General features: G+C 36.4%; 3 protein-coding genes across 3 annotated transcripts in view; 2 read left to right on the top strand and 1 right to left on the bottom strand.

Moving 5' to 3' along the window:
* LOC149801998 (uncharacterized) overlaps window positions 1-8,203 on the bottom strand; it is a 31,791-nt gene extending 23,588 nt beyond the window's left edge. Inside the window, exon 1 of the mRNA XM_089956391.1 lies at window positions 7,915-8,203. The gene's annotated coding sequence lies outside the window, so the exon portion shown is untranslated. The remainder of the gene's footprint in view (window positions 1-7,914) is intronic.
* A 16,119-nt stretch (window positions 8,204-24,322) lies between these two features.
* Window positions 24,323-107,241, top strand: LOC149801997 (uncharacterized). Its single transcript, XM_089956390.1, has 18 exons — window positions 24,323-24,806; window positions 31,143-31,238; window positions 36,205-36,286; window positions 36,797-36,926; window positions 39,364-39,535; window positions 41,515-41,622; window positions 48,252-48,510; window positions 56,628-56,730; window positions 57,397-57,487; window positions 60,038-60,152; window positions 71,944-72,049; window positions 76,088-76,211; window positions 79,545-79,678; window positions 80,063-80,236; window positions 86,830-87,267; window positions 91,066-91,290; window positions 92,210-92,368; window positions 96,007-107,241. The coding sequence occupies exons 1-18, from the start codon at window positions 24,691-24,693 to the stop codon at window positions 97,227-97,229; spliced, it is 3,855 nt and encodes a 1,284-aa protein (XP_089812516.1). The 5' UTR covers window positions 24,323-24,690; the 3' UTR covers window positions 97,230-107,241.
* A 34,173-nt stretch (window positions 107,242-141,414) lies between these two features.
* Window positions 141,415-144,179, top strand: part of LOC149801996 (kinase suppressor of Ras 2-like) — a 25,165-nt gene continuing 22,400 nt past the window's right edge. The window contains exons 1-3 of the mRNA XM_089956389.1: window positions 141,415-141,471; window positions 142,033-142,116; window positions 143,140-143,307. Coding sequence (XP_089812515.1) covers window positions 142,049-142,116; window positions 143,140-143,307 — 236 coding nt within the window. The 5' untranslated portion in view covers window positions 141,415-141,471; window positions 142,033-142,048. The remainder of the gene's footprint in view (window positions 141,472-142,032; window positions 142,117-143,139; window positions 143,308-144,179) is intronic.

Here is a 144,179-nt window from a genome sequence, read left to right as displayed (position 1 = left end):
ATATTTCAACAGTTAAGGTACAGAACGTAGCCAAACAATTATAAATGCTCTTAAATGATTGTCTTTAATTAATGAGGTGTCTCTTTGCATGCAGATGTCTCCTTGGCATGGATAATCGAGCTACTAATAGCGTTGATACAGATCTACGATCAAACAATACGATGACAGACTGGTCTACGCTTTTTTTTTTTTTAGTTATAATATTAGGGGAGCAGCATAGACTAGAGTTATCCCTCATCTTCAACACCATGGGTCACATTTACCACAAATGCAATGATGTATGCAACTGGGTGGGCACTATACGCGAAAACAGATGTCAAACTGTAATGGGAATTAATAATCGTGAAAATCACAATGCACTCTTTTTGCCAATAAAATACGTTCGAGAGACCGGAGAATAGGTGAGATTTTAAAATCAATGCACTAACATAAAAGAAATAAAATTAAAGAAATTTGTGTTCAAGTGATTAAAACGATAACCTGCTGCGCAGTATGTGCATTGTGCAACATGGGAATTTTGCCAAGTCGAAGTGACCCGGATAGTGTAGGTTCAAAGACAGCTAATTTATCAACTAATAAAGAACTGCACACATTATTCGGTAAACGGGTATATCATTTCATACAAACAGATTAAATATCATACAAATCTTACTGAAACCTGGGGCTTTTCACAACCTTCTCAATTTACGTATCCCATATCAAAATAAAACTTAGCATTTTTGTTTTTTACTGTTTAGGTTGAAATTTATACCAAAAATGATCATGAATAAACGCAGTACTTACAATGTATCTGGAGGATTCATGTTACTTTTGTTTGTGTAAGGTAGAAAGTAAAACTTAATCCGATTTATTGTCATTCATCCGCGTCGTCTTAAATAATACAAATATTCAACAATGTCGATTTTTGAAAACCCAATTATGTATGTATGTATATATATATATATATATATATATATATATATATATATATATATATATATATATATATATATATATATATATATATATATATATATATATATAGTTCAAAAACAAGAATGATTCATGAATGATCTCTATATAAAAAAAAATGAATGAACTCCAAGGATATCAAAACAGAGACATTTGTTCGTACGTGCGTTGTGAAAAGAAAAACACCTTCTTTCTAACGTTGAAAAGTAGTAGACGGATTGAAGCCCTATGACTGTGTGCACTCATTCACCCTGAAATCTCCTGCTTGCAATTAAGCGTGCTCAGATTAATGTAGGGTAACAAAGATTTTCCAAGTTATCATAAAAACCACATTTTCCTGCCAATAATTCGCTTTCTCAATCTCATGGTCTTAACAACCTACATTTGTAGATGGCACAATGATATAACTGCTGCCTTAGTTGTTTACATCAGCATTTGGACTTCTTTGTTCGTCACTTCCAATTTAGGGACATTTTATTCGGATTTATCTTCAAAAGTAGAATCGTTTAACCCCGTTCAAACGTGATCGTTTTATTCCACCGTATCTGTAATGTAAATATCTGCATCTATACAGCAAACATTACTTAGATTCTATATAGTAATTACGTTTGAGTGTTTTGATTTTGTTTCGCTTGTGTACTCGTCTTTTGTGCTTTGTGTCCTTGAAAAAGTTATCGGTAGAAACGTTATTGGGCACCAGTTTGGCACTGTTATTTGGACACGTTTTCAATCACATGTACACACAAATTCCAGGATATATGGTCCCGTTCAAGGATCGATTGCCCCGTTCGAAAAACAGAAACAAAGACAAACGATTAGTGTACGTGCTTTCCACGAGATGATATAAATAATTGCGTTGAATATTAGGACTAAGTACTTGAGTCTCCATATTTTGTCTGATATAAGATCTGTTTGTTATTTGCATCGCAAGAGAAATAAATAGAGAAAGAAAACGTCCTCCAAGACTCAGCAGTTGCAATACATAACTACAGATAGTGTGAAACCATCAATAACTGCAATAATCGTTATGTTGATGCACTCTTCACCGGCATTCAGCAGCGATCAAAGAACGCGCGCGCGTGTGTGTGTGTGTGTGTGTGTGTGTGTGTGTGTTTGGTGATTTGGATTTGTACATAAGCTTTAACAATTTTTCAGTCATATGGCCGTAGACATGTAGCATGATGTCCACCCAATCACATTATCCTGACACCAAGCCGACCAGTCCTAACACTAACCTTTTAACGAAAGACGCCTAGCGAGGCAGCTGCTAGTATATATTTATAAGTCTTTGGTATGACTCGGCCGTGGTTCAGATCACTAGGTCACCGCAGCAGTGAGTGATCAAGGAACATTGCAGCTATCAATATACCGTGATGTAGTGGCAAAGCAAGATATTCTGCCCCCCCCCCCCCGCCCCCCCCCCCCGCGAAATCTTACATTCTGGGGCGATCTCAAAATCAAGAAGAAGCATTTTTGCACATTATGTAAGAATTTTTGGCCCCACTATGCCCCCCCCCCCCTTTTTCGGGAGGTGCTGATGCGGTTGCTATACTACTGCAGTGATGATGTTGAAGCTACCTTCCCCTGCCCCTCCATGACGAATTCTGTAACCTTCTTGAGACTTTGTATATTTACCTGTGTTGTATGATGCAAGATAAAAAGAATGTCATGGCATGTATGCCGAGCCGGCAATAAAAAAACAAGCAAACACCATTGCTATTAAACGTGTGAACTTGGTCCCAAAGTCATAGGGGCGAACGAGCTTATCACAGTGTAAGAAAGTAAATAAATGAAAAATCAATAACCAAAACCTTGGAGAAATTCTTTTATGATTAATTGCCTCGATCGACTGTTTCTTTCCAAAAACGAAGAAAATCCACCAAGAAGTTTAGGAAATATAGGAAATTATTTTTTTTTTATCTAAACATTAACATAAATATTCTACTACTGTGACCTTGTCCCACATGGCTAAATGGAGCTAGCAAGTTGTGGAAGGAACTTTCTAATAGGTACAATGGTTATGACGAAACTCTGTTAAGAGGTTTAGGAAATATATGCCCATGAAGAACTTTAACCAAAATCTTAACAAAATGTAGACTCCACCGCCATAGTTAGAAACGAAGCAGCTATGTCTACCTTCCCACTAAAGGGGGTTCGACACAAATTATGAATTTCTTACGAGGAAAGAAAAAAAATGAAAAGGTAAATTTGAGTTTAACATGGAATATACCTGTCAGCTACCGCTATTATTTTAGGATTAATATTACACAGAGCCAGAGTAAAGATGGCACAAGGGTCACGTTCTCCGCCACCCGCACCCCCACCCCACCCCGGACATGGTGGGCCCATGGTTGCCGTGAATAAAAGTATGTGTCTAAATAAACCATGTATAGGTCTAAACCATCTAATCTTTACCCTAATATAGCTATAATAATTATACACATAAAAAGAACAGTTTAAAGTCAGCTTTCATGGTATATTTGTAGATTTTTAAGCCTCCATCTGAAGTGCCCTTGCAACCACCACCACCCTTTTTTAGCTATGCAGAGGAAAGGGGGGGGGGGAGTGGTCTGTGTGTGTGATTTGGATTTCTAACCGCGACCTCCCGCATCAGAGGCAGACGCTCTAACCACTTAAGACACCGGAGCGATTTACTGCTATTGATTGAAACCACCAATAATTGCTATATTCAGTATATGGATGCCTCCTTTATCAGATATTCATCGGTCGTTAACAGTTCTAAAGTGTCGAGCCGCATAATAACAATAGAACGTGTCTATTTTGATCAATACACAGCTCAATGCGACATTGACTTCTTTACGGACTTGGCGAAATGCTTTTAGGACACACAGTAATAATGATATAGAAAAATGGGAACCAGCCTGAAAATGGGTGAACCTAAAATAGAGTATATATGGGTTTGGCTGACCAGGATTAGTTAATAATGTTAAGTTATGTTTTAGGAAAAAGAATCTTTTGAGAGCTTATCCTACTTGTAAGTGAAAAAAATAGAGACATTGTTTTAATGATGGAATTTCAGTCCTTTAAACGTCTTGACTTTGGAACACTCATTACTAAAATTAGGACCTGACTCTTTGGTGCGGAACTGAAAGCACATGTTTCAAACACATGCAGGTCCAGAAAATGCCGCAGCTCATATCCTTTCCTCTATACAGAAGCTGACATCTAAGTTTCATCTAGACTGATAAATATAGGTCTGATCATGAGCACTCAAAAATTTTAAGTTATTGAATTTTTAATATCACGGTGTTTGCATTGGTTTACTATGAAAACTGAATTAGTACCGTGAGTCCTTTAATGACCCTTGTTGAATACGTAACAGACAATTTATTCTCGACTTTGCGAGAACGACCCATGTTAAATATGCTACTGACAACGTATGTTCCCCGCTGTGGGAACGACCAGTATTAAATATGCTACTGACAACGTATGTTCCCCGCTGTGGGAACGACCAGTGTTAAATATACAAATGACAACGTTATGTTCCCCGCTGTGGAAACGACCAGTATTAAATATGCTACTGTATGTTCCCCGCTGTGGGAACGACCACTGTAAATAAGTTGCTGTTAACAAGGGCCAGCCTATCTGTCATGCCCACTCGTATTTCTTTTAGAGTGTTCTCTCTCTCTCTCTCTCTCTCTCTCTCTCTCTGTTAATAGTATGGCCATTATTTTTACTCCTTCAACAAAAATCTCCCAATTTTTTTTTTAAAAAAAAGAACGTCTAAAACAATGCTTCTTTTACCAATCTTTTTTATGAAGATGACGGGATGGAGTAGACTGGTGTACTCGCTTTTATTCTTCTCAAGACAGAACTATCGGGTCTAAAGGATACATGATGAGGTCTTGGAGTTTATCTGTACAATTTTCAAATATTTAAATCTTTAGAGATGTTTGCACCAATACTGTTATCACAGGTCAGCGGCGTGGCAAATGCAACGGGGCGGGGGGGGGGGGGGAGCAAGTGGGTGCCGAAAATCAATCTTTTATTCATCAGGAGGCGTCAGAATTAATTTTGTGGGAGGTATGCAGAATTCTTCCTACGCCACTGCCACATAGATAGATAGATAGATAGATGTGTTTTTGAAAATTACGTTAGGTTGTTTGCTTTTGTTTGTTCATTTATTTGTATTTGGAGTATTAGCCGAATGCAATCTTCGCGTTTATATCCAGAAAGGTTAATTAGTTTGACCCAAAGTTTATGTTTGTTGTGTTTGTAAACCAGCATGGTAAGCATTTCTCTATTTTCATGCATTTTAGATGTAAAATATAAATCACTCGTACAGATACGGTTCTATCAAACTCATATACGACAACTGGTTAAAAGAGAGGCTCCGAAAATGTGTCAAACACTTCTTTTTTCTCTTTACGAAACGATTTGACTCTACTATACTCAAATAAGGCTCATTTTCTAACGTCCGCTTTAATTTGGCACTTATATTTATTATATTATGTTATTAAACTGGAGTTGTTATATTGGACTTCTATGGGTCCAAGGTCAGTCATCAAACTGGATTTCTATAGGTCCAAGTTTAGACACATTAGTCTGGTGGCTGGCCAGATGGGCACATTAGGCTTATACCGATTTGTGCCACGATGACTGAAGAGGACCAATGGGAAAGTATCCAGTGCATAACATTTAAAAAAAAAATAATAATCTTCCATCTTCCTCAATATACCGTATGAAACACAATCAACTTCATATACTGTGTCAAATACAATTAACTTCATCTACTGTGTCAGATACAATTAACTTCATCTACTGTGTCAAATACAATTAACTTCATATACTGTGTCAAATACAATTAACTTCATATACTGTGTCAAATACAATTAACTTCATATACTGTGTCAAATACAATTAACTTCATATACTGTGTCAAATACAATAAACTCCATCCACTGTGTATAATACAATCAACTACACAGACTTTGTTAAATACAATCAACTCCATCCACTGTGTCCAATACAATCAACTCTATTGACTGTATCATAGACAATCAACTCCATGCACTATGTAAAATATAATCAACTCCATACACTGTATCATAGACAATCAACTCCACGCACTGTATCAAATACCATCACACTGTATCAAATACCATCAGCTCCGAATACTACGTAAAATACCATCAATTCCATCCTGTGTCAAATACAATCAACTCCATATACTGTGTCAGATAACATTAGCTCCATACACTTTGTCCATACACTTTGTCAAATACAATTAACTCCAGATACTGTGTCAAATACAGTCAACTCCAGACACTGTGTCCAGAGGCGGCGTTAAAAGTACGCGGGGCCTAGGGCCGATCATGACCGCGCGGGGCCAGAGTATCGGTATCTCGATTGGTATGCTACTGCAAACACTGATTATGTCTAGACTAGATCAACTTTCGCGATTTGGCGCACGAATTTAGTTTTTTCATTATTCCTAAAAAATATCATGTTTGTGGACAACGGGTTTTTTAATCGAAATAATAACATGAGACCTTAGGCCTGAAGCGCGGGGCCCCCTCAAGAGCGGGGCCTGCGGCGGTCGCCCCACTTGCCACCCCCAAACGCCGTTCATGACTGTATCACAAACCATCAACTCTATCCACTGTGTCAAATATTATCAACTGTATATACTATGTCAACTCCCTATATTTTGCCCCAAGCTTTATTTCGCGTAACTACTGAACTGAAGTTTGTTTTTTGATGATCGTTTTGAAACATTAATGGATACGGATCACAGTTTAACAGTATATATTTGCATATATTTCTACACATATTAAATCCCCATGGCTGATTTGGTATAAGTCTGTAAACGGAATAATTCCTGACAAAGGGAATGGCATTAAATAAAAAAGATATCAATTTAATGACATTATATTTCTGAAATTTTTGCAATATTAAAAACTAAAAATTCTGATTCATACTTGTCCATAATTCAAAAATTGTACGACTTGTTTAATTAATTAAAGTGATGTATACACTCCGTTTAGAAAGGGTCGGATAGGCCCTTGTTGTTGTTTTGGGCTTTGACGTCATTTCTCGAAGCAAGGTAGGATATACATGGCTACCAGCATAATTGGTGAAGGAAGAACTCGAGAAAAACCACAGTAAGAAGCACCAACCTATGGGAAGCTAGTGGCAGATTTTCCATATACAGACACTGCCTGAGCCAGAGACTCGAACCCACGCGGACAGGGGTGAATGCGAGCGCTTTAGACCACTCTGCTATCCGGGGCCCCAGTACAGACATATATGAAGCCGTGTATAGAGACTGCTTTGTCATATTGTGTGGACAGTTTTCAATATATGACGCTTAGTTGATTAATAATAGCTTATATTTCTCCATGTTTATATTTAAAAAAAGTAGCTATTACTTCTCTTGATATTTCATCACAGCTATTTGGGTGAAATCATGTCTCTCCTATGAATAAAATAAATCTCATGTAAATAAGTTAATTTTGGGGTTCATTTTCTGGAAACAATATATATATATATATATATATATATATATATATATATATATATATATATATATATATATATATATATATATATATATATATATATACTGCGGCTATCTACCTACCTGCTTACCTAGTTAACTACCCGTATACCTATCTAAATACATACATGGTTATCAAGCATTCATACATACATTGCAAGACCTAATATAACGTTTGTGCTTCAAACGTGGCTCTGGATAGAAATCAATTTAACTTATGGATCGTTGAGTAAACAGTATCTTATATCTTATTATACTGGGTTCAACAAGTTTTAAATAGGCATTCAATCGACCAAATCACCGAAGTTAATCCCGCACCAACATTCATCAAACACAGCCGATATCACTAAAGAGAAATACGTCTATAAATTGTTTGGTCGATGTGATTTTGAATTACGCATACAAATATCGAAGAAATTGCGATTCATTAAGAGTTAACTTACCTTAATGTTTATATCCGTAATCCGACATGTCTTACATTACGAGTCTTGACAACAGCGGGTGTGTATCACCGAACTAGATTCGACAGGTTAGCTAGCAAGAAACATTAACGCTGTTCCTAACGAGCGGTGGGTGATAAGGCCTGGAATTCCAAATAGGGCATTATAAGTCCCAGACAGCTACACTTGAAAAGATAAATATTTGTTTAAAGAGGAACCTTGATTGAGTGATTAAATCTTTTTCAACTAGTTCTCGATTTTTCGACCTCTGTCAAACGAGGCACACTATACAACAGCCAACAATAGAATCTCGAGTAGCACGGTACATATTCTAAAGTTTAGGTCTCCTGAATATGTATATATAAGGTTCGGTAGGCAAACATAAACATTACCTATACCAAAAATAGGCATAGCATTGTTCGGTGTTTTTGTTCTTTGTTATCACTATTTGACTTTGGTTATACAGTATGTGTCCAAAAAATATCCCGTTTCTATAAATCAAATTGATATCGATAATAATTGAAAATTTGTATACTTGTGGATTCAAATGAATGCATTCGATTGCTTTTAATTTCAAAGAGTGTGTACATTTGACCATATATAATAAAACAAAAGCGTCAGAAGCAGGGTGAATGGGCCACTTATATGAAGAAAAAACAACACACCCAACAAAAGTAACAAAATAAATAATGTTCTCCGGATGACGCTGACGACAAAGCAAGTGGTTGCACCGACAACCGTTGACTGGTTGGTTGATGTCAATAAGAATTGTCAGTGTAGTCGTGTTTTGTTGAGTTTTCAGATAAAAGACGACAAGTGTGTAATATCAATGCAGGATCTGCTGGTTCAAGCCTTAATTTCCATATATGCTGTGTTACGTGTTTAGGCTCGAATAAATAGTAACAGAGAAAGAGTGAAAACAACAAGCTTTTTAAAATTTAACAAATAATTTATTTTCCTGGAAAAATTCTGTAAAAATGAAAAAAGGAGAAGGACTTACGGTATCAAGGATCAAATCCAAAAATAATCTAAGAATAATCCATGAATTAAATTGCAAAAGTCCTAGTAATAAATGTTCGAATAATTTCAAGTTCGAATCCTGATGGAAAACCCAAGATGGATGATGTATGCTGTAGTCTGTACTGTGCTTATCTACAGTTCCTAGTAGAAACACAAATAATGGCACCCCGGTGTTGGAAATCCAAATTAAACTTGTAAGCAATGTCTTTCCAAAATTTCTGTGTGAGCAATACTCAAAATATTTCCAGAGAAAAAAGAATTAATCCTTTTGAAATCCAACTGATCTAAAGAAAATTAGAACTATAAATCTGGCTACAAAAAAATAACTTGACATCGGTGTAAAAAGCCCAAAACGGAGAAATCTATCTCAAAGTATCTCTATTAAAACTAAAAAATCCACGTAATGAAAAAAAAAAAACAGAATTGCGAAATCGAAAGGGGGTCACGTGATCGTGTTTATGTTACGTACACCAAAAATGACCCTGACGACAACCAATCATTTTACTCCAAGAAATAAAACATTTAAAAATATTTGTTTACATATTAAGTTATGTAGTCCCATCATGACCTTGGCAACAACCAATCATTTTAAAATAAAATAAAACTTCTTTATGAAAGTAGCTACAAGTTCTGAAACAGGGTCAGAATTTAGATCAACACCTGGTGTTTATAAACTAACAGTCAAGGTCAAACAATTTTCTGAAAAAGTATCATCTCTAGTGAATAAATTTACATTATAATAGCATATAATATAATTAAAAAAAATTAAAACTGACAAACAATTAAATTAAAAATAAACATGAATTAAATCAGATATACGTAACATCTTCCCACATAGAAAGAAGATTTATATGATAACGCTTTCTTTTTTCCACAGACTAATTATACATAAGTTTTAAGAAAAACATATGAAGTACTCTTATGAATTATAAACAGTGTACATGAAATATTACATTTCTATACACGAGAATTTCAGAGATAGCCTCGAGCTTAGGATCTATAGGTTTAACTTGTCCATTTCCCACAATTTGTCCAAGAAATGTAACACTAGCACGGCAGATCTCACTTTTAGATAAATTAATTGTCAAACATGCATCCGTGAGTCTGTCAAAGAATTTCCGAATTGTTGCCAAATGTTATGTCCAGGTGTCTTTGTAGATGATGACATCATTGATATAAGCATCACAATTGTCTAGACCAGAATTAATCATATTCATGAGGTGTTGAAATGTACTTGGCCACCCTTTCATCCCAAACGGCATTACTTTAAATTGGTAAATTCCATCTGGAGTCACGAATGCCGAAATTTTCTTTGCTCTTTCCGCTAGTGGAATCTGCCAAAATCCCTTCAGAAGGTCAATATTGGTGACATACTTGGCATTCCCGATCTTATCAATACAGTCATCGATTCTTGGTAATGGGAATGAATCTGCAATTGTCACACTGTTCACATTCCTATAAACAGTACACATCCGGAAAATTTTACCTGGTTTGGAACAAGTATCCATGGCTAACTCAAGTCACTTTTACTGGGCTCAATAAAATAATTCTCCAGCAAATATTGAATTTCCTTTTTCAAGTATTCCTGTTTGAGAGGGTTCATCCTGTATGGGTGCTGTTTGACAGGTTTGGAATTTTCAATTTCAACATCATGAAACATGTTGTTTGTCCTTGTAGGAACATCTGGAAATAAGTGCTCATATTCAAATAATAACTGTTTAAGTTCATTTCTTTCTTGCTCTTGCAAATGTGAAAGTTTCTGGTCCAGATCTTTCATAATTTCTGAATTAGGAAGATTTGTCACTCCATTGTCAGTAAAATCTGATGATATTCATTCACTTAAATCTTCATTGAGAGGGACAGGTACAACTAAATTAATTGCATGTTTAACTTGGTAATCTCTTTCATCATACTGGTACTCCTATAATTTATTTGTGTTTGATTCTGGATCGAATGGATAGCCAGTGTAGGGTACAGAGCAGCGGGGAGGTATGTTCTGATCGTGGTACTCTAAGTATGATCCAAGCAGCTGTGTTTTGAACCTTTTTAAGTTTTTGAAGTAGATATTGTGATGAACCAGACATAATTGAGTTACAATAGTCCAGTCTTAAAAGTACTAATGAACACACGAGTGTTTTAGTGGCATCAACTGAAAGATATTTGCGAATTGAGCTGATGCGTCTCAGCTCAAGATATGCAGCCTTGCATATGTTCATGACATGTTGGTGCAATGTGAGCGTACTGTTCAGAGTAAGACCTAGGTTTCGTACTGATTGTGTGAATTTAATTTTGGTGTTGCTGATATTTATTGTTTGAGGTAAAGGATGTGAATGAGAAAGTCTTTGTGTTCTGATCAGAATGGCCTCAGTTTTATCATCATTCATTTGCAGCTTGTTACATGTCATCCATGATTTCACATCAGAAATGCACCTCTCTACACCTTAGATGGTAGCATCAGCTTCAATTGGGTGGCTCGATTTGTATATTTGGGTGTCATCAGCGTACAAGTGGTGAGACACTGGATGATGATTTATGACACTTGAGAGCGGCTGAGTGTGTAGAATGAAGAGAACAAGATGAGCTTTGGGAATTTTCTGTTTTGGTTTTCCTACCATTGACTGGTATGACAAGATTTATACTATTTACCAACATCAATTTTGATTTTTGGCCAATAAAAGTGAGTTAAGATCTTTTGATAAGTTTTATTGATCCCTAAATGACCAGCCAATGGAGTTTCATGGGCCAAACTAAGTATTCCCTGTCTGTAAGGTTTTGGAACTACAATTTGATAGTTCACTGACCATTTTTCATCAGCAGGTACTTCGGGAGGTCTCCATTTTCTCATAAGAATTCCATTTGTAGTGAAATAACAGACAGGAACTACAGTAGCTTCAGTTTCACTAATGGCCTTCTGAAACAATCAGGAGCTATCATGATTGATCTTTTTTCTGTTCGACGACAAATGATTGTCTTTCATTACCCTGATTAGAATAAAGAGAATGAGTCGTTAAAAGAGGATCACTGTGATCAATACCTTCTGATGGATCCAAACAAGGAGTGAAAGTGACCTCATCAAAAGCCTGACCAATACATGTGCCAACTAAAGAAATATTTTCCTATCAACATCATTATCAAGAGCTTTCTGTGCCATAGCTCTGGTAATTGCACAAGCTGTAAATACTTCAGGGAAGTCTTCTTCAATTGGATCGACTTTCTGATCCAAGCAAGGCTTGTCAGTTACAAATGGATCAACCATAACCATGTCTCCAGCTAGGTCGTTGCCTAGTAATAAATGAATGCCCTCAACAGGTAAAACAGAGACCATTCCGACTGTAACGGGTCCTGAAACTAAGTCTGATGGCAAAGTTACACAATGGAGAGGAACATCAACAAAGCCGCACTCTACTCCCTGAATAAGAACACTCTCATTGGAAGAAGACTTCTCAGAAAAAGGCAAAGTACACGACAATAAAAGACTCTGAAAAGCTCATGTGTCCCTTAAAATTTTAATAGGGATAGGATTTGGCTGAATCACCCAAGAGTGATATAGAACCCTTCGATATGAATGGTTCATAATTCGCCATAATCAATCAGACTGGGGTTGGTTAGACCCAACAAATGTATTGTTTTCAATATATGAACGTGACCTTGACCTCTTAGAAATAAGAGCATTTGGAATAGGTCTGTCTTGATTCTGCTGCCTATGTTTCAGTTTGTAGCAATCAGAAATAACGTATCCTTTTTCTTACAATAGGTCCACGTAGGAAGAGACAAGGATCTTGAATCAAGCTTCTACGAAGTTTGATTTTAAGAAGTTGTACCAGTTTGAGTTTTAGAAGGGCTTGTATTAGGCTGAAAGACTTTTCTGCCAAATGAGTGTCGAGTAGAAGTCTTATTTACAAAAGAAATTGTATGAGTTAAAGAATACTCATCAGAAGCACGAGCAGCATTTTCCAAGGTTTCAATCTGATGCTCATCAAGATAAGACTTAATGTCACTATTTACACATATTTTGAACTCTTCAAGTAATATAAGTTGTTTTAAGATTTTCATAATCTTGTTCGACTTTCTTGGCTAAGCACCTTCTATCAAATAACTGCTCATTTTCTCTGGCAAATTCGACATGAGTTTGTCCAGCTTCATTTCTATAGTTTCTGAATTTTTGCCGATAGGCTTCAGGGACTAACTCATAACCCTTTAAGATGCATTCTTTGACCGTATCATAGTCATCACTTTCTTGAACTGACAGTGAACGGTAAATATCACTAGATTTACTAGTCAGTACACATTGTAATAATTGAGTCCAATGCTCCCTTGGCAACTTCAAATTTTCAGCAACTTTTTCAAAATAAGGAAAATATTTGTCCACTTCTTTTTCTCTGAAAGGGGGCACTAATCTAATATTCTTTGCAAGATCAAAACTTAAATTTGGTTTTTAAGTATGAATGTGCTTTTCACTTGCCAGTTCCATTTCTTTCATTCTACATTGACATCCTCTCTCTTCCTTCTCTCTTTGCATTTGTATTTGTTCTTTTTGTAACTTCATTTGTCTTTCTTTATCTTTTTCTTATCTCTCTCTCCTCTTTCTCATATTGTAACTGCAATTGTTTTTTTTATTAAATTGCATTTGTTCTTTTTCTTTCTCTAATTTCATTTGTTCTTTCTCTTTCTCCAATTTCATTAGTTCTTTCTCTTTCTCCGATTTCATTTGTTCTTTTTCTTTTTCCAATTGCAACTACATTTGTTTTTCTTCTTTATCTTTCTGAAGCTCCAGCTTCCTCAACTCCAATTCCATCTTGTATTTTAATTCTAATTCCATCCTTTTTGTGTCAGAGTCTAATACAGACTTAGTGACCGAAAACAAAGCACTTGTATCCAAAACATTCTTTTCTACCAAATACTGAACCGAAATATTTCTTATTTTCTATTTCGTTAAGGAAACCTTTACCTCAGAAATATCGTATTTTCTGGCAAGGTAAATCAAATCATCTTTTTTGAAAAGATCTAATTGTGCCTGGGTAGGATTTGAAAGAAAGATTTCCACTTCTGATGCCATTTTAGAAAATGATTTCAAAAACTAGGGGAATTCAAATCTCAAAAAATAATGTATTCCGAAATATTTTAGCCGGATTACAAACATTTAGGACGAGCAACCCAAATTCTATGTTACGTATTTAGGCTCGAATAAATAGTATCACAGAAAGAGTGAAAACAACAAGCTTTTTAAATTTAACAAATAATTTATTTTCCTGGAAAAATTCTGTAAAAATGAAGAAAACAAAAAAAAAGATGAGAACTTACAGTTTCAAGAATCAAATCCAAAAATAATATAAGAATAATCCACCAATTAAATTGCAAAAGTCTTAGTAAAAAGATGTTCTAATAATTTCAAGTTGGAATCCTGATGGAAAATCCAAGATGGATGACGATGACGTATGATGTAGTCTGTACTGTGCTTATCTACAGTTCCTCGTAGAAATACAAATGGCACCCTGGTGCCGGAAATCCAAATTAAACTTTTAAGCAATGCCTTTCCAAAATTTCTGTGTGAGCAATACTCAAAATATTTCCAGAGAAAAAAGAATTAATCCTTTTGAAATCCAACTGATCTGAAGAAAATTAAAACTATAAATCTGGCTACAACAAAATAACTTGACATCGGTGTAAAAAGCCCAAAACTGAGAAATCTCTCTCAAAGTATTTCTATTAAAACTAACAAATGCGCGTAATGGAAAAAAACAGAATTGCGAAATCGAAAGGGGGGTCACGTGATCGTGTTTATGTCACGTACACCAAAAAATGACCCTGACGACAACCAATCATTTTACTCCAAGAAATTAAACATTAAAAAAAATTGTTTACATCTTAAATCATGTAGTCCCATCATGACCTTGGAAACAACCAATCATTTTAAAATAAAATAGTACTTCTTTATGAAAGTAGCTACAAGTTCTGAAACAAGGTCAGAATTTAGATCAACACCTGGTGTTTACAAACAGTCAAGGTCAAACAATTTTCTGAAAACGTATCATCTCAAATGAATAAATTTACATTATAATAGCATATAATAGAATAAAAAATTAAAACTGACAAACAAATAAATTAAAAATAAACATGAATTAAATCAGATATACGTAACAGCTGTTACAGTTTGCGTGATATTTTAAACATAATGGGAAACAATGAGCAACCAATGAGCAACAAGTTCTGAAACTTGACATCAGTGTAAAAAGCCCAAAACTGAGAAATCTCTCTCAAAGTATCTCTATTAAAACTAACAAATGCGCATAATGGAAAGAAAAACAGAACTGCGAAATCGAAAGGGGTCACGTGATCGTGTTTATGTCACGTACGCCCAAAAATGACCCAGGGTCATTTTTTTGTGCACGTGACATAAAAAATTTTTTTTATTCTATTAAAAATAGGAAACAATGAGCAACGATTGAGCAACTTATTAAAACCTGTACTGGGAAACAAAATCAACCAAAAATACCCGGACTATGTTAAAATATATACCGATGGATCAAAAACAAACAACCGACCAAGAACAGCAGCAGCAATAGTCATCCCTGAACTCAATATACAAACGGGATCCAGATTACCTGACTATTGCTCCATTTACACCACTGAATTATGGGCTATACTTGAATCACTACAATGGATCAAAGACAACCAAATACCTAAAGCAGTCATTATAAGCGATTCCCTAAGCGTTATCAAATCGATCCAAAATCGCAATACACACTCTAAGGAGCAATGCCTCGACAGAGCATGCCAATTAATCGACGATATCACCACAGCACATAAATTAGTCGAGCTCATGTGGATACCGTCGAACATTGGAATCTCCGGCAACGAAAGAGCAGACAAAGTTGCACAAACCAAACTAGGAGATCAAAACTCTATCAAGCTTAACTATAGCTCTACAGAAGCACTAAGCTTCGCACAAACATATATAGACCAAAAATGGCAAGATTTTTGGAACTCCTCCACAAAAGGTAAAAAGCACCATGAAACCAAAAAAGAAAAAAAAACGTAGATAGGAACATACAGCTACCTAAGGGTACCTATTTAGAACAGAAAACCATAAACAGGATAATAACTGGAAAAACTATACTAGCAAGCAGTTTTGGAAGGTTTATAGGACCCAAACCAGCAACCATTAAGTGCTTTAACTACCACACCACCTAAGATCTACACCAATTATTCAATATATGCCCAAAATATCAACCTGCTAAGAAAATATTTATCAAAAAACAAAAAGACATTGGATCACAACACCCATACCCAGAGTTACTTATGGACTCTAATAAAAATAAACAATCAGCATATAAAAATATAAATAAATTCATAGGCTCAGCAGGACTTAGGAACAAAATATAATTACTATCCCCACAAAACCAAAAGACCCAGTAACTAGCTAAATAAATTTAGAGGCCCCCACATAAAAACCCATAACATATCTTTCAATTTTATAAAAATATTAATAAATAATTAACTTACGAAGCACCTATAAAAAGCTTAGGAAACCGCAAAATCGGATGTCCTAGATGTCCTTAACGAACAGAGTAATCAGCTAGGACTCTGGTCGTAGATGTCCTTAACGAACCGTGTAATCGGCTAGGACTCCGGTCTCTTGCTAAATAAAATATAAGTAACATTCAATCTCTAAAAACATTAATAAACAAATAACTTAAAGAGGCAATATCTAAAAACTTGTAAATAACATAACGAAGGAAGCACACCCTAAACACCTCAACTAGTAATACCATAATAACCTTGAAAATCTCTCTTCATACATGATTTCTACTAACAACCTCTATAAACAGCATAGACCCCGCCCCCTTTAGAACATTTTGAAGAAGGAAAAAAAAAAAAAAAAAAAAAAAAAAAAACAAGAAACACCAGGCAAATGCAACAAGAAACCAGCGATGTGAAGCAACCAGGACCGTTCCCGGGCTCTCCTTTCCACTATTGACAGCCAACCATTCAACTGTAAAGGACCTTTATGGACGCACAGATTGAGGCCAAACTATCAGGGTTCCTTGAACCCATAAAAGTCTGGGGGAGATGGCACCATTCCCCTCCCCAGGAACAACTAGCAGGCTGCGGTGCAGTCAGAAAAAAGTGGCACATGCACGATTGTGCGCACACCACTATAATTAAACTCAACAACAACAAAACCAATCCGGGTTCGTTTCGAAAGAAGCAATAGCGCCACCTGGGAGTAGTTTGATCATTAAGGTATATAGTGTTAACCCAAATTATAACTCCACTCATTGTACAACGTTACTTCTGCATTTGATGAGTCGCCCAGTCCCAAGCTCCGGAAATAGAACGAACATCATAAAAGCCGAACATTTCCGAAAGTTTACAGAAGATGTACAATTCTACCTCGCGCGTCTGTGTAACAAAGTTTTTTGAATGATGGAAAGACACAGTTTTATGGCTGGAAAATAGACAATATTCTGTTATAAACATTAACGCCAATGTGTCGTCCTGCCCCTGTTTTTGACGCATTAAAATGGACAATACATTTTATTTTTACAACGTTTTCAGCGAAATTTGTTACATGGCGCTAGAATGAGAATAGGAGTTTTGTCGCCTTCACTGACGCCTAGCTGATTAAAAAAACACAAACAGCAGACTCGGTTCATGGCAGTAAAACCACCATTCATATTCTCAGCCCATCATGTATTGCACGTAAATGATAAAAAAAAATGGATGACTGCCATGAGATCATTAAACTTAAAACATAGGTCCTACATATATTTATTTTCTGATATATCTTAAACTTTTATCGATAAAGAAAGAATAAATGTGTAAGACTTTGGACGCAGTATGTCATGTAATTAAAAACGAGATGCTTTTTATAATAAAATTAAATGCATATGTCTGATAATTTTTGAAAATGGGACTTACTGGTATGTAACAAACAGGGACGTAGTCAGGGAATGTATGTCATGTTCCTGAATTTCGACCTATTTTTAAAAATTACCACATATGCGACAATTAACACCATGACAGAGATAGCAGTCGTCGACTTTGTTATTAGTATGATGATTAATGTGTACCTTCCGTCTACTTATTACTTCTTGGAGCCAGATTATAAACAGAGCTATTCCTTCGAAGATATGACAGTATGTAAGTCGGAAGTGACAGATAATCATCAGTCATCCTACTACTATTTTATTTATTGCCAATTTCGGCTACGTTTGCCTATTGTAAAATAATTGGAAAACGTAATGTAACCGTTTCAAAGGAGGTAAGCAAACAGAAGAGATAGATAACATAGAAGAAAGATCCCGAAACGTGTGTTACGGGTTTATAGATGCGGCATTGTATAGCTAGAAACAATTATTTAGGAAGAGGCAACAATAAAGAGATATATTCAAGTCTATTTGATATACTGTCTATTTAGTTTCATCCCTGCAACATACTTAATTCTTGTGTGAATTATTTTTTTATGAATGTTTGTTGGTATCTTACATTAGTGGTCAATAGTTTGTTTACGCTATTATGGGATGAAGAAAGCAAGGATTTTCTAATAATTCATATGGAATGTCTTATTTTATCAGCAGGTGCAGACCCTGTTGAACGTTTCTAATTTATGCGCTGTACCACGCAATTTATTATCATGTACACATCTTGTATTAAGCCAGACGTAACGGTGATATGTATAAAAATTATTTACACTTGCGATATTGAATTCCTTTGTTCTTTTGTTGTTATTCCAAGTGATATTTTGATTCCTCTTTTAACTGGTGTTTTACTTTGAAGCTATGAGAATAACACATACTAAGTAATTTCTTTTCTGGACTATTTTCTCTGTCTATTTTACACAGATTCATCGTTCCTTTCATGTTGAATTAAGTATGACATTTTGTTCAGGTTGTGTTATTTGCCGCATCAATATTTTCTCTCTAATAATGAAATCATAGAATAAAGGAATGTTGTCTTAGTACATGTTATTAACTGATTAGCCATTGAATCTTTAGTAATCTTTGCACAAAACATTTTCAAGCTGGCATTCCTGGTTACCACATTCTTTAGTTTTCGAAGCATTAACCTGTGAATTGGTAAATCTCATATCCTGTAGAAAACACGAAGAAAAAAAAACATAATGAGTAATTATATTTAGCACCTGAAAATGAATTGGTATTCACAATGTCTTTGTATATACTACACGCTGAATTGTTTTGATCTCAGCTTCCTCGATTTATCATTAATGACACTGATCAGTTTTGTTGGTTCTCACGACGCTGTTAACCTAGAATCAATGTCACTCTGAAATTAAAGTGTTGAAGTCATTCGACTTGAAAAGATTATCATTACTATAAGAAATGGCTATGACTTTAACAAGCATTCTTCCTAAATTGTTCCCCAGTGCATTTTGTATCATCTACTTTCAGTAAAATCGTAACATTGGACAGCAATTCATATATTACCACTTGTAAAATTGATCAAGGTTGTTTACTACTAAGAGTGTGTGTAGTATATATCGATTTATTTGATCTTAAGATGTTTAAATCAAATTCGTGTGTGTGTATGTGTGTGTGTGTATTTGCCACATGTTGCTATCCTTTTCATAACAGCACAAACTAGCGAGAAATTAAAGGTTCATGTAATCTATATAAACACCAACACCCATTACAACTGCAATAAAGACATGCTCATAATTTACCTGGATTCAGAAGGCTGGTAAAAGTCACCAGGTTTATGTTGCTTATGTTTGGCCAAGATAACCAAGAAGTGAATGATCAAACCGTTTATTATTATCTTTGAATCAGAAAGTCGGTTGCCTTAGCTCTGTTCTCTTCGAACTCTGCAGTTGTCTATATTACAACTTCTTTGTTTTTAACTTCCTTTTCATTAAAACCGTTTGGATGAAATAATGCGAACAGAAGGTTGCTACCTATTTGAAGGCAATGCCGTTAGGTATTTCACCTATGATGATGACCACTGCTGTTGCCATTGTTGTGTTTCGATCTTGCGCTATCAGTGACAACATATTTTAATACTGCTTCCAGATAATATCCTGCAATCTAATGAAAACTTTCTTTAAATTTCAATTAAAAAAATAGTGTTGTCTTCTATATGATAGTGACGTGTTTGTTTAAGGATGAAAAACAATTATTTTTATATATGTTGTGTAAGAAACATATTCATTGTTTACCTTTTATCCAATGTGAAAACTAATGCAAATTTGAATTTTTATTTTGATCAGTTATTGTAAGATGTAAGTTAAAACAAAATCATATATCAGCCTGCTGTCATTATTTCAGTGATGTCCTCTTTAAATGAACTATTTTTGTGACTTGTATATGTAAAGCAATTTTGACCGAGCATAGCTAAATCTAAAAATGATAGGAAAGGTCCGAGATACATCTCCAGGTTTAAAAGAGACAAAATCATCTTGCTTCTACGTAAATAGTAACATTAATGGTAGAGCAATGCCGCTAATATATTTTTTTTCTCGTAAAACTCAAATGCCGTTGCTTTCAAGATCAGCGACTTTAATGCCATCTGGATATTGCGCATCTGAAATAATATTAAATTCGAAAGCACAAAAATCCAGGTATAAATTTTGATTTGTCACAACTTTTCTTATAGGATTTTCTGCTTTCCCATTTAAATTTGCCAATCTGCAATGAAATAGTAGACTTTTAATGTTCATTTCAGTGTATAATTAAATTTAGAATGTCTCTAAATTTACGTTTATTTTGCTTTTAATTGAATCAGTGCTACTAGTTAATGAATCGGTCCTTTTGTCTATTTCACTGCTGAATGCATATGTTTCCTTTATAGACTTTTGTTCTAACTCATTGAAATTGCTTCTCATGCATTTAATCCTTTTGTCTATTTCTTCGAAACTTCCTTGTACCACGCCAATGTTATCAACTTGTTCTTTTGTATTCTGCTTTAGGGTATCCATACTTTGTATGTAACTTTATGAAACATTAGTAACTTTTTGAAAGGTAACAACTTTAGTTGTTTTAATCTTATCACTCAAATCCGTAACAGATAAACCGAAAGTAGTTTTCACGATTCTTATTATGTGTTTTTGCATTTATTTTGTTTTATTTTCCCGTATCGCTTCTGTTATCTCAGCTAAACCATTCTTACTCGACAAGCCCGAAAGGTCATTTTTCATAGTAATGATCTTGTTTTTTAAATATGCACTACTGGTATAAAAATCTATTGTCATCGTTCTGTTGGATTTATTTTCTGAGATTATCTTGTAATATTGATATTGCAAATGACATATATATCTTTACTTTTTTCGCTAATGCGTGTATCTCTGAATTTCCTCGGTACTCTGAGTTACAAGTATTGTTAAAGTGTTGATATTTCTCTCTCTCTCTCTCTCTCTCTCTCTCTCTCTTACTGATTGTGTTGCATAGCATTAGATAATGTTTTTAAATCTTTGTTTAAACTAGTCACATGCATCTAAACTAGTTTGTTGTTATAGTCAATCTGTTTCTGCAACTCTCGTGTTTTGTTAGTTGTTCACTATGATCCTGTTTCTCTTTTTTTTTTTTTGTGTCTATTTGTTCTCGACATATCTGTTCAAATATTATCCCGCAAAGTCTTAAGCAGTTTGGTGTCAACGTGTCTTTGTCTAGTGGAAGTATGAGATGATTTTAGTGGATGGCATACATTTGTAATATGGCGGTCATTTAAGTTTAAGTTATCGTTTATTGACTGACATAGTGTTACATATTTTATCTTCTGTTTTCTCTGCACATTTCAAACTACGATAACTAGGATCAGTTACAGAAATTTCTCCCATTTACTATACGGGGACAATGTGTTACAGAAGTGGAAATATATTACTTTTCTGTCGTCATCTTTAATGCTTATAATCAACGTGCTCACTGTGGCTCTTTGTAGCTGCTTGTAATGGCGATCAGCGTTGTGTAAAACAAAATCAACATCAAAAACATTTCCAACAGGCAGCAAACATGATAGGGTAGTATTAGTATTATTATTCTAGTCTAGGAAAACGCATGCAGTTTTAGGTTTTAAAAAAATCCTCAAACAGTTTTCGATTTTGTAGATACATGTATATATATATATATATATATATATATATATATATATATATATATATATATATATATATATATATATATATATATATATATATATATATATATATATATATATATATATATATATATCGCTATTGAATCTTAACAATTGAGCATAATAGTTCATATAAAAATCAAAGTCTTTGTTATAACAAACACTTCCATTAAAAGGTCAACGAAACACGAGAAAAACTGAAAAGTTTGATCATATTATGAAGTTATTAAATTATTTTTGATAAATACTTTATATAGTGCCAAAGTTGCCTCGACACCCCATATGACAAACTCTTGACCTGGTTGTTATCATGTGACACTTAACTCTAAGACAGAGATAGCAGTCGTTGGCTGGCAATAGTTAGCAGTCAGATGGCTGGCAATAGTTAGCAGTCATATGTTATTGTTTGATGTATAAGTAGACGAATCGGCGATGCATGATTTTTTCCGCCACCCATCCAGTAATACTATTTTCAAATCCAGTAATAAATTTTGTTTAAACTTGTTGTAGGTTCACATTCAGCATGGCTTTTATTCACCTTTGATTTTTTTTACTCCTGTTTAAACCTCACTTATTTTCCTCTGCTAAAATTTTGTGAACATTTTCCTAACTGTCCGCTAAGTTCAGCTCTGGGTAGATCAATTTATAATTATGTTTTCTTCTGTCAATCAGTTGACTATGTCAGACTACTTGTAAACGTTACAAGCTAAGCTATTTATCAGCTGTTGGAATAATAATTTTGTTTACTACATTAACATTTAAAGCAGTATTTAGACCTGGTTTAATGATGTATAATTACTCAATCTCCATAACATTGTTTACACTTGTCAACATTGATCCAAGTAGGAAAAAAATACGTGTGTAAAATACAATTATTAATAGTTGCAAATATTTAAAACAAACAAAATGAAAATAATTCCATTTAAATAATTCTCTTGTTCAAAATCTGAAAGTCGTCATAAAAATTCTTACTAAATACGCCAATGGGGCGAATCAACTTACAATCAGTTATCATAAATGTGATAACAGTTTGACTAACAATGGATAACTACACCAGTAACACTGTTTATAATAGTTTTCTGAGATGTAAAGTTTCATGTGATTTTTCACCAGCTGCTTTTTATTATTATTATAATTACAAGAAACAAACTTTTACCTTTTTTTCATAGTCAATTTGGTGTTCTCTAAATTTTGTTATGGTCTCGATCAAAGTATGATCATAAATACTCGCTTGGAAGTCGGGTCAAATTTTAAACAACTCAGACGCTGATCTGCTGTCGTTTACAGCGCATTTACTTTCCTTTTATTTTTTTTTTAGATATGGTAATAAAAAGAATGATCATAAAGTGAAAATATAACCTAACGCGTGTGACTTGAATTATTTTGCCCTTGAATATTTGTACTGCGAGTGGTATTGAGTTGTGAAGAATGTACATACAATACATTCTTCATAACTCATTATCACTCGCAGTACAAGGCATATATATTCTGCCATCCCCCCCCCCGGAGTAGATTAATCTTTTTTTAAAGAAATAGTTCACAACCAAAATATTTTTGTTTTCATTCTTTTTTGCATGTAAGTAAATAGACAATCGTATCGTAATTACCATTAGTTTCTCTCAGGCTTTGAGAACAAATCTCTCCCAAAGTAAAAACCAAAAGAAAGATGAAACATAGAACATCTTTAGGAATGCTTAATTAAACTTTATAGCGAATTTATTTTCTAAACTTTTGCTCTCTCACACACACACACACACACACACACACACACACACACACACACAAACATATAGGCCTATATATGTTGATTCACAAGAAATTTGTGTGTGCGTGTGTGTATGTATATATATATATATATATATATATATATATATATATATATATATATATATATATATATATATATATATATATATATATATATATATATATATATACACTTCTTGTGAATCAAATTTAAAACAGATAGAAGAAGATGCATGGCATATGCGTCAAATCACATGGCGTAACACAAGAGCTTACCTTCCGACATGGGGTCGCCTGGATGTATAGATGTTTCTGGATATACCTTATCATCGGCATTATTATTATGTTTGATAAAGAATGAAGTGCGTTGGTTAGAATGATTTGAATTTTAGAAATGAGAGAATAAACGCCAATGCATAAAACCCAACAATACACGTATAGTCCCTTCAAGTAGTGTCGCTTAGCATTCATACAATCCGTGCCCGAATTCCATATTGGCATTTTAATTTGTATTTACTACATCCGGGCTATTTTGGCGGCTAGTTTCAAGATGGCTTCCACCGTGTAACTGAATATAAACTTTTTGGGATATTTATTTCTGAAACTGATATATTTATCAATGGAACGTCCTAAAGAAGAGAGTGGGAAATAAGTGTAGCAATAGAATGTTATATTCGACAAGGCAAAATATCCAAAGTGAGGAGTGAGGATAAAACGGTGCTGAAGTCTATTATAGTCATGTCCAATCTTGTCCCACTGTCTTCCGAAGATGTCATCATTCTTTTGTCAGTGTTTCTATTTTGTCAAAATGGTAAAGTAGCACAAACGCTTTTAAATTATATATCAAGCATTTCCATGATCTGAACATAAATTCGGCTTGCTTTATTCACTTCGTATAATCGCTGTGCATATGCTGCAATAACGATGACACAAGAGGGGCAACATCTTCTCGACATGAAGAAGATGCTCGTGACAAGCCTCAATTTGTTGGGGTTCGATGTGCAGGCCATGGAAGCAGTGAATAAAATTCAGTTCAATGAGTAAGTAACTAGCATATAACATACATATACGGAGACAAACAAGGCTCTTAAATATAATTATTTTAAGTGCCTCTGCCTCCTATCAGTCAAAATATACAGTATACTGGCTATAGCATTATAATTGAAACTCCCAGAAATATATAATTAGCATCAAATAGCGAAAAAGAGCAAAGGTTGGACAAGTGATTTTGCATAAAGATGAAATTCAATGGAAAAAAGTCAATACTCACTTGTTTATAATGCGTGTTATTTTGTGCAGTATCTTTGACCCCTGCTTTATTGTTGTTGGAGATCATTTTGAGTTCACATTTCAGTATGTGGGTAGAACATATGTACAATCAACCCAATCAACTACCGGTATCATACCGGTAGTCCAGAAACCCCATCTGTACAGGTGGACAGTATCACAGGAATGTACAGTTAAAGTTGATAAAACCATCTTTAAAGATGAATTAACAGATCTTTACCATCCATTCCAGTCAGTTTTGAAGCAATAAAGGCATGCAGTCATATACAAACATTAATTAAGAAATTTAAAAAATGACAAACTTTTGGTCATCTTTTAAATTTCTTAATTTTTGTAATTGATTATTGTTTCAAAACTGTCTGGTATGGATGGGAAAGATCTGTTAAATCATCTTTTAAGATTGTTTCATTTTAATTGATGGCACACTGTTTATTATCCATGCTTTGATCCTGTTTCCTATTTTTTTCTTATTTGAACAGAATTTAAAAGCAGAACAGTTTATATATTTATTGAGCTGATTATGACCTGCTGACAGAAAAAGATCAATTTATAAAAAAATAAAAAACTCAGTTGGTTTTAAATACAACTTAATAAGGAAGCATACAAAAAAAATAACATTTGCTGCAGATATGGAAACTTACTCAAAACATTAGGGACTTTCTTTGATGAAAACAGATTCCTTTTTATTTAGATCCTTATATTGGATGATCAAAACACTGAAATGGCAGTCAATAGAATTTATCTCAGTAACAAAGAAAAAAAAATGACCACTGGGTTGTGATTAGATTTATCTCAGTAAGAATAAAAAATGACCACTTGGTTGTGAGTAGATTTATCCCAGTAAGAAAAGAAAAAAAACAACCATTTGGTTGTGAGTAGATTTACCTCAGCAAGTTGTTGTTGTTTTGGGGCTTAACGCCATTTTTCAGCACACGATAGGCTATACATGGCGGCCACTATTAATGGTGGAGGAAGAACCCGGGAAAACCCCGGAAAGAACCACCGACCCACGAGAAGCTACTGGCAAGCTTTTTCACATACCCGCATTGGCTGAATCCTAGACTCGAACCGCTGCAGACAGAGGTGAGATGGCAGTGATCCGTAACCGAGAGCGCTTTAGACCACTCGGCCACTCGGGGCCCCTACCTCAGCAAGAAAAAAAGGCATCAGAGTAATAATAGTACAATTAAATCAGTAAGACTCAAAGTTGTGCAACTCTGTCAGTATGTGCTGCCATCTATATGAGACCATCTTGAAAATATGGTTCCAATTCCCATCAAGTCCAACCACTCTGGTGGCCTTGTGGTTAGAACTTATGCATAAGATGCAGGAGGTCGCGGGTTAGAACACCGGCCGAGTCATTTCAAAGACTTACAAAAATTGTCTTAACAGCTGCCTTGCTTGACGCTTAGCATTAAGATGTTAGTATTAGGACTGATCAGCATGGTGTCATGATAATGTGACTTGGTGGGACATGATGCTATATGTCTGCGGCATGACACCCCAGTGCTGGACATCACTATAAACTGCCACACTTCAGACATCGTAGCTATATGACTGAAAAATTATTAAAGCTGCGATTCAAATCACACACATACATATTCTCATAATTTTTAATTACTGTTTAATATTGTCTTTTCTTTGCTAACAAATCAGATCAAGAATATTTCACTGAAGATGTTTGATGGCCTGAATTTTGAAAAAATCCTGGCCCATCCTCCAGGAAATTAAATGTTCTGTTATATATGCATTGTGTTATCACAGTTATTTTTATTCTTGGGCCTTTTCATTGATCAGTTAAGGGAGAAGATAGACAGATCTCATATAATATATACTTAAAGGAGACCAGAAACCAATGGAAATATAGAATAATAATAAAAGTACTATAGCAGAAAACCTTATTCTGAAGTATCATCTGTGACCGTAATGCCAATATTTTATATTGGCCTATCTTCTAGGAGCTGAATTTCCGTGACCTCGTATGCAAAATTTCCGCGCCTGTTTGGTTACTTTTGGGATGTGACATCATAGTAGCGACTCCAGCAGCCCAAGTGGGAGTTGCCAGAGTAAAAGACAATACTGTTTTGCATTGCTTATGGGTGTAATAGAACATTAAGAAAAGCCTGTTGACATAAAAAAAAAATTCTTTTTCGAAAGATAAAGGCATAATGAAAGAATGGGTACATTATTACAAACGAGCCGATTTCAAAGCAACACCATACAGCACTGTGCTCATTACATTTCTCAAAGGAATGTTACGAGAGGGATCATGAAGAAATGGCAGCTCAAAGATCTGCAAATGCTAGGCCTAGACTAAAAGTTGGCGCTGTTCCAGACATACCTTTGGACATTTTAAATCCTGGGAAAAGTGTTAAATGTGTGAGTTACGAAAACAGGCAGAAGGATGAGTAAGTGACCACAAAATGCAACAATCAATCCACACATCTTTTATCTAAAAACAGCAGTGCTAAAAACAAATCTGATAGCCCAACACCCTGGACCCCATCTTGTTTTAGTTCCGGCCCATCCTGTATTCAAAGTGAGGTGCCCGTCAGGCTTGTCGAAACAAAAATTGTTTGCCTGAGGAAACATTGATCGCGCTGGTGAAATGAGTAAATGTATTTTCAAGATGTTGACATACATGCCTCAACACGGCACAGTCTAAATCAAATCACCACTGTCCTAGGTGAAATTTAGATTTGATTTTAATCAAATGGAAGCTTTACTAAAAATAAGATTCTAAACCTGTCGTGTTTCGAGAAAACACAATTTTCAGTAATCTTATAAAAATTAAAAAATGAAAAAAAAAATGCATTGTATAAATGTAGTATGCATAAATGTTAAACTGTAATAATTGGAACTGATATAAAACTATTCCTTGGGCAGTTTAAAAAGCAGCGATTAAATAAAAAGAGGTCAAAGTTTCACATTAACTGTCTGACAATAGAACGGGGGGTTGGGGGACTATTGACCCCCCCCCCCCTTGCCCCAATGTGCAACCGCCCATTTGACGTGCCTTTTCTCCCTGTGATACGCCTTATTATTCCCACTTGACAAGCCCCTTTTGCATATCCTGGTCAGTTCTGGTTAAATTGAAAAATAACTAAAGTTTTGATTAAAGTACGCAAATGATAAAGCCAGTGTGACTAATGAACATAATCCTTATCTTTGCATTGATCTTGTGAAAATGGCTGCCCTTCGGACATACTTCAAAGAAACCATGTTTGACAGTGTGTGTATGCGTAAGCACCAGCAATTGATTACCAAATAAACGATGCCTATTTTGTTGTTACTTACGATGCCATGGACTTAATTTTAACAGTTCAAATCTGCAGTCACAAGTTACCGTACTTGTGGCAACTGTTTTTCTCACGTTTTATGCCCCACCTTATTTCTTTAGGTTTAAGTCTTAATGCATGTACAGTCAAACCCACTTATCTCGACCTCGGTTATCTCGACAACCCGCTTATGTCGAGCGTTTTGGTCCGGTCCCGAAAAAATTCTTCTTTGTTATGCTATTTTTTACCCGCTTATCTTGACCTCTGTTAAGTCGATAACCCGGTTATGTCGGGCATAAGTTTCGGTCCGAAGTAACATGTGGACCCGCTTAATTCGACGAAATGCAACTTTTTAACGTCAATCTCACAGAAATTGTACAAGAAATAGTCAGCAAAAGCGATCGATTTGTAGAAAATATGAAGTAATATCAGTCTGCTTTTGTTTACTCCGGTGCTGATCTGTAACGAACGATTCAAAAGCACTTACGTTTTCATACATATGCTCGGCACCGTCGACACTTGCCACAAACAATTTCATTTTTTTAATGCATTCAGCCATTTCACTGTAGCTTGGGATAGTGATAGGCTGATCATCATCATCATCATCATCATCTTGCTTGCATGATTGTATCTGCTTCGTTGTCACCGATTGGATTATTTCCTCATCAGTAAGTTCACCATAGGCATTGGCATCATCATCCACGTGAACATAATTAGAAAATTCATCCCGAGCAATGCCTATGGAGTCCGCAATCTCATCAGCCATCGCTTCAAGACCTATTTCTGATTGAGGCTCTTTAATTTCTTGTGCAATTAAACACTGCTGGTGAAATTCTTCATCAGAAATTTCCGGAAAAATACAATGGAACCAGCAGTTTTGAATGGTTTTCGGCGATACACTGTTCCAAGCTGCACGGGCATACATGATGGCGTCTAGCAGAGTTGGTTTATAGGATCGCTTTTCCTCATTTGCACTCACAGTCAATGTACATGTACATGTACATGTATTTTCAAAAACATTTATTGATCTTTATCTGCGAGATACTGTCATATATTAACCTGGATATAATACAATCTTGGTTATTTTGCACCTAACACCGCGTTATGCGTGAATGGCGGGTGCCTGAAAGCAATCGGTGGATGTTTCTCTCTCACTCTCTCATTTGTGATTTTCTTTGATCCATTTTTCAATCTGATAACATATTCAAACCTCTGAGTACAACCAAACATGATTTGTTTTTCAATATTCACATCAATTATAAAAATGCGTCGTGTGTTATCTGACATAAGTGATGCACACTACAGTAATGGATGCATACGCTACATGTGATATATGGAGTTCATAGATATATTTTTTCTTTAATAAATTACTTATGATGATAAAAAAGGAATAAATGATAACAACACCAGGTTAGTTCATTTCATTTTATTATCAATTAAGCGTTTTGTTTATTTTATTGTAACATGCAGTGGGAGGGGATTCCAGTAAACACCAGCAAGAGACAGGAGTAATGCTCAAGGACATTTTTAAAATTACCGGTTTTTATGAACCCGGATATCTCGGGACCCGGTTATGTCGACGATTTTTTTACACCCCCGACGTAATCGAGATAACCGGGTTTGACTGTAACACTGTTTGCTGAATAAAATATTTATTCAGAATTAGTTCTTTAGGGCCACATATACTGCATGGTATATTTTGTTTTATTCCTTGTAATTTAATTATGATAATTAAACTTTTCATATACGGTAGAGGAATGTCAGGTGTTAACTGGCCAAGTTTCTTTGGCGGAAATGGAGATGCGACTTTGTTTGCAGAGAAAATTTCAAAGTGATCATTCATTTAAGCTGATTGGTGACAATTTTATTCTTTTAATTTTTTTTAATACTATAGTACTGTTGTAGTTGTTTAAAAAATCTGAAATTTACTTGAATAATGTTTAATCTTCACGTTCTATTTACTGAAGAAGAGAAAAAGAAAGAAAAAACTGTTGTATGATATTAATTATCTCGTCCAGTGCTGGTTTAGACGTGTGTGCATGTGATTTGAATTTTTAAAGTAACTTTAACAATTTTTCAGTCATATTGCTACGATGTCTGCAGTGTGGCAGTTTAGACTGTGGATTGCATATGTTATATTTAAAAATGGTTTGGGGTTGGGTTTTTTTTCTTATGACAAATGAAAATTGACAGACATACTGTAATAATTGGGACTTCACTGCGCAAAATTGAGAGATATTACGAGATCTGGAGGTAGAAGAGGAAATACCCCAAAAATTGGGAGGTTTTTCTCCCGGCTTGAGAGTTGACAGGTATGAACTGTCCGGGCTTGTGGAATTTCATTCAGGACTTTAGTTTATTTAAGTCACCAGCCCGGGTCCTGTGCCTAACAAATTTCTTTTAGCACTTACCAGTACAGTACATAAACTGTTATATCAGATTGCAGATTCAACTTTTGAATGTGCAACCCAAATGTGGTCTCCTGTCTGCCTCGCTTGCCAATGTTTATGTTTGTATTCGAGGACTGGCTAGTATAGCGTCGTGATCTGTTGTCTCATCAAAAACTCGGAAAAACTCTGCAATTTATGGAATCGTGGTATCTTCCAGGCAATATAACCACTACCCGCTTACGATATTTAATTTATAAACACTGCAGTTGAATTAAAATCTGTAGAGAATTACATACGTAAAAGGAAAATTTTGATTTCTAGTCTCCTTTAAAGCCAAATATGTTTTAATTCCAGATTTTGTATCTGCTTTCATTAATCTACACTTCATGATTGATGCATATTTTTTTCTTCTTTGTTTTAGAAACATGTTTGATTTGCCCAACAAAAGAGGTGCTGAGGTAGTGTTGCATTTTCTATTCAGTCGGCTGAACCCTGTCATGTGCAAAGAAGAATTTAGGTATGTCTTGGATGATTATTCCATGTATACAAGTTCCTGACTCAGTTCACCGTAGTAATGTGATCAGTCTTGCATATTTTGTGTCTCTGTTTCAGTAGCTTACAGTGGGACATGTATCTAGAATTGATGGAGAATTCATAAATCACCTTTGTACTATGTATACTTACTTAAGTTCAACTGCAGATTGCACAGACCCAAATCTGCTGTTGCATAATGCACTGCCAGATCTGAGCTTATGCTGTATATTAGGAATAATCATTAGAACAAATAATATCAGAGGTCTCAGAAACACTAAATCATGTGTATTTCGATGCCAATTTTTGATGTGGGACCTAGATAATCACTTAGGAGTCCTCCATACACATATAATAGGTGGGCGGAAAAAATTTGAAGACTTGCCTGTCCTGCTTCAGCCACCAGCTTAGTGAGAAAATGTATTGATCAGTTAGCTGTGCTGATATTTACAATCACAGAATTCAGAAAGGCCCCTTGATGTGTAATGCTGTTGGGCATTTCTGCACACCTAAGGTTTCCATCTCCAATATTGAAGCAAAATGCTTACCGAATTTAACCGATTGCCGAAAATAAAATACTGCAATGCTTACCATTTGAAAAGATGCAGTTGTCACCAGAATATTCTGTTCAGAATAATATTAATTTTGGACACACGGGATACCACCCCTGTGTTTTCATGACTTGCGATATGTCGGCCTATTCTGCGCACAGCTTTGAAAAGATGTAATGTTTATCCATCGGGCTATAGAAATGAAATACATTACTTTGGACTGTTTCTGTCAGCATTTCGGTCAAGTAATTGGTCAGGTTTATAGCTAGTTTTAAAAAAATCCAACATAACAAATGCCAATAAATGGCAAGAGATTTTAGGCAAACAAAACAGGGGGCCCCGAGTGGTCTGAAGCACTTTCCGTTACGGATCACTGCCATCTCACCTCTGTCTGTGTGGGTTCAAGTCTCGGATTCGGCTAATGTGGGTATGTGAGAAACCTTGCCAGTAGCTTCTCTTGGGTCGATGGTTCTTTCCGGGGTTTTCCCGGGTTCTTCTTCCACCATTAATACTGACCACCATGTGTAGCCTATCATGTGCTGAAAAATGGCGTTAAACCCTACAACAACAACAACAACAACAGCAAACTAAACTGATCTTGTACAGAAATTACTGTATTTGCTGTATGTTTTCAGACTGCAACAAATAATTACTTTTTTTGTCATCCGAATACATATTAAATTCTTTAATTATGTGTCCAAAAACATACAGGTGAAGATAGATTTATTCCCCTCCATGTCCGTAATGAAGTTACTGTTAGCTCACATAACGGCGTACTGCCATGAACTAAAACAAGTATTTTGTCTAATACCACAGAACGGATACAGGTGTACATTTCCATCTTTTATATAATGCATTTGTATGATTCTAAATGATACATAGTAAATATGATTTTCTGGGGTACAGGTTTAAGAAGGTCATGGAATGTTGACATTTAGAAATCATATTTTCATATGCCTTTTGAGTCGAAAGGTGGGATATTTTTGTACACTTTTCTTAATTAAAGTACGATTGTTCTTTCTTGATACAAAATGGATTTTTGACCCAAAATAGCACGTGCTCCAGTATTTGCAGAAATAACATATCATTGCGCAGAATTACCCGATGTACAGAATTGGCTGACATGACGGTACATGTTTTCATTATAAGAGTACATCAGAAGAACATAATGCAATAATGGGTAGAAAGTTAAAAGACTTTGACTGGTGGCAAGGTGGGAAAATGTGCTGATATTTGCAATGACAGAATTCCGGGGGGCCCCGAGTGGCTGAATGGTCTAAAGCGCTCTCCGTTACGGATCACTGCCATCTCACCTCTGTCTGCGTGGGTTCGAGTCTTGGATTCGGCTAATGTAGGTATGTGAGAAAGCTTGCCAGTAGCTTCTCATGGGTAGGTGGTTCTTCCCGAGCTTTTCCCGGGTTCTTCCTCCACCATTAATACTGGCCGCCATGCATAGCTTATCATGTGCTGAAAAATGGCGTTAAACCCCACAACAACAACAACAACAACAGAATTCCGTGGTTGAAAGACCCACCTGATGTACATGTTGCCATTATAAGAGTACATGAAAAGAACATGATGCAATAGCTTGGTGGCAAGTTGAAAGGCTTTGACTGACAGCTGGGTGGGAAAATATACTGATATTTACAGTGATTGAATTAAGAGGCAGAAAGACCCAGAGATGTACATGTCATTTATAAGAGTACATCAGATAAACAACTTTAGCTTCCATAATTGTATTCATTTCTGGGTGTAGTGGAATAAGCAGTGCACATGACCTCAGAATCTAGACATGTTGAGACTTAGACAAAATGCCATTCACAAATGTGGATTGTATTTTGGAGTTAAATGGCAAACTGATGAAGATTGTAATGAGATTCAGAAGAGAGCTAAAGTTGCTGGAACTGAACGTTCAGATGTGACAGTAGCCAAGTGTAAGAAAAGTGTGATGCCTAGCTTAGTGCTTGGAATAAGACCTTTCTTGGATTGACAAAATTCAGTCTCATTCTGACAGACAAACAAGAGCTATGTCAAAGTTATAAAGAATGTAGCAATTAAACTCTATGACAACCAATAGTTCTTATAATTTGCATAGTTTTCTGGGAGGGGACTGCAACCTTTGCTGGTGGGACTCCCTATTTTTACCAAAATGAGAGCCCTGGACTCCTAGTTTTAAAATCTGAGCGAGACCTCTGAATATAGACCCTGATCTGCAGATGCAGTATGCAAGAGCAGATCAGAGTCTGTGTTGTTTGCAGTTTGATATGACTTTATAGTTAAATGGGGTAAAACTTTGATAGAGAAATGCAATGGCAGGATGGGGTCTGTGTTATTTGAAGTTAGATTTGACTTATAAGTATATATGATAGTAGTTGGGAGTGTCAGAATTAAGGATACGTGGATATATTAGGGGGTATATTAATTTGGAAACTCATTCCATTGTAGATTTTTGTTTTATATGTCAGTCATGTAAAATGTATCATGGCCCATTTTCACAATCTCACTTACATTTATAATTGAGGATACATGCACCCCCTAATCATCAGAATTGAGGATACATGGATATATACGAGACTATAGCAGTTTGGAAATTGATTCTTTGGTTGACATTGCATCATATGTGTCAATCGTGTAATGCCTATAAATGGATCCTTTTCACAATCTTGTGCAGAGTTGTCTTCCATGCTGCGTGTGAGAATATGAGAACAAGACTAAAGGTGTAAAGCCACTATCTGACAACAGAGAGAGAACACAGAGATACATTCAGTATATATTTGAATGAATTAAACTATAATTGACCACTGATTTGGATCATTAAGTCACGTTTGTATATTGTTTTCTTTTTGAAATAAATGTGCTTATCTTGTTATGCTGTGGACTCAAATTTTCTGCAAATGTAAGAAATAACCACAGTATAAACAGGGGCTCAAGATAGCAAGGGAGACGATGTTTGATGCACATTGGTGTGGGTTGTAGGGGAGCATTGCTTATAATTTTCATTGATAGATGAGCACTATTAATTTCTTTGTCCAACATAGACATTCATGTAATGGATTTGAATGGTATAGAATGCTGTATCTTAAGAAATTAAAAGTTAATAAATTGATGACATACATACATACATACATACATATACATACATACATACATACATACATATACATACATACAGTATTTTCCCACCTAGAAGTTGAAGATGACGTGGAATGGAAGTCAAATTTGCAAAGTTACTTTACCACCAGCAGGGCTTTACTAACATTTTTATTGATCAATATTTTGTCATATATTTTATTTTGTTATACATTGAGAAAATATTTTTGTGAAATAATATCATACAGAATATATAATTGTTTATTAAAACATTTTAATGTCATGATGATGATTCCAAATTTTCATGTACTGGCAGCATTTTGGACAGTAAAACAAGTCACATATCAAGTTTCATTACCAATTTCAGTCACACATTTTTAATGTTAAGCAAAATAGAAACCTAATTGTAAGGAAAAAGTGGGGTCCACACCTGCTTCAGCATTTTAAGCGTGTTTGCAAGTTAACGCTATGTATTAAAACAAGGGAGATCATCATTCTCTCGTATGATAGAATCTTGTATGAATGTGCATGTGATGTTACACTTCAGCCTGTCTTGAGCTGAATGTAAATGAGTGTTCACTGACCAATATCACAAGTATAAGGGACTGTCAAATTTAATTCTTTGGATGGGGTGGGTATACCAAAATAATAGTAAAAACTATGGCCTTGTCAGGCAAGTGGGTTTTAAGTCAGGGCAATTGATTTTATGTTTTGTTAAAGAGACTTACTCTGGGCAGGTGTCTGAAAAATCTTTGGACACTGATTGACATCAGGATCTGGAGGAAAACATTGCTATATGTGAAAATATTTTAAGAGGCAAATAAAGACGAGTCAGTTTAATATAATTTTTGTTTATTTTCATATTTAAAGTATTACGGTTTCAATGCTGTGTCAGAATAATAGTAAATAAAGGTCAGCCCTTTCAGGGCATGTTTAATTTTGAGTCATTGTTATTGTAATTTTAGTCGGGGCTTGTGATTTTTTTTTAAAAGTTACTCGTCTTTGGCCTGTGTCTGAAAATTGTTTTTTGGTGAAAAACTGCACATTGACTATTTGATTGTCTAAATAACCAGGGTTGCAGACAGAAATTTATCAATTTCTGCATAAAATTCATGTGAAATTAATGTTCATGTAAGACTCTAAGGTTGTTGTTCACTGTTATTGATAGATATACAGTGGGTTTGATCAAACACAAGTACATGTACATGTTTGGTACATATGTCACTTTGTTAAACTTTTGATCTTCTGTTCTATTTAATATGCTGATAAATAATATTGTATGTCATCTTCTGCTTTTCTGTAATTTTTCAGAGACTGCTGGCCAATCACAGACAGAAAACTGGAACAGAATTTTAGGAAAACATGCTGCAATTGGTTAACTAATATTTCCAAGGTATAATACAACAATATTTACAGTGAAATTCCCTTTTATAAATCTCTTTGTTACCCGAGTTCGTATGCGGACTGGCCATTTATTTTGGTCCCAATAAGGCCATTCTAATACTGACTGAAAACATATCCAGTAGAGGTATGAAAACTCGGGAGTGATTAGACCTCTCAATTTTTGAATTATTAGTCTTTAAGAGGTTTTGAGATTGCATGCAAGGTGAGGCTTTAATGCTATGCTGTACAAGTGATCTGAGTATTTATATGCTGAATGATTGAGGTGTTAAAGTTCTAGCATAAATAAATTTTTCCAGTAAATTGTGACATATATAAAGAATATTTTAGGAAAGTATGTATATTTTGAGAAATGATTTACATTCTTTCTGATTGTCTGAGTTATTACATGGAGGGTGGTGCAGTTGGTTCAGGGTAGATATAGAGAAAGAAAAAAGAAATCTTTTGTATAAAGACTAAAGAGTTAGACTATTAAATTATTATGGATCTCTTTTTTTTCCAGGAGGAGCCAGATTCTAATATGCCTCGGATATCGGCTTCTTTGTTCTTGTCCCCATGTGGAGAAAAGTTTTATCAACTGTTGTTCTACTTCTCCTGCCATGTTTTACAGAAGGTCATGGAAAATGAGCATGGTAAGTTGATTGCTCTGATGGTCAAAAGGGACTTAAAGACAGTGCTAAAAAAATCCAGTAGCCTGTCGCCCGTGGCCCCACTAATTTTAGATCGGGCCTGTCCTGTATTGCAAGTGAAGTGCCTGTCGGGCTTGATGAAAAAATTTAATTTGCCTGAGGAAACTTGGATCACGCTGATATGTATTTTCACGTTGTTGACATACTTGACACGTCGCAATCTAAATCACAGGGGCTTGTATCATTGTTTACAATTTATTTTCTGTTATGTATATAGCGTATTATTTTATACTATATGTATGACTGACAGTTAAATTGTATGCAACAATATGAGCTCCTGTGATCTAAATCATATATCACTGTGACTATGTGAAATTGAGATCCAGTTTGAATCAAATTGAAGCATGGCATGTCATGCTGAAAATATGATTTTGTACTCCCATACCTATTGACTCAGTCTAGTTTTGAGAAAACACAATTTTCAGGAATCTAAACACACAAAAAACAAAAAAAACACCATAAAAAGCCCCCAAACTAACACTTTCAGTATATGACTGTTACATGTAGCATGTATAAACAGTAAAAACTGTCATGACTGGAGCTGATGTAAAACTATCCCTTGGGCAGTTTAAATAGGGCAGTTAAAGGCAAAGAGGTCATTTATAACAGCACATATTACTTAATTGGCTGAGAAAAGCTAGTGAGATATGTTTGAAGGCAGCAGTGTGTGAGCCCATTGTGCTAATTTGCATGGGTATAATCAGGAATTGGTGCAACCCATTAAGAGATCCTAGATGCATGTACAAGAAGAACAAAAGTTATTACATAATATTGCCTTGAATGAGAATGTGTAAGCCATATGTATTATATTTTTGACAAGTTTGTGAACAGCAGCAATGTTTCTTTGAAGTCGGATTTTAGTGCATTTATAGAATGCAGTGCATGATCATTCTCTTGGTTAATGGAGTTTTACTGTGTGAAGCACGCCAGCGAAAAAAGAAAGAAAAGGATGGGGGGGGGCAGTGGTGGCTATTAATTCTTTGCACATACTACAAATAACACATCACCAAGTCAACATGGTTCTTCCCAGGATTCATTCTGAGAATACAGCAGAGAAGTTTGAAAACAAGGACCATCATGTTCCTAGTGAGTGTAGTGATGAACACTAATGACACTTGCATTACCTTCAAACCCCTCTGAACGCTATTGAATTTATATTCGAATTGTAGCTATTGCAAGGTAGTCTGACAGAATTGAAAAAGGGCAAAATTTTGGCATGTGGAAATTGTGGAGTCTGGACTTGTTGAATTTCAGTCAGGGCTTGTGAGTTTATTTAAGTGACCAGCCGGGGGCCCATATCTAAAACAAAATTTTCTTTGAGTACTGAAAGGTATTTTTAAAAAAATTCTGATCAATCCAGAAGTATGGTCTCAAAGGTTTGGTTCAGAGTAAACAAAGAAAATACAAGGTATATGTATGTATTCTCCCAGTTTACAATAGTAGTGCTTCAGATGAATGCAATTTTGTTGCACAGCAAATTTGTGTATCACAGAAAAACCGTGGCAGGTGTAGGCATGTGGCAGAGGCATCATATCATAAGAGGCAACTGATGGAGGCATGAGCTGTGGTAGCTCTCAGTGTGTTGCTGTGCCACCAAACTCCAAATATATCATAAAGAACTCAAATAATTTAAATTTTTCAATTACTGATAGATCAACTTTTTCATATTTTTCAGTACATAGTGGTTTAACTTTCAGGGTAAGAAAGAGTTCCAGATTTAGCATTGTAAAACAAAACATTTCATCATTAAAATTTGAAGCCATTGTGTCCATTATTAATAAATGCTTACAAGTATCATTAGCGATGAAAACTGCACTTACATGACTGTTAATAAGAATGAAATGCTGACCTTATGCTTGTAGAATCAACTTCTAGATTAGTCAGTCATTTTCAACCGTTGTAAATTATACTTACTCTTTTTTATATGCAGGATGCTGGTACTTAAGAGTCAATAATTTTACCAGATACATACATGATGTTTATTTTGCTAGTTTTATTTTATTATTTCAATTTATTTTGTCATTGCGTGACCCATAGCAACCATTTGTAATAGATGACTTTGTGTCATTAGTTTGCCTTTAGCAACTGATTGGAATAGATGATTTTGTGCTGAGCTTTGCTTGACTAAAGTTTGACACTTCGCTCACTTTTGCATGTGTGCATGTCTGTTCATATGCATGGCCCTCCACACCCTAGATTAAACTCAACATGAACATATTTTACTGGCCAGTATTTCAATATCATTTATCCCGCCCTCTTTGTGTTTGGAATATTACTTGAAGGAGTGCTTGGCGGCATACAGGCCATAGCCAGCTTCTTGTTTGATAATTGTTGATGAAATTGCACATTAGAGATGTTATAAAACATGTTTGACTGGCAGGGAACAAAAGCAAGGAGCAGCTGAAGCACCCAACCTTGACCTCACAGAATCATCACCTTGGTGACCAGGCAGACAAGGTTATCCAGTGTGCCATGATGAGGCTAGTCAGAAAAAACTTTGAGCAGGCACAGGAGACATTAATGATCAATAGTGTGTGGAAGGACTATGTCAAGTAAGTTAAGATCTATATCCTACATAAATTGGGAGTAAACGTTTTTGGGGTATATTGATTCCCAGTTAGGAGATCTTACTGTGAATTCACTAATTTTCAGTTTTTTTTTGTTGTTGTTGCTTGGTATTTTCTGCAAACCACAAATTTAAAGACACAATGAATAATAATCCTTTTGTGGAGACAACATAACCCCTTATCCCGACACGAACATAACTACTTATCCCAACCCTCAAACATAACCCCTATCTCAACTCACAAGCATAACCCCCTTATACCAAGCCACAAACAACCCCTTATCTCAACTCACAAGCATAACCCCTTAACCCCACCCACAAACATAACCCCTTATCCCAACCCACAAACATGACCCCTTATCTCAACTCACAAACATAACCCCTTATCTCAACTCACAAACATAACCCCTTATCTCAACTCACAAACATAACCCCATATCCCAACCCACAAACAGAACCCCTTAACTCACAAACATAACCCCTTATCCCAACTCACAAACATAACCCTTATCCCAACCCACAGGTTGTTTGGACCAACCAGAATGGTTTTTTTGTTGTTGTCACAAACCATGAACATTGGTCCCTGTAGACAGATATACATGAATTTGCAGTAACATGGCAGTTTCATAACAGTGTGTATATAGTTTGTACAAGTTGAGTCCAGCTGCAAACTGCACAGTGCATTATGCAGTTGTGGATCACGATCTGTGTTGTTAAGTTAGTGTCCCAGTCTGTAGTAAGGCCCCTCAAACTATGTGTTTCGGGTTGGCCGACTCTCTGTTTTTTGTTGCCAACACTAGCACTTTTTCCCCATGGGGTAAAATGTTAATTAAAAAAACTCTCAAAATTGATCTGTGCATCTAATTGAGCTGGTTTAGTCAAGTGCTTGAAGTGCTTTGTATATTATCTATACTAATTGTTATTTCGATCCCAAATTTCAATTTTACACTTTAAAACACCCCACATAAAACTGAAACTCAAACCTATGTCCCAGGGGCATGCAAGGTTTGAACAATACTTGACTTGGACGACAACACTGATTAGGGCTGATAATAGGTCAATCTGAAGACTTTGCACCATAAAAGACCGCGATCTTTTAAGGTGAATTATATTATAACTAAATGCTTGTAGGTAAGCCAGCCATTTAAGAATGATTATGTTTATCTGCTTAGAATCTGGGTGTGATTGATACTGTTGATTTGTATGCGTGATCACTAGAACATTTTTTTAAAAAAAAATGTCATGGTTCTATTAACCAGGCATGTGGCATTGTTTTTTATGTTTTGCCAATGGAAACAAAACAGTATTCTAAAAGTCAGATTTGCTCAGTTGGCTCATGAACGGTGAACATTATAAATTATACAGAATATATAAAAATTATGGAGTATCATTCATAATCTAATAAACTTACGGTAAAGTTATAACAATATCTGCTCCCTCAAATGTTTCTTGCAACAAGAACTGTATTTCCGTGTGGAACAACTGTTTTATTCATATGATAGGATGTGATTTCAAGAAGCAACATATGTTTTTCAGCTAATTTTCATTTGCTTAATGTATTTAAAAAAGAAAAAAATAAGCTTTCTAAATTTTGTATTCTACAGACAGAGATACTGATGTTCTCATGATTATATTCTCTTATGTCACATAAGCATTTAGAAAAAGAAATTTGTTTCAAATCTTTGAAAACCTCAGTAAATCGAAAACCTCTCAAAGCCAAAAATTTGTTTTGGTCCCAAAGGTTTTTGGTTTTGAGAGTTTCGATGTAGATAACTTTGTGACTTTTGAAGGGATTCTCAGTATAAACTTTATGCAATAAACCCTCTGTAAAGTTCCTGTGTTAAACTGTTTGAAAGTCATCAGATGGAACAAACATATAATTCACAGGTGAAACAGTGTTCCACTGAAGTCATATTTTTCTTTCCTTAATAGTAGCCATTCAATATTTCATTTTTTTTTTTTCAGTGAGGTTGTAAAAGAGTACAGATCTTTGACGAAAGACATACGTGATACTGAATATGAAATAAGAGGTGAAGGACAAAGAGCCGCAGAAAAGGGACTCATCAGAGGAAGGTTTGCTGTCCATAGCTCTCAAAACTACCATACATATTCTAGAAAATGACTTGTGCAGGGTCCATGTGGTATGGGGGGCAATTCAGCAAAATAGGCACCATCAGTATGCACCCTCGACTCTATCATTTAGTTTAAACATGACTTGTATTTATTTTGCACCATTTCCTCCACTCACGTTTGCTTCATTGTGGTGCATTAATAATCAGTTTAAACATTCACTTTTGTTCAAGTTTTATCTTTGGCGAGGAAGGTGTAATGTTTTATGTTCTATAGTAAAGTTTGGTACCAATTTGATGATGATAAATGCCAGAAATAACATTGCAATTTTTGGAAGATCAGTTTGAAGAGAATTATGACTCCATGAATGTAGCCAGGTCCATTGCTAATAAAATTAATCATTTTATCCAATGTTTCATTCTGTAAACATGAAAAGAGGATTTCTGCATTCTGTTGCAGATTTATTTTTTTGAGGTTCCCATTGTATGCTGTAGTACAACTGCTGAAGCAGAATTTTAAAAAATATTGCAGTATTTCATGAATATTTTAGTCCTGACTTTAGAATATCCAAGAAAGGAGGTCAAAGTGACCATTTTAAACATTTACATTTTGAATTTTCTCTGGAAATTCACCAACATCACCTTATTCTGGCTGGTGGGAGAAGTCATTCCACTCAGATATCAGTCTATAGCATGGACCCTGCACATGGCATTTTCTTGGCACTAGGTAAAGATATGACACATTTCATATTTAACTAAATCAGCTAGTTTTCAGAAACAGGAAAAAGCAAAACTTTACAATTATGTTTAGTTTGTCTCTAATGTAAGACGATTGTTTTTGGTTGTTTTCATTTATTCTCAGATCAGCTGCTTTGATATCTGAAAGTTGTAAATTATTATTTGCAGCATGAGCTAAATTGAACATAATGAACAGATGAAGTAGAACAGATACATTTTAATTAGTAACTTCATTTTGAACTTGTTAAAATGATAATAGATGCTGTGAAAGGATGAAATTTATGGAAATTTTTATTAATCTCCATATGCACAACCTCGGAAAATGCAAGAAAAAATAAGCAAAGATGCAAAGAAAATACACTAAGGTCCAATTATTTTTTTTTAAATTATGCCTTTTTTAGATGAAGAACAAGAGAGACATTAGGAGCTGCCATTTAAAAATGTTATGAAACTTTTATTTCAAGACAGAGATCTGTATTATTTCTTAATTCACAGTATCTGCTTCTTGTAACTGTAGCTGTTATTGATACATTCATTTCAGACAAGTTACCAGATGTGTAGAAAGTATTTTTCTGCCTTTGAAACTATTGTATATACTTGCTTACTAGTTTAGTCCATTAAAGCGTCTGAAAATTGCACAGACCTGTGGTCACATAATGCAATGGCATTATCGTTTGCCGATGCAATAGTTTACCATCCTTCCTAACTTCGATAATGGATTTTTTAGAATTGGTGTAACATCGCCTTCTTAGTAAGAGGGTTTTTTAATTGGATTTGGCTGGCATTATCTAGAAGATGACCTCCCTTGATATTATGGCCCGGTTTGAGTGGATAGATGGAATATCAACAGAGAACTGAGCAAGATTATTGGGAAGAAATAATGCAATACGAGCCCCCTTCCACAAGAAAAATAACAAAATTAAATCAATAACAATTAATAGCGGCAACTCCAATTCAATCTAAGTTATGTCAACAGAATTTAATACCAGTGTCTAATTTGGATTTATTTCATCATAATAGTGAGTGGTGAAAAGAGCGTGATGTCCATGACTGATTGCATTACCTTCTGCCCGTGATCCTTGTATGTCTTCCTATTTTATAGACTTTCTATTCTGAATGCTACATGTCTTCCTGGACTTCCTAGTCTTTTATTCTGAACGTGTCATCTGTTTCTGGACTTCCGACTTCCATCTTCAGACTGTCCTGTCTCTCCCAGAAAGCTGTTTCCTTAAAGGACAAATTTTCCCCATAATCTCTATATGGATCACTTTCTATATGTACATAAAATTCCCTCACTTACGTTACTCAGAAGCATAACTAGCATTCCAAACACTGCAAAAATTCTGACCTAATTCGGTAGCTCATCACTCTCGTTTCACAGCGACTGATGATAAATTAACAAATGAGCAGTGAATCTAACTGAACCATATCTCTTTACCTACGCTACATAAAATTCAAAAAAATTCTAGCTCACAGCAATCCCTAACCTTCAAGATTATTTAAACATTACAAAACTCAGATATAAATATTCAGTTATATAAACAGACAAAGGAAATGATTTTATATAACCCTATGAAATCCTACACATATGAAAATTTGGATCACATGCCATCCATCAGTTCTATTAATGAACTGGTAACTGTAAAATTAAAGAGATAAGTTGCATAACAACTCTAGCATCAACAGATTTCCATGAAACTGAATAACCGATTCATAATATGGATCCTAGTCATATCAAACACATTTGCATAAAACAATCAAAAATAGCAAATTACGTGAAAAATTAAAATTGCGTACCATAATGCTGTTCTCTTTCAGAAATTGTGTGTCCTAGCACTAAAACCTGTCTTTTCTTACAAGACAGCCACCTGGTCTCCCTTTCCTTGCTTAACGAGGAAAGCACTATTCTTTTTAAACTTCCTCGGAGCCAAACTTCTCTCAGGAATTTCGGACTAAAGAATGTCGACCAAGGTCATCACTTTAAATTCATGTTACAGCGGGACCCCGCTATAACATGAATTCGGATATAACGTGAATTTGGATATAACGTGGTCGTGGCATGGCTCCCGAAATTTCAGGTACTTTATTACAGGTATTTTTTTTTTAAAAAAAATTCTTAAAAGTATGAAAAATAAAATACGTAAAGAGTTTTATTATCATTTTCGAGAAGAGATTGCATATAAATTCGAATATAAGATGACTGTGGCTGAAATATCATAAACATGTATTATTATCATTTTGGGGAGGAAATCACACAAATTCGAATATAAAATAATCGTTGTGTGGCTCCTAAAATTTAAAACTTTAACCAATTTCTTATAGTTTTGTGCCAAAATAAACATCGGAAATGCGAGTATTCGAACCAGTGGCTGGGCCTTTTGAGAACTTGGATCTTTGTTTATTGTTGGTAAATGACAGCTCATAAGTGTTAATATTATTATTACTGATCCTTGAGCAATGAAGCCATCATGTCTACTTTGTGTTTGCCTTGAATGCTTTCCATATACAGTCGTTGCTGTACTAATATCCGACATGTTCTCTAAATTGCATACACAACTAAGCAACAACCAATGCGGTGGTTGATAAAAGATTCTCGCTAGAATTTATTAATCAATTAATTTAAGTACATTGCTCATCGTCAAAGTCAACTGCTGAGCTAAACTTGTTCAAATTAGCGGGCAACGATTTATAAAACATCAAAGAAACAAAAGCCGCCAACATGTTCGCATGGCTTGGCGGTGTTTTATGCAATCTGTTGGCTAGTAAATAATGTTGTCCATTTCCTACAAATATACCCCCATTGTTTAATGACAATTATTCTTGCTGTAGTCTTTCAAACCAATAGGAGTAAAAGTGTTAATTAGTGGGCATTTAGGATGGAAAATGGGAAATGGAAACGTAAAGCTTTTACTGTTAAAGAAAAGATTGAAGCATTGGACAGGATTAAGTCCAGTGTTAAACAATCACAGGTAGCTAAAGATTTAGGTGTGAATGAATCAACAATTCGAGGATGAAAGAAGGAAGAAGCAAAATTAAGAGAGATGGTTGTGGATATGCATGAAAGTGAGGGAATGATGAGGAAAAAAAGCAAGACTAGCAGGAGACACCTCGGTGGCAAATCTTATGATTCCATTATGCCACGCTGCATTGAGAACTGCTGGGAGAAAGGACTTGGGGCAGCATTTACTATTACACAGGAAAACCGAGGCAACATCAGTGATGATGACAATAGTTTATTTGATGGATTTTCTGAGAATGATGTGTTCCAGGCTGAGAGGGTATTTGGGGAGCTGATGCAGTCACGTGAAAGTGTTGATGAATGGCTCAGTTTTGATAATGACTGCCTAGTTGCAGACCATGTTTCGGATGTGGAAATTATTAAAAATATTAAGTTCAATAACACCAATTGTGATGCTGACGATGGTGATGCTTCTGATGATGACAGCGAGGACACCACACCTGAGGATAGTCCACCATTAGCAACAGAAGCAGTCAAAGGTTTAGAGTGTGCTTTGAGATGGATGGATACGCAAGATATCGACCTTGTTCGAATTCTTCAGCTGAGAACTATAATTGACTTTGCCAAGAGCAAACATGACAGTAGCAGAAAGCAGCTGAAAATAATGTATTACAATTGACGGATGAGAAATGTAGTGGTATGAAATTTATACAGACACCATTAATTAACCTTCAGATGTACTATTTCATCATTCGTTACGTACACCCGTTACGTAATTTTTGTTATTTTTTCTATTGAATTCAGTCACATAATGATCTGTGACAAAATTATTGAATATTTTACATCTGTGTGTGGATATTTTTGATGGAAATACTTGTATTGTGGATTCAATGTATGTTATGAGATTTGCTGGTGAGTACACGGTGTTGATACTCTATTCATGCTATAGATTAGACATGTTTATATAAACAATACACGTGTATGTACAATGCATGGTTCTCTGAATAAAGTAATATATATGCAATTTCTGTTATCAGAGCAAATGTTTTTCTCATTTAATATACATTGATCTAAAATGGTAATTGTGCCAATGAAGCATGCATTTTCACACCCACTTTTGTTACACACACACACCCACCCCCCAGCCCGTTAAATCCACAGATGTGTTGGTACTGTACATGGTTGCTTATAACACGGTTTGGTTCATAACACGGTCAGATTCTATGGCTCCCAACTACCGTGTTATAGCGGGGTCCCACTGTACTTTCAAAGTGTTTACCTTAATTTACTCTGACAAATCAGACATAGCGGTTCCTAAATTTTTCCCAAGATGGTCATTTTTTTCGTCAGATTTTGGACAGCCTAGAATCTCTGAACTACATTGCAATCAATTTCCCTTTGAAAATGACTGTTTGACATGGGTTCCTATCAAACGGTTATGGTTGGTAGCTCAAATGTTTACTTTCTCAAGACAACGTTGCAATGCCCATATCAAATCTCAATGAGTCATAGATGTTGGCCTTTCAAGTTTAACACTGACATGGAGGGGGGGAGAAGAAAGGTCGAAGTGACCCTTCACAAAGACTTTTTTTTTGCTTAAATGTGATAAAAGTTTAATGCTCAATGCATTTAACTTTAAGCTTCAATACAATTCAAAATTTGACACTTTCCCCTAAAACAGTCAGACGATATCGTGGGATCTTAATACCATTCAAAATAATTGTACTCAAGGCAGTCAAAAGAGAATAACCGATCCTATAGGATGAAGTATGCCAGATTTAAAATATGTTTTTATGTTAAACTTATGTGTTAGATAAGTATTACAGGTCGTAAATTTACATAGTATGTGCTCCTGAAATTGGTAAAAAGGTCTACATTTTTAAAAGATTGCAGCTGAAATCACTTAATATAAGTTGCCATGTTTGTTGTACAGTTGACTTAAATATATTAAAATTAAATGAAGATGCCTGATATTTATTCCCTGCTTTTTCCTGGAAAGAGGTGATTTTAAATTGGGATTGTCTGTCTGAGTGCATTGAAGAGCTTAGTAATCAAGACTAATTCAAGGTACATTTGATCATATAGCTGTATTTGGGTGAGTGTTCTCTGACACAGTGATGAGCAACATACCCTGATGGTATAATTTACATTCATCAAATGTGCCACTAAAAGAAAAACATCGACTGTGCTTATGAAAAAAGCAGTGTATACACTGACAAATTTGGACTAAATAAATAAATAAATAAATAATTGGTTTTTCATAATTTTCATGTATTCTAAAATTTCATTGTGTATTTTTAGTCTGTTTGGTATCAAATATGCAAATGTACTTAATATCTAGGGTTCTGTGTTGTTGGACCAGTTCACTTGTGTTTCATACAATAATACTCCTGACTTTGGGGGGATTTCAGGAAAATTTTATATGCTACTTTGCTTTGGTATCTCTGCCGTGGATTTTGATGATCAGCTTCCTCTGTCATTGTTTTGGTGGAGTTATGGTCCCTGTTGGACCCATATTTTGTAAGTTGCTGATTGTTGGTGAGACCTCACCAGACTTGTTACATGTATTTTGATTGTCTGTGTCCTGTGTCATCAGTAGTTATATTCCTTGATAAACGGGATTAGCATGTTGGACTCATGACTAAAAGGAAAAAGGGTGCAGGTTAGAATCCTACCATCGGACCATCATGGTTCAACTGCCATGGTGTGTCCTTGGGCAAGACATTGTACTCCAATTGCCTCGGCACTAAATAACCTATATGTGTTGCCATTCCATAGAGCACCAAACCAAACCATTTCCTTTACAAATCTATGCTCCCATATTTTCTTCAAAAACCAGAGGACGTCAGTTCTTCTAATTTAATTATTTTTATCAACATTAAATTTGCTAATGTAAGTCATCATTAACTGTCACTAATTTGATGCTTATTTTTCAGTCCCATGGTGAAAAGGCACAAGTCCAACTCAATTGAATATGACTTTGATCCAAGGTCCCTTAAGAGAGCACAAAGGGTTCAGCAGGTTCGCGACATGTGGAAGCAGTTTGAAGATTTTAATACGTCAAAGAAGGCAGAGCGTGAAGTGGTCGAGTCTGTTGTTGAGAAGACATTGAGTAAACACAAGATTGATTCTGCTGATATCAATATTAAGGTTCCAGATATGTTGTTGAGGGAGTGTGAAGCAGAAATAAGAAGGGTAAGTTGTGAAATTAAAAACAGTTTTAAATGTATATGCATGCTTGATGCATCAGGTCTAGACCAGACCAATTCTTTGGGGTTTTTTTGTTTTTCTTTGGAGGGTACTCTCTCCTTTTGATCTTCACAGACCAGTTAGGGAGGCCCTCCTGCCCTACATGTTATGATTGGTATTCTGTATGTTTAGCTATTGTGTTATTGCTTTTTTTTGAAGTGTAAATTTTTTTTTTTTTTTTATAAATTAAATTCCCTATTTTCTTTCAATGTATTCATCATAGCTGAACATAGGTTTTTCTTCTGTCTCTTTTTGGCTTTTTCTCCTTTCTTGTCTTTTCTCTTTTGGCTTTTTTCTAAGTGCTTTCCTTATATCCAGGGTTGTTTCCATTGTTTGATGAAATTCTGAATCTTTATTTGAATTTTGCTGCGGTATCTTGTTTATTCCGGGTGTTTCTAAAAGTCTAGGTGTTTGTGTTTTCTGGATCTGTTGTAATTTGAAGGCTGTCACTTCTGAGTCATTTTCTTGTAGTGGTGGCTGTATTGGTATCACTTCTTTTTCTTGTAGACTTCGTTTTTTTTTTTTTTTTTGTGTAGTTTGCTTTCTAGTTGTTGCCCAGGTTCAATATCTTGTTGGATTAGCTTGTTATTTTCTTGTTGACTTTCTTGTATTTGCATTTGTATTTGATGTTGTTGTTGTTTACATCCCTGTGATTCGTTTTCTGGAGGCTGATCTCGAGTCTGTTGGTGTTGTTGTTGTTGTTGTTGACTTTTATTCCCTTGCTGTTCTATGTTTTCTGGTTGCTGTTGTGGTTTTATTTTCTTTTGTTGTTCTTCTTGTCTATTTTCCTGTTGTTGCTGCCCTGTTGGTATCTTTGTTTGTTGTTGTTGTTGTTGTTGTTGTTGCCCTTGTTCATTTCCTCGTGTCTGTTTGAGTTGCTGCAGTTGAACTTTTTGCCCTTGTTTTTTGTTTTCAATTTCTTTCTGTAGTATAGTTTCTCTCTCTTGTTGTTGTTGTCGTTGTGTTTGTTCTATCCTTTGTTTTCTTCCTGCTTGTTTCGGTATTTCCTGTTCTTGTATTTGTTTTTGTTGTCCCTGTTCTTGTAACTGCTGTTGTTGTTGTTGTTGCTGCTTCTCATCTCTTTGTTGTTGTATTTGTTCTATCTTTGTTGCTGCTTGTTTCGGTATTTTCTGTTCTTGTATTTGTTGTCCCTGTTCTTGTAACTGCTGCTGTTGTTGTTGCTGCTGCTCATCTTGTGTTCTTTGTTGTTGTTGTTGTTGTGGCTGCATATTTCCTATTTGTCTGCTGCTTGTTTTTGTAGATGTCATTGTTGGTCCTATATTTTCCGAGTTCTGGGGACATTTGAATGGTGTGTGACCTGTATTCCCACATCTATTGCATGTTCTGTCAAAAATGCATCCTTTGTACCACGTCTTTGCTAAGAATCCGAATATGTAAAAGGCTCTCTTTACTTTCTTCATGTTACTGCTTTCTGTTTCTAAAATCCGTGTTCCGTCTAAAATTGATGTTGTTTCTATCGTTCTATTCCTTGCTGAGATAACTGGGATATTGAATTTTTTCTCAAAGCGCTTAACTATTTCTTCTATTGGGATTTCCAGCGGGATGTCTGTAACATGTAATTCTCCTGTTCGTTTTTTTATCTCCCTTAGCAACGGTTCTGGTTCCTTTATTGTCACTCTTTCTTTCCCAATACGTATTTCCCCATATGGTAAGATTGGTTTCTTCCCTTTTGGTCTTATTATGTAGCCTTTGTATCCATTAGGGTTTATGGAGTATACTCTATCCATACATTCTGGGTGGGCTATTTTCATGGCTATCATTACTGTGGTTAGACAAGGTATGTTTTCCCTTTGAATGTGCCTCATGTCTATTTCTTGTGTTCCTTCCCTGTATTTAGATTGTAGATAGCTTTTGTCATGCATCACTACTCTTTCCAGCTTGAAAAATTTCTCCAGGTAATTGACTTCTTTTCTAGTCGCCATATTGCCTCGTGTTGCACGCATTCTGTTTTCAATGTCTCGTTTTTCCATGTTGATTTCCATTTGTTGATTATTTTCTGTTTGATTAATTATTTTGTGTAATTTGATTCTTCTTACTCTTTTTGAGCTTCGGAGTCTGTAGTGGACAGTTCAGATTGTCCTGTGGGGGAATCCAGTGCTTCTAAACTGTGGTTTGCTTTGTACGCGCCATTGCTATAACTGACTGTACTTCTCAACAAGGAGTGTAAGAATATTCTAATTCTGAGACTAATTCTTTGGGGCTAGAAAAAGTAGTTGTTGTTGGTTTCCCAGTGTCCTTGGTATACAGGCTTTCATTTATCTCATTTTTTTCTCGTTATAATGAGCACTGTAAAAACCATATACATGCTACAGACTCATAATGTTACCATTGAAAAGAACAAGGTATACAGAATAAGTAAGGAAGGAATGCAAACAAAATGGTGAATTCAAACTCAGAATGTAAAAAGATGATTGATAGGCAAAAAGATAACAAAAGGCAATTACTTTTCTTTGTTGGATACATTACCCATTAAGAATTTACTTCCACTAGTTCCTAAATTCAGCCCTCTAGAAAAGTCAAGAAATTCATCTTTCTCAACTGGATACAATAAAGATTAAAAATATGGTATCCATATCACCAGGGGCTACCCATATACAAGATTTTCTTCAGTTTAACCATCATAAATCCAATGGATTTCTCTGGAAATATCCATCTTTCTGAAAATTTGGCATTGTTATATTATCTCTCTTCAGTCATTGGTCAGTTTATTTTTTGTTTTTCATCAGTAAGCTTGCACTTTTTCCTACTATTATGGACCTGGTTGTGTTTATTTTTCCATTTGCTTTCCGTATTGTTTATTATATTAGTATTGTTAATGTTTTTTCTTATAAGTTATAACTTGGGTGCTTTCATTTGTGTACAGTTTGTTCTCTTGTGTTCATGTGTTACTTTCATTGTGAGTACTCGTATACAATGCTAACTAGATACACCAAGTGGGAAAAGTTCAAGCTTTTAAGGGACACTCATGAGACATGCCTGCGTTGTACAAAATGTACTTCATCTAGTCCTTGCAGTGTAAGTTGATCAAAGGGACTTGGTCCACAGTTCCAAAGAAACAATGGAAAAGGCAGGGGAAAACATTTCAGGATTGATGACATTGGAATATCAAAGCCCTGAACTTTTATTCAACACTGTCATTAGCCATTATAGATGGATGTCCCTGTGGCCACTCACCATCACAAGATTTCTTGGCTGTCACCATTGGTGACTCACTTCTGGACAGCTGCTGTTGAAAGAACAGGATAGTGTGGAATCAGATGTACCATCTGTCATTTGCTGCTCAAATCATGGATGATGAGAAGACTGATGCAAGAGACCATGTCACAGATGTTGGCTTATGGGGATTTCTTTCTCACTTCTCATTCTGCCTATTGACTGCAGAGATGTACATCTTTGAAGAACTTGCTCCCCCTTTTTTTGAGTCCAATGGATGTAAGCCGACCCACCCACACACCAATGTGTCTCAGTCTGGGTGCATAAGGTTTTTGCCAACCTCACTAGAGTTGTCCACCAAAAGCACCACTCATAGGCCACTGTCCTAGCTCTCGGTAAGTCTTGCCAGCGAGCTGACTGGATCTTCATTGCCCTTGATCAGCATTTGGTTTTTCTATTACTATTTTCTGTCATCTCTAGCCTGTTAGGGAAAGTTATCTGGTCAGTCCTTCTACATAGCCTTCCAATCACTGACTCCCTGAAAATTCAGCTGCACAACCATCAGTTCAGCTGATGATTATGCATTTGATTGTTTATCCTGTATGCAGGTAATATGCAGTTGATTGTTTATTCAGTATGCAGGTAATATGCAATGGATTGTTTATCCTGTATGCAGGTAATATACAGTTGATTGTTTATCCTGTATGCAGGTAATATGCAGTTGATTGTTTATCCTGTATGCAGGTAATATGCAGTTGATTGTTTATGCTGTATGCAGGTAATATGCAGTTGGTTGCTTATCCTGTATGCAAGTAACAAAACACATCCTTTGTCGATGCTGCCTCTTCCCACCTGGTATGATTTATTTGGACATGGAAGGTTTCCTGTGAATGCAGGACTGCCTTCATCCACTTATAAACCCAGATGCTTCTGTGGAAAGGATTGAGTTTAGCTTTGAAGCTGCGGTCAATGAGATCTACAGGATCGTATTTAAGGCCAAGTACTAACCACTGCCATCTTTGAGTCAGGTATTCAGAACCAGGGCCTCATGAGGACAACTATCCCTGATTCTTCAAGATCAAGTAGATTACTGTCCAACAAGCTGCTGGTATCATTCTCTGTTAAATATTGGCAAGACCAGATAGTATGCTTGATTCTGATTAAAGATATTAACAGCTTACTCTCCCTCCTCAAAGCTAGACATTCTTATGCATGGACAGAAATTGGTCCTGTCACCATCTCAGCATTTTTTTCTTCTTCATATTAGTATGGAGTTTCTGACTCCTGACATTTTAGTTCACCCTTTCTGCTAGGTGCATTGCATGGATTGTCAGCTCATCTAGGTGGTCTCCAAGAAGACATATTTCCTCGAGGGAGTTTCAGCTGTTCCTTGGACTCCCCATTATGGCTGCAGACCTTCATCTTGGCTGGGTCTTTATGCACCCTATGCAGATGACTCTCTTAGTTCATTGGCACCCCTTTTCTGTATTACCTTGCCCTGATGTGATCCAAGACAAGAAACTTCCTGTGTCTGTGGTAGAATAGAGAATAGATGTCAGCAGGAATCTCTCTTTAGACCATCCCACTCCTACCCCCCTGCTGGAAGTTAAAGTCTGTATAGATCTTGTGAGTGGGTCATCTTGATTTACCTACTGTATAGTGTCTCCGGTGGGCAAGGCAATTTATTACGATTGTCTTGGCATTAAATAATGTACAACTCAATTCCATACCATCATTTGCCCAACAGTTGGGTTACCCCACTTCTGCCTCACTTAACTACAGTCTGTAGCAGCAGTGAAGAGAGTACCTCATGTCAATCTTATGGAGATGAAGGCCATGATCAATGCCTTTCATTCTAGGCATAACCTCCTCTGGGGAAGGTTGCATTAAAATGTCAGATATGCATATTGGGTTACTAAATCACCAGATCTCTGTGTCCTGGTGAGGTAATTTCATTGGTACTCAGAGCATAAAATCAGTTACAGGCAAGACATCTCCCAGACAGACTCATTGTCCTAGCTGGCTTGTTATCAAGGATAGGTCAGATTCAGCACATCATGTGGTCTCAGCCTGTCAGTCTTTTAATAGATTTGCACTCTGGGGGGTCATCCAATGGTAGATCTTTTCACAGGGGTCCAGTCATGGTTGCACCAACATCTACCAGATATTTTTATGCCCTGCACATGCACAGCTTCATTATAGGCACTGAATTCACCTGGAAATTTTCTTCAGTTAGGAAATTCCTGTTGTTTCTCCCTACTCATTATCTAATGCTTCACATTAATTACATGTCTCTAGCTGTTATCCTTTGGTTAAGGTGGCAGTTATTAGGAGTAGGTTTATCCTTCACATGAGAACCCATGCTATAATGCCCTCTGATGGGGTACCAAGGTGTAGCAATGCTGTTTACTGCTACATATTCACTGTAGCTTAAATGGGATATTTCAAAAACGTATGGACTTTGTTTTAATTTATTAATTTTATTGGCAGGGTTTTGTGCTGCAAATATGCTAGATGCTGGAGTTCTGTTAATTTTTTAGGCTGTACAGCTCTGTTACTGAAGGGCTTGAATGCGATACTGTATTCAGTTCAAGTATATGTATGATTATCGGCAAGGCCATTATATGTGAAATCAGCAAGTTTGATATGGGATAAAATTAAACAATTGGATTTATCATGAAGGAATTTTGATCTTGCCTTAGCCAATATTTGCATACATCTGTTGGTATAGAACAGTGGGATGGTCAACTAATCAGTGATGCTAACAGTAACTATATGTATATGCTTTGAGAATTTCTTAAAAATTTTGATGTCCAGCAATCACAATAATAAAGCAGAAGCAGACTGTCATCTTCACTAGACAAAGTTCTGATATGATAAACCTATCTACACATTGGCGATCGAACAGATATATTGGTGCTTTGTTCTAGCAACATCTGTTGGATTACATGAGTTGCCTCCCTTAGCATGTAATGCCAACTAACCAACAGCATTTTGCATTGTACATTGGCTGAAAATGGTGGAGGAAATTGACCTAAAAAGGGTACTTTGGAAGTTTAACATCAAAAGAACGACTTGTACCAAAGGGAAGTCATTACAGGTGTATTTGAGTGAAAGGTATTTGTGCAAACACGGACCGGCACTGGAAAATTGCTTACTTATCAATCCTTTCGAGTTGTGTGCTCCCCTTGTGTCAATCATGTTGAAACAGCATTCAAATTTGAACGAATTACTTTTTTTTGTGGATGCGGTGGCTTGCAGAAATATCTGCTTGATACGCCAAATTGTAGATAGGGTTATCACATCGGAACTTTTGGCTAGCGAAGATGAGCAGGCTGTAGATAGGTAGTTAAAAAGACACTGGATTTTGGTAAACTACTGATAGACATTTGTCAGAGTAAGCAGGTCTGTTAGAGATTGAATGCTTGTGTATTTATTCTTATATATTCTGCTAATATTAATGTGATTGGGTATGTATCCAATAGAAAAATGTATTTTTTTCTGAAATTATGTTTCTCAGAGAATACTTGTTTGAATTTGAAAATCAGTTTTGGACCCCCCTGCCAGGGCATCACCCCTGGACCCCACTGGGGGCCGATTCAACATCCAGTCATTAATTTGATTCCAAATTTTCATTTTGAAAAGTTGGTATGTCATTCATGTATTGCTCAGTCCTTAAGTTAAGAACAGAGGACTGAGCAATACATGAATGACATACCAACTTTTAAGTTAAGAACACAACTGCTCCGGTGGTCTAGTGGTTAGAGCGTCCGCCTCGGATGCGGGAGGTCGTGGGTTCGATCCCCGGCCGAGTCATACCAAAGACTTACAAAAATGGTACTAACAGCTGCCTCGCTTGGCGCTCAGCATTAAGAGGTTAGTGTTAGGACTGGTTGGCCCGGTGTCAGGATAATGTGACTGGGTGGGACATCATGCTACATGTCTGCGGCATGATGCCCCAGTGCTAGACATCACTATAAACTGCCACATTGCAGACATCGTAGCGATATGACTGAAAAATTGTTAAAGCTACGTTAAAAATCAAAATCACACATCACAAGTTAAGAACATCCAGTATACAGGTAGCAGACTTGTGTTGACAAAGGGAAGTAATTGTAATAGTATATTGAAAAGCTTTTTTTTCCATGGAAACTATTTTTATTATCTATATTGTATACAGATGGGAAAGAATTTTGTTATTTTGTCTTTCTGTTAGGTCAGAATTTGTGAGGTATGAAAGTTGATTTCTATCATAAATGTGATTGGGTTAGGATTATCTGAGAAGCATAATTTATGATAAAATTGTTCTTAGTTCAGATTTTGTGGATAGGGAGATTTTATCATCCTGTTTTCTCTATAAATGGTGTGTTTTTTTCACTGGAGTTTTCAAATTCATGGTTTGTAGCAGCCATGAAATCCAAAAATAGTATCCCATTAGTAGAAGTGAATAAATATTAGCGAGATAGAAGTAAATTTAAAACTAGTATCCCATTAGTAAAAGTGAATTCATGGTTACAGGTTAGAAGTAAATTTAAAATTAGTATCCCATTAGTAAAAGTGAATCAGTAGTTACAAGTTAGAAGTACATTTAAAAATTAGGTGACTAAAGATGCTTTGTTTAACAAATGCAGTAATATAGACTATACCATCAGCTTAAAACTGCTCAGTTCCTAATATGACTTTGATGGGGTTAGTCGCATGTTCTGTAAAAGTATATGCTGCCATCTTCTTGTGATTGTGATTCATTCTACAGGTGTCTAAAATAGAACTTTCTTTTTATCTTGTCAAACTGTAAGATTTGTTTTCAATTTACAACAGGAGGGTCAAACTAGTATTACATTTTCTATGATTTTACAACCACTTGTTTGAATTAATTATTTCCATTTCAGAGACATGTAGACAATACATACCAGGGGGGACAACTTAACCTGCTGAGCGTGATTCAACTGTGGAACCTCTGTCTGCATCTCTATATTGAGAAAATCCAACAAGGTATCCTATACACAAGTCATCTTTTTAATTGACTTTGTCACCATCCACATATTTACTAACACCTAGTTACCATCCACTTTCCTCTATCATTGAAAAGTATTTTGAACCAGTGATTTTCAAAAGATTTAATTTTAAAAATCAGAATATCATTTGCATAGGGATGAGTTAACAAAGTGAAATGTTCAGGTGTAGAATCATAACCTTTTGAGCAACATTAGGTCCACTTGAATTTCTTGTTTAATTTCTGATTTTACATAATTTACATTTCATTAACTTTTAACTGATTAAATAGTTCTGAGTTAAAGTGATAGGGAGAATATTCCTATTGTTTCTAAATCCAATTTAATTTAAAGCCAAACATGAATTAAAAATAGGGCATTCCATTTCCATGCCAAGTCACCATGAGATCCTCATGTGACCATCTATTTACATGAAATTTTTTCTAGGTGTATGTCTGTGTAAGCAATGGCCACTTGCAACATATCAATAATAAATTAGAGCATGGGGTTTTCAAATGCTAGTCACTTTTTAATTATAACGATATCAGGCTGAAAATTTCACAATACTAAATATTTGAAGCAGAGTTAAGAGTTTCAGTATCTGGGAAATAGCTGAGAGCTTTGTAAAAGCCCTTTTGTAAATCTGAATCATTATTGTTTATTTCAGTTGGCATCCCCAGTTTTGATGATGACATTCATAATGTCAGCACCCAAGTACATGTCCAGCAGGCATATCTAACAAATGCACAGACCCTTAGGTAAGGTTGAGTTCTGTAAGCTTTCTAAAGCATTACAGGCATCCTTAATTGATCACCTGGCCAAAAGACCAAGTGAGATCTATGTTATGGCATTTTATCCTTGGTGCATCAGCCATCCATCTGTCAACAATTGCTACTGATCACCTTAGAGACTTTATTTTGATTCAATTTAGATCAGATTTAGTATGTAAGCTTATATCATCACAACCATTTATGAGTATGAGTGAAATCTTTATCAGTGAGGTGTTTTTCCATCTGATTGGCTGAGCTTGTGAACCCTTTAGAGGCTACATTTCTCATCAGATGTTGATCAGATATGGTATGTAAGCTTGTATCATCCAGATCTCAGTTGTGACTGATTGTGAGTGACATCTACATATATTAATAAGGTGATTTTACAGCTGATTGGCTGGGCAGTGACACCCATACATATTAATAAGGTGATTTTACATCTGGTTGGCTGGGTTTGTTAACACACTAATGGCCAGGTTTGATTTGTAAGCTTGTATCATCAGGATTTTGGATGTTTTAGATTATGAGTGCCATCTGTGCTTGTTAAAGAGTTTGTTGCATCTGATTGGTTGAGCTTGTGAACACTCTAGAGACCATATTTCATATCAGATTTTATTTTAATTTGATTTGATATTGTTTGTAACCATATTTCATAGAGATTCCAGATGAGTTCATTTGTGAGCAAGATCCATGCATGTTAATGGAACGATCTTGCTACTGATTGGTTGAGCTTGTGAGCACTCAGGAGGGGCCAGACGTTCGATACGATTTCATTAGATTTGGTATCATAATGATCTTGGATTAATTCAGTTATGAGTGACATCCAATCATATTAATGATATGATCTTGTATCTGATTGGCTGAGCTTGTGAAACTTCACAGCCTATATTTCTTATCCAATTTTGACCTGGTTTGGTATGTAAGACCTTGGATCAGCCAGATCCATGCATTTTAATGAGGAATCTGATTGGCTGGCTTGTGAACACTTTAAAGGCTGTATTTCTAATTAGATTTTATATATAAGCTTATATTGTCCTGTTTTCAAATAAGTTATGTTATGAGTGAGACCTTCGCATATTAATGCAGTAATCTTGTATCTGATTGGCTAGCTTGCAAACACTCTAGAAGTCATATTTCTAATCAGATTTGGTATTTAGTCTCTTATCTTCAAGATTCCAGATAATAACAACATCCATGCATGATAATGAGGTGACTTTGAATGTGATTGGCTGAGCCTTATAAGATTTTGACCAGATTTGGTATGTAAGCCTTTATCACCAAGATCTCAGGTGAGATCAGACATGAGAAGTAGCCACACATAGTGAAGGTGACCTTGCATCAGATTGGTTGTGCTTATGAACACTTTAAAGGTCATATTTCCGATCAGATTTAGTGTTTTAAGTTTTTTTTATATATGTCATCAAGATCTCAAGTGAGTTCAGTTATGATTGAGATCCATGTGTATTAATGAGATCATCTTGCATACTAAACTTGTACAGTAATACCTCGAACATTCACAAGGTTAGGTTCCAGAACCAGTCGCGGATCAGGAGGAATCGTGAATGTTTGGTACGAGTCACTAAAAATGCTAATAAATGCTTATTTCTAGGGTTTAAACCCTAAATGTGTGCTCCCAAAGCACTTTAATTTCATTTAAAAGTTAGCTTAATACATTACCCTTAAAAAGAGAAATAAATGGTTGACGTAAAAATAGAGTACAGTATCGCCTAATGGGTATTTGCCACACTAGCACATTTACAGTACGGTACATGTATACATGTACTAATATTACCTCTATACTAATTCATTGGCTGCCGTTTTCTTTTGCACTCACAGTAAGGTAAAACCAAGTAACGAATGGGACTGTAAACTTAATGACTGACGTTTTCTTTGTCATTGTCAGGAAGGTAAACTAGGTAAACTTCATATGTCACAGAAGTCATATAACGAAGGTACAATTCAATAAAATAAAGAAAACATGTACGTAGAGGGTACCAATGAAAATTTCGCGAATCTGTGAATTTGCGAATCCAGAAACGCGAATGCACAAGGTATTACTGTATTTAATATGTAAACTTCTTTTATCAAGACTTAAGACGAGTTTGATTGTGTTGAGATCCTTGCATTTTAGTAATGAGCAAGGCTGATCAGTTGGTGGGAATTGAACCTCCAACCATCTGTTCAGGAGTCCTTTGCATTAGCTACTGAGCCACTGCACCTTCTTGGGTGTGGATCTTAATGTATGTGAATTTGCATTCACAAACTAACCTATGTCGACTATCCAGGAGTGATATCAGGTCCACTTGGACCCATTGTTATGATCCATGCAAGAAATAATTGAGTTCCTCTTGAATTGGCATAAACTAAAAGGAAAGAGTCTATCTATTCTTTTTTGTTGTGAAGAAGATACATGTTTAATAATTTTCTCATGTTACAGACTTAAATCCGTGTGACTCCTTGAATTTGACAGTGGGTAGTAACAAGTCTTCATCCAGAACTGACTTTATCAAGTTTATAGCATACTTAGTTCTTTTGCAGAAAGCAGCTTGCAGATGGCATTCCTGATCTAAAGTCTTCTATAGAAATGTTACGTGCAAAGTTAGATGAAAGAGAACATGCAGATCATGCTACTCCTAAAAGCATTCGTTTGACGGTGAGTACTACTACTAAAGTCATTGTATAATTTCTGGTTTGCTTATCATCATCACGACACTGATTTTTAAATGAGCCTTTTCAGTTTGTAATGGTACTTGTTCAGTTTTCCTGCTGGAACTGAGGGAGCAAAGAGAGATCAGAGTCTGTATCGTTTATTTGACAGATTGCTCCCAACAGCTTAGACCCAGATCTGCCAGCACATGTGCATTTTGCAGTTGGACTTGATGTATGTGTGCATATTGTTTTTACAGTTACATTATCACCAGTAATCTAGGAAAAAAGATTTTGAACACAAAAAAATACTTGAACTTGATGTTGTGAGAACAATGTCATAAAGGCACATATCAGATCAGCCAGAATTACCAGCCTAATGTAAAAATAACTGTTGTATAAGCTGTTAAGTTCACAAGTAGATACACCAGTGAATATGTTTTGTATGTAATCTGGCTATTTCCTTATGAAAACTCGATATCAAAATAATGTGGAAAAGTTGACAGGTGTTTGCAAGTCAGAAGTATTACAACACTTTATTCTCCATTCAGTCAAGGCAAGCCATCTTAACATTCAAAACAGCTATGAAAATTCCTGTACATACAGAAGCAAAATTCCCACAGTGATTTATGCCTTATTAAGCTTTGTAATTCTTCAAGTCATTTAATTAAGCCAGTGATTACTCTTAGTTGTTTTGTGCCTTTTTTTCTCTCCCCTGTTCATATCTGTTGGGTCTCAGTCATCATTCCCTCCTGTTTCCCTCCTTTCAGACATGATTGAAGCCCCAAATAAACTCTTGAGCAGTGTTGGTTTGATTCAGGAATGCACCCAGATCAGATTCCCAGCCTGTTGTGCAATCACAAGGAGGGATTGACTGAGACTCGCACAGAAACTGAGCACAGCCCAGACTTGAAATATGTTGATTATCACCTTGGAGACATTAAACAAGTCAAAAATATGTTGTGATTATTTTATTACTTAATGCAGCAGTTTAGTCCTTGAAGATGGTATTCATTTGCAAAAACTCGGATCACATGACATTGCAATTGACACTCAAGTTTGCAAATCAGTATAGTTTTCTTTAGAAAAAAATAGTCTAATAAAGCAGTGGAAATACTGTTAATTTTAACAGAAAAATATTAAACATTCAACTTAAACAGTCTTCTGGTATGCCGACACCAATCTTTGTATGGAGTAAATGTTCTTCAAGTTGAAAGTGCAAAAGGCTATGTCTGCCATATTTGGCATTAACAGTGGGGATCTCATTCGAAGATGGTCTTTAGATTTTAGGTGTATCGGCTAGGATATAATACTGGTCATTTCTCTTGAACCAGGTGTGGAATGGATTGTTTAAATGTATACATGTGACTGCTTTTCACTCTCATTATTGTTGCATATTTTGTATTATTGACAAAATATGGTAATTGGGTTTAAAATGGACACAGGTGGCACATTGGTCTAAATTTTAATTTTTGGTTGGGTCAGATGCCTTTTTCATATAAATTAAATATATTATTACAGTGAAGAAATGGGTTCATTAATGTTCTTTTTGTGCGATTTTCTGTTAAATAGTGTTAGATGGAAAGTAGATTTATATCGTCTGATGGGTTTTGTATATCTTTATTGAGTTAAGATATATTTGTTGAGTTTTTGTTGTTTTAAGTTTAAAAGTTACTGTTATTGTGCCTGTTACTTGTAAATTTGTATATTCTTTATTGAATAAATGTTTGAAAATTCCAAGACCATTACAGCATTTTAATATATTAGTGTATAAAACTATGCATATACTTTAGTGTATAGATCTGTGTACTGTTTACATTAATTTATACAACTACGTAGTGTATACGTTAGTGCAGTGTCCCCAACACAAGGCTTATGGGCACCATGGCACCCATCAAGGCTTTTTGGGTTGCCATGTTTTAGTCTTCTTAATTTAGTAATCAAAATTAAACATTTTTCCTTAAAGAAATTATAATGAATAATGAAGGCCATAATAAGAGTAGGAAATGTACATAAAGATTAAACTCACAAGGTACATCAGAAGCAATGCATATAAGAATTTGTAAATTTGTAAGTAGTAGTGGTTGGGGACCACAACTCATAAATTCTAAAATGTGCCTGTAGGCACAAATAGTTTGGGGATCACTGCATTAGTGTATAGAACTATGTAGTGTGTACATTAGTATATAGAACTATGTAGTGTATACATTAGTGTTAAGAACTATATGCATATACATTAGTGTATAGAACTATATAGTGTATACAGTAGTGTATAGAACTATATAGTGTATACAGTAGTGTTTAGAAATATATCCATAGACATTGATGTATAGAACTATATAGTTATACAGTAGTGTTTAGAACTATATAGTGTATACAGTAGTGTTAAGAACTATATGCATATACATTAGTGTATAGAACTATATAGTGTATAAAGTAGTGTATAGAACTATATAGTGTATACAGTAGTGTTTAGAACTATATGCATAGACATTAATGTATTGAACTGTACAGTATACAGTAGTGTTTAGAACTATATAGTATATACAGTAGTGTTTAGAACTATATGTTTAGACATTAATGTATAGAACTATGTAGTGTATATAATAGTGCATAGAACTATATATTGTTTAGAACTATATGCATAGACATTAATGTAGAGAACTAAATAGTGAAGCAAAAGAGTATGTAACTATATTGTGTTTATACTAGTGTATATACATTAGTGTATGGAACTATAAATCAGTTGTCACAGTAGTAAATCAGAAAGGTGGAAGATTGATTCTAAAGTTATTTAACCAAATATTGGTAATAACTTTCTTACCCCCTTCCATTCCAAATCGTGAACTTGTATATCAGATTATACTTAAAAAACATGATATAAATGCATTAAAATGAAGACTTTCATTGTATTTAAAAAGAATTGGCTGCCATAAAGTGATCTTTTATATCCTTTATATATGTCTGTATTCCAGCAGACAGCTGTAAATTTATTAGTCTTTAGTCCATCATATACTTGCTGTGGACTGTAGGTCAGTGTAATACACAGCCATGAATGTAAATTGAAGAGTTCTGAATCAATATGGAAAATTCTCTTAATGGTTTTAAAAGAATATCATATGGCAAGATTCTTACAGTATAATGTCAACTGCACATGATTTTTGCACTGTATGTGGTGGAGCCATTTTCAGCTCTAGTAAATTTGTTTTTTGTCGTTTATTTTTTACACTGCTCAACCAGTGATGTAACTTCTACTGCCATGACAGGTTTGGTGATATTGGCTCATTCAAAAGATACTCTGTGTTAGACTTTTTATCTCCCAGGATGTCAGTTTGAAATTTATCAATTCAGGGCACATACAGTTTTATTATGCCAATTTTACTGTAGTTTGATCATTGCTAAAAGAAATTTGTTTTAGAGATCGATTAGGTATCAGCAAAGCCCAACAAAAATAAAGTTCAGAACTCTTGGGTCATGAGTTTTCCTTTATGAAACATGTCTGCGAAAACAAGACAAAAAAAAGATGGGGAGGGGGGACTATTAATTCTTTGCACATTCTTCAAATAAAACATCTACATATGTCAGCTCTGTTCATCCCAGGATTCACTCAGAGAAGCCAGCAGAGAAGTTTGAACACCTGGACCATCTAGTACCTAGTTATTGTAGTGATGAACACTAATGACACTTGTATTACCTTCAAACCCCTTTGGCCCCTGTTGAATTTATATTTCACTTGAAGCTATTGCAACGTTGTTTGACAGTATTAAAAAAGGGGACATTTTGGGCATGTGGAAATTGTAGTCCTGGCTTGAGGAATTTCAGTCAGGGCTTGTGAGTTTATTTAAGTCAGCATGACAAACAGTGACTTACAGCACACAGTTTGTATGGATACCAGATTGTTCAACCTGGGACTTACCTCAGCATGTTAAGCAGCAATTGGAGCCCTGATGAAAAGGCTCTTCATATAAACCTTTTGGGAAATGAAGGTGGTAGTGTATTTTTTTGTTGTTTTTGGAGACATTATTAGTACAGGAAAGTGATCCTGGTAATGTTTGACAATTCTGTATTGGTCACTGACCTCCTCAAACAGGGATGGGGTTGGATTAACCAAATTACCCAACTTCTGCACCCTAGTTGTAGACTAGGAGTTTCAGTGATGGTGCTCTGAATGGTCCCATCATTTGTCAGTCTTTCAATATATTTGCAACACTTTGGGGTTATCCAGTGATAGGTGTCTATGAGACCAGATGGAATCATAAGCTGTCCACCTTCAACTCTCTGTCTCTGTACCTGGATCCAGAGGCCTTGTCCATGGATGCTTTGACAGTAACTTGAGATGGAATGTGGGTCTATGTCTTCATTCTAACTGCTCTGATCCCAAGAATTATTTAGAAAATGAGTGTCCAGACTTGTGAGTTGTTCTGGTATCCCCTCTCAGTCCAGGCAGGATGACCTACCCAACCAAGCGATGTTTCCAGGAAAATCCTGGCAAAGTTCAACCTGGTCAACAATCCCATGCGTTCATCCCTGCTGACAAACTTCTTCATGCTTGACTCTTGTTAGGAAAATGTGAAGAAAAAAGTTTCAGCCTACATTTGTGGATAGAATGTTGTGAGTAAATAACCCTCCACTTTGAAGGCTTAAGCAGGGAAGTGGTGGGTTGTTACCAGCTGGTGCAGAAACATTTACATCATCCGTTTGAATGCTTTCATCTCTCAGCTGGGAGACTTTTTCAGAGTTAGGAAAAGTCACTCTTTTTTCTGTACCTGTGTGTAGATGCCATGTGTTTACATGTGACCTTTGCTTGTGCTGTCTTTACATTAGTGTAGTAGTCTGTGCTTATTATACCGAATTCATCCAATCTTCCCTCAAAGGATCCTAATGGTAGATTCTCAAGCATTTCCTACTCTTGCCTATTCTCCTAACTTTAATGTGATCAGGGAATGTAATCAAGAGAGAAAGTAAATTTTGTAGTAAATTATGTTTCCCTAAGAATACTTACCAGATCACATTACTGTTAAACCCTCCCAGACTTCCTCACAAATCCTTGCTAATATATCCCATATCTCAAATTGGTAAACAACCAGTAGCCACCTAGCAGAGGCAAGGGAAGGTAAGAGTTTCTAACTTTTATTGATATGACATATAGAGAGAAAAAACATCATTTTCATCTTTACAGAATAGACGGATTTAGGCAGTAGCAAGGCATATTTCCTATATACCAGGGCCTTAGTCTTGAACTGGGGTGCTTACCTATTAGTCCTTTTGGGTTTCTGGTCTTTGGAGACATCTTTTTATATCAACATTCTATAAATGTAGGCTGTTTTCCTATCACTAATGGGTGTGTCAGCTTGATGAAACACTGCTGTGTTATGGTTGCCATGGACATTATGTTGGTTGTGGCATACCTTAGATGCTAAAAAAGAACATCTCTGCATGGAAGCCTTTTAATTCTCAGATGAACAGCTTCAGAGATAATCAGAGTTCAAGACATTCCAAGCAAGATAAATATCTTGGCAGACAGCATATCTAGAAAAGGCTGGTTCGTTCTTGCAGAATGGTTTCTGCACCAGTCTGTGGCAGAGAGACTTTCTCAACTGTGGAGGAGGCCACTGGTTGACAATGTTCCCTCTAAGCAAATGGTCGATGTGCACGCTATGTGCGCTGCATTGTGCAAGCATTATGGTGACGAGCACAATTTTTAGATCATCATAAAACATCCGTACAAATTGCAAAAAATAATGCATAATACACTATACACATTACAAGTCAACACGTAATAGAAAAATTAAATCAGCAATTTTTTATGATAAATTTATATAATTTTCGTAGTTTGTACTTACTTGGTAATATGTACTTTGAAAAGAAATTGAGTAAGAACAAGCTTCCTTATAATGTCTATATTGTGTGCTCTCTTCTGTTTTTTTTACCCTTCCAAAATTTGTATACCTGATCAAGAGCCACGTTTTGTCCACTTGTTAGATAAAATTTAATTCACATAATCATGTCCAAATGTTCAACCTCAAGTCTGTTGTGCAGTTTTGTTTTGATATTGTTCATCAGACTAAAACTACATTCAGCATCAGCACTCAAAGCTTGAAATACACCTCATATATCCACAAATGTCACCATGGTTGAAAACTTTTCTGTTAGCACGAAGCCAATAACATAAAAGTTTTTAAACTTCCAGATTGGAGTTTTTCCTTTAAAATAAATTTTAGATCATTATATTTCAATTGAAGCTTTGCATGTGTTGTTTCTTCAGCTAGGCATAGTAAATGTTTGTATTTTGTCGCTAATTTTCTTAGTTCAGCTTTCCCGTAATCAAAGTTTGATTGATTCTGAATAATATGAGTATCAAATGCTGCCCACTCTCTTAATTCGCCATCTGTGAATCTTTCTTTTAAGTGCAGGCAGACACGCTCTATAAACCTTAAGATCGCAGCTGTATCTGTGTCTTCATAACCAGTTGATGACAACAGCATCTTTAAAGCGTCACTTCAGTGAACTTCATTTCCTTCCAAATATTGTGATTTCAGTTTAGAAATTTTTGCTTTGACAAACTGTACAGCCTTTATGGTTGATATACAGCTTCTCTGGAAAACTGTACACAAATCATCTAATTCAGCTAAAATTCATTCAAGACAGTTAAAGCAATGTGAACTTTAGGGTTTTGGAGTTCTTTTAAACAATAATTTGCAATCGGATCATTATCTTCCTCGACCTGCTTCTGAAAATATTATATTAGAATTGTGTAGTTTTTCATCAACGCTTTAACAGCAAAATGTCAAGACATCCATCTCACCTCGTTCAGTGGCCTAAAAGAGACAACATCTTCATCGAAGACATTAACACTTGATCGGCTAAAAAAAATGTGTAGACGGTCTGGAGTGATGTCTCAATATTGTTCATAAGAGAAACTTTTCCCCATGCATCATTGATGCCTAGATCTTCTCAGTCAGATGAGGATCCTCGGCATGGATCAGTGCAGCCACACCATTTCTTCTTCCGAGCGTAATGGATGCCCCATCTGATGTAACCATGACTAGTCTTTGAAAATCAAGATTGTTCGTCATATAAAACTCCTTGATTGCAGAAAAAATGACCCACTGTCGCAGGCTGTCAGTTTTACCATGCCAGCAAAAACTGTTCAGTGACACTTCATTCCTGCAGGATGATATTTAATGTATATGGTTAGCATTTTGGTTACAGATATGTCTGTGCTTTCATCTGCAATAAGTGTATGTAATTTAGACTCTCGAATTTCCTGCATACATATTTCTTTGACAACTGAATCAATACATTCAACAAACTCAGATGCATAATTTTTACTTCTCAAGCTATCAGGAAGTTTCAAATATTTAGCCATGTGATCATGAATATCCATTACTGACAGCATCGAAGCATTCACTGAGAGGGCCAGCAAGACATTACCTATAAAACTATTCACTTGCTCACTGTTACTTCATTGGTGATCATTCACTTCAGTTTGCATCTATTGATCATCCTTTTGACTCCATCAGGAAGAAGTTGATTCCAGCTCCAGCTTGAGTTCTTTTTAATTTTGCTATTGAGTCCAAATGGATTTTCTGTGTAATATGTCTCTTTAGATAATCCAATTTCCACATATTCCAAGTTTTTCCAGTCGCACGCTCGCTTTAGCCTTGGCACATACTTTGCAAACAACACCTTCTTCCTCAGAAAAATGATTTTTTTTCCCTTAATTCCACATGCTGTGAAATTTTCAATTCTACCATTTTGGTTTCAACAAGTTCTTTCAACCATGCTGATTTAAAAGTACAAGTGGCCGCTTTTTTATGCTTTGTGTCTGCATCATCTTCATGTTTTCATTTTGACAATATAATAAGAAGATGTAAAAAATATAATAAAAATCAATTGTTTAAATTAAAATGCAACAATCATTCAACGCAAGTGTTCAGATTGAATGAAATGGACTCTTACGAGCAGCCTTGGATGTCATTTGCTTTTTCGGAGCCTTTCCTTCGATGGACTTTCTCGCAGTTTGCTTTGTCGATGATAAAACAGACTTTACTTCTCAAGAAGAAGTATCAGAATGGCACATTTATATTCAAAACGAAATAAATTCCTATAAGTGAAACCAACAATGCAACATACACCGCTTGTGGATGGCCAGGGCAATTTGAACGATGTCCTTTGATTGGGTGCTGTTAGTGGGATTTGATTGGCAAGCAGTCTGCAAAATTTCAATCCTTCTTGTGTTAGTAAGGTCTTCTTACTGCAACAAGATTGATAAATTTTGATAGATTTTAGCATTAATGTTGGATTGAATATTTGGTAAGTATGATCAGCTGTGTGGTGAACAATTCAACTGCGCGGGGATGTCTGTGCAGCTGCACGCATGAACAGCTTAGAGGGAACGTTGCTGATAGAAGTTATTTGCTGCGAGGTTGAACAAGACTTTATGCCTGTCCAGCTCCAGACAAGAGTGCCAGTGAATTGGGATCAGCTTTTTCCCATCATTCAGAATGATCCCTCAGGTTCTTCATAGAGTCAGGACCTCTACAGATTTTCATCCTAATAGCATCCCTTTTACCCCAGTGGTCAGATCTGATGGTAGATGCCCCAAGGGTAAAGATGTCAAAATTTTTGAAAAAGTCATCTGTGTACATGTCAATCCCAATGATCAGATATCTGGGTACCCATTCAAAGGGAAATTATATTAAATGTGAACCTGTACTGTTTTGTTGTAAGTTCATACATGTGAACCCATTGAGAGGTATAACCATGATTATTACTAATATGAGTGGCAAAAAAGTACAATCTGAGCATAAAAGGAGTAATCTATATATTACATGTCATAATTACAGAAAACCTTTTGAAAAATGCACATTTATTTCTGCTACTTACCTGGATCTGCAGCTCAAATTCTTGTCACAAATTGGCTAACTCCATATGGATTAGTACGAGAATACAGACACAAAACAAAATGAAAAATTATTTATACACGACATTCACTTTAGCTAGTCTACATCACATGTTTAGCTGTTACTGAAGTCCACAAATTCTAAATGCTGTATTACATCACTGTAGAATTCCTTTTTCAAAATTTGTAAAGCCCTATTGATTTGTCCATTTCCTGATCCAGCATGTTCTTCAACTTGACAAAATCCCTCTCCTCTAACATACTGTAGTCATATAACATCCACGTTTCACATTGATAAAGCCCATTTCAGTTAATATTTAGTGCCTTGTTTTTTTTCAATATAGACTGGTCTGCTACTTAAGTGTGTATCAAACTATAATTAATCTGTGACACGTTGTTTCTAATTCAAGAAAAACACCTGTTTTCTTAGAAACATGCTATGTACAGTTACTATAAATATAAAATAAGGAAACTGCTCATTGTACATAGCCAAATGGTCGCACATATTGAAAATATAAGATCAGTAGATGGAGGTCTATGATGGATCAAGGTCATATGACATGAGCCTCAAACTGTACTTGCTATTCTATGTCTCGCTCGCTCCTGATGTCACCAGATATAATCTTTGATCTGAATTTGGAAGCGTTTCTTTTTTGTTTTTACATGAACTAAATGGGTACCCTATAACTAATTTTGTTACCTGGGTAATTATCAATGGGTAAGTACCTGGCTACCCTTTGACACCTTTACCCAAGGTAGTTATCAATGAGGGGGATCTTCGTTTGCAGCACAGATAGTCCCTCCTGCATAATAATTGAGATTGTCCACCAGCATACTTGACTTATATCCAATGATTTATCAGCCAAGATCAGTTTTTGAGCAAGGTTGACCTCAAAGGTTAGGATGTCATGTGGAGGGCATAACATGTTGATCCTATATGTGACCCTTTGAAGCTGTGGGTTTTCTTCTGTTTCTTTCTGACAAAAAAATGACTGCTCAGTCTTTACCACAAAGGGCTGTACAGCAGCCCTCTAAGTACACCTAAGTTCTCTCTGGGCCCAATGATTGGGTTGGTCCCACAACATTTAGTACTGTTCAAGTATTTTGAACTTGAAAGACAAGTCAGCTTTAATGCCCAAGTGATACCTTTCATGTTTTATTTCCTTTTAGAATCTTTTCTTAAAGACAGTGTTCATTCTGTCCCATGCAGCACCTTGAAAAGTGGGCAATATATTAGATTCATTTTATTTTTCTACTTGTTTATGTCCATTCATTTGTTAATCCATCCTGTCTTCATTAACAGTTTATATCAAGATAGATCATTAGATGAAACTTGGAATTATAATGAATCGTTGGATAAAGGTGGATTTCACACCAAAATTTGCTTGTTATAATCTACTTTCCAGGGTTTACTATAGTCTGACTATACATCTCCGTTTGTTTGTACCCCCCTACCGATTTCAATAATGGAAAAATTTAATGTGATAAAAAGTGCAAGGAACTTAGTCAATTCATTCATTGATTTACAGTTTCTAACCTGACTGTGAGTAGAGTGTCCCTAACACCGTGATCGTCTGCGCATTTCACACTTAACTGAAGTTTTCAATATAATAGACATACATGCCCGAGATTCATTTCCAGTTCCTGGACAAGTCCATTTCCAGCAAAGGAGTGTGTGCGCGATTACAGATGTACATTCATATGTCGTCTGCTTCCCGATATGGATAGTGTCGAATCAAGCAAAGGAAAAGAATGACAACAACAAATTTGCCTTTCACGTGGATTTAACAAACAGTTTTATTTCTGTGTTCATGTGTGCAAAGGGGTATAATTCCAAACTCTGCACATAATGGTAATTTACAGAATTGGGTGGCCGAGTGATCTAAAGCACTCTACGTCATGGATCACTGCCATCTCACCTCTGTCTGCGTGGGTTCAAGTCTCGGCCTCAGCCAATGTGGATATGTGAGAAAGCTTGCCGGTAGCTTCTCGTGGGTCGGTGGTTCTTTCCTGGGTTTTCCCGGGTTCTTCCTCCACCATTAATACTGGCCGCCATGTATAGCCTATCTTGTGCTGAAAAATGGCGTTAAACCCTATAACAACAACAATTTACAGAATTATCCGGCAGTTACCGAATAGGATGAACTATGTCATTATGTTGTCTGATGGAAATAAACTAGCCCATAGTATACGCAATATGGCACCGTGTTTGTATGGAAAGTCCGTTAAGCATGAAAGGTGCAGGGGATGCCAGTATTAGTGCCATTCTGGTCACAGTCAGGTTAGAAATTATAAATCAATGATTCAGTTGACTTAGTTCTGTACACTTTTTATCACTGTAAACGTTTTCGTCACTGAAATCGGTAGGGGGGTACAAACAAACGGTGATGTATAGTCAGACTATAGCTACTGATAAAAAATAATTGTCTAACTAATTCTGCTATATCTTCACCATTGCAGATAAACTTGGTTCTTGAGATAAATATGTCATTCACCAAAACTGGGTCACTGTGATCAGTTCTATAGGGTGTATTAAATACTGTGAATTATTGCATTTTTGTGGTGTCATTTTTCATGGTTTTGTGAAAATAACATTTTCCTTGCTACCAAAATTTGTGGTTTGGAGAAGGGGAAAATTTGTGGATTTGAAAAGGGGTAAATTCATTGTGGAAAGGGTCTTATCGTTTTCACAAAATATTTTTTTGTTGGGTTTAAATTCATTGTTTTTGTAGCAACCACAAGATTCATGGTGATTTATAACCCACAAAAAATAATGAATTCAGTCTTGTAAAAATTGTGTCTTGCTCCACATAAACAGTGATATCAGGAGACTCGGCTCATTAACAGCTGTAGTTGTATATCATTTATTTTCTTGGGTGTGTTTTTTTTTCAGTCTGTGGGACTGGGGCTGATGGAACCATCACCTACCTTGTCCTTTACACCTGTCTCTGGGCAGTTGACGCCTCCAGGTATTGGCCTTCAGAAGACACCTGAGGAAGGTAATTAACAATTCACCACTACTCTACATTGCACAACACTTGTCCAGTCATATAAAAAAATAAGACCAAAAGGTTAAGCTTAATCTGTTTTTTTGTCTTAAGTTATTAGGTAGCACTGACTAAAAACAGAACACTTTTTTAACAACTTCACTCAGTGGGATTTGTCCAAATTTGGCCAAGAGTATCCTGCTGTGAAGCTGTTTTGCATTTATTCAAATGATGCAGATCCTGCATCAAATTTGTCCACCATCATTTTAAAATAGGAAAATCCTTAAATGACTTCTTTTTGAGAAATGATCAACAGAATTGCTTTATTTGGCAAAAAGCATCCTGACATAGATCTGTTAGTTTTTACATATATAATGCTGATCTCCCATCAGATATGGCCACTGTTACTAAAAATAGACCAAATAAATTTTAAACTGCTCAGCAGATATTAGTCAAATATGGTGTAAACTATTATGGTAATAAAAGTTTGAAATTTATACAGATGATGCCAATATTGCTGTCAATATTAAAAATTGAAATGTATACAGATGATGCCAATATTGCTGTCAATATTAAAAATCAAAATTTATGCAGATGATGCCAAAATTGAAATTTATACAGATGATGCCAATATTAAAAATTGAAAGTTATATAGATGATGCCAATATTGCTGTCAATATTAAAAATTGAAATTTATACAGATGATGCCAATATTGCTGTCAATATTAAAAATTGAAATGTATACAGATGATGCCAATATTGCTGTCAATATTAAAAATCAAAATTTATGCAGATGATGCCAAAATTGAAATTTATACAGATGATGCCAATATTGCTGTCAATATTAAAAATTGAAATTTATACAGATGATGCCAATATTGCTAACAATATTAAAAATTGAAATTTATACAGATGATGCCAATATTGCTATAAATATTAAAAAAATTAAAGCCTTTAAATAACTCAAAAAATTTACTAAACAGAATTTGACCAAATTTTACTGAGCATTCTGACATGAAGGGCTTCTATTTTTTTTAAATACAAAAAATACCAATCTGCTATCAAATATGGCTGCTGTTAATAAAAATAAAAACAAATTGTAACAGCTTCCAAAAACACCACTTAACAAACTTCATTAAGATTTTACAGAAACTGACTAGATTGAACGCCTTTTAGATTCGTACAGATGCTGTTCTGCTTCAAATATGGTTGCTGTTAGTGAAGGCAGATGAGCATTTCCACAACTTTTTTTCAAAATTATGTTGATGGAATATTTGACCAAGTTTGGTATAAAGCCTTCTGGCATACAGGCCTTTCAATATTGGACAAATGATGCTGATCTGTCAAATATGGATGAAAATACTAAAATTGGAAAAAAACTTGAAACCATTGGTTCCATAGCATTTGCAATCATCAGCATTGGAAGAAAGCTTGCTAATGACCCAGCTTTCTTGATAGAGGAAAGTAAGGGAAGTAACTGGTCATAAGAACGATTAGAGTCACAGGTTTGTGGGCAGGCAGAGTTCTTCTATTTGCAGATGAAAAATTTAAAACATAAAATAATGTTATAATACAAGATGCAAACATTGTAATAGAATAAGTTATTTAAAATAACAAAATAATTCACAATAGGGATTGTAATGAAGGGTTTATAATTTAAACTGAAGAAAAATATAAAATCACAGTAAAACAAATAACACTGAGTATATTATAATTTTATTATATAATTATTGCTTATGCACTTTGTTTAAGCATAATTGTTGCAAATTTTTATGTCATTTTGAATGCTATAAGTATTCTGCATTAATATCCATGAGTTTATATTAATAGAATAATTTTCAACTGATAAAAAGCAGGTTAAGCAGTTACACACATTTTCCATTTGACAGTCCTTTATTTTGAAATGGTAAGAGTGATAGATCATTAATCTATATAGACCACCACACTACCATCCCCACCCAAAGCCTACAGTGTTCAGAGGACTTTGGATAGTTATTTATGCAGAATATTGCTTTTTAAACAAAGAAATGCAAACAATTCACTTCATTCTGTTACATTAACCCAAGACTCTAATGTCAACAGTATAATGGGTATCGAGATTAAACACATTGAGTGAAGTCTGCACACTTACCTGTCATTACGTTCATTGGCCAGCCCAGTTCTTGCTGGGCTCTTTCAATTATCACAGAAGAAACTTTACTTGGGTTATCCATAAAATTCTGTCTGTTTCACAGCTCCTCTATGACCCTTGTTCAACCCTGTTTTGCCATTCAGTTACTGCTGAATTACTCACTGACAGAATTAACTAATATTCATTAGATGCAATATACAGTTTTTTCTAGGCCAAACATGTCTGTTTTGAATAATTAATTAACTTCACCTGTTTTTTTTTCTTCTTGTGTATCAGTTATATTTGTAAGACCAGATTTCTTTTCTTGTTAATTAGGACTGTCATAACAAACACCTTTGCTACAGACACTAAAAGGGGTAATTGTGACAAATGAACTATCATCATGTTATTTTACAATCATGTCATTTTACAGTCATCATGTTATTTTACAGTCATCATGTCATTTTACAATCATCATGTCATTTTACAGTCATCATGTCATTTTACAGTCATCATGTTATTTTACAGTCATGTTATTTTACAGTCATCATGTCATTTTACAGTCATGTTATTTTACAGTCATCATGTCATTTTACAGTCATCATGTCATTTTACAGTCATCATTTTATTTTGCAGTTATCCATTTCCTTCATTATTTCCTTTCATTTTGGTTCATTTGGAATGCATGTACTGAAGTTAATTTTCATTTCTGATCATATTAAAGGCTAAAAAGTATTGCTTTTTTATCTTGTCATTAAAAGTGTGCTTTACGACAATACAAAATGCCTAATATTGAGTAGGGAAAAGCACTAAAACTTTGTGTTAATAAAATAGCCTGTAGCTGCACTAAATATAAAATTGTAGTTGTAGAATATCTGTCAGTTAAGTTTACTTATTAATTAATTTTGTTCAGGTGAAAAGTGTACAGATACAGCTATATGTGGTGGTGTTGTCACATCAGTGGTATTTGTTAGAACAATATAACATCTTGTAAGTAGTAAAAATGCCAGTGGGTGTAAAGAATAAAGGATATGAACCCAGATTGTTATGTAAAAGGGCTTTAGACAGAAGGACTAAAGCAGTAACACAAAATACAGGTAAATAGATTTTTTAATTTATTCATGAAGTGTTTTTGCTTTGCATTAAATGTATCATTCGTTGTTCTGTGTTCGGCACATGGCTTTTATATTTTCCATGTCCTTCATCTTGCATTAATCCGTTCAGTTGTGTTATCACTTCCATTCATTCTGCATTTGATTTGCGTTACTTCTACATTTTGTTTGTGTTTCACTGGTAAAACTACCTGTTTCAGGGTCTGTAGCATCAAGAAGCAAAATCTAGTTGAGGTACACTAATTAAATTTTGATAGGATCATTTATATTCATTTATAGATTACCTCATTTGACTTTTATGTTATTACATCAACTAATTAATTTTTCTTCTTATCAAGTCTAATGCAAATCCTAATGCAAACGAAGCTTATCAAACATCTAATATGGCTGCCATGACAGCCATCTTGAAAATCTTGTCACTGCTGAATGGACAGTCTTGTTGACATAAGGTTTTCACCAAGAGATGTCTGATGATGTTTAGTTGGTCCTAAATGAAAATCGTATCCAGTATGGCTTCCACAGCAGCCATCATGAAAATCTTTTTATTGCTCAAGAATATCAGAGATGGTTTCATCACTGAGCAGTTACATGGAAGAAACATTCTTATCTTGGATTCATGGAATTTTTTCTGCCACCTGAGCAATAGTCCCATCAGGAGACTCTTGTATAAACAAAATTAACAGAATTTGCCAAATGGTGGGTTTCTGTGGTAAAACATGCCATCTGTCACTACTAATACTGTAACACCATATTTTTTTATGACAACTCCCTTTACCCTATATCTAGTTCAGGAATAACCATATTTTTTTAATATAATTTTTTTTACAGTATCAACACCATTGGCTGCACAGCAGATATCAGAAGAAGTATCAGCAACAGTTAGAGAACGTGCTTCAGCTCTTTTTAATACAGATAACTGCAGACTTAATCTTGAAGACAAGAAGATTGCAAGGTAATTAGTGTTCAGATTATATTTTCTGTATAAATTGCACAACAATTTCTTCACAACTTTACAATTGGAATGAATCAGATATCATGGTGAAGAAAATTGGAGAACCTGGAAGAAACCACCAACCTTTGATGGTCAGCCACTTTTGGGGTCGAAGTCATTATGGCAGAGGTGATACGAAAGTGATATAGTTGTAACATTTAGGTTTCAAATTACCCACTTCATTGTCTGTGTAAAATCTTTGTGATATTGGACAAATTGATGCTGATGAACAGATATGGATGAAGATACTAAAAGTAGCGAAATCTAAACATTTGTTTTAAATGTATTCAACTAACAGTGTATTGGTAGACATTGTTATAGAAAGCATTCAGCTGAGTCGGATTTCTTGGTCAGCTACTCGTACATTCGGCTGTTAGGCAGTTGTCAGAAAGGTGAGCGATGCTTGTAAGAACAAACTTGAATTTTGAAGTTTGAATTTGAGTCATATTTAAAAATAATTATTTTATATCATTTCATGAATCACATCCATGTAGTTCTTTTTAAAAGATTTCTAGATTCATTTAGGCCTTACTTTTTTATCCATATCAGCTAATTGCAGTCTTTTAGAGGATGAGGCAGTTCGTAGTAGCTCATCAGTTCAGCAGTAAAGCATATTCAACATTTATGTTATATGCAGTTATGTCAGCAAGTTTTGGTTTCTAGAATTAGTCGATTTCTCAATATCTGATTTCTTTTCATCATAAGTATATACATTTGCAGATACCAATTGAGTACCAGACTAATGCCTTTTTTCTTTTGTATTGGTTCTGCCATCTTCTGTGGAAAAGGCACAGTTTTTCCTGTCTGTTCATCTTGTCCTTGTTTGTGTGTCCATAACAAATTTCATTTCTTGGAAGTAACATCCGAATGACAAATTTTAATTTAATTTGACAACTTTTAATTTAATTCGAGGGCAAATTAATTTTGTACATTGCTTTGCATTAAGAAAATCTAGGTCAGTTTTGATTTTCACTATTTTTGGACAAAATTTTATGGAGTATGGGGCTCTGTTTAACTTAAAACTGTTTCCTTGCACCCTGATTTAAAAATTGTTGTGTTTAAATGAGCTTCATTATTCTGTTGCTGCACCTTTTTGTCCAGCCTGCAAGAGCAGATCGGTGAAACTCATCGATTCTATCTTGTGTACTGGTGTGGAATAGGGAAATCCCATCTGAGGATCAGACTTTTGAGGTAGGAATGATGCTTTTCTCTGCTCCATCCCACAAATTCTGATCTCGAGAGTGGTGTGGGAATGGGAAATTTACCTGTAGATCAGAAAAGAGGAATTGCCAAATTCCTGACTACGAATGCTAATCTTACGGGTGGGATTTCCCTATTCCACACCAAAGCATATGATGATAATTTTGTTTCTCATTTCTCAGTTGGAAATAGTGTTCCAGGAAAAGAGGGTGTCTCATTGATGCAGATATAGCTTTAAAAACATCATTTTCTAAAAGTTTTAGCACCATTTGAAATAGAACATAAAGTTCAGTTTTGCAACAGAAAACTTGGATTACTTGTTAAAATTTATTAAAATGTTCGTTTTTTTAAATACAAAATCTGCAAGAAACATGGCAGATGTTAATGGTGTCATATGTAGTGAGTGCACATGCTGGACACTTGTATCTTGCATAGCTTTCTCACATGGGCATATTGGATCATGCATATATACAAATGAGAGAAATTATATTACTTCATACAGGTGATGGTATTATAATTGTCAACATGAAGATTACATTATTTACTAATGTACCAGTGGAGTTCAACTATAAAACAAAATAGACCCTCGTATGTCATCATGTAGTGTGTCAGCAGATCATAGTATCGTTTATTTTACTGAATATTCTCAGCAAACTGCATAGGTGCAGAACAGCTGTCTCATTATGAGATGACAGATCTGGGTCTGTGCAGTTTGAAAATAGACTGGAATTATAAGCAATAATATATGGTATGTGTTTTAGGTCATTTCAGAGTTATTTAATGGTACTATCTGTCATAGTGCAGTGTACTTTGGTACCTCTATAACATATCGTGACATACTTTTTTCTTTATAATTATATTGGCTTCCAGCCTTTGTAAGGTCCTGCCATATCTATGTAGGATGCATTTAGATTCACCCATGTCCATCCACACACATCACATTTATTGCAGATTTCTCTTTAGCTCAAAGGATTTCTTTCATTAAAACCTAATATGCTACAGGGCTTTATATTAAAACCCAGTATGCTACAGGGCTTTATATTAAAACCCAATATGCTACAGGGCTTTATATTAAAACCCAGTATGCTACAGGGCTTTATATTAAAACTCAATATGCTACAGGGCTTTATATTAAAACCCAATATGCTACAGGGCTTTATATTAAGCTCTAGATCAAGTGTGATTTTCACCATTTGTCAAAACCGCTTCGGTGGCCTAGTTGTTAGAGTGTCCGCAGGAGGTTGCAGGTTTGAACCACAGCTGAGTCATACCAAAGACTTATAAAAATTGTACTAACAAGCTGCTTTGCTAGGCGTTCAGCATTAAGAGGTTTGTGTTAGGACTGGTCGGCCTGGTGTCAGGGTAATGTGACTGGATGGGAAATCATGCTGCATGTCTGTGGCATGATGCCCCAATGCTAGACATCACTCTAAACTGCCACACTGCAGACATTGTAGCAGCATGACTGACATTTTTCAAAGCTATGTTAAAAATCCAAATAAATCACAGACAAACAAATGTATGTGCACACACACACACGCCATTTGTCAACAAAATGTGATAGAGTTATGGGCCTGTTTGATTTAGACCTTACACCTTCTGTTGTTTTATAATTTTTGTTGTCACTCAATAACTTTTGACTGACTTAATGGATTAAACTAAATTTATTTGGCATTTAGAAGACCTACCAGATATACTCACTTATAGGTTGAGTACACATGCAAACTGCACAGACCCTGGTCTGCCATTACATAAAGCACCAACAGATCTGTGTGTGTAGTTTTTAGGAGTAATCAGTTACACAAGCAGCATAGACCCCAATATATTGCTACACGTGATATGGCAGATTAGGGTCTGTATTGTTTGCAGTTGAACTTGACTTATAAGTGGATATTTATGGTAGTTTTGGACTTGACTTATAAGTGGGTATTTATGATAGTTTACGTTTGGTCTTTACTATTTTTTGCCAACATCTAGTGGCACTCAGCTTGATTTAGAAGACTGTCCTTTAGTTGTATCATATTGGTGGAAGCATCTATGTTGTATGGAAACATTTCTAATTTATTTTATGTTCCTGTATGAAATGTATTGCAGGTCAACCATTTCCAAACTCCCACAATCCATCAAGAAGAGTGCCAGACAGAAAGGTGCCATACAGAAGCAGTCAACACCAGTCAAGTCTGCAAAATCCTTAGATTTCAACCCTGAGGCTGCTGTTAGCAAACCATGTATGTTGCCATCCTAATTCTTATTACATACCTGATAAATAGTATATATATATATGCTCATTTATAAGCCAAGTCCAAAAGCAAACTACCCAGACCCAGATTTGCCATTGTGTAATGTGCTGCAGGTCTGGATTAATGCAGTGTGTTAGGAGTAATCAGTAGAACAACATATACCCTGATCCGCTGGCACCTTATGTGACAGCAAATCAGGATTTACGTTGCTTGTAGTTGGACTCCATTTATATATGAGTATATATGATAATAGAAGAGAACCTGTTTCCCTTAATGCAGTTTATAAGGAGATCAAAGGAATAACTTTAGAATGTTGTGTATAACATTTAGTTTTTAACCAGCTGTAATATTGTTTGGGTTTTTTCTCTCCAGATTTTCAGAAGTCCCATAGTCAGAGTGATGCAGGGTCTTCCAGTTTAGATTCTTCCTGCATATCCAATACACCAGTGGAGGAAAAGTCCATGGCATCTGGCCGAAAAACACCCACAGATTATATTGTTGAAGAAATTATGGGAGAGGCAGAAATCATCTCTCCAGTAAAATCAGGTAACTGACACTTAAGGAGTTTTTATCTTACTGGAGGTGTCTCTTAACATTTTATGTAGAAGATCCGGTTTTCATGATTTAAAATTGGTTTAAATATCATGACAATGTTATTCTTCTTTGTTATATTACCTTGATTTATACTTCCATTAGGCTGATGAGTTCACTCTCCAGCCCATCATGACAGTATTTGTAAAATTTTTACAACAGATACACTGTTTAATGAGTTAGAATTTCCAAAATTTGCAATCAGAGCATGGGACTAGGGAAGTTTGCCATCCAGTTGTTGTTGTTGGGTTTAATGCCATTTTTCAGCACACGATAGGCTATACATGGCGGCCAGTATTAATGGTGGAGGAAGAACCCAGGAAAACCCTGGAAAGAACCACCGACCCACGAGAAGCTACTTTCAAGCTTTCTCACATACCCACATTAGTCGAATCCAAGACTCAAACCCATGCAGACAGAGGTGAGATGGTATTGATCCGTAACAGAGAGCGCTTTAGACCACTCGACCACGTGGGGGCCCCTTTGCCATCCAGTAATGTAGACAATGATCCAAGTGGGTTTATTTTGTCCAGGTATTATGAGTCATTCAGATGTTAAGTAGAGAATCAGACAGTCGCTTGAGTGGCATCTCATTATAAGCTGCCTCAGCTGAAATCCATTGAAACCTAGAATAAGTACATATGAATCTTATCTGACCAATAGGTGTTTGACTTGAAGTTCTTTTGACCAACTGAACAGTAACTTGTCTCAGGTGTATTAACGGTTACGCCTGTTCTCAGGTTAGCTGCCTGATTGTGCAAAGGGCCCATTTAGAAATCACTTAGGAAGAAAGCAACTTCTGAAATGAACCTTTTACCAATTTGCACATTTCTCACACCGGCTGTTCCCAGTGACACTTTAAACAACCTGAAACAATGATTGAAGATTCAGTTTATTATTAAACCAGTTGTAAATGCATGTCATAATGCACTTGCCAAAAAGTCAGGCATTACAGACTCCAAAGCTGTACCATTTTTCAACCAGAACCAAAATTTTAAATAAAATTGAATAAAATTCACCTTAAGAATCTTGTTATGAGTTAAGGTAAAATTGGATGAGAAGTTTGAGAGGGAGGGAGGGAGAGAGAGAGAACCATATGTACTTGCATATAAATCTGGTCCAATTCTAAACTGCATAGACCCACATGAGCCATCAGACCCTGATCGAACATTGCATATTGCACCACCATATCTGTGTCTATACATTTTATTTGAAATAAACATGGGAACATAGACCCTGATCTGCTGGTGCATTGTACATATTTAGATCAGGGTCTATGTTGTTTGCAGTTTGACTCAAAAGTGAGTACATACAGTAGTTAAAGCTTAAAGTATTTATGCCTAAATCAAACTATGCAGTAAAAAATTGCACATTTACACATAGAAAGAGCAGATTATATGTTTTTTCCACCATTTGGGTAGTGTAGTTAACCATCCTTAGTACATTTACTCCACAAGTTTCCAGGATCTTTTTAAAATAAATATTTACAGGAGATTCCTACCATTACAACTCAACCTGTAAATGCTTTGCATATTCACAGTTGAGGAACTGTCACACTCTTAAGACATCATTCATTAAATTTTTAAACAAAAAGGAAAAAGAAAACCCAATCCAATTAAAAAAACAGTGCATATACATATCATGAGTTTACAGATGTTGATTCTTCAGAATGATTGATGACTCAGTTGGTATACATTTTTATAATGTTATGTTTGAATGGACATTTTTATGTTATTGTTGAGTATACAATTTTTTTGAAGTATGACATAGTTGTGTCTTTCTGGTGTCTTTGGTGCTTGAGTCAACAGCGAAAATTTTGGTTGTTTTTTTTTTGTTGTTGTTGTTGTTATCTATTGAAAAATTTGAAAAAATAAAACCTTTCTACTTTTTTTATTATTTCTGTCCTCTATAAAGTACTCATCCACCCGCTTTGGCACGCTCTAGAGATGCATATTAGGAAGAATACAATAAACCAGCAATGTTTCTGTCTTATGTAAAGCAAACCTCCCTCCGCTTTAGGTACATTCAGGAGCTCAGGAACATGCCTCCCAATGCAGGTAAGATAAACCACTCCGGTGGCCTAGAGGCTAGAGCATCTGCCTCAGGATGCGGAAGGTCGCTGGTTCGAACCCCAGCCAAGCCATACCAAAGACTTATAAAAATGGTACTAACAGCTGCCTCGCTAGGCACTTATTAAGAGGTTAGTGGTGGGACTGGTCGACCTGGTGTCCGGATAATGTTACTGGCTGGGACATCATGTTACATGTCTGTGGCATGATGCTCCAGTTCTTGACACCACTATAAACTGCCACATTGCAGACATTGTAGCGATATGACTGAAAATTGTTAAACCTGTGTTAAAAATTCAACTCACACACACACACACACAGGAAAGATAATTGGTAAGAAATCTCTAAACCATCATGTTTGTGAATAAAGCAGCTCTTCCGCCCATTTAGGTTCTTTCAGGAGTCACTTTTCAGGAACATACTTCCCAGTGCAGGAACCTTAATAACCATGTTCTTTGCAGAGGTGACTTTTGTCGTAATGAAAATAGTTTCTAAATGGGGCTAAAAACTGGCTGCTATCACGACATTGGGTATATTTTTAGCCCTGATGTAATGTTACTGAAAGTATTGTGTACAGTACCTTATATACTTACCTATAAGTCAAGTCAAACTGCAAAAAGCAAAGCTCTTGATCTGCTGTAGTATCATGCACCTGCAGATCAGTGTCTATGTTGTATGTTCCACTGATTATTCCTAACAAACTGCAGAGACACAGATCTGCCATTGCATAATGTGCCAGCAGATCTGGGTCTGTGTAGTTTGCTTTTGGACTTGTCTTATAAGTGAATACATATGGTACGACTTGAATACAAATACTAGTCAAATTATGGTTTTTGTATAAAAGTATTATGATATTATTAAATAAGTGTTTTTGTATTGGCCTTGTTATGGGTCAAAGGTCAGTTTATGAGACCAGGCCTAGTTGTATGGACTCAACACTGATTACCAGGATTGACCAAGGACCTGCAACAAGACCATTTTGAAAACATGCAATTCATGACAACTTTATTAACCAAGTATCATCCCCTACACTTTGTCAGATATCGTCAACTATATATATTGTTTCTATACTATCCAGTTCATATGCTTTCTCTATATCATCAACTGACTGCTCCATTGACCTAGTGGTTCAAGCGTCCACCTCAGATGTCAGGGTTCGAACCCCTGTCGAGTCATACCAAAGACTTATAAAAATGGTACTAACAGCTGCCTCACTTGGCGCTCAGCATTAAAATGTTAGTGTTAGGACTGGTCTGCCTGGTGTCAGGATAATGTGACTGGGTGGAACATGATGTCCCAATGCTTGACATTGCTATAAACTACCACACTGCAGACATCATAGCTATATGACTGAAAAATATTTAAAGCTACATTAAAAATACAAACCACACACACACATATCATCAGCTACATATACTTGTCTTTATCATCAACTACATACACTGTGTCTATGTCATCAACTATATATACTGTGTCTATGTCATCAACTACATATACTGTGTCTGTCATCAACTACATATACTGTGTCTGTCATCAACTACATACACTGTGTCTATGTCATCAACTACATATACTGTGTCAGATGTCATCAACTGCATATACTGTGTATGTCATCAACTACATATACTGTGTCTATGTCATCAACTACATATACTGTGTCTATGTCATCAACTACATATACTGTGTTTATGTCATCAACTAAATATACTGTCAGATATCAACTACATATACTGTCAGATATCAACTACATATACTGTGTTTATGTCATCAACTAAATATACTGTATCTATGTCATTAACTACATATTCTGTGTCAGATATCATCAACTACATATACTGTGTCTATGTCATCAACTGCATATGCTGTATCTGTACCATCCAGCCCATGTACTGTGTCTATATCATCAACTATGTATAATGTGTCTATATCATCCAGTCCTTATAGTTTGTCTATTATCATCAGCTATATATACTGTGTCTATACCATCCAGTTCATATAGTTTGTCTATATCATCAACTACATATACTGTGACCACTCTAGTGGCTTAGTGGCTAGAGCGTCTGCATTGGATGCAAGAGGTCGCGTGTATGAACCCCAGCCAAATCATACCAAAGACATATAAAAATGGTACTAACAGCTGCCTCGCTAGGTGCTAAGCATGAAGAAGTTGGTATTAGGACTGGTTGGCCTGGTGTCAGAATGACTGGGTGGGACGTGATGCTACATGTTTGTGGCATGATTCCCCAGTGCTAGACATTATTATAAACTGCCGTACATCAGACATCTTAGCGATATGACTGATTTTTTTTTAAAGCTACGTTAAAAATCCAAATCACACACCTATACTGTGTCTATACCATCCAATCTGTGTATTGTGTGTATACCGTCCAAACCATATACTGGGACTGTACCATCCAATCTGTGTCTCTACCGTCCAATCCATATATTGGGTCTATACCATCCAATCCAAATACTGTGTCTATACCATCTAATCCATGACCACTCCAGTGGCCTAGGGGTTAGAGTGTTCACCTTGGATGTGGGATGTTGTGGGTTCAATCCCCAGCCAAGTCATACCAAAGACTTACAAAAATGGTACTAACAGCTGCCTCGCTTGGTGCTCATCACTAAGCAGTTAGTGGGGTGTACTGTAGAATAGATTTGCCAAAAAAATGTTAATTATATCCAAGTCAAAAGAGAACAAGTACTTAAAAGATAGTATATGTATATATACAAATTGATTTAACAGTCCGTGACTTTCATATATACGTTAGAAAATTACTATTTTTTATATATTATGTTTGTATGACTGTAATGAAACAATAAGACTAGTTGACCAATGGTCTGTGGTCTTCACTTTAGCGTGTACTGAGATGTCATTTTTGTTTGATAAGAAAACATCAGAAGTCTTCCGAACTAATTTTAAAATGCACATGGTGTTTAGCTACAGTGACGGACTTGATAAGGAGAACTAATTAACAATAATATTTAAAGGTATGGTCTGTGAAGTCCTTTGTCCATTTGTTAATAAATACCAGTAGATATTGTAATGACAATAAGAGAGCTTATACACGTGGGTGCCCGCATTTTTGTGTGTGCAAGAGGGGGCAATCAGCCACGGCCAGGAGAGTTAGTGTAGTAAGCAGTCTGTAACTAAAGCTAATATTTAGTAAGCGTTTTGATCAGAATCTTGTAACATATTTTCAGCATCATTTGCATGATTAAACTTGTCAGGGTGGGGGTCATGTGACCCCCTTGACTTATGCTGCGGGCGCCCATGCTTATGCATCAATCATTGTATTTTCTCACCAACAATTAATTATTAATTTTTGTACAGACAAAATGGCAATAGGCTATTTTCCATCTTTTATTGCAAACGTAAACCTTCTTAGTAGCAATTTTATGCCTGATAATTTAATGTATTTTTTTCTCGAAAAATACAAGTGATATCATATGTACAAAAAATTATGATACATTTAAATAATTAGTATTTTGATAACTGGATTGTGTACGAAAAATTAAAGGGTACAAAAAATACATGAAATATGGTAACTGGTGTTGCTGTCTTATAACAAATGATGTATTAGCTCTTTTCAAAATGAATTGACCGGACCTGGGTTTCACCAACAGAACTTAAGCTTAGAATAAATCTTAAATCTAGAATACAGTAATCTGATTAGTTGAAATCAACCAATGAAAGGTCTTAAGTGAACACTCAGACATATTTAGGTGAAATTGGATCTGGATGTGGTTGCTGTAGATGTGTTGTGGGGTTTAACGGCATTTTTCAGCACATGATAGGCTATGCATGGCGGCCAGTATTAATGGTGGAGGAAGAACCCGAGAAAACCCCGGGAAGAACCACTGACCCACGAGAAGCTACTGGCAAGCTTTCTCCCATACCCACATTGACCGAATCCTAGACTCGAACCCACGCGGACAGAGGTGAGATGGCAGTGATCCATAACGGAGAGCGCTTTAGACCACTCGGGGCCCCTCCTGTAGATGTGTTGGGCATTGTTTGAGGGTGACAAAAGTAAAGGTTTTACTACCATATATACTGACTTAAAAGTCGAGTCAGACTGCAAGCAACAAAGATCCTCATCTGCTGAGGCATAATGCACCTGCAGATCAGGGTCTGTGTTGTTTGTTCTACTGATTTCTCCTAACAAACTTTACAGACCCAGATCTGCCAGTGCTTTATTCTGATGGCAAATCTGGGTCTGTGCAGTTTGCAGTTGGACTCGTCTTATAGTGAGTATATATGGTGTGTGTGTGTGTCTATATATATATATATATATATATATATATATATATATATATATATATATATATATATATATATATATATATATATATATATTGAGTATGCCATGAAATCTTTTTTGGTTAATTAATGGATGCAGAAATTTGTTGTGAGTTGATTTTAATGGTCATTATGTTCACTGATCAGACATGTCTCTGTTTCATATAATACAGGAGCAGAAGCTTTTCTCTCTCATGACATGATATCAAGAACTCCGGAGTTAGAAGAAGAAGATTTAGAAGTTCAATTCCAGAAACCAGTCACCGAAACCTCCCAAAGGTCAAGTCAAAAAGACTCACCTTTGTCAAAAAGTTCCAAAAGTTCCAGTGAAAGGGACACACCCAGGTCACAGAAGTCATCAGGGTCACAACAACTGTCCATCAATGGATTGTCACCAAGTGGTCAACAACTTGAGTCTCCAAGGTCAAGTACCAAGAGCACACAACAGTCTTGGGGAAGCCAAGAATTCAGAGAAAATAAGGACATTCTTTTGGACTCTCCTAGGTCCAATGGAAGGTCCCCAAGATCAACCAGGTCAAAGGGGTTGTCACATGGTTCAGCTGCAGATGTATTACAACAGGATGGAATGGTATCTCATCCTTCTTGGCCTGGTAAGAGATATAATAAACTTTCTGCCAACGATTCTCTTTTTCTCAGAGCTCTCGTAAATTCTGATAGTAATCCGTAATTTTACTATCACATCATGACTGTCATTCGGCAACTAAAACAATACTATCTGATGCATTAAAGTAGGTGATTGGTTTGGTTTTTATCTGTGCAAGCTTTTGACTCTGGTAGTGAAAAAAGTCTATATAAGGCTTCCATGTTTTTGTTTTTTTAGAACCAGATTGTTAATGCTTACAAAATTGTCACCAATAGTGATATCATATTGTCTGCAAAATCTTTAAAAGCACTTTTTTCTATGGTACATTCACAGAAGCAAGAAAATTATGTAATTACATAGAAAATCATACCCCAAAGTGTAATCATTATGCAGAGAGATAGGCCTGAAATAATCCCCTATATGTAATGAGCAGAGAGAGAACGCCTTGGAGAAAAATTAAGATAACTTTCAGAAATGATTTTTCTTCCTGAAAATGTAGACATCATGAAAGTGAAATGAGTAAGTCAGAATATCCTGTATATTTTTCTGTGTAAGAAAATGACACAATGTTGTACATTATATGAAGAATCTGTATCAGTTTACTCACAAACTTGAATGAAGCATTGTTATCAGTTACTAAGGGTAACACAATAGGAAGCATTGTTATCAGTTACTAAGGGTAACACAATAGGAAGCAGTATTATCAGTTACTAAGGGTAACACAATAGGAAGCATTGTTATCAGTTACTAAGGGTAACACAATAGGAAGCATTGTTATCACGTACTAAGGGTAATGCAATAGGAAGCATTGTTATCAGTTCCTAAGGGTAACACAATAGGAAGCATTGTTATCAGTTACTAAGGGTAACACAATAGGAAGCAGTATTATCAGTTACTAAGGGTAACACAATAGGAAGCATTGTTATCAGTTACTAAGGGTAACACAATAGAAAGCAGTGTTATCAGGTGTTCCTGGGCTCATCACTTCACTCCAATTGCCTTGGCATGATATAACCTTCACATGTTTATGTGCCATAAAACGCCAAACCAAAACCATACAAAAAATTCCTTAACCTCAAAATTGTGAATATCCACATTAGCACACTGCAAACAAATCACTCAAGATTGAAAAAAGTACATTCACAAATAGAAGTCTCTCACCAAAATTGTCTATTCTCAGAAGTTAATACAGGCATTTTGTAATGTATACTATTTATAGCTTTCTTTTGTACACTTTTTTATTGCCCTCAGTACAGCAAAACTATAATTGATTTTATCAGTGACATCTGTATTCATGACACTGTATTAGTAGTGTAACAGCCATATTCATCACAATGTACCAGTGGTGTAAAATACACATTCATCACAATGTACCAGTGGTGTAAAATACACATTCATCACAATGTACCAGTGGTGTAAAATACACATTCATCACAATGTACCAGTGGTGTAAAATACACATTCATCCCATTCTGTACATGGGGTTTAACATTTGTGTTTTTCTCACATTCTATACCATCTTTGCTAACCAAGGTCCCGATGTTAACCCTATCTACAGCGGATCAAATACATCCTTTCCCTCAAATACACATGTTATGGCTTCTCTATGGTGCATGTGATACTTTCAATGTTAAACTTATAAAGTATCCTTTTGAAGTCAATGTATGCATGTTAATGAAGTGACCTTGCATCTGATTGACTAAATTTGTTGCCACTTGGGAAGCCTTACCTCTGATTTGTTTCTGATCATACATGAAATATCAGCTCTTATCATCAAAATATTAGATGGGTTTGATGATTGACAGGATCTGTGCATGTTAAGGGTACAGTCTTGCATCTTCTTGGCAAAACTTTTACCACCTGGAAGACACATCTTGATCAAAATTAGAATATAGGCTTATATTATCAAGACTTGGACAGTTTCACAGTGAGTGGGATTCATGCATATTAATAAGGTGATCTTGCATCTGATAGGCTGAGCCTGTTACCACTATTAAAACCATAGTTTTATACGCTTTTGATCAAACTTCAAATGGAGGCTTATATTATCAAGGCTTGGACAGTTTCACAGTGGGTGATATTCATGCATATTATTTAGGTGATCTTGCATCTGATAGGCTGAGCCTGTTACCATATATGCTTTTGATCAAACTTCAAATAGAGGCTTATATGATCAACATCACACAAGTTAAATAATGTAAGGGGTCCATGTGTATAAGGCGATCTTGTATGTGACAGGATGGGTTAGAGACAATTTATGATCAAATTTTTATCAAACATGTTAAGTAGCCTTAAATCAAGTAGCTCTAGAGTTAAGAGTAAGATCTACGGATAATGATGAGGGGTGATTTCGATTCCAGTTGGTTGACTTTTGCAAGACTTTAGTTACTCTATTTATGATCATATTTTTATCAGACTTTGTAAGTAGGCTTTAATCAATAAGATATTTATTTATATTTTTAATTTATTTTGAGCAAAGTCTATGCATATTAATGGTATGACCTTGCATGTGATTGGCTGAGATTCTTTCCTCTTGAGAGACTATATTTCTGACCTGATTTTAGATGGCCCGGGTGTCTGTCTAAATCTCCTGGCTTTACGGATCACTTGCTCATCTCATCTCTGTCTGCTTTAGTTTTTGAGTCACACCTCAGTTAAGTGGGCAGTGTGGGTATGTGAGAAAGCTTGCCAGTAGCTTCTCGTGGGTCGGTGGTTCTTCCCAGTGTTTTCCCAGGTTCTTCCTCCACCATTAATACTTTCCACCATGCATAGCCTATCTTGTGCTGAAAAATGGCATTAAACCCAACAACAACAGCAGTTAAGTGGGTTTTGTGAGAAAGCTTGCCAGTTTGTTATTCTTCTCAGGTAATTCATTAAATATACTGGCTGCCATGTATAACCTATCATGTGCTGATGAATGGCCTTTCAACCCCTAAAATACCAAACCTGACCAACATGATTTTAATCAGACTTGATAAATAGGCTAATATGGTAAAATATGTGGATGATTTTTATTATAAGTGAGACTTGTGCATATTGATGGGGTGATTTTACATATGATCTGAAGATATTTTTACCACAAGGAGACTGTATTTTTTTAGGGCTTTGATCAAACTTTGTAAATAGGCCTATGTTATCCGGATCTTGTTTAATATGATTATAAGTGAAAACCATTTTAATAATGTTAACTTGGAGCTAATTGGCTGAGCTCATCATCAATATAGTAACATATTTCTAGTCTAGGATAGATCATACTTGTTATATAGTTTTATATTATTATGATGCTGGATGGTGTTGATAATGACTAAGATTTATGCATGTTAATGAGATAATCTTGTATCTGATTGGCTGAGCATTGCTATGAAGACTGAATTACAAGTGGATTTGGCTGCACCTTAAACTTGCATTATCAGTGTCATAGGTAAGTTTTATAAGATACGAGACTAGTGGATATTAATGTGATACCTTGAATCTGACTAAGCTGGTTACTATATTTCTCGTACAGTTACTATACAACTTGGTAAATAGAAGATCTTGGATGATTTTGATTTTTAGGAAGAGATTGTGTATTAATTCTGGATTTATCTTTTGAAAGAATTTTTATCAAGATATAATAAAATTGGTACAGTCAGCATAATATGAAGTTTGAGATAGTTTACATTGGATTGGTCCATTCAGTACTACATTAGACTTCCTTGTGAAATGGTAAACTGTTATGTGATAGATACAAGACCCAACTGGGTCTTTTCATGTTATTAATACATTTTATTATTTATTTTTTAAATCTTTTTATTATCGATTTCAGAGGAACCCAAAATTCATTCCCCAGCAACAGATGTAAATAGTGGCATTGAGGATCGCCTACAGAGTAATGGGATATTTAATCAGTCAGAAGTTTCTAACAGCTCTAGAAGCTCAAGTCTTAACAGTGATATGGCTTCATCATCAAGACAGGAGAGGGATGAAAACCAAGACAGCATCCACACACCAGCTTCACATGTAGATAAGAAAAAGTCAACAATTTATTCAGGTGAAATATGATTCACATTCTTTTGTGCTGAAGTTTACATTAAAAGTTTGTGACCATCATTCTTTTCTCACATGTTATAACAGAATGCATGGCAAGATAAAGGTGTTACGTGTCTGTTCATTATTATGTTGTCAAGAAAGTTAAGCTTTGTATTGAATTTTTTAAATACAGTTTTCTGAAAGTCATATTATATGTACATCATGACAATTCACAGGTAATACATTATGCTCCTCTCTTTAAAATTGTTATTATTTTATTTGGATATTGTGGTATCATCTGTCTGTTCACCCTTTTGCCCATAACTCAGCCTCCAAATCAGCTTTTATGGAAACATAGGTTGCTGGTGTAATAGCCATCTGCAATAGATGTCTTGTGGCAGCTACCCTATACAGGGCAGTGGAGGTTGGTGTATAATGTTAAATATACAAATATTGCAATTAGTGAGTTTTTAAAAATTGTTTAAACAAACTTTATGCACAAGTCATAGCAGAAGGAGACATAATATATGCAACATAGTTTGAGTTATGTCCCCTGGATCATGGTCCAGAAACAAGGGTTGTGACAGGTGTGGTAGGGATATGTAATAAGAAGCATGGGTATTTTTAATGGTGATCCTTGGAAGTAGTTTTAATTGGATATGGCTAAGTAGTAGCTTGATTGCCTGTCTGTCTGTCCACATGTTATAAATGGCACAAATCGAGAAATTTTGGACTTGAATAAATACTGTCTAATATGCATTACATCTATTCCGACATTTACTCATGACTTTGGTTTGTTTGATACTTTGTTCGACATAATTTTACTCCTTATTATTTGCTTTCAATTCCATTTGCTAGGTCCCAGCATGTATGCTGTATAATTTGGTCTATGGTACAGAGTGTCAAATAGTAATTAAGCCTGTTTTGTTCTCACTTTGCAGAAGAGTCCAGCAACAGCAGCTTTGTGTCCCAGCAAAAGAGTCTCAGTAGTCCATTGACAGAGGAGATTCGACGCATGTATCAGGAAGTCATCAGCAGTACTAGTCCCCAGTTCAGTCAGACTTCCAAAAAGGAAGCAGCTTACACAAGTATCACCTTGGGTACACATTTTTTTATGTTTACCCTTTGGAAGAATTTAAGACATGATGGTCATATTCCTTTCATTTGTACATGTCTGGTTTACTGAAATGGCAGTCATAAAATTGTACATGTCTGATTTACTGACATGGGACTCATAAATCTTACATGTCTGATTTATTGATGTTGCACTCATAAATTGTACATGTCTGATTTACTGACATGGAATTCATAAATTGTACATGTGTGATTTATTGATGTGGCACTCATAAATTGTACATGTCTGATTTACTAACATGGCACTCATAAATTGTACATGTCTGATTTACTAACATGGCACTCATAAAATTGGTAATATAATGCTGCCTATGCATGGTGCAAAAGTATATACAGCGTGATCGCAATTTATGCATGGGTTAATTTCTTGAAGCGTGCTCATAATTTGAGATTCTCTTAAATTGAGATCATTTTCTCTGTAAAAATTCACTATGTTAAAATTAGGAGATGCTTCTGCAAAGTAGATTAAAATAAAAATATGATAAAAGTTTTCATAAAAAGCATAGGGAAACAAACTTGAAACATAGGAAACATAAAATAAAAACATGAAATTATGAATTTTAATCAATAGAACATATGTATGTGTCATTAAAAAACAAAAGCTGCATTGAACAGTAGTGTTCATCAAGCCACGTTGCCAACATCCTTTCGATCCTGTCCATTATGTTGGGGCAGGTATAGCAACTTTTCTGGTTCGAAAGGGAGGTTCCAGCTTTCACACTTGATTTTATTTTTTCCACACTGTCACATATTGTTCTACATATACTTTCACTAAAGTTCAAAGCATGCTTTATCATGGCGGTACTCTGACCAGCTTCATACTTTTTCACTACTTCAAGTTTAACCGCTAAAGAAACAACCTTCCTGTTTCTCATCGGACTATCACTTGCTCATCTTTTAGATGCTATCACTAATAACGTTCCAAAATTGTAACAAACAATTTGTACATATACATACATACGCAGCACTGAGGCCACAATAAACAGAATGGTGGGGGCGTAAGAGCTGGGCATTGTGGATAATGTTTGCCTGCGAGGGTGGCACAATTTATATGTATGAGAGAGTTATCTCAATAGTAGCGATCTTTTTTGCATTTTTCCCCCATCTCACATTATTTTGAATTTTTGTAAATTGAGGTCGGGTAGATCACAATCACACTGTGTGAGTGTGTGTACATATACATACATACATATATATATATATATATATATATATATATATATATATATATATATATATATATATATATATATATATATACATACATACATACATACATACATACATACATTCCAACAGAGAATCAAGAAAAATGTATGATTGATGATTGAACGTTATGAAATATGTACTTCATTATGATTTTAATGTCTGCTAAACAGACTGCTTGGTTTTAATGAAGGTATAGTGTTAAATCAAGAGTGAAATGGCTGATAAATTTACTGTGATTTATGTTTAATTATGGCCTGCAAAACTTGAATTGAAAATTCAACAGTATAGACAACAGTCTAAACCTGTGGACTGTCTTCTTGCTGTTGTACCTCCTCCTTGGTAGTGTATATTTTTTATTCAGAGGAATCAGTGTGTCAGCTTGGGTGACTATGAATAATTATAAGGTTTTATATTCAACAATTTTGAGGGGATATGTGAATTAAAGATAGTCAGGTTTCAGCTCAGCTTTTGTTGGTAATTTCAAAGTTAATGATGTGATGTAGTGGTGGCACCACAAATGCATATATATGTCATGTTGGTATTTTATGTTTGAGATAAGTATTAACTCGGCTATATGCATATATGAAATTTTTAAAAGAACCTATTAAAAAGAAACTACAATTTTAATGTATTTATATCAGATGTCGAGAACTCTTTGAAGACTCATTTTGTCCCCTGTCTTTAAGGCAAGAATACGTATCCAGGTTGTGAATGCTCTGGCAGTTACAGAAATTATTGTGTTTGAACCAAACATGTGAAGCTTCATTCCAACATCAACTCTGATGAGTCCAAATATAAATACATTCAGAATGTATTTCCTCAAGTTATGGCCCTTGATCATCATAGGAGATGCATTGATTAATGTCTAACCTTGTGATCACTGTAGCTTCCATGCTTTTTATTTTATATCAACCAGATCTGCTATGAAACTTTATCTCCACAAATGTTTGGGACATTTTCTGCTCTTTTACTTTTTTTGAGTTATTGGTTATGATCATCATTAGGTTTTGCTAATGTACAACTATGTGTACATTCTAGCTTGTCATTTATGATAGATTTCTACTAGTCTTGTTGTAATGCTTCATCTCAGCAAGAGTTTAAGTGAGTTCAGTATTGAGTCAGTTTAGCTTGAATTTCTAAGATATTTCCCTAGTTCATCTTAAAATATTCACCCCAATGGCTTGTGAACACTGTAGCATTTACAATTTTTGTTTGGTTCTAATGAACTGTATGATCAGATCATGACCTTCATTGACAGAGTCATGACCAGATATTGACCTTAATTGACTTCATGACCAGATCTTGACCTTAATTGAAAGTCATAACCAGATCTTGACCTTCATTGACAGTCATGACCAGATCTTGACCTTAATTGACAGTCATGACCAGATCTTGACCTTATTTGAAGGTCATAACCAGATTGTGACCCTAATTGCCAGTCATGACTAGATATTGACCTTAATTGACAAAGTCGTTACCAGATATTGACCTTTATTGACAGTCATGACCGGATATTGACCTTAATTGAAAGTCATGACCAGATCTTGACCTTAATTGATAGTCATGACCAGATCTTGACCTTAATTGACAGTTATGACCAGATATTGATCTTAATTGACAGTCATGACCAGCTCTTGTCCTTAATTGACAGTCATGGCCAGATAGTGACCTGAATTGACAGTCATGACCAGATCTTGACCTTATTTGAAAGTCATAACCAGATCGTGACCCTAATTGCCAGTCTTGACTAGATATTGACCTTAATTGACAAATTCGTTACCAGATATTGACCTTTATTGACAGTTATGACCAGATATTGACCTTAATTGAAAGTCATAACCAGATCTTGACCTTAATTGACAGTTATGACCAGATATTGACCTTAATTGACAGTCATGACCAGCTCTTGTCCTTAATTGACAGTCATGACCAGATATTGTCCTTAATTGACAGTCAAGACCAGATATTGACCTTAACTGACAGTCATGACCAGATCTTGACCATGATTGACAATCATCACCAGATCTTGTCCTAAATTGACAGTCATGACCAGATCTTGACCTTAATTGACAGTCATCACCACCTATTGACCTTAATTGACAGTGATGACCAGGTCTTGACCTTAATTAACAGTCATCACCAGATATTGACCCTTAAAGACTGGGCATAGGCATTCCACCAAGTTATTGTCATCGATTGGCTCATCACTACACTAGATCCCAGTCCTCCAACCTTTTTTTGGGAGGCATCAGGGACAGTGCTCATGTTAGTGGTAGTTTCTTTTGCATACATTGAATTAAATTGCATCAGAGAACCATGCTCCATAGAAATATTAAAACTTTAGAAACATCAGATGAGGTCACCAGGGAACCCAAATCATGTACTTGTCTTTCAGGTGATGAGGAATTCACCCCGAATGGAGAGAAATTATTCACTCAACAGATTGAACTAGAGGAGCTTGTTATTGGTGAAGATGTTAGACGTAAGAGTACAGAATACTTCCCAGAGAAAGGATTTCTTCCCACGCATGTGGACAGACTCCACAAAAAAGCAGCTGACAGTGACAAAGATGGATCTTTGGTGGAGGAGGCCAATATTCATAGATATGCAGATAAGGAAAAGCTGCAGGATGAGTTAGAGTGGGAAATGGGGGAAAGATTGGAAGACATTGAAATGCCCATTGTAGATTTGAATGATAGTCTCGATGATTTTTTCCAAACCCTGACACCTGAGCACAGAAGGACACCATTAGGCACAGATATCAGAGGACCAATGAATGTTAAAATTCACCCAGAAGACAGCTTCAATAGTGGGGAGCCACTCAGTTTTCCACAGGAGTCCCCAGATGATTGGAATCCTGAGATCCTGGCTCCAAACACAGAGGGTGTGTACAACGCTCCCCTCCCTGTGGGTGTAACTGCAGAAACACCACAGGAAGTTAGACAGTATATAGAGGAGCTTGGTTTCTCCCCAACTTTTCCATTTAAAAGTGTTAAGGCAGAAAGTGCAAAACTTCGGCAAGAATTTGAAGAATTGTTGAATACATCACGTGAGTTGATTCGTCAAACAAAAGTAGATTTTTCAGGTGGTGAGGAAGATTTAGAAATGGAAGATCTATTAAGATCTTCAAAATGTTCGAGTTTTGACATGAGTGCTGTAAAAAACAGAAAAGTTCTGAAAAACCCAATGATACAGACAGTGGGGAGTAACAGTAATGGGAAGAAAGTTCAGAAAGTAAAATCAGACAGCAGCCTGTCACCAAGAAATATTTCCACCTCTTCAAAAGTACCAGGGAAAACAAAGCTGTCTGCAGGCTCGCAGAACAGGATGGCTGCTGGAGAGCCAGCAAAACCTCCAAAGGACATTCCCTCACATTTGGGAGGTGATGAGAATGTAGTTGATAATGATGATGAAGCAGATCTTTTAGCATCACTCAATGATTCCTTTGCTCCTTTGAAGCAAGGATTTCATCTGGAAGGAGGCACTCCTAAAATGAAAGTTAAATCAGACACATCAAGAAGGGAATCTGATGGCTTAACAGACCTTGATGAAATTAGGTTGAAGTTTCAAAAGCTACAGGAGGCCACATCCAGAGTAAGACAAGACCTCAATTTGTAGGACAAGCATTTTTCTGATAGATAAGATCGTTGTGAATTCATTTGTTTTTGTGGGTATCCATTTTTTTAATAGTATTTTGAAAGATAACATTTTTGTTGGTACTTGAATTCATGGAAGGAAGGATGTTCCTTTCTTTCTGTTTTCACTGATGTATCATGGTTTATTGGGTATTTAAATTTGTGGTTTGGAGCAGAATGAAAACCACAGTTACAGTTGTTACATTTTACATCACTAAGAACAGATCAATTCCGACTTTGTAATCTTGCTGTCAAAATTAGATGTATATTAGTGTTAGATTTTATCTGATATCTTTTACCGTTGACATGTTAATTGTTATTGTTTCTGAATGCAAAATAGCTGACGGTTAAAATTTGACTTTGCAAATATTTACTGATTGGATGATTTTTGGTTTTTAATTTGTCCTAGACATATGTTATCAAAGCAGGTTTTTTTCATTGTTGTTAACATAGCTGATAATAATACCTATTTACATAGCAGTTTTGATTAAGCTGAAGTAATGAATGGTTGAGCACAGCTAACGAGTTTGCTTCTTGATAAAGTAAATTATTGAACACAGTTGCTAGATTAACTTATACTTTTCTTTTTATTATATAGCGGTCCAAGTACCTACACAATTTTAGCAGCCTTAGGGAGACTTACTTTAAAGTTTTAGAGGTTATTCCAAATTTTAGGTTGCCGAAGTTGAAAAGAATTGAGTCACCATAGCTGTTGAGATGAGAAATCTGCTGCGTGGGAAATTAGTGGCAAAAGATGACAGTGAAGGTTTTAGTTAAGAAACAATAACGAGCAAATGTAAAGAGGCATTTGTGTTTTTTTTTAATTTTTATCTGGATCTGTCTGACAGAAATGTCGATAGTTATCATGTGCTTCAAAGTTGGGTCACTCACAAAAAGTCACTCTCTGTGTATTGCCTGGCCTCAGATTTACTAATAAAGGGTCTTTAAAAAATCATGTTATTCTTCTGGTAGTTTACATTAATCAGGCTTTAGCCATATATCTGCATTTATATTGGTTTAATTTACTGTCATTTTACAGTCTGCTAAATATTTGTTTCCCTTTCCAGATTTTTCCAGGTTTGTAACATTAGCTTAAGTTCATTATGCATGCCAGGTACAGGCTGTCAACTAGACCAGTCTCATGTATAGATGACAACTTGTGTAGGAACTTTAGTCTCTCAGTCAAACAGGGCATTATGGTTGTAATTTAAATTGCAACTGCTGAATGCTTTTAGCATAAAATATGGTTTATACTTGTAATCAGACATTATTGATGTAATTTGCTGCATCATAATTTTGAAGATCTCCAGCTAATTGGCACCTTTTGCTCACCATTTCAAAGTTATTGCTAATGTGACCATTTTACATGCACCTTGGAGTGCTATTATATATGTATATCTATGCCTTTTTGCACATGACATTTTTATTCTTGAGAAAATGAAATAGATGCACAGGTTGTTTCTGCATCAGTAGAATTAATATATTGTACAGTCTGTTAGTGATAACAAGTGTCAGTTAACCCCCAGAATGGAAAAATGTCATAGTGTAAATATGTGACATAATGTGATAAAGTTTTACAAGTAATGTAGATGATGCCTGTGTAAATAAGCTCACCCATATGTAAAGATATTCTGTAACTCTGGTAGGTCAGAAATGAATTTTCATATTTTATTGTGTGAAATTACTGAAAATAACATGGACATTGCAGTAAATTATCCTTACCAATTTAGTGAAGCCTATAATTCTATATTGAAACTAAATGAACACAGATAAAATTAGATAACACAGATTGTCTACATTTGTTGAATTCAGTGTGCATTTCACATCTTTCAAGTTTATCAGTTTAGTATGAAATTAGCTGTTTTAATGAATTTCCAGTTTGCAAACACTTTTAAATATTTCTTGCATAGTTTGTGAAAATTTGGAGGAAATCTCTATATGTTGTACATGAATTGATATTGGAGAATCCTTAGATCAGTTCGTTATCAACATGCTTATTAATAGACCAGAAGAGACTATGGGATGGTCTGTTGTCTGTTATCCATTGTCTTTCCATCCATTGGCACAAGTTGGAGGATTTCCATGAAACTTTGTAGACACATTCACAGGGTTTGAATTAGTGGTTAATTTCTTGTTGGGTTTGAATTAGTGGTAGTTCACTAGCCCAAAGCAAGTCAATTTCCTGTCGGGTTTGAATTAGTGGTAGTTCACTAGCCCAAAGCAAGTAAATTTCCTGTTGGGATTGAATTAGTGGTAGTTCACTAGCCCATGGCAAGTAAATTTCCTGTCGGGTTTGAATTAGTGGTAGTTCACTAGCCCAAAGCAAGTAAATTTCCTGTCGGGTTTGAATTAGTGGTAGTTCACTAGCCCAAAGCAAGTAAATTTCCTGTCGGGTTTGAATTAGTGGTAGTTCACTAGCCCAAAGCAAGTAAATTTCCTGTTGGGATTGAATTAGTGGTAGTTCACTAGCCCATGGCAAGTAAATTTCCTGTTGGGTTTGAATTAGTGGTAGTTCACTAGCCCAAAGCAAGTAAATTTCCTGTCGGGTTTGAATTAGTGGTAGTTCACTAGCCCAAAGCAAGTAAATTTCCTGTCGGGTTTGAATTAGTGGTAGTTCACTAGCCCAAAGCAAGTAAGTTTCCTGTCGGGTTTGAATTAGTGGTAGTTCACTAGCCCAAAGCAAGTAAATTTCCTGTCGGGTTTGAATTAGTGGTAGTTCACTAGCCCAGAGCAAGTTAATTTCTTGTTGGGTTTGAATTAGTGGTAGTTCACTAGCCCAAAGCAAGTAAATTTCCTGTTGGGATTGAATTAGTGGTAGTTCACTAGCCCAAGGCAAGTAAATTTCCTGTTGGGATTGAATTAGTGGTAGTTCACTAGCCCAAAGCAAGTAAATTTCCTGTCGGGTTTGAATTAGTGGTAGTTCACTAGCCCAAAGCAAGTAAATTTCCTGTCGGGTTTGAATTAGTGGTAGTTCACTAGCCCAAAGCAAGTTAATTTCTTGTTGGGTTTGAATTAGTGGTAATTCACTAGCCCAAGGCAAGTAAATTTCCTGTCGGATATGTAGTTTTCGTAATTTCAGAAGTCCAGATGTCACCAGGCAGCAATTGAAGGACTAGTGAAAATTCATCAGGACTAGTACATCTCTCAATCCACTAGTAATCCAAGCTACAAAAGCATGATCTTAAATTCTAGGTCTTTATTTAACCCATGGTATAGTTGGTTCTTGATGAAAATAGTACTGCTTATACATCTTGCAGGTTTTTTGTTATTGCTGCTTCTCTTGAATTGGTGGTCATATCAACATGGGCTATTAACTAAAAGACGTCTAGTGTCATAGTTGGTCCTGTGTGAAAATAGTACCAATCTGATGTCCAATATGGCTGCCATGACAGTCATCTTTCAAATCTTGTTATCACTACTCCTGAACAGAAAGTTATATCAGCATGGGATTTTCACCAGAAGACTTCGTATAATGTCCAGCAACCATCTTGAATATCTTGTCCCTACTCATTCAGAATGGATAGTCATAACAGATATATGAAATCTAGTTGTTTGGATGAAAATAGTGTTGATCTGACAGCCAGTATGAGAAATGACTTTTTTTTAATAAAAAGAGAAAGAAACAAGCTCATGTACACTTCAGATAATGAAATTGCTCCCTTAGCCATATGCATGTTTCAAAGTGGTACTTTATATGTCCAGTTATTTATGAGTGTAGATACTAGTATTATTGTTTTCAAGATATAAAGTATTAATGTATTGTAACATGATAGAGATGATCTTACCAAAATAATCTTGTATTTGCATAATGTTATGTGCCAAACCAAAACATTTATTGTATAAATACCTGAAAAATATGTGACAAACTGAATTCTGTTTTCTTGCATTATCAGGCTGATTAGTTTAACATTTGAAAGTTTGTGATTTAAGATGAATTCAAAGATCAGAGTTGCTGTTGAGTACTTTTTGTTTGTTTTAAAATGATCTTTATTTTGTAAGTAATTTGTTAAATGATTACTTTTAATTGAATTGATCATACGATGATGATATGCTGAGTTCAGATAGCTGCCATATCCCATAGGAAATCATTTGAGAATCTTTTCCTTTGTTTGGAAATTATTTTTCCATTGCAGTGTTTGTGGTTTTTATAGATTTAACACCATGTTTCAGCAAATGATAGGCCATATATAGCAGCCATTATATTAGGTGGAAGAAGAATCAGGGAAAGAACACCAGGAAAAAACACCAAACCATGGAAAGCTGCTGGCAAGCTTTCATACATACCTACTTTGGCTGAGCCAAGACTTGAACCAATGCGAACTGAGCTAAGATGTCAGTGATCTGCACTTTGGACCACTTGGCCACTCAGGTCACCTTTTATCATAGCAAAACGTATATGACCAATACAGGAGCTGCTCTTTGACTTAGAGGGATTTTAGTCCCTCCATTCCTATGGCATAGTGTCCAATCTGTTTTTACTAAGTATATTTTGTATTGTTATTAATAGTAACAAACGGTATGCTTTTGCTATAATTAGCAACAGCATTGATTGTATGGCCATCCATCTTAGTTTTATTTGTAAAGGTAGGCAGCTCAAAGTGAGGGATATGATTTGATCTGTTAGTAGTAATCTCCATCGATATTGTTCATTAATGGTAATTGTCAACCCAATAGTAGAAAATGCTTTTTTTTTACAGAAAATCGAAGTAATTTTTTTAAATAGTGTTTCATTTTGTATCAAGCTAATATTAAGAACAAAACATTTTGGAAAGCATGATTAGCAATATATCCAAGTTATGTTTCTGATCCTATGTAAATTAACATCACTTTAAACCATCAATCCATTAGCATTCTAAGTACTTAGATTTTGTTAGACCCCAGTTTCTGAGGGGTATATTGTAATCCACATGTCTGTCTGAACATCTGTCCTTCCATACAGTACTCAGGAATGTAGATAGTTCCAATTTTTTACGGATTGCCTGAAAGCTTGGTGAATGGAATGGTCATTGCCTGGTTTCCATATCCTGGTTGCATATCAACAAATCACTTTCTTCTTTTAGCTGACCTCTTTGCAGAGGTTTTGTATTTAACTCATAATCAAATAGGTTTCTAGCACCTTGTATGCATATATGGTATTTGGTGAGGGGGTGAATATTGATGAGTACTACACCCCAATAACAAAATTAGGTCACTGGGTTCAGTCTCAACCACTACTGAGTCCAGAATCATCAAACTAGGTGATTATATTCATCTCTATTTGTACCTCACCTTTGCAACAATAGGTGATTGTGACCTTCATGTCTCACTTTATTGGCTTATTGTGTTTATTTTTGCATTTGGCTCATGAGTACATTTTTTTAACTCTGGTATAATGTTATATCTGGGATTATGGAACTTGGCAAGAAGATACAACTTGATGATTACTTCACCCTCGTGTTAAAAGTAGGTCAATTTGACCCTTACTTCACATGATAATGTTTTGACTGTGCACACATTAATCATGAAACTAGATGATTCTATATATATCTTAGTACTTAACCGAATCAGAAAGGTCACCGTGACCCAGATTCCACATTTTTCTTGCTTAGGTTAAGTTTTAAGAATTAGATCATGACTAAATAGATTTTTGGCATGCTGTGTATATACTTTCGTATCATAGATCTTGATGATCACTACTCACACGTTTCAGTAGTAGGTCATTATGGCCCATAGTTTATGCTTCACTAATATGGGTTACATTTTATGTTTGAAATTCATTTCTAAGGTACTGTTAATGCTAGAATCGTGAAATTAATGATAATTTGAATCTCTTGTTACTGACACACTTGCTACAAAAGAGACTCATCATGGTTTGTATTTCATCTTTTACTGGCTTGTGAGTTTTGGACATGCAGCCTATCCTGCCTAGAATCATAAAGTTCTGCCTCCTGTTTGCTAAAAGAGGTCTTCATGACCTATAACTCCTGATTCAGTATCTTTGTTGAAATGTTGTTAAAAGTGAATTTTGTGGGTGCAGTTTATGATCCAGTAATGAGACTGAAATGCATCACTGTTATAACTACAGCCCATATCACCAAAGAAAGTCACTGTGACCTACATCTCATGCTTTACTAATATGGGTTAAGTATTTGTGTTTATGATCACATTAATTCATTCATGCTAGACCTATATACATCATGGTTGGCTTCTAGGGGGTGAAGAAAAATATTAGCATGTCAAGCAGATTTTTAAAAGAATGTTTTTTTTTTGGTAAATAACAGAAAAACAGCATTAGACTCCAGTAGTTAACAATACTGGTCATAGCTTATAGGATTGTCTGTCACCCATTGTTTGCCCATTCATTAGCTCATTTGTTTTCAATGCTACTACTGTTATGATTGCCACGAAACTTTACTTACACATTTGTCCCAATGTCCAGTTAGTCCGAAATGAAAATGGTGTTGGTTGGACATCCAGAATGGCTGCTACAGCAGCTATGTTGAAATCTTGTTATTGCTATTCCTCCTGAATATGAGGTTTCCACTAATATTCTTAATTGTGATGTCTTGTTTTTCTAAATGAAAATCTATCTTCCACTATGGCCACCATGGCAGCCATGTTGAAAATTTTATTATCACTACCTCTCCTGAAAATCGTTCAGATCAACATGGAGGTTTCACCTCGGGACTTCTTGTGACATCCAGTTGATACTGTTTGAAAATTAATTGATGCTGTTTTCACCAAAAGACATCTTCTAGTTAGTCCTAAATGAAGATGGTGCCAATTTTATATCCAAAATGGCTGCCATGACAACCATCTTCAAATTCTTGTCTCTGCTCCACAAGAATGGATGGCCATATTGACATAGGTTTTTCATAATATTCTGTAGCTGGTCCTAAATGAACACATCCAATATGGTTGCTGATGAGCCATTTCATCCAGTCTGGTTGCTATTGTGGCCAACTTGAGAATCAGTTACCACTCAAAAATGTCAGAGATGGTTTCAGCACTCAGCAATTACAATGAAGAAACGGTCATGACTCGGAATAATGGAAATTCTTTTCAGCCTATAGAGCATAATTGAAGGAACTCATTGTATCCACATGTTATAGAGTCCCTATGATGATATCATAGTAAAGAATGTTGCTTTTTCATTGTCTTTTATGCCATGTCACAGTTGGTAGGTATCAAAATGTAGGAGGCTTCAAAATGTCAGCACAAAACTGGCCATATAGTGCCAATTAGAAGTTTAAATTATTTTTTTTAAAAATGATTAAAATTTCTAATCTACGGTGAAAGATAGCAGAACAAAATCAGACAAGCTTAAAAAGGGGGTCAGTATCACTTTAGTCTGAATTTATTTTATGTTTGATAATGTTTACAATTGCTTCTATAGACAAGTGAAAAGTAAAGGGAAGCTATATAATCATTGATTTCACAAAGGCACTTAGAGTTATGTCTCTTTTTGCCATGTAGCAAAGCCCATAATTTTTTATGCATTGCCATCAGGACTAAAATTTAATATTTTTTACAACTTGCATTTTATTGTGAGTGGTGGACACAAACAAAATCAACTTGTAAAATCATATTTGTTTTGATCAATTATTGTTTGTTACTGAAATCCAGTTTTTTCGGAGTAAGAGGGAGCTGCAGTACCTTTTTATCATCATTTTGAAATTAAAAATAAAAACATTACATGTACAGCTGAAACGTTAGCTAGCTCTCCTGGTCATATACCAGGAGAGCTTATGGATGGTCTGTGGTCAGTTCATCCTTTAGCACAAGTTTATTGTTGTTACTTCTTATAAGCAACATTTAGGATTGCCATGAAACTTTACACACACATTCTTTCCATGGTCTCATTTGACCTAAATGAAAATGGTGCCACACAGACATCCAGTACGGCCACAGCAGCAGACATTGTGAAAATTTTTGTATCCCTACTGGGGAAATGAAAGTCATATCAACGTAAGGTTTTCTCTGAAAGTTGGTACTAAATGAAAATGGTGCAGATATGATGCCCAAAGTGGCAGTCAAAGTAGACATCTTAAAAAACTTGTTAATGCTACTTCTGAATGAAAAGTCATGTTGATAAGTGTTTTTTTTTTTTACTGGAAGACTTGATGTCCATCATAACTGAAAATTATGCCACTCAGATACGCAACTTGACCACTATGGTGTCCATATTGAAAATCTTGTTTTCACTACAAAATGAATCATTACACTACATTACACTACAGAATGAACCAGTGTATTGACATGGCATTTCAGCAAAAGACATCTTGTTATGTCTAGTTGGTTGAAAGTGAAATTGGTGCCTATCTGACCTTCACTATGTCACCACAATGGTAATCTTGAAAATTTTGTCCCAACTTTTCCTACACAGCTGATCATATTGATATTGTGCTTTCACGAAAAGACTTATAATGATGTCTAGTTAGTCCTAAATGGAAATGTAACAAAATTTATATCTAGAATGACTACCATGGCAGCCATTTTAAAAATATTGAAAACATTGCTTCCTAAAATGGAATGTCACATCAGCATGGAGTCTAAACCAAAAGACTTCTTAAGACGGATTGTTGTCCAAATTAATATGGTGAATCCAGCATGGTGATCATCTCAAAAATCTTATCACTACTTAGGTGGAAAGTCATTTTGACATGTGGTTTTCATGAGAAGAGTTCTTATGGTGTCTAGTTGGTCTTAAATAAAAAATGATGCAAACTGATCCACACGGTATGGCTATCATGCCAGCCATCTTGAAAATATTGTCTTCTTTGCTCCTTCCAAATGGATAAATATATTAACATGAAGTTTTCACAAACAGATTTCTTATAATACATTGGTTGTCAAAAATTAAAATGGCACTAATCATATCTAATATGGCTGCTGTGCTAGCCATCTTGAAATTCTTCTTGTCCCTACTTTCCCTGAATGGATGATCATATTTATATGGATGTCTTTACTAAAAAAAATGACTTCTGATGATGTCTACTTTGTCCTAAATGAAAATGTTGCCAGTCTGACATCCTGTATGATCTCCACTGCAGCTGATCTGAAAATCATGTTATTGCTTAAGGTTGTCAGAGAAACTTTAAACATTCTGCAGGAGAAAGGAGTTCTTGTCTTGAATTCCTGGTAGTTACCACTACCAGATGACCTAATTTATCTTCATATTTAAAACAAAATGATTTGTAATATTTTGCTGTAAAACTGGCTTGCTTAGAAGACCTGTCATTTAATTTTTTTTATCTGCTATTATGCACCTGTTAAGCTAATCTCAAGTAATTCATTATACTGTAGATCTTCAATTATAGGATATAAGGGTGTTTATATGTAATGCATTTCTATCACTGGAACACATATATTATGCACTTTATCTGTGTGTACCTTTGTTAGTATTTCTGACACTTTCAAAAGAAGCACAGGGATAATGCATACATACAGTTGTATGTGTGTGTTGACCTTGAATTCCTCAAATACTGTTCAAAGTACACACATGAATCTTGAGTCATTGATAGTCTAGTCAGTGTGGATCATACCAACACTTTGGAAAATTTGACCACACCCATGGGGTAGGGATAGTGGGAATAATGCTGATTGTACATAAATTTAAAATAACGACATGGAACTCAGCTATCAACTTTATTTGTATGGGAACAAGGCTTTGGTCCATTGAAATCCTGATGAGCAATCTCAAACCCACTTGGTTATCTTGTTATGTTGATATTATTATAAGTAAGCAGCTGTATTTAAAAAAAAAATTATGTGCAACATCTGTAGTGGAAACCATTGTATTTTATCTTGCATAGGTCTCAGCGTAATAGACATGTCTATTGATCAATATATATACTTACATACATAAGTATATATGTACTTATAGCATATAAATGTAGTGTATTGAATTTTACTTTGGACAGTAAAGCCTTAGAGTAATCTTTATTAACAGAAGTCAGATTGCATTTTTTTTTTAAATATCAGTTACTAAATTTAAATAAAAAGCTAAATATGAATGGGTTTATTATCCTAGTTCTTTATCCGGTGGATGTTGTGATGACATCCATCCATCGGTACATGACCACAGCTCCTAAACCAATGGGTTGAAATTTACTTATGCAAGTGGTTTTAGTTTTGAGGTCTCTCTTCCAGGGTCCATGGGATGTGGTCATAGGTAAGATGTACAAAAATTGTAGTTACCCTGATATTTTTTTTTTTTTTAACAGAACTTTAAACATGCAGTCATAGTATTGGGATGGATCATAAGTTTTTACATGTTATGTGTTATGACCCCTGGGTCAAAGTCAGGTTTCATTGGATGGTGGGGCAGGGGGTGGTATATGTAATATAAAACTATATCGAATATATTATCATCAAATAAAAGAACTTTTAAATAGTACAGTTAACATGAAATAAATATTAGTATTAATATAACAGTATTATAAATACATGTTCTAATATAACAGTATTATTATTACGTGGATTAAATTGCTGATGATGTCTTCTTCAGTGCATTTTATATAAAATGTACACTTCTAAAAAATACACCGCACACACTTGGCACATCACATGATTATGCAAACCATAGGATGCAAAGATAACATTGTAATTAAACAACTTTTATTAAAACAACTTGCACAACGTCAAATAGGGAGATGTTGTCAAAATCAACAGTTTGCAAGAAGACATTTTAGTTACAAAACAAGAAAAGATCAGTTTTCATATACCAGATTACATTTAACAGAATCTTGACCCAGTAAAGGACAGGAGTTTTTTTTTTTTTCTTCTCTAAATCCATCTGTTTTTATATCCATCCAATGTAGAATCAGCTAGTTGGTCCGAAAATTAATTCTGTTTCATTTAAAGAGACTGACGAATCTTAATCACACTTATGATAGTCATTACTGTTCATGCTGTTTTTCATTTATGTTATGGCCTGGAGAACCTAAAGCTTGAAAAATCAGTTTGGAGTTAAGTTTGATGAAATCACAAGAGCATGATAATTTTCCTCTCCGTCTGTCAATTTTCTTTCAATCAGTTCAAATTATCTTTGTTTACCCACCCCGACTTAGCGTTCGCCTCGTCCCCGGGGGGGGGGGAGAGGGGGTGCATTTTTCATGCACAGTACAATTATTTCCAGATAAGCAAATACCAGTGTATTTGTCTATTACAGATTGTAAACGTCAGTTTAAATTACGGAAGGGGGAGTAAAATCCTTTCTGTAAATCTGTATATATTTGTAAGAATTTATGTATTTGTATACCATAAAATCAAATAGTATCCAAATATATCCCAAAATCTGAGTTTTATTTCTTGTTAAAATGTGGGAAAATGGATAAAAAGGAGTTTCCAAATGAAAATAATAATTGTTATATTTCCAGTAGATTTATACCTATGAAAGTGTCAGTCCTCTATTACAGATACTAAAAGAGCCTAACAGTTTACAAAATGTTTGCACTCTCTTATAAGTAGAGTCTAACTGCAAACTGCACATACTCAGTTCTGCTTTCAAATAATGGGTAGGCAGATCTGGAGATATGAAATTTGTTTGTAGTAATCAACGGAACAAAAAAAAGATAGACCCTGAACTGCCGACAGATGAGGCAATGACAGATCAGAGTTTATGTTGTTTGCAGGTGCGCTGGACTTATAAGCGAGTACATATGGTACATTGATGTGCAAAGTTTTCAGCAAACATAGAGGTTTCACATAACCGTTTTTCATTATAACTAGCACACTGTCCACTGTACATTGTAATATCTTTTAGATAATGTAACAATATTATATAATCGTTGTAAATAAATAAAGATTAGGTATGGCATTCAGTTCAAGTACTATGTGCGTCAGTCTCCAGGAAGCCCGGGTGGCACGACAGAGATTTTTGTTGAGACAGAAGGAGAGTACAGCTGCTAGTGACAGTACATCGGACGTTTAACACAAAATATGGCAGACACGTTTTATCCTTGGAGGTAATCTAACTGAAATGAAAACTCTATGGTTTAGATTTCTCTAGTAAACTTAGTGGTAAACAAAAGTTTGAAGTTTTATGTCTAATCAACAGTGGAGTGTCTCCATCGAATTTAGTGAGGACTTTTAGATCTGTACAAAAAACAAGGTAAGACAATATTCTTGTGGGATGAAATAAAACAGATGGATAGGATATACGTTTAGAATAAATTAGGAAATCATGCCGTCATCTTAAACACAGCTATAAGGCAAACTCCACAAGACAAATGAAGAACAGCTTGACCTAGCATCTTAAAGACAGACATAAAGCAAACTCTCCAAGACAAATGAAGAACAGCTAGACCTAGCATCTTAAAAACAGCCATAAAGCAAACTCTACAGGAAAAATGAAGAACAGCTAGACCTAGCATCTGAAAAACTGCCATAAACTAAACTCCGCAATAAAAATGAAGAACAGTTAGACCTAGCATCTTAAAGACAGCAATTAGGTAAACTCCACAGGAAAAACCAACAGCTAGACCACACCGCCTCGAAGAATTTTATAATACGTGAACTGAAAGAGACTGGGCTTTGTCAAGAAAAAAGTGAAAGTACCGGCAAAAGGCAAATGCAGATGTTACAGTTGTAATTGCCTCATTAAGGATACGATAGTTTCCAGTTCACGCCACTGATAAACTGATAACAGTATCGCACACCTTGGAGGAAAACCATAGCCTGAGAACTTGAAAGTATTGGCATGTAATTCGGCAAGGAGGACACGGTACAAAAAGACTGGAACCAGTTATAACACGTGATGGAGAAGACAGCAAGAGATCTTGCCTTGGTAGTCTAATCAAAAATCTTTTAATGCTCGAAAATTAAAATATCATCAGTAAAGACTTTAAATATCCGCAGTATTAACCAAACATAAACAGCGTAAAATATTTAGATAACAAACTTTTCTTTGATTTATATGCTCAATAAATATACGCCTTTTGTGCGCAATGTTTACCTTTTCTTCTTCTAATAAAATTAATTATTGCTGTGAGAAAACATATTATACCAAGAAAATCTCGTGAGGATTTCGTTAATAGCTGAACGCTAGAGTTTAAAATAATTATGTCGATCCAAGTAATATTGTATTTTAGCTACTCGTTGTCACCGTTTCCCACATTGACGTCAGCAACTGTCACAAAGTTAAGTTCCTTTCTTACTATTGCTTTGTTTTGGTGTTGTGTGTATGTGTGTCGATGAATAGACAACTTCTCCAAGAAAGACACGGCACTAACATTTATAACGCTTGACCTATATATGCATCCTCAGAATTACTGTACTTGAATACTTAATACATAATTAGTCGCTTTGACCTACATTATGTGTATAGGCTACCTTCTCTACAGGCGCCTCGCTTGGCCTTCAGCATTAAGAGGTTAGTGTAAGCCTGTTAGGACTGTTCTGCCTGGTGTCAGGATAATGTGACACCGTGGGACATGATGTTTAATGTCAGCGGCATGATGCCCCAGTGCTAGACATCACTCTAAACTGCCACGCTGCAGACATTGTAGCTATATTACTAAAATTGTTAAAGCTACATCAAAAATCTAAGTCACACACACAAACGCGCGCGCGCGCAGTCTCCAGGCACCTACGGAATGATTAGCTATCGTCTCTCTCTCGCACACACCTCTCTTCCACCACGGGCAAGAAATGTTATTTGCAGTGGAAATGGAAATGTTTAAAATTCAAAGTTGCTTGATAATTAAACTTTGCGTAACAACAACGAGCTTTATTAGTGTTACTGGCGAAACTTGTACCGAATTTGTGCCAAATAAAACTATTTCCCATAAAACGTGTCCGGTATTTTGAAAGACGACGAACGTGAGTAAAATCCTAAATAAATGCTGTTTTTTTTTAATTAAAAAATGTTTACTGCGATATACGTCTGAGAACCAGCAATGACGTCACATAAGCGGTATTTGAGGGCCAGCTGCTGCGCGATCGTTGTCGAGTTCGTCTGCGTCTCTCCAACCATCTGTCGCCACAGCTGGCTTAGAGTGCCATTATGAAAGTGCATGGACCTGGGTTTCAGACGGATATGTGATACATGATCTGTAGAAAATGTGTAAGGTGACTTGTAAATCATACGATCACATTTACCAATAAACTGCGAGAAACTTTGCGAAGGTCAAAGGGCGAACTGGTAAGCAGAGAGCATACTTGAGACATTGGCAACCAGAATGGGGGAGCGCATAATTAATAAGTTTGTTCAATGTGTAATTGATGTTTATTAGCGGAATCCCGAGTGAAAAGAGTGAGTTTTCGGGAAGGATTTTATTCTATATCTGTATGAATGATACACAAACTTTAATTTTTTGTTATGAAAACAATGAAAAGCACTTAATCGTGAAGGGCTACCTTGGAATCCCTGTAAGAACCAAGCAAATTCCATTAAGGAAAGCAGTTTTGATGTTGTAAAAAGATGTAAATAAGCTGGGTTATCGTCAGTTATACCAATAAGAACGGAATTATTAGAAAGGCAGAAACAGAGAAAGGTCACATGAAAAAGTGAATTCTTTATTGACGTCGTCAGACACATATTGGATGAATATATTCAACAATGAAAAGCACATATGAACCATTAGAGATAAGAAAAAGTATATTTCATACAGTCTAGCAAGTCTGGACTGACCTCAGTCAAAATTCTCATCGAATGAGATGACAACTAGAAAACTCAAGAGCACGGAAAAGCCACTGGACTTGACGGTTTCATTTTCATCAAGAATTTAGAACATTTGCGCAAGAAACAACATAAAGGAAGGACTCAAAGAGTCCGAATAAACGTGCTTTTAGCATATTGTCTAGCAAACCGGACTAATGCAGGTGATGTTCTCGATGGACTGATAAACAAGTAAGGACACACGCGCAGCAAACCCTTTGGACTTCATGAATTGTTATTTACATTACTCAACTGTTTAAAATAAAGCAAGAAAAGAATCATCTAAAAGAAGAACTAAAACAGCCAAGCTCAAAGGGGCGTTTCCAGCCATACAATATGTCAACAGTCTTCTCTTCGAACGAGTACCTCGATAGGGAAACTTTTAGAAACGAGAAAAGAAGGCAAGTGTAGTAAAAGCCATCATTCACAGGAATCACATTTATGTATGCACACAATATGCAAACAGTTATGTACACATTACATAATATGCACCTATTTTAATACACATGCACGAAATTTCTCCAATATATATATATATATATATATATATATATATATATATATATATATATATATATATATATATATCACACGATGTTCAATGTCTTTCGGCACTTACAACTCAAAATGAGAGCCATTTGGCTTCGACTTAGATTATGTATGTACAATATTCATAACACGCTCCCAGCTACTAAAACAGCCAGGTTTGCCGGTGCGTACATACCAGGGTCTGCTGTTCGTTTGAAATCGTATATAAAAGTGACAGCATAGATGCAATCTGCCAGTGCAGTATGCGATGATATATCAAGGTCTATGTTGTTTGCAGTTGGTAAATATTTTACATGTTTAAAAGTAGTATTATGATTTATTGTCCTCCATTTTATAGTAATTCTTAAGCCAGTGTGTTCTCTCTGTGATGTGTGTGTATGTATGTTGAATTTTTAACGTACTTTTAGCAATTTGAGTCGCATCTCTACGATGCCTGCAGTGTGAGTTTAGTATAAAATAGTTTGTTGACTTCTAAATCATCTAGATTTCTTGATGTCTTCGCGCAGCAGACATAATGACCCACCCAGTCACATTATCCAGACACCAGGCTGACCAGTCATCACACTAACCTCATTACGATGAGCGTCAAGTCAGGCCTCTGTTCGTACCAAATTTGTAAGTATTTGATATGACTCGATCTGGGTTCGAACCTACAACCTCCCGCATCCAAGCCAAACACACTAACGATGTAGACCACTGAAGCGGTCAAGCCACTGTGTTACAAAGGAACCAAAAATGAAAGCATGATTATAAATATGGTATTATTTCTTACGAAGTGGTGTAATTAATGATTCTAACCTTCATTCAGGTTTTTTATCAAGCGATACAGATGAATGACACCTTACTCTTAATTTTATTAACGCAAAACACAGCAAATTTTGTATGTGTTTACAAAAGGTTTTTGGCCATCAGGACAAAATTAACCAGGGAAGAGTATGTATGTATGTATGTATGTATGTATGTATGTATGTATGTATGTATGTATGCATGCATGTATGTATGTATGCATGTTTGTATGTATGTATGTAGAAGGTTTAACGGCATCTCAAGTAAAAGTTGAGTTTTTCTGAAGATTTAAAGATGCTGAATTGGGGGGGGGGGATATAAACTCGTTTACATAAACATAAACAAGTAAGACTACAAGACAAAAGATAAAAATAAGTAAAATGCAAAATAAAGATAAACAATAAAAAAAATCTAAAATATAGAAACATTTTGTTATATAAGCCACGTTTCCTTAATATAATCCAATATGTTTCTCTGGTGGTATGTCATCATAAAGTTTTGTGAGATTGTCTCCAACGAATTATTGTAGTGAATCAAATATTTGGACGATTAAAATTGTTATGTCGCAAGCAACTATTCACGGGGTTTCTATCCACGTGGCATTGTAACGTTGCCTTTTGCTCGGTTTTCAAATAATAATAATGATAACAATAATGATATGATCACGATTCTGCGGATTTAGATGGAATTTTCTGGCTCGATCTATGCTCAGGCCACGCATAGTTCTTTCTTGCGACATGCATCTTGGAATAAAGGAATGGTACACATCAAAACTGGATCGCTATGACCATTTTATCGTTATTTTATCATCGTCGCCGTCTTCATCTTCTTTGTTATTTGAGTGAAAAATATTCTGAATGTTCGTGACACATACTAGTAGCTTGTATTAGGCTTTGCGTGCGTACTCACTTTAATGTCTAGTCCCATTGTAAACAACGTAGACCCTGATCTGCTGTCGCATAGTGTGTGTGTGTGTCCTTTGGATTTTTAACGTTGCTTTAACAATCTTTCAATCATATCGCTACGATGTCTGCAGTGTTGCAGTTTATACTGATCTCGAGCACTGGGGAATCATGACGCAGACACGTGGCATTATGCCCACCCCACCCCCACCCCCACCCCCCGTCACATTATCCTGACGTCAGGCCGTCCAATACTAGCACTAATCTCTTAATGATGAGCGCCAAGTGAGGGAGCTGGTGGTACCATTTTTATAAGTTTTTGGTATGACTCGTCCGGGGTTCAAACCCTACACCTCCTGCATCAGAGGCGAACGTTCTAACCTCTTATGCCACCGGAGCTGTCCTGTCGCATAATGCGCTGGCTAATCAAGGTTCATATTGTTTGTTTGTCCTACTAATTACTCCTATTAAATTGCATAGACCCAGATTTACTGGCGCAAAATGCTATAACAGATCATTATCTATGCATTTGGAGTTGGACTGGACTTGTGTGCGAGTATATACGGTACATTTTCTAAAGACATTAATATATTTAATTTTTCCTATAAACACTGATTTCTCTGAGACTTCATCCGTATAATCAACATAATTACTTATTTTAAATCAACGTTTATCATTGAAAAAATCCAGTGATGAACAGAGGACACAGATAAGTGGTGAACATTTAAGTGAAATTGTATAGGAAATGTTGAAGCTACAAGAGTTGAAATAGCTCAGGTTATATCGGGATGGTCCAGCATCTTCAACACCGTGGGCCATATGTACCAAGACTGTGATGTTCTCGGGCCATGCATCATACATATTATTGTAATTATAGAAAAAAACTTTTTGTATGAGCGCGGGCAACTAAAAGAAAATGACCCGCGGGCCCAGAAAAAGCATGACCCTCGGGCCGTAGTTGGACCACTCCGAATCTCATATTTAACGGAATGGGCTACAATCTAACAGCTTGACAGGTCCAAACATATGCAGTTAGGTATACGTCAACGCCTTGTTTGAGGATGAGATTGGTCAACAAGTCCTTGAAACGCCTGCAATGTAATGGTTCGTTTTAAAGCTGCTACAGCAAGGTTGTGAGATCTATTTGACGGCGGAGAAATCTAGGTGGGTGGTGGCCAGTTGGATGCATTATGAACCACAATTTTTTGTATATATTATTTTTCATAACCTATAAAATGGTGAAGAGTTAAGTTGTTGTAAGGCGAAAGAGTGGTTAAAATGGATCTTGTTTAACATGGTCCAAGAATCGCTGGAATCTTGATATACGTGTTCAACATATTGCCACGCAGTCGGCTTTGCGTTGTGGAATGTATGCAGATTATGTAATAATAATAATAATAATAATAACAATAATAATAGTTTGTTCACCTCGGTTTGAGAAAAACCATCATCGATTTACACATCTGAAACAAACCCAAAGAATATACCTGGAAGCTGCGCAAATGTTTAAATAAAAATCATTTTAATGCCATATGTATTTTCTGTTTATATTAACAATAAATTTTAAATCAGTCGTTGCGAAACCTGTCACAAAATTCAATACAAACTTTTCCAGTGATGTTTTTTTTTTTAATCAAAAGCAATGTTTTCAATTTTTCCCTAGCATTCAGATTTGTAAGGACAATGATCAATATTTAGTCTAGTCAGACTACTGTATAAAGAACTTTCTTCCCTTCTTTATATACTGTTATACAGAATGTGTTTTTTTTTTATCCCAATGAAATATTAAAGATTTTAAAAAATGCGACTTGCAGCACAAAAGTTTCGCGAATGCATGGTAGACTTGATTAATTATATGTCGAATTGAAGCCTTTTCCGTGAAAAATATTCTTTTAAATTCACTGTTTTTGCTCAAATCGATAATTTTTACTGATCGCGAATATTTTGTGATATAAAGGATTGCACAGGTTATTGAGAGATGTGACCCATGACTGGTTAAGTAAGACACCCCACCCCAACAGAAAATGTTGAACCCACTTAGGCCTAATATGGATCTGAAGGACAACTTAAAAAAATTATGAAGACTTACAAACCTTCTTGTAGATAACAAAAAGAGAAAAAAATAGGTTTCAATCTTCAAATTGCTTTGCTTAAGTGTGTAGTCAATTTAACAAGAAATAAAGTCAGTGTTCATTACCCAAAAAGTTGGTACATTTTTTCCACTTGAATATGAAAGCTGCAATTTTTCTGCGCCTGAAATTGAACTTTTATATAATGTCATATTATTGGCTAAATCATGCGAAGGAAATGGGAGCAAAGTTCCTTTCTCAAGGACACACAGAAGGAGTCGACCCGGATTAACATGGACCCATGATTAGATTATCGGCCTTGAAATCCCCGTTTTCAGGTCGTGTTTGTCCTTCCAGACTTTTGCATTTCTTGAGAAATCTTATCCTGCTGGTCCAATTCGACTCTACCTGGGCGTACAGAACCCGCAACCCCAGGGATTACGAGTTCGTCGCTCTGTCAACTAAGCTTCCGCGGCTTCCCTAAAAAAACGTATACCGACATATTGATCGACCCATCACTGTAATGTTATCAAGTACAATAAAAGTGGAAATAGTCTTTCCTCAAGGTGTATAAATGTATTTGGATTGCGTTCTCTCGTAGGACATTGATTTTTAAAGGAGTTTTTTGTTGTTTTTGTTGCGGAAGTTAATCCTCTTTTAAGACATTGATGTTTAATGGATTGATTGTTAAAATGTACCATATACTTCAAATATCTTTTAAACACTGAGAATTGCATCTGCTGCATGTAATTTTATGTGAATGTTGGGGGGGGGGTAACATAAAGTATAAAAGGTTCCTACCTCATTTTTTATTTTAAAAAAGTGCAGATAAACAGAACACACCTTAATGGAAAACACATGAAAAGATTTATTTAGCAACGGCTGTTGCCGTGACACACAAATAAATTTAAAGTAAGTTGAAATACAAAAGCTTATATATTGTAATGGTTTTGAAATGACAATGAGAGTCGTGGCGTGCTCCATCCAGAATAGTCGCGCTCGTGCGTGCGTGCGTGTGCGCGCGCGCGTGTGTGTGTGTGTGTGTGTGAAACGAGAAGGTATAGAATCTAACCCAGAAGTCTTATTGGCACTAATTTCTTTAAGATAATTTATTGTTTTGGATTCTTCCATAATAGAAAAAGATAAACTATCTTCCGAAACCTTATTATTGCTGCAGTAATTTGTTTACCGTGTAGAAGCTTGCTAACTAAATCTAGTGCTACGGTAGAAAAGAAAGTGAATTTATGTTTGCAACCTTAATTTCATAATTTCATATTTGTTTAACATTTTTAAGTAGGCAGATATCTATATTAATTAGATTTTGAGTTTTGGTTCTTTATTTCTTTTATTTCGAGATTCATTTCCGGATTTCTTAAAGCAGTATGGTGGATATGTCAGCTTACATTTTACTAAGGCTAACCGATTTTTCGTCTTAAGACGGCTTATTTATAATTATGTCAACCTATTTGAATAAATCAGTCGTCTTGTTTAAGTGCGCAAGTGGAATGTGATTTACACGGCCTTTGCTTTACTTGTTATGTTATTTAAGACGACGTAGAAACGACGTCATGTCACATTAACGTTTAGCTTAGTAGACTTATTTCGCGTCTGAAGATGTCTTATGTGTAGTTATGCCGACACATTTGAATGACTACGACGTCTTATTTGATTGGATAAGTGACAGACATATGCACCCACAGATGGTAGAAATAGGCATTAACACGCCTTTTGGTCGAATTATCCTCTTGTTAGGTCGACACAAACCAATAGATATATCAACTTAGATTTTTCTAAGGCTAACCTATTTTTCTTCTTACGACGGATTATTTATAATTATGTCATGATATATGAATGAACCAGTCGTCTTATTTAAGTGCATTTATGGCATGTGGTTGGCAGAGATATATGCCACCATAAAGCAAGCATAAGCAACCTCCTCCAAAGCTAGTGCAGAATAAGCAATCTTTAAAGCCACCTCATACGATACAAATCCGGGGATAAAACCAGGTCGGGAGCCGTAGCTTGCACGTGCCTGTCTTAGAGTTATATAAAGCTTAGTCTTTAGCGTTAATACGTTCCTAACACTCACTATTAATCCAAGACGTAAAACAAGTAAAACACGTTGGGGGCGCTCTACAGATATTATGAATTTCTGAGAGAGTGGTGGGTGTAAGGCGAAGTTGTTTGCATTTGCAACATGCGCAGTGGAGAGAATGTTGGTATATCTCTATATTACTTTCATGCACTGTGGCTGAATTTTCCTTGGATATGGACTTGTGGAAATTATACATGATCTAAGCCCATAGCCAACGAAAATAACTGCTCCCTTATCCTTACAAAATCAGCCAATTAGTCTAAAAGTACACGGTCTTTAGCAGTTATTAGGATATGGAAAATTAAGTTTGCCAGAATAGACAATACCAGCTTCTGAAATGACAATGAATGAATTGACAAATATATTAAATGTAAAAAGTTATTGGCTCTTTTTTATATACAATTTACGACAAAAGTCTAGGAATCGAAAATGACCAAGCGGAGCTAGGAATTTTTTGTTTGAGAGGTGCACAGCTGAAGTAAGGCCAATGTGTATACCCTATAACCTATATTGCGCCCATACACCAAAATAAAGGTAATTAAAGGTTGTTTGAACAATACCTAAGATATGCAAGGTGTTTTTGTTTTTGTTTTTAAATTCTTGTTTTTAAATTGGAAAATACGAAACTGTTCAATGCCACCCTAATGCTGTATGATCAATCACGTGATCCGCTTATGCAACTTACCTTGATACAGTTGTAAAGCACTTACTGCTGTGTAACCTAGTTATAACTGAAAACCTTACGGTGACTTTTTTAGTACGAGACTGTACAGGTAATTTTGCACAAAACATGAAAAATAAAATACACTGTCTTTTATACTCAGTATTAAAACCCATGCAATCGTTGTATTTTAAATCGAGCTAATAATAATGTATTGAGTTTTGAAGTGCTGAGATACAGCAACGCAAACAAAGAGACAGACAATTGATGATGCAAGCATAGTGAATCGAACACTCCTGCCTTTGTAAAATTCAACACCAAGTATGGTCTGGTAGTAAACAGTTATATCGATTTAGTTCCCTTCATTACATCTATCTATAGCATCAGTGCAAGATTTGGAAATATCTCTGTACCATCAACATGATCGGCAGATGAAGCTATGGTTTGTATAAAGGTCAAATTGTATTGGGTACGTTGGCAAACTTTCCAGATTGCAGCCATTTGATTCACAACAATCTGCTATTACGACCCTATAGTCTTAAACTAAGTAACAGAAAAGTGCGAAAAACAACACGTTTTGTACAATTTAACAAAATAATTTTTTTCCCTTGAATTCAAAATGAAAATTTAAAAATATCTTACAGTATTTTTAATTAAATCCCAAATAGTCTCCAAAATTCATCAGAACTCGTATTAAGTTCCAGTTGAATTTCAGTGGTATTCTAAATAAGATCCTTTATTGAAGGTGCTGATGTGCATGTAGTCTCGAATGTGCTACTGTGCCAGTGGCCTGGTTTGTGGTGATGCGCTAAAAGTCTTTTGATGTATCAGAATCATATAACCTAAATACTTTCTTGTCTGAATTCACTGTAATTCCAAATGAATATTCCAGTCCAAGAATGTTATAGTTGAGCACGTGGGATTTCAAGTCAATAATATTTTGAACAAATAAGTCCACCCATGTGAAAAAAGAACACAACAATAAAACTGATTCCGCTTCAAGATGTTAAGGCAAGAATAAGTAATTTTTAGATAAACAAGATTATATAGCCCTCTACTTGACCTACCTCGCAATTATCATTTTCTGAAAATACTCTGCCACTTAATAGAATTTCCATTCTAGAAGATTCTGAAGTCAGAATCAAGACTGTATCTTTTAACTCAAATTCAGGTAAACATTTCCGAATATTTAATACACACTAATAAAGAAATATTAGCTATGTATTATGTTGTTTACAAAATAAATGTCCCTGGTCAGGCACACAGTGAACTTGATTTCGAACAAGGTCAAGTACAAAATACAAATGTATATAACATATAATCATAGAGAAAGACCAACAAATAATACAAATAAAAAATACATAACACTGCAAGCAATTAGGGTTTTAGCCTAACTACTGTTGTGGACATGACCTCATTAGTCGCAAGGAGCTGAAAAATTTAGGGTAAACCGTCCTCTGAAGCCGTACACACTGATGAATGGGGTGCGAAACTAGTGGATGCTGTTCTATTTATGTTTCTTGTTTGCTGGAGAACTAAAATATTCAACAAGGGAAGCATCATGGTCGCCAGGGTGAGCATTTGCAAACATTTATGATGCAAGCTAAATAACGGTTATATTATTTTGTCTCACATCTGAACTATTTATAGTTAAATATATCTTGGAATATTGCCGTTTTATATTTAAAAAAGCAAGTAGAAATTAAGTACACGTACCTTTAATTGATTTTTTTTCAACTAAAAAGAATTGAGACGGCGAAATAAGCAAAATTTAAACAAATTATAACAAGAAAACAGAGATTATTTTAAAGGAAATTTAAATGCGTACTGAATTTAAGACCGTAGCAACACAGATCTGCTGGATTTTTTTAATGTCATTTAACACTTTTTAAATCATATAATCATTAGAAATAAACAAGCTTGTTGTATGAACTTAACGAACGAGACTTATGAAAAAAAAACTAAAAAAAAAGAAAGAGAAAAGTTTGAGCACCTAAATCTTTACCGTTAAACAAAACCTACATATATAATGAACATGGATAAAGTGGATGATATCTTTTGAACGTTTATTTGACACTTTGCTTCTCAAATTTTGAGAGGAAATACGTGAAAGTACAAAACGGTTGTTGGGCAGGATTGAATATTTTGTGGGTGTTTAGATATGTATCAAGCACTCAGGGGGAAACTCGCGCATATACTTGACTGAGCTGGTTAAGCATAAAAAAGTTTGTGTACACGTAAAACGTACGGCCGATAAATGTTTCTCTTACCCCATCGGTTAATTTTTTAAATGGTTCCCTCCAAAATTAAAACATACTATCTGGGTTTTGTATGTACCTCAAGTCAATTAATATACCTAATGGACCAATAGTTCACAAAGGAAACTGACTGCATCCAGGTGTTTCGCAAATCGCTTTATTTGATCGCATAACTAGTGAATGAAGAATTGTGAGTGAAAAATCAAAAGCTATAATGTTCACAGAGGCTGATGATAAACATTTTAACTCAATAAATACATGTCTTATATATGAGAAAAATATTTGAAAGAGAATTTGGCTGGGCTGTAAAGGTGGGCTTATCATACCTAATGTAATTTGAGTTTCGAATACCCCCAAAACATTCCATGGTTCATTTACAAATCGTCCCAGTGTGATAGTCACTTATTCATAAGAACGCCTATAAACATGGTCAAAATGAAGAGGTTAAAATAATACGTTACTACGGCGAGGAATACATATAATTTTGCAACAATTTCATAATTGATAAATTTGTAAATAATAGAAAATAAAGAAGATTTAAAAGGGCGGTTAAGTTAATAGATAATTTGAGATTATTGGGGTTAGTCATTAACACCGCTGGCAAAAATTGCAAGAGATAGCAACACTAAAACAGTTTGGATTCATTATTGAAACAGGTAGCGTAGATTAAAACTTACATAGAACTTAGCACAAATATGAGACGAAAAGCTAATCGTTATATCGAGATAAGACTTATTTTAAAATGAATAAATAACAGGGCGTTTATTGATCAAATGGACATTTTCACGAAGAGGCCATCGGTTAAATGTGCTGATGAAAATAAGTTTTTTTAATATAATTACAAATATCTCTGATTTGCCAGGAAGGTAATTATTGATATGCTGGCTTATTGTTAATTAGTCTAAAAACAAGAAATTAAATCAACCCAATTTATGCTGGATTACTTAAACGTTCAAAGGTCTTCTTGATATTCTGCAAATGGTTAGGTACGCTGCTCTCCTATACATGATGTAAATCTTGAAATAAGAAAAAAAATATTCATTTAATTTATTTTGCAGGCGTAGAAGAAGAAAGAAAGGCATGCCGATTGAAGATATTCGTAAAGGTAATACGGGAAGCAAAATATAAAAGAATGTTGTAAACCATCTTACTGTACTATTTAGAACCATTTTTTATTCAATTTACCGATACTTTTGAGTGAAACTCGACATTCCAATAACGTGTGTGATTTGGATTTTTAACGTAGCTTTAACAATTTTTCAGTCATATCGCTACAATGTCTGCATTGTGGCAGTTTATAGTGATGTCTAGCACTGGGGCATCATGCCGCAGACATGTAGCATGATGTCCCACCCAGTCACATTATCCTGACACCAGGCCGACCAGTTCTAACACTAACCTCTTAATGCTGAGTGCCAAGCGAGTCAGCTGTATGTACCATTTTTGTAAGTCTTTGGTATGACTCGGCCAGGGATCAAACCCACGACCTCCCGCATCTGAGGCGGACGCACTAACCACTAGTCCACCGGAGCTGTTTACATTCCAATAATATTATTTTTGTTAATATATGATAGAAAAAATGCAGAGATTACTCAGAGTAAGCCTTCCACTAATTTCGGAAATTTCTAACTGTAGTTGCCACTTTGTTATGTATTCCATGTCAGTAGTAAGGTGGGATAGATTAGCGTCAATGGGAATTAGCATTACAGAGACCCCTGGGACAGATTAGCGTCAAGGGAAATTTAACATGGAGAAAAATCGTGGGTCAGATTAGCGTCAAGGGAAATTAACATGGAGAAAAATCGTGGGACGGTTTAGCGTCAAAGGAATTTAAACAGGGTGGGACTTTATAGCGTCAAGGGAAATTGAATATGGGATTTTTTTTATATTTGTTTTTTAAAAAGTTTTTTTAAATTTAAATTTAAATTTAAATTTAAAAAAAGGGTAGGCAATGGAAAGGCTATCTCTTTTCGAGAAATATGGCTGGCCCTGAAAAGGGCCTTTGGGTTTTCTTCTTCTTCTTCTTCTGCTTCTAATTTCTTCTTTTTCTCCACCAAGTTCTTATTTTATCTCCTACACTCTTTCTCTTCTTCTCTTTCTTTTTTTTCTCCGGCTCTTCTTTCTTCTTCTCTTCCTCCTCTTCTTTCTTCCTCTTCTCATTTTCTTCTTCTTTTTCAATTTTTTCGTTCCATTTGCTTATTCTTATTCTTTCCTCTTCATCCTCCTTCTCCTCCTTTATCTCTTTCATGACACCACTAATCTTGTCCTTTACCTTTTTTAAGTTATTAATTTCCATCTTTACACGATGGGGACTATAGGAATAATGGTCTTCAACGAGTCTTATTAACATCTGTTCCATCATTCCTAAGTTGTCTAAAACGTCTTGCAATGTTTGTATTTTGTCCATTTGGTTAGAAGCCATCTTCTTTGTAGAATGGTTTGAACGACGAATACTGTGGGTTCTTATAGTGAAAGCGCGGACGTGAAGGAAAACATCCCCTACTTTTCTCATTTCATATAATAAAACCCAAACTATACTCTCCACATACGCTAAGAAACAATAAACAAAATCCATAATCTACTATCCACACAATCGTACGTGAGCGCTTACAAAACCCAAACTATACTCTCCACATACGCTAAGAAACAATAAACAAAATCCATAATCTACTATCCACACAATCGTACGTGAGCGCTTACAAAACCCAAACTATACTCTCCACATACGCTAAGAAACAATAAAGAAACCCATAATCTACCATTCACTCAAACTTACGCGAGCAGTTACAAACACAAACACACAAACACATACCCTCGCACTATGAAAAAAGAGTTAGTGTTTATAATCACACTACTCTACCTACACACACACACACACACACACACACATTGGCAAATCGATAGTTATTTCTTTTCTAGAGTATTGGGTAGCCCTTAAAAGGGCTGTTTTTTTTTTGAACTCCAGATGCACCTATCTAATGGTTGCACCTTCCTGGCCTGGCGCCACACACGCATCTTCTTCCCCAGTCTCCTTTCACCTTTCTTCTGGGGAGCACAGAGGGAGGATGATTCGCTTCAACACCCCAATCCTCTGTCTCGGGAATATTGTACGACATCCTCTCTTCTAGTTTCTTTTCCTCCTCTTCCCTCTGTCTTCTCTCTTCCGCTTCGTTCTTCATTCTTTCCTCTTCTACTATAGCCTCCGCGACAAGTTCATTTAACAGGCGCCTGACGTATTCCAGATGTATCTGGAGTTCAAGAAGTTTGCTTATTCTGCTATTCATTCTTGTGTTGATCAATCAACAAGGGTAGCTAGACTGCCCAGCGAGTTTCAATTTATAGTGAAAGCGCGGACGTGATGGAAAACATCCCCCTAAAACCATAAAATTGATCTTACCTAGATCATAACCAAAAAAAACAACAACGCGCGGACCTAAAAGAAACACTCACTCACTTTTTTATGCTACCCATCACTATTTTAAAATTTTTTTATAAATCACTTCAATAGACTATCCACATACGCAAAGCAATCCAATCTAACCCCAAATTTACACCTCAAACACCAAAAAACAGACATCATTTTAATCTACTATGCATGCCAACTTACTTAACCACTTACAAACACAAACACACAAACACATACCCTCACATTTTTTAAAAAGAGTTAGTGTTTATTTTCATACTACTCTACCTACACACATTGGCAAATGGATTGTTATTTCTTTTCTAGAGTATTGGGTAGCCCTGAAAAGGGCTGTTTATTTTGTTTGCTATGGCATTCTTTTTTAGCTTCTAAGAATGCGATGTCCTCTGAGGATAGACTTTCTGGCGATAGGTCTGCTTCTTCGAAAAGAGAAGAAGAACTCTTTGGTGTCGATACGACAATCGACAAAGCCTCTGTCAGCTTCAGGTTGCTGCTGCTGTTGTTGTTGTTGCTGCTGTTGCTGCTGTCTCTGAAGTCTGTACTTCTCTGTCCATTCTTCTTTTTCCCTGTTCATTTCTTCTCTGAAGAGCTCTTCTATCAGGTCTTCAGTGACTTTTAACATTCTCACATTCTCTATTTCTTCTGGCTTCGGTATCAGACTGTGTCTGACCCTATGCAAATTCACGTAGGCTTCGTTGAGCTTAGCTAGTTTGGAGCACATCTTCGTAGGAGGATGAGTCGACAATGGATGGTTAGACTGGAAACAACCCCGGTTCTTAAAGTCAAAGCGCGGACGTGAAGGAAAACATCCCCCACACGGTTTTCGAGCCGCAACGTTTAGTGAGTGTCATGAGAGGGATAGTAAGAAATGAAAGAGCATCAATCCAACATTCTTATAGCTAAACAAAAGACAAAGGCATTTTTTTCAAAACACAACATTTTTTATTCAAAAATCACTTAACACTAAACAACAACTCTAACATTTTTAACAATAATCCAACAATATAACATCAAACAATTTTTTCAAAACACAACATTTTTTATTCAAAAATCACTTAACACTAAACAACAACTCTAACATTTTTTAACAACAATGCAACACTAAAAGTTTCTCCACTAGGTAAAGAGGGATAACAGTCTTCCATGGTTTCTAGTAATCTAGGATGACTTCTCTCAAACTGTTGATTTCTATGGTATTATCGAATTCTGCATACAGGATGACGTTCACCGTTTCATCAGGGTCTCGGTCTTTAAACTGAATTTCCACACGAATCTGGCCGGATTTTATAGGGTGGAAATGTCCCTCGTCGCTGCCTTGGTCTGGAGTGAAATCGAAAGCCCACAAAGCGTAGCCTCCTGCATAATCCTCGTACGTAATACCGTGACTGATATTGGTTCCTAACTGTCCGGTGGCTTCGTACAGGGACAAGTACGATCTCAAGTAATTCTTGTTGGTAAAGTCAGGTTCGAAAGGTCGGGTACACAAGGTCTTGCCATCGCGACTGACTTCGATTTTGGACACGCCAAAGTGTTGAAAGTAGAAAGGATTTTTTTCGGCAGCTCCGTTGAAGGCTGTATTCTCGACGATACCAACGATCAAACGTTTGGGTAACTGTCCTTGGAACAGATGATCTTCGATCATGGATCGCTGTCCCTTGGGAATGGTGAAGGTTTTCACTTCCACGCGTCGTATGGGATATTTGGCGGTCGTTCTGCTCAACGTCTGACTGATGTCGTTTCCCACTTTAGGTAACACTTCCACACGGCGTACGTAGAGTCTGGCTTCTAGGATTTTGGTTTTGTAACCGTCACTATCAGCCATCAAATGGAAAGCGGCACTGCTACGATTCAGTCTCAGGCGGACATCCACCCCGTTCAGCAAATACTTTTCTTGCAACCACATGTCCAAATGCAAACGATCCATCAGTTCTAAACTTGTGTCGGCTCCCGTGATTCTCTTTCTTCGTTCTAGAAATCCATCATTGTTGTCTTTCTTTTCATCAGTTTCCAATATTTCAAACTTGGTAGGTTCGTCAGCTTCCCATACCACACAGGCATTGAGATGAGTGTTCTTGGCATCTATTCCGTACGTCAAGAGATTTTCCAGGTAGGCACGATAAGGGTAAGTATCCATGCTGCTACTGACCAGTGTGTTATTCAAGTACAAGTCCACTCCACTAAACAAGGAATGCATGAAATTGTTGACGGGAGCTACTGCTCCATCGTCTATAGCACCTCCAGTCTTATCTAGAATTCTGACTTTCAGGTACAAGTAACTGCTATTCAGATCGATGTAATCTTCGGGCTGTCCTTTGATTTCAAACTCGATGGGAGCGGAATCGGTCAGTGAGGAGACGGGGTGAAATTCCACCCACTGGGATTCTTGCATCGTCATCATCGTGGGGGGCATGGCAAACAGATCCAGTTCCGTCTTGGAACAAGCGCAAGATTCTCGGTGCATCATTTTTTGTCTCTTTTCTCAATAATCGAAAACGTCTAAGTCTCGAACGGTTCTTCTTTTCTTGGCCTTTCTAGCTTGAAGTCTGGTGAAAGGGTGTTTTCTTCGTCGTCTCTTTCTGCCTTGTCCTTGCTGAATGCCTGACTCGGTAGCGTGCAGGGCATTTATAGGTGTTTCTCGGTGACCCAAAATGTCTTTGCCCGTTTGCAGCAAGACATTTATGCCTGCCCTCATGAAGGCTTCTTTAGGGTTTTGTTTGTCGATGATGACATTTTGGAGAAATTCTTTGCCTTGCGTCAGTGCCGCATCTTTCAAGGCGTGCAATCCGCGTGTCACCATCGGTTTCAACACCGGGGCCACCGAACGAAAGGCCGATTTCAACATATCTCCTAAACCGTGTCCTCGCTGTCGAGCAACCCCTCGGTACACTGGATACATGACTTACGAATCGTGAGAAAACCGTTTTCGAAAATGGAGTTTCACCGTGACTTTTCCTTTGGTGAATGGAATATTTTGTCCCAAATCTCCTTTTATAGTAATGTTGACCGTGTCCAAATACGACTTACTGACAGGCAAATAGTGAGGATGTACAAATTCGCGGTGGACGTGGTAAGTGTTTCCACCTTCCTCGTCAGTGTTCGTGGCAGAATCCACTATGAAAGGAATGACACGCAGTAACGGTACGGAGGTGTGTCCCACCACGTTATACTCCACCACATCGGAGTACACAAACATCAAATTCAGTCCTTGGTTCAGTTCTACCGGGGCACGAAATAACTTGCTAAAAGACTCGTTGTCGTAAACGATGGGTAATTCGCTTTTCTTCATCATGCTCATTCTCAGGTTCATGTCTCCGCCCAACATGTCATACAATTCAGGACAAAATAAAATGGACAGGATTTTACTCCGTTCAAATTTCATCAAGAAGCGACGAGCTGTTTTGTGGAACTCCATGGTGACACTTTTGTTAACATGCTCCAAAGCTTTCAGAAACACGGCATTAAACCTGGAGGCTATGGTGCTGACCAAATGTTGACCACTAAAATAATAGCCTGGGGAAATGAACAAGTGATAGCTGGTGTACTTTTGTGTACGGGTTTTCTTGCCATATTTGACATTGCTATCCATCCACTGTTGCAATTGTTCGTCATGAACTTCCACATCAAAAAATTTTGATTGGGAAGGACATTGAGGACTTGGGTCGGGTGAATCATTTCTACTAAAGCCACTTCCCAATGGGCTTCGTGATCTAAGGGGATGGCTTGAGGTAATTTGGCCGTGTAACAGCACAACGTGTTCTTGGGAAACACCTCCATGGAACTGTCACTGGGTAAGGTTAAGTAAAATTGGTTTTGGTGACTCATAATTCCAGAGTTCTGTGGCTGTCCGAGGGGTTAGTGGACGTCAGAGGCGTGTCTCCGCCCAAAATGTGGTTCTGGTTGTGGTTGGAGTGGTGACTGGCACTGGCACTGGACACAAGGTTCCCGTGGTTCCCGTTCGAGGTGAATTTCAGGGAGGGATTAGGAAGCAGGTAACCGATGCAACTGCTCAATAAAATGGTCCACAATTGTTTGTCTCCTTGTTGCAAACTCAAATTGGCGATGGCTGCCCCGATGACACAATACACCACGAAGATTTGGCAGAAAAAGACGATTTGCGTTTTAGGCACACGTTATCCACACCACACCCACAAGGGTTGTTTTTGTAAATCTTGCACAGAAGAACTGGGTGAAGGAGGAGTGGTCGACGTAGCTGCGTCTGTGTGAAAAGGCATGATGGTCACTTCTTTTTATAGTCGATGACTTGCGAAGCGTCGATCCAAGAATCAAAACTGGGTGGATATCCTTTCCAACGTACTTTGACTTCTTTGACACGTCGTTTGCCCACTTTACGGGTTCTGCGTTCGAGAATGCTTTCGATGTCGTACACGTCGTCTTCTTTTTTGGTGACACGTTGTAACTCGGGCAAATAAAACGTTCCTTTGAGCACTTCTCCGTTCATGTCTTCCAATTTATAGACGGCAGGATGACGGCCATGCACTCGTCCAGTGACGCGAGACAGTTCGGTCGTCCAGTTAGGTAAGTAACCTTTGTCAAAAGTGCGTTTGGTTTTGCCAATGCGCACCCAATCTCCTACGGCCAACTCTCCACTTTTCTTGGGGACAGCCCTCGTCGGGGACGTACCAAACAGACGCTCAAACACCAGCACTTCGTTGTCGGGAGTCACGTCTTGCGGGGCACGTCCGATGCTTCGATGGTAAGATTGGTTGTACGCTTGCACCAGGTGCGGTAAGATGTCGATGTACTTCAGAGTGTGGTGATGCGTAAAATATTTCCACATGCGTTCTTTCAAAGTGCGTTGAAAACGTTCCACGATGCTGGCTTTGGTTTCGGGATTCTCGGTGGTAAAAAAATGAATGTCACGTTTCTTTAATTCTTTTTGGAAAGCTTGGTTCAGAAATTCGGTACCTTTGTCCGTTTGCCATCGAAGAGGGTGACGACCGCTTTGTTTCAACACCCGTTGCAGGGCTCGCACTAACTCGCTGCTCGATTTGGAAGTCAAGGGTACGACCCAAGCAAATTTGGAAAAGACGTCGATGACACAAAACAAATATTTGTAGCCACGATTGTAGCTGGCCAAATGAGAGACATCGGCTAAATCGGCTTGCCATTGATGATCGATGCCTTCCACTCGGGTGCGACTTCTGGCAAACTTGCGTCGAATGGGTTTGTGTAAAGTGTAGGTAGCTTGTTCTTGTAACCATCGTTGCACTTGAGGTAAACGGAGACTTTTCAGTTGCGTTTTGGCAGTACGATACAATTTTTGAACTCCTGCGTAACCTGCAGGATGGGAGGGATCGTAGTAAATGCTGGCTAAGACTTTTTCCATTTTTTTGTGTTGGTTGGTGTGTTAATAAGGCACCCACTCTTGGAGGAGGCTACTCTTTTTCTCTTGGGGTATTTTCTTGGATTGCAATGCTTTGCGTGTGCGACCGGCAATAGGTGTTGAAGAGGAGGAGGATGTCTGAGCGGGGGATATCGGTTCTTGTTTCACTTCTGTCTTCACTTCTGTCTTCACTTTCTTTTTCTCTTGTGATGAAGAAGGGGTGGCCATCATCTTTTAAATCCATCCAATTCTGGAGGTAGGTGGTGTTGTCAACTTGCGTACTTTTTCTGGTGGAGTTTGAAACCCTTCTTCCTCTTCTTCTTTTCCTTTTTCTGTCTTGGTCACTGGTACTGGTGGTACTGGTACTGGTACTGGTGATGGTGCTGGACTTTTCATCAAGGTCTTAAAATCTTTCAGAGTGGGTAGAGCTGTTTCGTCTAAAGCTTTCTGGTGAAAGAGTTGCAGTCGTTGCAAGAGTTGACCGTACTTTTGCGATTTTTCTGTTTCGGACAAATCTTGGCGATCCATCAAGGACTGCAATTCGTGTTGTAACTGGGACATCTCGCTCAAATTGGGATTGGGAGGTAAATGCGGGATGTGTTGTTCTTGCCACCGATGGTATTCCATCCATCGTTTGTAAGGCACTAAAGCTAGTTTTCGTCCTTCCATGGGGTTGTCAGGGGTCGATTCTGAGATCTTGGAACTTCCGAGGCCTTTTTATCTTGCTCCCACCAGTCCTCCCAACATGGTTCCCAAGACTCCTTTCAGTATGGGGCCTAACAAGAGAGGTAAAATACCTCCACGTTGCACTAACATCTTCTTTTTTTGACGAATGGGAATTTTCTTTTGAACCATTTGGCGAAGAACGTGACGATGTTTGCCTAAGCATTGTTTCTGGTGTTTGGACAAAGGGATCGTGCCTTTCAAAACGTTCAAACAACATTCGCACACGGTATCGATGACCTCTTTGGAGGCCGTTGGAATGAGTTTTTTTCGTAGGGGTGGAGAAGCTTTGGACAGGACAGATAACATGTCCCCATGTTTGGCTAAACGTGGTGGCAGTCCTTTCCTTTTCTTTCCTTGGGGTTTTCTGGAGGGTGACATCTTTGAGTCTTCAGGAGCACCTAAAAACACTGATACCCCGACTTGGTCACAGGCCTTTTTATACTGGAACGCGTCGCCACTGATTGTCTTGACGTCGTATTAGTTTGAGGACAGGCATGACACGTCGTGCAGGGGTACGTAACGGACTAAATCGAGCCAGTTCTTGCTTGGACAAATCCAGTAAACTTTGTAACATGCCCGATCTTTCTTGAACTTTGATTTTGGGAGAAGGTACTTTGTGAGCAGCAGCCACTGCCACTAAATTGGAAGGTCCTGCCACTGGGGAAGTTCTTTTGGGGGTCATCAACGGAGAAGTTCTTGGTGTGATCAACGTCTCCAAGTACTCTTCAGTTCTGGGTGTCATTAACGGAGAAGTGGACAAACGTGAGGCTGCCGGAGACGCAGTCACCGCCGTGGCAGGTCGTGGTTTGCGAGTGTAAGGTTGCGTCCTGGCCAAAGTGCCTCTCTTGCGACTAGTTTTCTGTGGACTTTTCTTTTTCTGGGGACTTTTTCTCTGTTTCTTTTTCTGGGGGCTTCTTTTCTTTTTCCGGGGTGGTGGTGGTGTCTGGTCAGAGGAGGGTCCTGCCACTGGAGAAGTTCTCCTTGGGGACCTGGTCTTTTTCTTCTTGGGGCTTCGTTGGACTTTTGTCTTGGGTATAACTTTGGGGGCATTAGGATCCCATCGTAAGAGTGAGCGAATGATGACCCCTCCTAGAGTACCGCTCCCTCCAGGTTTCAAAATGATTTGTTTTTTGGTTTGAGTGTCGATGCGGGGATCGGCCAGTTGGACCAAAGCGACTTTGTTTCGATCGAAAAAGCGTTTGGTTTGATGAGGAATCTGAATGATTCCTTGGAGTAATTGACGTGCCGTCACCGTGAACCATCGTAAGACTTCTTTGAGACTAGCTTCTAAGACACGAGCTCGTGTTTGTGGATCTTTTTCTCGACTGATGCCATACAAGGCACGAATCAATTTGACGGGAAGATGCGACTGAAGGGACGTCATGTTCGCACTGAGAGTGAGACAGACGAAAAAGGGTCTGAGGTTTTTATAGATTTTTTTATGTGGAGTGAAATGAAGTCGAGGACGGAGACGTGTACAGGACAGGCCCTCCGTCTTGGCACCAGTGGTGAAACAAGTGGGTACGAAATCGCAAATCCTCGGGAGTCGTAGGTTTCAAATCGACGAGTAAATAGGCGTGTGGAGTTTGAGTGGCATCGTCGTACGCCTGAGTCAGCCAAGGCGTTCCTAACTGTTTGGCTAAGATTTGCACTTGCGATTTATCTCGAGGGCTTTTAAACAAGACCACGTAATGCGCATTGAGACTGATGGTGCGATGGGCTTTACTTTGTTGAAACAAATTTTGGGTGATGTAAACGACACTGGCATTACGGTGATGCCCTTTGCGCGTGAACCACAGTTTAATTTCTTCTTCGTCTTCTCCTAACATGTCGTCGAAAATGACCAAATGGGTTTGACGGGAGTCAGAGACGATGCCGTCGTCTTCTTTAGGAATACCTTCCACAAACACGATGGAATCGCCTTGACTTTCTCGCAAGAGGCTGTACGCCGATTGCCACTCTTTATAACACCACACGATTCGTTGAGGTGGTCGATCGATCAAATGATGTTTATGTTCGATCAAACGTTTGACGAATTCGGTTTTGCCAGAACCGCTAGGTCCAGCAATGAGCATGTTAAAGGGATGGCGAAGATACAAAGCCTCCCAACTGGCACGATCTAAGTGTTCGTCGATGACTTTGACAGTAGAGGAAGAGGGAGCAGAGACAGCAGAGGTAGCCATAGTGTGAGGAATGTCACTTGTGACACGAAAAACAAACAAGACAAGAGTTTATATACTTTTTCAGAACACGTTTATTGAATGTTTTTTTCAAACATGAATACGAAACACAAAAATACATAAAAGCCAAAGGCTTAAGTACAAGAATAAAAGGCACATGATAACCATGAACGTGGAATAAAAACAAGTGTCTGTACAACAACCACATGTTTTGGGTAAAGTTCTAACCAGTTCTATAGTAGGGGGTAAGGTCACACAAGTGTCCTCCCGAAAGGGTCTTTCAGGCCTGTCCACGACAGTCCTGTCCTGGGTGACGGGTTCTTCTGGCACCGTCACTAACACAGGTTGAAAAGTAACTTTTTTCCTTGAATAACTCTCGTGCATACTGGGCCACCTCTTGTGTCCAAGCCTCAAAATCCTGGTCTCGGTGATGTCCAACATTTGACTCCTAACCAATCTGGTTTCTTCTTCGTCAACGACATGGTAAGTTACTTCAATGAACAATGAACTATCGATCTTGCCTAGGGTTCCTTTTCATATACAGACCAATACCGACGTGACCGTACGGCAACGTAAAGTGATTGGGAAGTCTCACTCGCTTCTGGTACACGATTTGATAGACTTTTTCTAGGGGCCGACTGACGATGTGGTGAGTGGGTAAACGTACAATCTTGTTCGGTTGATAAGTGGTCACTTTAAAGTTTCCATCCTCTCCCGATTGCAAGGCTTCTTTCAATACCCCAAAGTTGACCACTCGACTGGTACGATGATTCAGAGTCAGTCCTTTCACTTTGCACGTCGTGTGCACTTCTCCTTGTTTGTCCCGGTATTCGTAGCCGTAATTTTTGGGCCCACCACTGACGAAACTTAGAATCTTGTCGTCGGGATGCTCGTCTGTCCAGGCTCCTAAACGGTCTCCTTCGATGTCAGGGTGATGTTGACTCGGGTGATGGATGTAAATGCAACTGTCCGTGTCAAAGTACAGGACGCGTTCCCCTAACAGTTCTAAAGCTTTGTACAATTTTAAGCGAGCATGAGCTGTCACGTAAGCCGCAATGATGACATTTCCAAAAGGGTCGTCTTGTACAAAGTCCAGATCTTCTTCGTAATTGACCAAGATCAAATCCTCTCGAACGACGTCCACGTGTTTCATGTATTTGGTTTTGTCGTGAATCATCTGGAAGTAGCGGGAAGGTTCTGTCAAATATTCCGTCTTGGGTAAACACGGTCGTTGTGCCATTTTACCCCACAAGCAATTTAACATCACTTTGGCAAACGATCGCCTGCCTTCGTTTTTTTCGATGTGGTCTAAAGAGATGCCTTCTTGTTCGTAGTATTTCTCTTTGAATTGTATTTGGTCTTCGGGAGTGTGACACCAGGAAGGATAGCCGCTGGCTTCTTGTTTCAGTTTCAAAAAGGCATCCACGTAGTCTGTGCAAATGCCTTTCTGAGTGGGGTCACCCTTGTGGTATTGTTGTGTCTTGGGAAAGTGGCAAATTTCGTACACTTCTAACAGTTGGTATCCCATGTCCAGAGCTTTGAACAATTCCACGCTGACCCAGGTTCCCGTCAAGGCACGTTCTTCCTGGCTGTGATGGCAAGGTTGGTCCTGGTTGCACGTTTCGGCACAAGTACGGCACAAGGGAAACATCATTTTGCCTTGACAATGATGAGGTAAGACGGGATGGTATAGGTTCGTGGGAGGCAAAACTTTACACTTGATCAAGCCTTCGTATTGTCGAATGTTTTTCAGGTCGATGTGTTCCGTCAACAATTGCGGGTGCCCTACAGGAAAGCGACAATATTTGCACACGTAGGGATACAGCGAACACACGTCCAAGTATTTGATTTCTTCTCCTTTCTCTTCGTCGGCTTGGTACAGCAAACAGGTGGCATTGGTCCTTCCTCCGTACAAACTATCCCTCGGGTTCAGCGGGTCCATGAACTGGTAACTTTCCACGAGGCGTTTAAACTCGGGATCGGTTTTCAAACGGTGATCGTACTCGTGTTCCCACATTTCCACCACTTGGTATCCTTGCTGTTCTAACTTTAGGCGTCGCTGACAAGTGTCCTGGTACAAGTCTTCCATGGTTCGTTGCAAAAACTGATTTTTAGTGTCACGGTCAGGGTAACAGACGGGACATCCATGAAATAAGCAACCGTTAAACTCGTACACGATCTTGGGGTTTTCTAAGTCCCAGCCATCGACCGAATACGTTCCGATGGTCTTTTCGCCTCCTCCGTTGCGGGCATGCTGAATCCATTTGTCTTCCTTGTCGCACAAGTAATGTAACCAGCGTAGGGCTTTGACCGAGTATTGACGTTTGACAAAGTTGGTCGTTTGAGGACTGATGACAGCCACGGTGTTTTCAGGCATGAATCGTTGGCGGTACACTAAGGAACACGCTTTGGCAATGGTGCAAGCTTCTTTCAAAGGATCGACCCCTCCGTGTTCCATGAACAGTTCTCGAAATTTTCAACAGCAACGTCGTAAAATGTCCACGTCGGAACGACAATACTTTAGCATTTCTTCCTGAAAGTCGAAGGGGTCAGAGGCATGAGCCTGGTACCAAGCGTAGAAAGCTTCTCGTTGTTCGGTACGCATGTTGTCGGGGTCGTAATAGTGAGCCTCAGGCAAATGGGGTAGAACGGCATGTTGATTGGCTTCCGTATTGAAAAAGTGTGGAAAGTACCCTTTAGCCATTTCTGTCATTCCAAACGTTTTAGGCATTCGGCTCAAAGGCTCAAAGGCATGGCCAAGTAACTCATCGAATATTTAAACTGCACTTGTCCCACTTGCATGAAAATGATTTTGGCTCCGTTCAAAGTGACTTTAGGACGTTCGGTGCCTTGTTCCGTATAGTATCTCAAAAGAAACTGTCCATCGTATCCGGAGAAATTGTGAGCCATCACCGTGGCATGACGATGACAATCTCCGTAACGTTCGATGTCCTCTTGGCTCCACGTCTTGTCGATGGGGTCTAAGACCCATTGGGCAAAATCGGCTAACGTGTTCGGTCCCCGAAAGATTTTTTCACGTCCTCCAGGAATCTTGCTGCAGTGAGGGCAATGACTGAAGGCTCTTGAATGCACTTCTCGCACGCTCGATGAGCCACGCAGAAATTAGGAATGTGAATGCCGGTCTCTTGCATGCATTCGAAATCGAAAAAGATGAAATTGCCTTTCTTCTTGTGACCGTCCTCTTTCTCTGGTGGGGGTTGGTATTTTTGCACGTAGCATTGGTGTTCCAAGTCCACGATGTGGTGACAAATGTGGCATTTTTTCTTTCCTCGACATACGTGTGCCTTGGCATTATTGGTAAGTATGCCTTGTCCACAGGTAGGGCACAATCTCAGGAGTTGACAAGCACATTTCTTCTGTGAACCTTGTGTTTTCAAATGTTGTTGGTAACAGGTAGGACTGACAAACGTGCGCAAACAAGTCGAACAAGGCACTGGTCCTTCGCTCAGACAGGGTGGAGAGGCCAAACATCCTGGGCATTTCATTCCACAATGCTTGTGTTGCTCTCGATTGTTATAACCATAGTCACATTTCTCACAATAATAACCGTATCCCAGGAATCCAGTGATACTGGTAATGGTATCGAAATGATCATCGTGATGATAGACATGAATGTATTTTCCGTCCTTAAAATCTTGGCCTCGAAACAACAGAGTTCCACGCATTTCTTGAGGGTGCACTTTCAAGGTGTAGCGTGGAGCTAGGGCATCTTGCAATTTTTGCATCTCAGGAATGCCACAGGGTGTGTCTTTGGACAGTCCGGCTTGTTGTAACAGGAGTTCTGCTTCATTTCGTTGTTTGGCTCGGTCGGATTGTTGAATAGTTTTCCAGGTTCTTTTCCATTCTACCGTGTCGTTCTTGTTGGCATAGGTTCGTCCCACCACGATGGCACGGGCTAAACACATCTGGTCTTGAGGGTTGTTAATTCGGACGAGACTCTTTTTGGTGTTGCGAAGGTCGTCCACCAATAACATCTTTTTGCATCCAGTTCCTTGAGGAGGAGAGACGTGGGCCATTTTCAGTGTGGCTTTACCATCGGTGGTGTCAAACTGGTCATTAGATTGTTGCACCTGTTGTATCTTGTCCATGACTTTGGAAGGGGTCAGTTCTGCGGGTCTGCTAAACTCGATCCAAACAGGGGATTTCAAACCGTCGTGATCTATGGATAGTGTCAAGCGATCGTCTTCTTTGGCTTGACATTGTCGCTTGAGTGCGGTGAGCAAAGAATCCCACATCTCGGTGATAAACCCTTCTGCTTTCTCCAAGGGTACGTCGGCCTTGAAATCTTTAAACTTCACCGTGTAGGTGTAAGCCGTGGTTCTAAATTTTCTAGAGGAGCGCTTTTCCGTCTCTCGAATGGAATAGTACTTTTCAGGGTTGACTAAGGGTGGTGAACTTGGTTTAGAGGGTTCGGATTCTGGTTCACTCATGTCCTCTTCAAAATCACTGGCATGAATTTGTGCCAAGATTTCAGCCCTGGTACGAGGCGATAGATCACGTTTCTGCCTCTTACTTTCTTCTTCTTCTTCTTTCTTCTCGAATGAATGGGATCGTTTCATCTTGAGTGCAAAACGTCAAATGACTCAAGTTTAAACACCATAGACTAATTTATAGTCATGGCAAACCAGCGTATATAAAAAGGGTGTGTGTCTTGTCCTTTCACTATTCATTTCACTCTCAAGCCGAGCACAACGATGGAAGAGACTACCCAGATGGAACGTTTCGTCAGAGCTTTGCGAGGGGTCATTAGAAAATTCTCTTCAGACCAGCCGACGGACTACTCTCCTTCCTTTCGAGATAAAAGTCAAGATACTTGCTATATCTGTCAGAAGAAAGGGCATTGGTCTTCAGAGTGTCCAGACCGTCAAAAAAGAAAAAAACAGGGGCTAAAAAAGACAAAAGTCAAGATACCTGTTATTATTGTAAAGAAAAAGGACATTGGTCTCCAGATTGCCCAAAAAAGAAACAAGAGGAGTCAGAAGAAAAGAAGGATTCTTCAGAAGAAGAGAGGGATTCTTCGGAAGAAGAGAGGGATTCTTCGAAAGAAGAGAGGGATTCTTCAGGGGAAGAAGAGGAAGAAAGAAGACAATTCTATTTAAAAGAGGTAAAGAAACAGGAGAAGAAAAGAAGAAGGGAAGAAAATGAGGAAAAAACGGTGAAGAAATTAAAAAAACAGAGACACTAAATAATGAGAAAGAAGAAGTGTACGAACTTTTTAAAGTGTTCTGTGGTGAATTGTGAATTGGATTGTAAATAATGGATAAAAGAATACATGAATGATATAAGGTAAGTGTCTTTGAGTTTTGATTTTAAAATAAGAAGCTACACTCACGCACTCATACAAAGACACGTACTATAAGGGTAAAATGGGTGGGGTTTAGTTTTGAGTTATTGGCAAATTGAAATTGTATTTCTTTTCGAGAAATGTGGGTGGCCCTGAAAAGGGCCTTTTTTCTTTATGGTGTAGGAGTGAGTTTAACCAATCAACTTTAACTGCCTTAAGCCTTTGCCACGGCCAAGGCCTACTTCTGATGATTGGGTTGAAATCACTAAGGGTGGTACGACAGGCTTAGTCACAGGGTTGGCGTGTTTAGCTCGGGAAGGTCGTATTCTCTTCGGTCGTGATAAAGAAGTCTGATACATTTGTTTCAGACTTCTTAACTCCGCTAAAATGTCCAACAGTACCGTAGCCGTTTGATTTTCACCCTCTTGTTTCTTTGCTGCTACTTCTTCTTGCTGTTGTTGCTGTTGTTTTTTTCTTACCTCTTCTTGTTGCTGTTGCTGTAGGAGAAAAGCTTGTTCCGCTTCCTTTTGTCGTTGCATAAATTTCTCCAATTCTTCTTTCTGTCTCTGTATAAAATTCTCCCTTTGCGGTAATGAAGAAGGTAACGAAGGTTCCGGAACAAATTCTTGCGAGGTAAGAAAATCCACAAAATCCCAATGTACCTCTTCTGAAAGTAAGTCCGGGTTCCCTTGGGCAGTCTCCCCTGCTGGTGCACCCCAATGGATCGTTTTCTGAGTTTCCGTCATGTTGAATCACTGTCGCATAGATTGACTGCACACAAGCGCTAACGAATCTATATAGACCACGTGACGTCACAGACTGCTCTCTTCGGATTGGATGCGAGCTGACTGAATTTTGTAACGCGTGTTCGGATTGGTGAATGAATTCAATCCGTTTCAATCCTTCCTGTACCTATAAATAAGCGCAGTTCACTGCATTGATTCACCTATTCTCGTCGCTTCAAGATGTGGACCACAGTTGGGTCATCCACCCTTGTGTCTTCCATGATGTTTAGGACGGACATGCTCATGTATGTCAGGTCCAAGTGGACTGTTGTTGATAGGACAGATACTAGTCAATGGATGAGGAGAGTTTACATAGAAAGACAAGGATGTCTCAAGAGGGTACTTGTGTATGGACCGGCAGTTAGAAGGAGTTTAAGAAGAAGAAGAAGAAGATGTGACAGATGCCATCTATGTTAATATTAATATTAACATAAACCCAAAGGCCCTTTTCAGGGCCAGCCATATTTCTCGAAAAGAGATAGCCTTTCCATTGCCTACCCCTTTTTTAAAAAAATTTAAAAAAAAAAAAAAAATCCCATGTTCAATTTCCCTTGACGCTATAAAGTCCCACCCTGTTTAAATTCCTTTGACGCTAAACCGTCCCACGATTTTTCTCCATGTTAATTTCCCTTGACGCTAATCTGACCCACGATTTTTCTCCATGTTAAATTTCCCTTGATGCTAATCTGTCCCAGGGGTCTCTGTAATGCTAATTCCCATTGACGCTAATCTATCCCACCTTACTACTCATGTCATATTGTACCCATTGCAAAGCGACAAAATAGCTGAGTAAAACCCATATAAAGACGAAGCAGCAATCGGGCAAATTCAGGTCTGCGACGACGTGACATTTCGAAATGGCGTAGCTCAGTCATTATAGCAAAAGATTTAAGGACTGCTTGAATAAAATGCCGAGCAAGTACAGATGATGTTACTGCAGTCAACATCAGTTTCCCCTTTGCAAATTTACCCTAAACCGTCTCCGCTATTGTTATTACTTACATGATGTAAAGTTAGTATCTAGGTTTAGAAGTCGCTCATACCTTACACGATTAATAAGTAAAGGATTTCTCACTGTACAAGTCATCGAATTCAAACACGGTACAACTTCGAAAATTCACACCTAGCAATCGAGTACTCGACATTATTAAAACAAACCGCTCAATCCAGGCGTAAAAATTCTCTAACCTTTTTCGTCCAAAACTCAATCAAGAAATTCTGGTCCTTGGGCGCTTTGAAATGTTTTAGCTCTAATGCATTTCGTATGCAGAATGGCGATAACATTTTTCAGGCTGTGATTTCCTAAAAATAGATGTGAACTCCTAGACATTGTCATATTTTCCAAGACTTTACCTTATCATTTTAAAATACTTGTATCGGACAGAACTAGTACAAATCATATGACTATTTAACTGTCGGTTCTGCCTGAGTAGAATTCAAAGATTGAATATTTGAATATGAAAGAAAATGTAATCCAATTTTTTTTAATACGAGATTAGGATTTTCTGCCAAAATATATTTTGAATGGTGTAATTTTAAAATAGTAATGTTGTATATTACCATTAAGTATTGTTCCAGAGAAATATGTTTCTAATATAAACAATACAATGCTTATTTGACTATATTATTTCAACAGAGAAACACTGGAAGAAGTTACTTCAGGCACAAGAACCAAATGCTAGCGTAATGAAATACCGATGCTTCTGTGGCAAATACTACTGCCGCTGTCATAACGAGCGCACTCTTCGACCATTGATAGGACAAAAAATATCATCTAGTGTCTCTGACAGTTTTCTTTCGTCCATTTTTCGTCGGTTTTATACATGGGTCAATCCAAATCCAAGACATCGATTTGCTTCCTTGACCTCTTCTCAGACGTCAGACGACAGTGATGCCTATTGCTCGGATGACTTTGGTTGTAAAGGATTCTATTCCGACTCCGGTCTAGATATTAAACTGCGATGTATTCAGTACAGACATTCTCAGAATTCGTCAGGAGACGTAAGCATATATTCCAATGTGTTGGATTCGGAGAAAACTTGTAGCATTTTGTCGTCTGACTCTGATTATTCTTTGACTTCTTCTTTGGACACGCTAGAGACTCCCGGTGTTCCATTAATTGTTGTTACAAACTGCAACAGTTCTAATCACAAGTTCACAGACGAAAGGGCAATCGAAGAACGGCGTTCCCAAAGCTTTTCGGATGCGGCATCTCTCTGTAACTCACAAACAAATCGAAACATGGGCATCTTCGAAAACCCCGAAGCACTGAATGGGAAGTATTGAAAATGTTTAAGTCTGTCCTTTACTTTCTTCAAACTTTCTATATCTAACTCTATTATTATTATTATTATTATTATTATTATTATTATTATTATTATTATTATTATCATTATTATTATTAGCGTCATCATCATCATAATAATAAAATCTAATGTTTTATTCCAGATAGAGCAATCGAAGATAATACGGTTTTTATACAAGATATAGACAAATTTCTGTAAGTCAAATCCCTTTTTTTTAAAAATATTTATTTATATAATAATTTTTATAACACTCCTGAAAGATATACTAACACCAAACTTTAATACTGTACTTACATTTAACAAGTGGAAAAAGAAACTATGTTAAGGTTTCTATGTATGATTATTTGTGTGGAAGCAATCTACGAATATTGAAGAGCAACAGCAGCAACAACAACATCAAATAATAATAATAATAATAACAACAACAATAATAATAATAATAATAATAATAATAATAATAATAATAATAATAATAATAATAATAATAATGACGATGATAATAATAATAATAATAATAATAATAATAATAATAATAATAATAATAATAATAATAATAATAACAATAATAATAATAATTATCATAATAATAAAATGATAACAATAAAGAGTTTGCTGTATTCAGTAGTTTGATCCATCTGCCATTATTTGTTTTTCGAAACAAATTTCAAGCATACATTAATCAATCCATAATTGTATAGATATAATAATGATGCGAATTCTGTTTATTCTACACATGCATACCCTATATATTGTAGTCTCACCTGTGACTTTATGATTCCTTATAAAGAAATCAGCCTTGGAGAATGCTTACGAACCGGACGAACATGTACTCTTTACAGGTAGGTTTTATAAAGTTTCTAAGAATATTTTCAACCATTTCAGAGTCATGGGTATCCAGCAAGTTTACAAATAAAAATATAGATAAGCAGGTGGAACTGACGATTAAAAGATTTATTATTTGCAAAACTAATGTAATACCGTAATGATTTTCTATGTAGTCTCGTTTAATCAGGCTCAGGTGTGACCCATGAGATATGTGCTAATCGAGGGACCCTCGTTTGATAAAGACCTCACGGAGTCACGCGTGAGTTTGGTTGAACAAAGCATTGTTCTGTTTGGTTAACATCTTCGCTAGCCAAGGTTCCGATATGTTAACCCTATCTACAACTTGGCGGTTCGATCATATATTTCAGTGCTCTGTCCTAGCGACATCTCTTGGATCTCATGAGTTATGTCCCTTAGTATTTTATGCCAACTAACCAACAGAGTGTACCAGCGGTGCACTGTATTTACATCGGCCGAAAATGGTGGAGGCAATTTACTTCAAAAGCATAGTTTGTAAGTTTAACATCGAAGGTACGAACCAGAGAGAAGCCATCACAGGTGTATTTGAGGGAAAGATGTATTTGTGCAAACATGAATCGGCAATAGAAGATTGTTTATTTATGAGTCCATTCCCTTAGTGTGTGCCTCTTGTCTCGATCTTGTCGAAATATATGATCGATCCGCCATAGTGTAGCCAGGGTTAACACATCGAAACCTTGGCTAACGAAGATGTTTGGTTCCAAACTATCACTAATTGTTATGTTATCGCAAAAACGAAATCGGATAATTTTGTTGTTGTATGAATTGGATATGCTTTCGCTATTTATATTCAATAGCAAAAAGCCAAGACACGAGGTTGTTATTATTTTCACGTAAAAAAACATCGTAAGTATCTTTCCACCTATTTTCTACAGCAGAGCAGGAAATCGATATTAAATGAGATACATGTATTTCGTAGGACTACGTCATAATGTTTTCAAACAAATCAAGTTGATGCTTATATTTGCATTGTATGTTTTAAGACTGTGACATTTCAGGGGTCAATGGCACGGGGAAGTTCTAATCCATTATTTTGGAACACTAGAGAAGAAAGAAAATGAACAATTTATGTCCGATGTCAGAACCATGTGTCGAATACGTCACGAAAACATCGCATTGTTCGTTGGTGCATGTGCAGAACCGTCTAGAATGCTCATCGTAACAAGGTATTAGATTTTAAATAAACCAGTGTAGGCCCATTTGCCCTTGTATTTAAACATTTTTTAAAGAACAATGGGATTGACGAAGTTACACTTCAAGGATATAATAGGTCTCCATTTTTGTCATCATTTATTTATTTAATTTTTACAATTTATTTGTCGATTCAATATGAAATGTTTCCAACAATCGTGCCGAGTTCAATTTTAAGTCTAACAGGTATTGGAAATGTCAAAGGTAGATCCAATAAATCGGTTTTTCTTCTAAATACACGTTCATCAATAACACTTAGGTCCCAGAAATATTTCCGGTCTGACGACCGTCGCTGTTTTTTGCCAACCATAGCAACTTTTTATACTCCAAAAGTAAAATTTTTAATACAAAATTATAAAAAGAATTCCCGAAATTGATTTGTGCATTAATTGGACCGGTTGCGCCAAGTACTTGAAGTGATTAGTAAAGTATGCGTATTAATCATTATATATATAATGTTTACAAAATTCTTTTTAAAAAACCAAATTGATTTATTGATTTGTGCATCTAACTGAGGTGATTTAGTCCAGTGTTTGAAGTACTTAGTACATTATATATATATATATATATATATATATATATATATATATATATATATATATATATATATATATATATATATATATATATATATATATATATATATATATATATATATATATATATATATATATATATATATATATATATATATATATATATATATATATATATATATATATATATATATATATATATCGATTTAAAGTAGTCACTCGCTGTTAACGGGCAACTTTTAACAGGTTATAAATGCCAAGGAATACTGATTTATTGATTTAGAGTTTTATAATCGTATGCATCTACCTAG

The sequence above is a fragment of the Sinohyriopsis cumingii genome, chromosome 4, assembly GCF_028554795.1.
Source record: "Sinohyriopsis cumingii isolate HCF-2022 chromosome 4, ASM2855479v2, whole genome shotgun sequence".
NCBI classification, from domain to species: Eukaryota; Metazoa; Mollusca; class Bivalvia; order Unionida; family Unionidae; genus Sinohyriopsis; species Sinohyriopsis cumingii.
The sequence above is the reverse complement of the archived record's forward strand: the minus strand, read 5'-3'. Positions and strand labels throughout refer to the sequence as shown.

Coding starts and splice junctions, on each gene's coding strand:
- LOC149801997 (XM_089956390.1), top strand. CDS start 24,691: ATGACACAAGAGGGGCAACATCTTCTCGACATGAAGAAGATGCTCGTG. Junction 24,807..31,142: donor AATAAAATTCAGTTCAATGA/GTAAGTAACTAG, acceptor TCTTTGTTTTAG/AAACATGTTTGATTTGCCCA. Junction 57,488..60,037: donor ACAAATGCACAGACCCTTAG/GTAAGGTTGAGT, acceptor GTTCTTTTGCAG/AAAGCAGCTTGCAGATGGCA.